General features: G+C 38.0%; 1 protein-coding gene across 2 annotated transcripts; it reads right to left on the bottom strand.

Moving 5' to 3' along the window:
* Positions 1-5,520: 5,520 nt before the first annotated feature.
* LOC149202485 (uncharacterized) lies at positions 5,521-116,697 on the bottom strand. Of its 2 annotated transcripts, XM_089399997.1 has the most exons (5): positions 116,525-116,697; positions 116,260-116,395; positions 116,063-116,172; positions 115,255-115,336; positions 5,521-5,819 (listed from the first exon to the last, which is right to left on the bottom strand). In XM_089399997.1, exons 3-5 carry the CDS (start codon positions 116,167-116,169, stop codon positions 5,628-5,630), a joined length of 381 nt encoding a protein of 126 aa, XP_089256123.1. In that variant the 5' UTR covers positions 116,170-116,172; positions 116,260-116,395; positions 116,525-116,697; the 3' UTR covers positions 5,521-5,627. The 2 variants fall into 2 exon arrangements, with proteins under 2 accessions (XP_089256123.1, XP_089256124.1); XM_089399998.1 differs by lacking the exon at positions 116,525-116,697 and having other exon boundaries at positions 116,260-116,467.
* Positions 116,698-144,179: the final 27,482 nt, after the last annotated feature.

The raw sequence follows: 144,179 nt of genomic DNA on the forward strand, positions 1-144,179 counted from the left end.
AGGAGGAACCGCCCAGCCCACAAGAACGGCCCTCGGGTAAGACGAGACTTGAACTTGTGACCTGCACAGCGGCACGGACGACTTAACAGATCGTCCGCTGGCCGTGAGACCAAACCTTTGCAGGCCCATGTGTCAGATTTTAATTTGACAGCATACGCTGGTTTTAATTCAAGGAATCAGATTGCATGTGTTAGATTTTAATTTGAGAGTATGCGCGGATTTTAATTTGAGAGAAGCAAACGAAAATAAGTTTAGACTCTGTGATTGTTGGGGTGAAAAGTGCCCACCCCAACTGTGCAAAGAAACGCCAATAGGCTTAAAAATAAAAACAACCCAAAATCGCCTATCAATTTAGAAATAAAAATAAATAAATAAATCAAACAACCCCGCAGAGAAATGCCAAATAAAAAAAAACATAACCTGCGGATCCGCGTATAACCCTCACACACATTAGTTTTGTGGATTTACTCCACGTAAAACATGAAGATGTTAAATGAACGACGGCCTAAGCATTCATCAACGACTCTTAAATTAAAATTTAAAAAGAAAAAGTGGTGAAAGTTCTTTCTCAATAATCAACTTCAAATGCTAGAAGTGCAAGTTTCTTACATTTTCTTGATAATCGACCTCAAATGGTAGGAGAATCGAGTTCTATAGACTTTTCCACCAGCCAGGAAACCAATACTGCACATCCGTGAAATAATTTCCTGCATCATTAGTGTGAGTATCACTAATTCAGCCTTAATCGGAATTAAATTGCCTCTGAAACAATTCACCATAATCGAATCAAATAGACATTTGCATAAGCCTCGCAGAAAAATAAAAACAAAATAGATGAAGTAGTTAACCCACCGAATTCTATCTCCAGAGACTCTACCAGTAACAAACACACATATATGCTTGGTAATGATGAAATGACAAATTTATCTGTGAATGGTTGTCTTGGCCACACTTTACATGTAAATTTGTATTGTTAATTAATTCTCGAAGTATATGCGTGTACCGTTTATTTATAGTTAATTCTTGGTCGCACTTTTTTTGTGAAATAACAAGCTTCTCTTTTTTTTTGTGAAATAACAAATTTCTCTCTCAGGAATAATTCTCTTGTACACGCATTACTTGTCAGGTTTTACTTTTTACCGAGAATCAATTAACAATACAAATTCACATGTAAAGCGTGACCAAGAGAACCATTCACAAATAAATTTGTCATTTCATCAATACCAAGCATTAATAATAAATACGACACAGACGGATATATGTGTGTTTGTTAGTGGCAGTCTCTGGAGATAGAATTCGGTGGGTTAACTACTTCATCTATTTCATTTTTATTTTTCTGTGAGGCTTATGCAAATGTCTATTTGATTCGATTATGGTGAATTGTTTCATAGGCAATTTAATTCCGATTAAGGTTGAATTGGTGATACTCACACTTCTGATGTAGGAAATTATTTCACGGATGTGCAATATTGGTTTCTCGGCTGGTGGAAAAGTCTATAGAACTCGATTCTCCTCCCATTTGAGGGCGATTATCAAGAAAATGTAAGAAAATTGCACTTCTAGCATTTGAAGTTGATTATTGAGAAAGAACTTTCACCACTTTTACTTTTTAAATTTTAATTTAAGAGTCGTTGATGAATGCTTAGGCCGTCGTTCATTTATCATTTTCATGTTTTACGTGGAGTAAATCCACAAAATTGATGTGTGTGAGGCTTATACGCAGATTCGCAGGTTATGTTTTTTTTATTCGGCATTTCTCTACGGGGTTGTTTGATTTATTTATTTATTTTTATTTCTAAACTGATAGACGATTTTGGGTTGTTTTTATTTTTAAGCCTATCGGCATTTCTTTGCACAGTTGGCGGGGGGGGGGCCACTTTTCACCCCAACAATCACAGAGTCTAACTTATTTTCATCTGCTTCTCTCGAATTAAAATCTGCTCATACTCTCAAATTAAAATCTAACACGTGCAATCTGATTCCTTGAATTAAAATCATCATATGCTCTCAAATTAAAATCTGACACATGGGCCTACAGAGGTTTGGTCCCGTGGCCAGCGAACGATCTCTTAAGTCGTTCATGCCACTGTGCAAGTCACGAGTTTGAGTCTCGTCTTACCCGAGGGTCATTCTTGCACGCTGGGCAGTTCCTCCTAGAGGTTATAGTGGCCGCTGGTGGGATTCGACCCCGTGTAATGCGAGTACGATACCACTGTCGTTGCCAATTCCGCTAGTCAACAAAAAAAATCTGACACATTGATCTTGATTGCTTGTTATTTCCACTAATATTTCGGTTTCTGGTTTTGGGGTTTCGATCTGTGGTTCTTTGAGGATTTCAGCGTCGTCGACTCTAACGTCACCACCCACCGATGAGGGAAATCTGGGCGAATGGTCCAATGGCAAGTGACAAGTCGGTCCATGCAAAGTAAGATCTCCCAAATGCCAGGCAAAAGGCAGCCGTAACTGAAGATTAAGATTCATGTTGCTATGCAAATTGCTGCGTGTTTTTTGTTGAACGAGTCTGGAGGATGCCTGCAACTGAAAATGGAGCTTGGTATGAGCTATTGAAATACCAAGTTGCCTTGGAGCCAGATCTCCATAACGAGCTTCACCCCCTCTGCCAAAATATGCAAAGCAAATATGTTGGAATCCATACTTCAGTTAATGAAGGCGTATGTCTATATACAAAATTACAAATAGATTATGTTGGATCCTTTACTATATCAATGGGGTGAAACTTCAAACGTTTCTTAGCAAACTTATTTCTTGTTCCTGTGGCTCGAATTCGTTCCCTGACAATTCTTCAAATAGTTGTCTGAATTCATTGATAGTTCCTTCAACGTTTGTTCTTTGATCACGTCTCTCTTGGGTGTTGGTGTCATCACCTACTCTGTTTCTCTTTAAGTAGTGTTCCTTTTGGCACACCAATCCGCTACCATCACACAGTAGCTGTGAAAAGAAAGAAAGTAGTGTTGTTCCTTTTGGCACGCCAATCAGCTACATCACACAATAGCTGCGAAAGAAAGTAGTGTTATTCAAAAGTCTAGAAATGAAATATTGATATCAGGGAGTGTCTTACAAGCTTTAGCAAATTTTAAAGAATTTTTTTAATATAATTATTTTTTTAATATTAGTATAATAAAAACTATAATAACTAAATTTAACAATATATCTATAATAATATCATATATTATTATAATGTTTTGGAATAATGTGATCTGAAAGAATAAAAAACATGGAAAGCTTATCATGAATTTGAAAATAGTGATAAATAGGCTTTCAATTTATAGCATATTCTTTTATATAATTTTATATGGTTTTAAATTTTCGGTTGCAATATTTTCAGAGAATTGTGAAGAAAGATGGAGCAAATTCTAAATTTTTTATAATTTTTAACCTCAGTTAAACTCAATATACTACATCCTATCATTTTCATATAAGAGTATTTTTTATTTTCCATTGATATCATGGTCGCGACTAGACACTTAATTTACAAGAAAAACATAAGCAATATGGAAGCCAGGCTACTTTCTAAGGTTGGTTCAAACCATAGTCAGAGCCACTTACAGCTTGTTGCTCGAGGGTAATCTATGTAAAACAACAGTGCCAGGGCACCTTATGGAGGGCAATGTCCTTGTTGTTTTAGGCCTCAAGCTACATTTTGAGCTACAGGGGTATCCGTCAAACTATTACGAAGGTAGCTATTTTAGAATTATCTCTAAATAGCTCTTTCAAACACCAGATGTAATGATTGAAAATATATGCTAGAGAAATGTTACGAACTAAAGCAAAGCATGCAGAAACAATAAACCAAGACCTATATAGAGGAAACCTTTTATCTCATATTGCAGATATATAAGTTTATAGGAAAGATTACGAGGATATAACGTAGGCACCAAGAAAGCCATGGGAATTCTTAGTTCTTGGTACTGACAAACAAGATATCAAACTTCTTGGTTCTTGGAAGTGACAAACAAGATATCAAAAATGACGAGTAAAAGCCTTCAAACTTTTAAGAAGAAAGAAAACACATGAAACCTCAATCAAAGTCAATAGCCTATGAGAAACTTATGGATATCTTTCGTATGAATTCTATAGTTCAACAAAAGGTACAAAGTCTAAATAATTATGAGTTTTTAGCGAAGCTCTCTTATCACTGTCAAGTAGTAAAAAATATTGTACTTGTTGCAAAGTTTTAATGAGAAAATGTACTTAGAATATTCAAATAATAATCAAGAAGACACTGAAATTTAATTTAAGGAATTTGAAATAAACATGTTTTTGATTAAATACTTAAAAGCAAAAGTAAAGAATAATGAGAACAAATCTAAACTGCAATTATTTATTTCACTGGAAGAGAACAACTATTAATTTACAAGAAAATAAGACATAAACTGAGAGAAAACAACAAAATTTGCAATGCCATTGGTGAATCCTCTAGCTAGGTCTTCAATCTGTCGCACAATGGCCCAAATAGGCCTCTCTTGGATGCTATCCTCTAGCTAGGTCTTCAATCTGTCGCACAATGGCCCAAATAGGCCTCTCTTGGATGCTATGCCTCCTTCTGTAGCAAATCTACCCCTTTCCATTTCTTTCAGTCTTCTATTTATTTTAATTGAGTAACAACTACCCAACTTTCTTTGCATAATCTTTATTTAAATATAGAATATAAAATTTATTAATTTATTGAAATTTTTAAAATTAATTTCATTCTCTGGTAATGCACCTTTGCATGCAATCGCACTCTTGCAGCTACCCATAATTTATGTAACCATTTTTGAACAAATTTCATAGAAATTTCTACTGTGTAGAATCTATGGATAAATTTTTCAATCATGGTTGCTTGTCATCATAAAAATAAAATTACATGTTCTTATAAAATTCAATAAAAAATTTGATTTCTCTGACATCACACACATCACACGAATCGGCACGACGAGGACTATCTAATGAAAGCAATCTTGAGGCCAAGAACCCTGATCTTCTTCGTCAATTTTTACTGTTGCTTGGGTCTACAACAATGACAACTTTAATTCAACACCAAACAAATAATTTGTAAAATATAAATATTCCTCCATTTAAAGAAAATAGGTTTTAAACTAAGTAAAAATGAAATGTAATAAGAGTTAAGTTCTTCAACAATAATAATATTGAAATGTAAATAAGTATAAAACGGAAAATGAAAATATGAGGGAAATGTAACCATGTAATAAAAGGTCTAAAGAAAAGGAAGTAATAGGTAAGTAATAAGAGTTAGGTTATTTATTTAAAATGTGATTGACATAGGTAGGAAGAGTTAGGTTATTTATTTAAAATGTGATTGACATAGGTAGGAAAAATAAAAGGTGGATGTGAATGCCAATGCGAAAGAATCCATTTAAATATTTAATAAAGGTTTGTATAAATATCATCAAATGGTTATGTTTATGTTCAAACATATTGATCCATTTAGTTCTACTCATCCTAATAGCGAACTCCATTTTTTTCAATATTTAATAAAGATCTGTTTAAATATATAACTGTGAAAACCTGACCAAACTCAGAACAAGAGTCGAAACGTATGCTACCAGGGTCTAGTCACAAAAGGGAAAACAATTTTAATCTGTTATCAATTCCATTATGAAATTTCAAAAAATCAGGAACGTATCATAGTATTTTACAGTCAAATTTTGAACACTCAGATGGAAAAATAGATAGAAAACAAAATACCTGGCTTCAAAGGTCGGAAACTGAACATCAGCCATACATTCTTTGGAAATTTCTACGCGTATTACCGACAGCTCCTGTGCCACAGTTTCAAACTTTCTCGACTGCATTACCTGCACGCGTGGAAGGTTTTTAGCAAAAGATTCCAGCAGCGCAGTAATCTATAAATAATTATAGGTAAAATGGAAAACTTTACCCACATAGAAGTTGTAATTAAGTTCACCATTTGAATTTGCATCAATTTAGCCCTGCAAATTCAATAAACTCACCTTCCGGAAGATAAACAATATATATCGGCTCCATCCAAACCCTAAAAGCCCTGGCACCTCACATCGGTCGACCTAGAATGGGCCACAAATATAGCAAACTCCAATTTATGGTATAAGAAAACCAGTGGAATAGATCCAATACAAATTTTGATAGACCCAATATAGATTTTGAACCCGAAAAAGCCATTAAAAAACCCACCGTGCAGTTACTCCAATTATGACCCCTACAAAAGTTTTAGTTCAATTCGACCAACAGATTGAATGAGAGGACTATCGCAGAAACTATAAAATTGAACCTTCAATGGTTTGTAACAACAAAAACCCAAAAATATCTGAACATCACATCAGGCAGAGTTCGAGTATCGATGTATTTTGTGACCCTTTTTTTCAAACACGCGAGACTTATGGCACCTTACTACATTTGATCTCGTTTCAGAAGCGTGTTGACTACAAATTAATTTTTAGGATTGATTTATCCTAAATACGGGAAAAATGCTTTATGATGCGCAAAGTGTTTGTCAAATTCTAACCCTGTCGTGGCGAGTTGGTGACACTGTAGCAGGCAAACGTGCTCAAGCTGCGATGTTCTTTAGGGGTTCGAGATGGGATATTAGTGACGTTTTACACTCTTCAACGCACATCATCACTAAAGATGGTCAAGCAAAATGTTTTCCTATGAAAGGCAAAATGTCCTATAATAGGCAAATATGTCCCTCAAATTCCAACACAGGTACCCACCACGATCACGCTGTGCATTATGTTTTTTCTTTTGAATTCAAAATGCCATGTGGTTTTGATGGCGACATTTATCAAAAAGCATATCTGGGGACTGGTTACAAATGAACAATATTCTTCAATAAAATTTGAAAAATTCAAAATGCTTACATTTACCAAAGGAGACAGTTTTGATAAATGATTGATTTGCAGATACTACCTGCTAGCTTCAGGGGAAAACCCAATGGTATAGTAAGTTATCAGCACCCAAACTCCAGCCTCCACCACTGACATTGGAATTCTGAGTAAACATGTAGGAATAGTGAAGGCCCATGCAAGATAGAACAGTGAATCCCGTTGCTTGAAGAACATGGGAAGCCTGACCATTGTCATGGCCAATTCTGCAAATCCATTGAACATGTTGGCAAGGAAGCTGAAAATAAGTGCTCCAAGGTATATATTTGCATCGTTTCAGGACTTATGATGCATTTCAGTCTTCAAGAATACAGTTGATGTAATAAAGGTTCCAACTATATTCTACAAAGTGAAATAATTCTAGAAAGCAATTTTGGTTGTCTACTCTTATTGTGTAATGGTTTATGTTGCCAAATTCAGTCTCCCTTCCCTACAGCAGTGGTATGAGAACTCAACTTTTCTCAATTATGGTGAAGTTTTACTGTGATAGCATCTAAGATTTGTTTTGAGGTTGGTTCTCTCTTTAACTGATTTTTTTATTTTGTGTGTTGTTGGCATTACAGATGTGCCTGATACTGCAATGATATTGAGAAAGCACACCCTTCCAACTAAGCTATTTTCTTGCTTGTTATTCAATGAATTAGAAATCTTCAATCCTCGGGATCAGTGGCCATTTGCATATGTAAGAGACATAATGACACCCAAGAGAGGATTGACATGTTCGAATCAGCGATTTTTAATACAACAACAAATGAATATCGACACTCTTACAAAGTCAATCGAAGCATTTTCAAAGAGCCTCCTTTGGATCTGCAAATTTCTTCGGGTTATGAATCTAGAGGACAAAATGTGAGCTGCATATTCTATTTGATTGTATCAATTCATTTCAAATTTCATTGGCTACTAAGATTACAGCTTGCAGAAGCTATCAATTTTTTAAACTATGAAGGGTCATGAAATAGCAGAATATGGGAGAATTCATACCTGCAACTTTAACCAATCCATGATGTTGATGGATGCCATGGGTATTAATTTTGTGCTAGATTGGATTAGATGAGTGATTTACTTCTCAATAATTGAAATCATTTTCACTGTCTTTACCAACATGTGTTAAATTATGGTATGTTTTATGCTTAGAGCAATTTAATTATTTTTCTTCTTATTATCCACAGATTAGCAATCACATATACATTAAGTAAAGTGCAGATAGAACATTAAATGACCAACAGAAAACAAGCCAAGACAAGAGACACAAGATGTGGTAGCTAGCCAGGGACAAACCCCAATGTGGGGAACCCTTTCAACAAATCTTCTTTTATCTTCAATAGTTCAGCAAAGAGAAATAGTACAAAATCTGAATTCTGTAATTTTATATCAGCAGCAACAAACCTTAGATCAACAAAGTCAAACTTGGTCAAACTAGTTGAAATTGACCTCTAAAATGCTTGGTCAATTTCCGGTCAACTTGCCCTCGAACAACATAAACTAGGGCAGTCAACACCGGTCAAACCAGAGGTCAGATCACCTCGGTTTTCGTTCCAAAAATTGCGCCCTGCCTAGGGAGGCAACCACACCCAATCTGGACTTCTTGATGGTCAACGCTTGGTCAATGCTGGTCAAAGAGATGACCTGCTGCCCTAGTGTCCTTTCTGCGTCTTCCTTGCCCTAGGACGTCTTCCTTTCAGCCACATGTGTGAGAGAGAGAGAGAGAGGCTCCTTTTATGCGTAGGGGAGAGAGAGAGAAGATGAGTGAATAAATTGTCCAAATGAGGAGGAGGCTCTTTGAATATATATGCAAACGTTGAGGGTGAATAGACGTGACTGTTGGACTTCTGACCCTAGATAAGTTTGTTGGCCAACCTTGACAATTTGTCCATAATCAAATAAATTCATATCTCCATAAATACATATCGGAATAGGATGATCTTTAGATCAATCCTATACCTCTCGATGAGAGGAATCTAGGAAAAATATCAGAAGCCATAAATAAGGTGATTCACATGGATTTTGGCCCTAGTTGCCAATTTTAACACTCCCTCTCAACTAGGGAGAACTTCATCTGCAATCCGTCGGACCGTCGTTGCTATCCATCCATCAAATGCACTGTCATGTACAGCTTGACCCCACTTTGCTATGCTCTGCTCGAACTAGGAAGAAGAAGAAATGATCGAGGATGTATCCTACCATCCTCCATTGACCCGAAGTCAATCTCAGAGTGTGAAACACTCTAAGTTGCACGAAACGGGGAAACGCGGAAACGAAACGAAACGGGGAAGCGAAACGAAACGCGACCTCCCCAAATTTTGGAAACGGGGAAACCCCAAATTTTGGAAACGGGAAACGCGAATATATATATATATATATATATATATATTAAAAACATTTAAAAATTATTAATATATATATGTGCAATCATAAAGCATTAATGATACATTTACTTGAACATTTTAACATTAAGATTAAATTTACATCACATTTACTCATGAGTCATCACATAATGAAAATAAAAATATAGGAACTGGAAAATCCAAAATCAGCCTTTATTTATATTAGTATATGAGGCTGCAAGTACAATAAAGACTATAAGGCTGCAAGAACTATAGAGACAAGTCACAAAAGACTAATCCTCATCATAACAATCCTCATCAAAAATAGAAGCAGCAGAATGGTCAACAGTGGATGGTGGTGCTGAAGAAGATGATGCACCAATTCCACTTCCAGAATCGTCCTCAATATTCAGGGCAGCAAGAGAGAGATCCAAATCAGGATTTTCTGCATCCACATCCCATTCTTTAGAAGGACCACTGTTTTATTCTGGACCCCTACGAGATGCAAGGCGAAGGTTGGAGTGCACATAAACAAGATCCTCTGCTTTCTGTGAGCCCAACCTATTGCGCTTCACAGAATGAATAAAACCATAAGTGCTCCAATTCCTTTCTGCTGATGAAGAGCTTGCCACTTGTGAAAGAATACGAATGGCAAGGCTTTGCAAATGTACACCATTTGCTCCATGACAAATCCACCACCTAACTGGATTCATGGTGCTTCTCTCCTCCAAAGCTGATATATCTGCATAATCATCTATTCCTGCAGCAAAACTGGCAAATTCCTCCTTTACCTCCCTATGTAGATGAGAAGGAAACATTCTCATTAGTGCTTTTTTCACCCCAGTAGCCACCTCTCTATCCTTATGGGGTGCCTTCCTCTTCCCATTGCTTTTAGCAATAAGCTCCTCATCATAAAATTTGGGGTTCAAAGCATGTGCTAAAGTGTGCAATGGTGTATTGAAATTGTTCCACCTGTCAACAATGATTTTCTTGATCAAACCAACAAAATGATCATCAACAAACAGAAGTTGTGGAGACTCCTGCGAAATGATTTCCATAGTTTTCTCAACCATGGAATCCATGCCATCATATACCTCTCCCAAGAAAGGTTGGTCAGTGTCAGCACTCCAGAGAAGCTAAAAATGCAGGGGTTGTGAATTTTAGCAAGAAATCTACCTTGCTCCACCAATCCTCATCAAGGCACAATCTACGCACCATAGATCCCCGCTCTGAATCTGCTTGTCTCCACTCAATCCAAAGTTGACTCACCACCATAGAAACTAATGCATGCTTAACCTCAACAAGGCGGCGCAACATCACGAAGTTTGAGGCATATGTTGTCTCAGCAACTTTTAACAACTCCAATTTGGAGTACTCTCGAAATATGGCCTGAGACTGGTGGTGGTTGGTGATGAATTTGATAATCTCCCTTGCTTCCCCTGTGACTTCCTTTATCCAGGAAACTTTGTTGTCGATCTCCTCTAAGATCAGATTCAGATTATGGACAATGCATGGTGTCCAAAAGATGTGGTCATACCTCCCCTCAATAATTAAACCTGCAGCTTTGCAAACTGGTGCATTATCCGTGATAACTTGCACCACCCTGTTAGCCCCTATTTGTTCAATAGCTTTTATAATAACATCAGCAATGAACTGTGCATCTTTCACCTCTCCTAAGCAGTCTTCTGCCTTGATAAAGATTGCTCCTTTGGGGGAAGTGGCAATGATATTTATCAATGGTCTGCGCCTCATATCTGTCCAACCATTTGAGACTATGGTAACCCCAGAGCTACTCCAGGAAGAACGAATTGGAGCTAAAACGTCCTCCACAAGTTCCTTCTCATTTTTGAGAAGCTGGGTTCTGACTTTCTCATAGTTGGGCCCCTTGTACCCTTGAGGAGCTTTGTTAACTGCCCTTATCATATCTTGCCAGTAAGGAGAGCGAACAACATTGAATGGGATACCACATGCATAAATGCACCTGGCCACTCTGGAATCAGCTTCTTCTCTTGCTTGCACATTCACCAATCTAGCAATTCTGCTATCCTGAACTGATTGGGATGCCCCTGAGCCTCTGGTATGTTTGGGTGCTGCTTGTTCATGTTCTTCAGTGTGACCAGCTCTCCTCTTTCTTGCTTCAACTACAATCCTTGGCTCAATGTTAGATGTAGCCTGAGTATGCTCATCATGCCTTCTCTTAGTACCATCCGCCTCATCTTGCTCTCTTTGATATGCCCTCCTTACCAACGGATCTGATGTTTTTGTGCAACCCAGAATCCCCTGTCCTCCTCCATGCAACAGATGCGCCTTCACTCTTGGGTAGGAGCCCTTGTACGTATTATTGCAAAGAGTGCATCGCCATTCCCATGAGCCACCACCTCCACATTTTTGAAGCTTCGTCACATGCCTCCAAAGAGGATAATATTCAGCCCTTGGGTTGGCCCTAGGGCTTGAAGTTGCAGCTGCACTTTGGCTGGAAGCCATTGCTGCAAAAATAAATTAAAAAAACAAATCTGTAAATAATAAAAACGTTTTTCATATTTTTAGCTGTATAAACCCTAGAAAAATTAAAGAAATAGTAAGAAAAAAACTAAGAAATGAATGTGGCTTACCCAAATTAATTTTCTGTGGCTGAATCTACCCTAAAATGCCAGAAAAGAGGAGAAATATGGCTGTAGCTGAGCCAAATCTGCTGCAAAAATAAATTTAAAAAACAAATCTATAAATAAAAAACGTTTTTCAGCAATTTAGCTGCATAAACCCTAAAAAAATTGAAGAAATAGTAAGAAAAAACTAACGAAATGAATGTGGCTTACCCAAATTAATTTTCTGTGGTTGAAACTACCCGGAAATGCTAGAAAATAGAAGAGAAATATGGCTGTAGCTGAGCCAAATCTGCTGCTACAGAAATCTCCTTCTCTTGCTGCTGAAATCTCTTTCTCCCGCTGCTGAAATCTACTTTGCTCACTGCTCAAAACACCAGCTACTGAAACAACTGCCAATCTCCAATACAAACTCCTTGCTGAATAGTGTGATGAGAGAATGAGAGGCACTGCTATTTTATAACTTTAGAAATGGTTTCTAGAACAGCTTAGAAACCCTAAAAAAAATTAAAAACTAATTAGAAAAAAAAAAAAAAAATTAAAAACAAGTCATTTTTTTGGGGAAACGGGGCCCGTACGGCCTGGAAATGCGTTTCCGGCCGTACGGGCACGTTTCCATTTCGGGAAACGTGCCCGTACGGCCGGAAACGCGTTTCCAGGCCGTACGGTACGCCGAAACGCGTTTCCATTTCGTTTCCGGCCGGAAACGAACCCCTAGGCAACGTTTCCTGCAACTTAGGAAACACTCTCACTGATCCCAGATCAATGGAGGTCATCCTAGCATAGGGAGTACGGTAAATACAACGATGTGTCCATCGATAGTACTACTATGGTCCCTATCCTCATTTCCCTGCTCATTGATCAGATGAGAGGTACTTCCCATGAGTCCCACACTGCATGGGTAGGATGCCTCGACAGGAGGACTAATCATCCTATCCACAGGAAAACGAATCATCATGTCCAGTGGATGCCATGAAGAACTAATCATCCTAACCCATAGGAGAACTAATCATCCTGGCCCACAGGAGAACTAATCATCCTACTCCATAAACGCCACGGAGAACGAATCATCTTGGCCCACAGGAGAACTAATCATCCTGCTCCACAAACGCCACGAAGAACGAATCATCCTGGCCCACAAGAGAACTAATCATCTTGTTCCACAGTCACCACGGATTGTCACAGGGGAAGGTTGAACCTTTACCCTGTACATACTGCACCACCAAGGGATGGTGAGTCGCCCTGTGGTCACATGTCGCTCCAAGAAGTACCCCACGCCCCCTGGAGTTCCCAAAGCTCAATACATCATACTCGACCCTCATAAGAGGGTCTCTGAAAGACACCAAGTCGTTCTCGGAAAGTAAGGAATTTGACCCTTCCTAGGGGCTTTGTCAAAATGTCGACAACCAGTTCATCTGTACCGATATGTTGGAGTCTTATTGCTCCTCGTTGCACCATATCTCGAATATAGTGGTATCTGATATCAATATGCTTGGAGCGTGTTAGAGTCGGTCTGGTCATCCCTCCGTCAGAGATCATTTCTCTTATTGCATTTCATTTTTAGGTGTCTCGCTCGATTCACTCAGTTGCATTCCGCTAGGAGCATGCCATAATCTGACAGAAGGGTCTTGTCATTCATTACCCCTCATGCCTTATCATTGTTGGCTCAGGTCTGTTCATCAAAATCAAAGTTTTAAAATCACTTACAGTCCTGTATTAGTCTATTGATCACCAAGAGTTATTTCAGTCATTAGGTCTAGGGTTAGTTAATTTTGTCTTCAAAGTGTCCAATAATGCCAGCATGACTCATGAGGGAGGTCCTTAATAAGTTTTCAGTTTCAATATTTTCATCATCATATGCTTGACTATTGACTTTTCTTCAAAACTCTGTTTTGAAGAAAATTCGTCATTTCGCTTTGTAATAAATTGTCATGTAATTTTAAAAGTTTTTCAGTTCCTGAATTCTCCAGGCACAGCCCTGGTCTTCCTTTGTCAAAACATGCCATTATCCCTGCAACAATCGCCAAAAGATTCATTATTCAAGTAAAAAATCAAAAGGGAAACAAAAAGACAGAGTTTTATTAATTGTGGAAAAAGTGCCAAGTCAAAACATTACAAAGTGGGTTTGTGAGAAACAAAAATCAAATCCATCACTATAAGATGTTCACATGGTTTCAAAACATTCATTTGCCTCCAAGAGATCAAAGAGGGTCGAAGTCTAGTGGTGAGAGGGCGAAATTGTCAAGTTTCAAGCCAAAGCTGTGTTCAAAACCGGGCGCGGCGCATAGAGCAGGTGGCGCGGCGCACTGGGGAGGCGCGACGCATTGGGCGCGATCATCCAGTGTAAATTAACACGGGCGCGGCGCACTGGGGAGGCACGGCGCGTTGGGCAAGCTGCGCGGCGCACTCAGCTGACTGGCCCGAAAAATTCCAGAACAGCCTCCAAACGCCAAAAACGTGCAAATTTCTCTTGATTTCAAGTAGGTTGGGCTCCTCCTTCGCTGTTCATCCATCCAAGTTTATGGTGTATATTATGTTTGATGTGGTGAATGCCAAAACAAAATCTCAAACCCTACCATGTCAAAATCTTCATATGAAAAGTGTTGTTTAGGGTTTCAAAAATTGTTTGCCACCAAGCTTACTCTTTTCCATCATTTTCTTTTCTCCTTGACTCCATTTTTTCCCCTGATTTCATTGTTCCCTATCCCCTAAAATTACTAAACCCCTATCCCAAATTCCCTTTCCCAAACTTTTAAATGTGAAACCCTAAACCCTATTCCCACACATAAATCCCAAACCCTCTCCCATATTTCCCTAACAAATCTATCCCAATAGTTCCTAATCCCTTACTATTATTTCCCCTTCCTAACAATCTTTGTTTCATTTGTTTTCCCCTTGGTGGCAGAATTTAGGCACATCACTAAAAGAGCAGTGCAACACAGTTCTCATACACCAGCATCTATTTCTCCAAGGCAGTTTGAATAACAGCAGTCGTGGCGTCTGAGCATTCATCTGATTATGAAATGGAAACCCAAAGTGACTCACCCATGGAGGAGCATGCACCCCGGAGGCCTCATAGAGGTGGTAGACATATCAGAGAAGAGCTGATCACCCTCACTGAATTACAGGCCTGCCCTCTTGCCATGTTTTGTTTCCAACATCAGTCATGTTATGAGTTTTGTCAGAAAGTTGCTAATGTTCAATTTCATCATGAGTTGGCTCGTCTATTTGTGCTGCATTTACATGGAGATCAGGCTACCTTCGCTGGTGTCACCTTCACACTTACACCAGAATCTGTCTCACTAGCAACCGGCATACCAAACATTGGAGAACCATGGACCAAGAGGAAGAAGATTTACTAGCAGCATTATGAGCCATACATTAAAACCAGTTTCTTGAGGCAACTCAAGAGAGTGTTTCCATTCCAATATCTTAAAGATGAATATGCTCCACTAATGAAATTGATCATGAAGTATTTCAGCTGTGAAGGACGGTTCTCACGTTTATATGCTTATCACATCAGGTTGCTCATGCATTTCACCAGGGTACGGATGATGAACATTCCGTATTTCATTTGCCGGAACATAGAGAGGATGACCACCCTTGTGCAGCACAAAACCCCTCAGCAGCAACTTAACAGTGTTTATCATTTTTCTCTCATCAAGATTTTGGTGGTTCATCAGCTTGGATTACAGGGCATCACTTGGGATGATTTCATCTCTCGTGACTTCTTCAGAGCTTCACAGGGATTATCAGAGGTTAAGCATGAGACAGGTGGACCTTCTCATCAGTATGAGCGCCATGAGACCGCTAGTGTGCCGGTATTCATCACATATCAGAGGGGCACTAGACATTTGTTTGCAGCAGCGAAGCGAGTGTTATCTCCACCCGGTGTGGAAGGGGCCTCGCTTCCGACATCAGCACCACAGGTATAGGACAAAGGCAAGAGGCCAATGCAGGATGAGGGGCCTTCAAGTGAACAAGAGACCGACTTCATTCTCATTCATGATGATGATACAGATACGGGCCCACAAAGTGCACATCTTAGAGAGATCATCCAGGAGCAGCAAACAGAGATCAAAGCTTTATCCCTTGACTTGGAGAGGGCTAAGCGGACTATAAAATACTTGGAGCAAAGGAACAAACAACTTGAAGATCAGCGAGCAATCATGGAGTTACAAAACATCCGCGAGAATCGCCAAGCTGCACAAAGGAGAAGGGTTGAGCTCACTTCATTGGAGCAAGAGATTAATGATGATCGAGAGTCTTGGCTCGAGAGAGTCAACATCCACTTGGAGGGACTGCTGGACAAGGCTGACAGAGACAAAGCATTGTTGAAACACATGGCTTTCCACTACATGGCGCGGAACAAGGTTTGCAAGGCACGAATAAGGAATCTAAAGGCAAAATTAAAGAAGACAATAAGGAAACAAAAGAAGAAAAGGGAGCTTGATCGTCTTCAGATATTGGCCGAAGCCTCTTTAGCCCAGCATGACACTTGATGGAGAAGCTCTAGCCCAAATTTCAAAAAATTTGGGGCATTTTTGGCATTTTGACAAATTTTGGCACAAAAAACAGGGTTTTTCTCCCTATGCGTCGCGCCACATGGCGCGCGCTTTTGCTAGGGAGCTCCAAATTGCAAAAAGTTTACATTTCCGGATTTTTCATGAAAAATCATGGATGCTGGTGCATAGCCAAGAAATTTGGGCAAGTTTTGAGTCCTCAGGAGGTCAAAAACACTCAAAAAATGACCTCACTGCCCCTATTTTGACACACAGGAAGCAGTCTTAGGAGATTGAAGTTTTGGAGGGGCAAATGACATCCAAATTCAGAAATTCCACTTGGGTTGGAAAGTAGACAGGCAGACCTTTCCAGCAAGCATACTTGGGCTCAATTTGGACTTCAGGAAGTGCCTCAAAATCAGCTCCAAAGTGGCGCGATGCATAGAGAATCAGGTGTGGCACATAGAGGATTTTTGCCCATTTTTCACTGTTTAGCTCAGAAATTCGCCCAGTTTTGACCAGTTTTGCTTTTTAAAGTTACTCTTGACCTTTCATGATGTAATTTAATAACCATGATGTAATATTGGCACATTTTTACTTGTTCTAGAAGATTCATTCACTAAAAGGTGAAAATTGAATGAATGAACCAGTGTCCTAGCATATAGGGGTAAGTTGTTTGACTACCTAGATTTCAGTTCCTTGTTTAGAATTAGTTCAAATAGCTCCTAGAATGACGAGCTCGACCCCTAGAGGCAAGGGAATAGGTTTGGCTTGTCTATATTATGTAATTTCTAAGTCATTTTCAGGGTTGGACACTTGGGATTGCTTAGCACTTCATTGTACATTTCATTTCTGCAATTTTGGCAAAGGAAAGACCAGAGTTGTGCAGCACTTGTTGGGATCCATGTGGCTCTATGTTTTGATGGTGTGTTTCTCTATGTATTTGTAAGTTCACTGATGTTTATGTATATCATTTTCCCTTCTCTTGCCTTCTGCAATTAAACAAATAAGTGATTAAGGTAGAATTCATTGGACTGTTATGCTCTGCCTGGATATTTTGTTTAATTCTTCATGTTTTCATATGTTTGAGGAGGACTCTTGAGACCCTCTTGCCCTCCTTAGCTTCTCACCGGTCTGATCCATCCGTTCATTCGATCCAAGGCATCAAAACGATTGCCTTCCTTGCCCCAATAATAACTCTGCAAAAACTAGGCCTCATCCCCGGATCCAAAATTTCCCTGTCCCTTTTTCCAACAAAACCCCCAAAAACTCAAATCAAAACTTTGCACTTTCATACCTAGCCTAAGATCAGTTGTTACATCAGTCATCTCAAGCCCCATCGATTATCTTTCGCTGAGATTGACCCGGAGAGAGCCCTCTCCTGTCCTCGTAGGGCTAGCTACGAGGTTGAGCGTGGTTTGATGTGGACCTAGAACCTTGTCTTTTGAGCCTGAGGCAAATCTAGGCTCTAACAGAGCGATCATGAAATACGGGATTCTCTGATAAACGGATCCCACTCTGGTTGTCACACAGGATCACGTGGTATCTAATGTAAATCCAAACAGCTCACTGAAGATTTTTCGCAACCAGACTGCCTCACAGGAGGCCATGCTAGCAGCAATGTACTCTGCCTCGGCGGTGCTCAAAGCCACCGACTTCTGCTTCCTGCTCATCTAGGGTATCGAGGTAGATCCCAAAGATAAACAACACATGGAAGTGCTCTTTCGGTCCACCACACTGCCTGCCCAACCAGCATCAGTATACCCAAGTAATCTCACATCTCTGGCAGTGTATCTCAACCCATGAGTGATTGTGCCATGAAAATATCTCAACAAATTCTTGGCACCAATCCAATGTGAGTGGTTAGGCTCAACCATATGTTGACTCAATGTGTTAACTGCAAAGCATATATCCAAACGGGAATTCACCAAGAAGATTAGTGCTCTGATGACTTGACGATACTCGATAGCATTTCGTAAAACAGGTCTGGCAGCACTACCGATTAACTTCTTGAAGTCAAGCTCCATTGAGGTAGTTACGGGCTTGCAGTCCACCATGCCAAATCTCTCCAATATCTTCACCACATATTTTCCTTGAGATAGGAAAATCTCCCCTTGTTTCTGCCAGACTTCCAGTCCTAGGAAATAGTGCATAAGTCCTAGGACTTTCATCTCGAACTCAGAAGCTAGCTCCCTCTTACATTCGTGAAAGAAAAGGTCTGCACTTGTTAGAAAGAGGTCGTCAACATATAGCACCAGTATGAGAGGCTTGTCATCTATAACCTTAAAGTAAAGGTTAGGGTCGGCTTCACTCCTAGTGAATCCCAGCTTCATCAAGTAGCTATCGATCCTCTCATACCATGCTCGGGGTGCTTGCTTTAGCCCATAGAGGGCCTTCTTCAACCTGCACACATGAGATTCTCGATCATAAATTTCAAATCCTTCGGGTTGCTCCACATAGACCTCCTCTTTGATCGAACCATGTAAGAACGCAGTCTTGACATCCATCTGATGTAGGTTCCATCCTTGCGAAGCAGCAAGGGCTATGATCGAGCGGATGGTTGTATATCGTCATAGTCTATACCTTCCTTCTGGGAGACGCCACGAGCGACAAAACCAGCCTTATACTTTTCCGCACTTCCATCAATTGCATGCTTTATCTTGTAAAACCATTTTGAAGTGACAACTGCTTTGTCTTGACGTCTGGGGACCACATCCCAAACATCGTTTTTCATAATGGACTCATATTCCTTAGTCATAGCATCCTTCCATACTTGATGCTTGACAGCATCTGTGAATGAAGAAGGCTCATTTTGGATGATCGTGCTCATGATGGACAGGTATCCCTGATACAGTGATACCTGTTTGGCTTCTTACTTTCACGGAAGGTTCCTCTTGGTGCAACGTGTCCTTCAGCATCATCAAGTGTCCCCCTAAGCCATCAAGGCCTCTTTCTAGAAGAGGAAAGCTCTTGCGGAGGAGGATCAATAGGATCCATAGGTTCTTCCACATCGGGCATTGTCTCATCTTCCTTTTCCTTTGGTTCCCCGGTGTCAGCTTCTTTAGATCCCCTTAAAGTAGGAAGATTGTCTACTTTGCTAAGAGCCATATCTTCGTCAAACATGACATCATGACTAAACTCGACTTCCCTTTGACCAACTACATAGATTCTATAGCCCTTAGTATTTTTGCTATAGCCCACGAAGATTCCTTTCTTTCCAAATGCACCCAATTTATTCCTTTTCTCTTTAGGCACACGAAAATATACAGGGCTTCCAAAAATTATAAAATGAGATACGTCAAGTTTCTTACCGGTGAACATTTCTTCGGGAGTCTTGGAACCCAATGCTTGATGAGGGCATCGGTTTTGTACATATACAATGGTATTTACAGCTTCCGCCCATAGAAACTTCGGAAGTCTTTGATCATGGAGCATAGCACGGTCAACTTCCACAGTTGTACGATTCTTCCTTTCCACCACACCATTCTGCTCAGAAGTATATGGTGTAGTAGTCTCCCTCTTAATGCCAGCCTCTTTGCAAAAGTCATGAAACTCATTGGATTCATATTCAGTCCCATTATCAGTCCTTAAAGTCTTGATCTTCTTTTTGGTTTGATTCTCGATCAAGGCTTTGAAGTGTCGAAACCAAGGGAACACTTCATCCTTCTTTTTCAAGAAGTATATCCAAGTCTTGAAAAAATAATCATCTGTAAAGTGAGGTAATATAAATATCCTCCCAAGGAGTTCACAAGCATCATACCAGATATGTCTGAGTGAACCAACTGTAATATATCAGAGGTCTTGCTTTGGCTTAAGGGGAATGGTCTCCTTTTGAGCTTTCCTTTGGCACATCCTGGACATACACCTTCTTGCTCTAATCTAAACTCGGTCATCCTGGTCACCATTTTCCTTACATCAGGTAGAGCTTTATAATGAACGTGAGCAAACCTCCAATGCCATAGTTCGGATTGAAGAAATGTGTCACAAGACCTGACACCCAGCGGACTTCCTCCAACCTGATATAATGAATCAACTTGAAACCCAAGAGTAAAACCATCTTTAAAGTTCTTTTTCCATACACGTACCTTGCCAACGCTGAAGGCCACCTTATAGCCTTTGTCTTCCAATGCCGAAATGGACACCAAGTTCTTTTTGAGATCAAATACATATAATACATCTTGTAAGTGGATGGTATTACCCTGGTTCAATTGAAGAGTGACATTTCCTATGCCTTTCACGAGATATTTTGAATTATCTCCAAGAACAATTTCCAAGTTGGTTTCTTTCTCTATCAAATTATAGAGAGCTACTTTGTAACCAGTGAAGTTCCTTGAGGCACCACTATCAATAAGCCAATTTCCCAGCGAATCCAGGGGAGCAGTAGTAGATAGAGTTGCTAATAGATAATATTCATCTTGCTTATTGTTAACAGTGTTAGATTCATACTTGGAATTTCTTGCCTTCTTGAATGGTTCTCCTCTTCCTTGATTTCCGACACTTCTTTTACCCCTGCGATTTGACCTGCCATTCCTTTGATTACCTTGAGAGGGATTTTGATCATCGTCCCGGTGTGAGTCCGTTTTATCAGGGCACTCCCTTGCATAGTGACCCATTTTATTGCAATTGTAACATCGTCCTTTTCTTCCACCCTTTGGTCCAACCTTTCCTTTGAATTTAGCTCCGAAATTGTTTCTTCTTTTAGTATAAGAGGAAAAGGCAGAGGGATGACCTTTAAGTATGGGCATTTCTTTCTCTTCCATCCTCGTTTTTTCTTGAATGCATCTGGCCATTAATTCCTCAAATCCAGGAATTACGTTATTGTTGAGAAGTAGTCTTGAATATATACCATTCAAATGGTAGTCCTCCAAGAGTTGTGAGTGTCATTTCCCTGACAAGAATTATTTCCCCAATAGATAGGAGATCGTTCTTGATCTCGGTGATCCTTAAAAAATATGCTTGCATACTCTCATCTTTTACCTTCTTAATTTCCTTCAGCTTATTTCTAAAAAACAAGATTTGATTTGCATCATTAACTTTAAATAAACTCACCAGTCTATCGTAGATTTCCTTGGAGGTGTTCAGTTCGGAAACATAGGCCACCAAGCGCTTGTCGATAGAGTCCCGAATGATCTTCCTTGCTTTGACTTCTCCCTTTGTCCATTTTTTCCTAGGAGCAGCGGATGCATTTGATGGAGGCTCAACAATTGGGCCTCTCACATGGTCCAACACTTCCTGTTCTTCCAATGTTAGATCGAGAGACATCTTCCATTCGTGATAGTCAGACTTGTCACGGAGTTTGTCTTCAACAGGAAAGTGTGTTGACGACCCCATGATTTCTTTCAGATAGCCTTGCCAACCTTCTCTTCGATGATTGCTCTTGCTCTTGCTCTTGCATGGGCTTTGTCTTCACCTCAGCAATGAAACCTTGTTAAATTATGGTATGTTCTATGCTTAGAGCAGTTTACTTATTTTTCTTATTATTATCCACAAATTAGCAATCACATATACATTAAGTAAAGTGCAGATAAAACATTAAATGATCAACTGAAAACAAGCCAAGACAAGAGACACGATGTGGTGGCAAGCCAAGAACAAACCCTAATGCGGGGAAACCCTTTGATCAAATCTTTTAATCTTCTTTTATCTTCAATAGTTCAGTAGAGAGAAATAGTACAAAATTTGAATTCTGTAATTTCATATCAATAGAAGCAAACCCTAGATCAACAAAGTCAAACTTGGTCAAACTAGTTGAAATTGACCTCTAAAATGCTTAGTCAATTTCCAATCAACTTGTCCTCGAACAGCCTCAAGAAATAGCCCTTGAATAGCCCCAAAAGTACAGTCAATTTGCAAATTTCTGAAGTCAATTTGCAGCACTAAACTAGGGCAGTCAACACCGGTCAAACCAGAGGTCAAATCACCTCAGTTTTTGCGCCAAAAATTACGACATGCCTAGGAGAGGCAACCACACCCAATCCGAACTTTTGGATGGTCAACGTTGGTCAAAGAGATGACCTGCTGCCCTAGCGTCCTCCTTTTTGCGTCTTCCTTGCCCTAGGACGTCTTCCTTTCAGCCACACGTGTGAGAGAGAGAGAGGCTCTTTTTATGTGTAGGAAAGAGAGAGAAGATGAGTGAATGAATTGTCCAAATGAGGTGGCTCTTTGAATATATATGCAAACGTTGAGGGTGAATAGACGTGACTGTTGGGCTTTTGAGCCTACAAAAGTTCGTTGGCCGACCTTGACAATTTGTCCATAATCAAAATAAATTCATATCTCCATAAATACACATAGGAATCGGATGATCTTTGGATCAATACTATACCTCTCGATGAGAGAAATATAGGAAAAATATCAAAAGCCATAAATAAGGTGATTCACATGGAGTTTGGCCCTAGTTGCCAATTTTAACAACATGAGATGATAGAGACTGTGCACCTATATCTAATATGTGTATTGCATTTAGTGGAGTTGATAGAGACTGAATTCCTTTCCCATGTGAATTCCTGTGGTGATTCTGGTTATACCGGAAATGAAGGAAAATAGAATGAAACATGCTCTTCTGGACAACTGGTATCCAAATTAGGCGTACGTCATGAAAACATTTTTAACTCAAATAGAAACAAAGAATTTTTTATGGTGGCCCTTAGTTGTCAACGCAATCCTAAACTGAAATTTGATACATGTTGTATAGGCTTGCATGTGCACCATCGATAGAGCTTTTATTAAAGGAGGTGCGACATGGGACAGATGTCCATTGTTACATTTCTCCATCTTATTTAGATTTACCTATTTCTATGTCACCATTGCTCCTCAATTTATGCCTTACGACGTTTCCTTTGCAACATTTGATGCAAATGCTAGTTATAATAAATTAAAATACGTAAATTTAATTACACAAAAAACTCAATACACTTGAAAAGTAGTCATTGTATGATTGAGGAAGTAACACAATGTTTAATTATAAAAACAAACTATACATGAAATCGATATACCCCAAAATAACATTGTGGCATGTTTGGGGGAATCACCCAATTTCTAGTTCTCTCTCATAACATAAATAAACCAATCACTACCCCAAATCCAATTTCTATTCCCATCCCCAAAGCTATCAATGACATTTTTTTATCACCACGATATAGCCATCCAACTTTTACATTACTACTCTTGATAACACCATCAACTTGTCTAGGTGATCTTTGATTTTTTATGCATGTATCTAAAGGACAACCCCATAAACATTTATTACTTTGAAATGAACATTCATTGAAAGTAGAAAATTGTGTTCCTATAGGTATTTTCCCATGGAGTTTGTTTGATGAAACATCGAATACGACCAACCAATGTAATTTAGAGATGTCTTCAGAAATTGATCCATTTAAATTATTTTTTGCCAAGTCCAACTACTCCAAAGTAGATATCTCACTAAAAAATGCAGGTATTTTCCCTTCCAATTGATTCCAAGATACATTCAACAACCGCAAGTGGCTCATACTTCCTATACTTGCAGGGATTTCTCCTATAATATTATTGCAAGACAACCAAAAATAGTGTTTGTACGATCCATATATTGAAGAGTATACTCCATTCCTTTGATATCAATGTCCATTTCCTGACTTAAAAAATCATCATTTGACACATCTGCAAATCCAGAGAGGCTCTCTAGATTAACTGGTATTGTTCCAGTGAATTTGTTGTTGGATAAGTCCAACAGATGCAACTTGGGAAGATTTGTGATGACTTGAGGAATACAGCCCTGCAAATTATTGTGGGCAAGGATTAAAACACCGAACTAATGAAAAAGAGTGGAGTATTGAGGAAGCTTTCCTGTGAATCCATTTTTGTTTAAATCCAACAATTGGAGCTGGGTACAATGGGCCAAAGTTGTGGGTAGTGTCCCAGAGAAATTATTTGAATAAGCTGAAAAAATTGCCATAGAAGTGCAATTACCAAAGACATTAAGAATCAATCCAGTGAATTTTTTTTTCAAATAAATCTAAAAAAACTATCAGGGATAGTTCCAAAAAAATTGTTATTATACAGACTCAGTTTTTCAATAAACTTTAATTCACCTATGATATATGGAAAGTGACCTGTTAATTTGTTTGAATCCAAAAATAACCGTGATAACGAATGAATCTTTCCTATGGTTTTTGGAATGGTACCTGTCAAATTATTATTTGAAAGTCCAGGGAATTTAAGTTTCTTTAAATTTCCTATTGCTCTTGGAATTGTACCAACTAAATAATTATTTGAAAGGTCAAGCCACTCAAGTTTCTTTAAATTGAAAAGAGTTACAAGAATGTAACTAATAAATTTATTACCTAAAAGATATAGACCAGCTAATTGACTCAAATGACCAAACGCTATAGGAATGCATCCAAATGCTCAAATGACCAGTTAATTTCCTATTGCTCTTGGAATTGTACCAACTAAATAATTATTTGAAAGGTCAAGCCACTCAAGTTTCTTTGAATTGAAAAGAGCTACAAGAATGTAACTAGTAAATTTTTTACCTAAAATATATAGACCAGTTAATTGACTCAAATGACCAAACACTATAGGAATGCATCCTGCTATCATACTATCACTAATTTCTAACAAACTCAATTAACGCAAATTCGGAACGACATTAACAACGCTTCGGGTGAGTCCATTATTTATTAGAATTAGGGTAGTCAACTTGGTTAAAGTGACAATGGCTTCACCCATCACTCCAATTCCCTCCAGGGATAGGTCATTCAACCTGGTCAAATTGGTAATGGCATTAGGTATCAATTTGACAATAGTTGTAAGTATGCTCAATTTGGGGTTAAGATTACTAAAAGACAGAGAGGTTATGGGAAGCCGAAATATAACAGAAGGAATAAGAGCCGAAATATTTGGGCCAAATATCGACAGGTATGTAAGTTGTGTGAGATTACCCAAATGACATGGCATATTCCCATTAAAAGCCTCAAGAACCAAATGAGAGAGGGTAAGCCCAGATATTAGAAAAGGAATACAACCAAAGATATTAGGAGGACAAGATAAGGATAGGTGCATAAGATATGTCAAATTACCCAACTGACGTGGTATACTACCTGACAATTGATTGAAGGATAGATCCAGGTGCTCCAGTTTCTGCAGCAGGCCCAATTCTACAGGAATAGAACCTGAGAAGCCATTTTTGCCAAGACCAAGTATTCACAACGCTTGAAGCTGGCCAAGCTGGAGTGGAATTCTTCCAGACAAGCTATTGAGAGAAAGAACCAAGATGTGCAGCTTCTGCAGCAGGCCCAATTCGACTGGAATAGAACTGTTGAGGTTATTCCAGCCGACGTCAAGTATTTGCAACGATTTAAGGTGGCCAAACTGGGGTGGAATTCTTCCCACTAAACCCTAACCAGAAGCATTGAAACTGCGCAATAAAGACATATTGCCGAGGGGCAGAGAAAGGGTACCTTTCAAGTTTCGGGTACATTTCCATGCAAACCCAGAAAGGTCAATGTCGACCACTCTTTTGGTGCCTTTTCTGCGGCTACCATGAGGAGCATATGTTCTTGAAATTCTCTGTCGTCCAGTTTGAGAGCAAGCCACATGGATCCGACGTGATTGACTTTTTGAACGACGAGAGAGCCTGGAGATCCCTTTCTTCATGGGTGTTGGGAATATGGGTTTGTTGAACCATGAGTTAAGAATGAGAATGAGAATGGTGTTGGGAGTATGGGTTCCAGAAAGACATTGGTGCAAGCAGAGAGAAGGGCATGCAGCACAGAAGCAAAAAATATCAGAAGAAGATGATCCATTTCTCCCTTCTCCTACTACACACAGTTTCAAATCCTCTGAAGTGTATGTTGTTGTATACTTACGCGTGCACACATATATAGATACAACGATGCCAATAAGCGAAATCCGCGATCCACGAAATCTCGTCATGATCACTATCTAACGCCGCCATCGACCCTCCTGTGTCCACTCAATTAAGCCATCTAATTTCCACGTTCTTGCCCGGCACTTTCTCAAAGAGGATTGTCATTTAATTAACCTTTATGTTCCTGTCAATGCAATCAATTCAACCCTTCGTTTTTCAGCAAATGCATTTTCTACGTTATTGCCTTAAAATTTCCAACTCACACGCAAATGACTTCATATGAGAGCTAAGGAATTTATCTATATATATATGAACACACAGCTAAGCTACTGAGAATATTATTTGATTTCGTGACTACACTGACGGCGTAGTAACTGGGTTCCTCATTTATACGATGGACTGAGATGCCAAGTTGCCAACAACGCCAACGGTAGATGCCAAGCTGCCAACAACGCCTAGAGGCTGGAATTTTATCTGGTAGGAAAAGTACTTGCAAAATAGAAATTAATAACGTTGTGGGAAAAATATTGACCGTCCATCCCTGCCCACCATCCAACGCCGCCACCGATCCTCCTGTGTCCACTCAATTAGGCGATTTAATTTCCACGTTCTTGCCCGACACCTTCTCAAAGAGGATTGTCATTTAATTAACCTTTATGTCCCTGTCAAATGCAATCAATTCAACCCTACATTTTTCAACAAATGCATTTTCTACGTTATTGCCTTACAATTTACAACTCACACGCAAATGACTTCATATTTTCATCTGCAGACGAGGGAATAGTGAGATTTTCTTGCTATTTTTCGGAAGAGGCAGACCAGGGATAATATTGAAATTTTCTTGCTATTTTCGGAGGAGGGTTGGAATTTCATATTAGTGCTACCACGATCTTGGATTTGTCGTTACAGTTTTAACACGTCTTTGATTTGACTATATGGAAGAGCCCATTTTTAAAGACTGACTATATGGAAGAGCCCATTAATCTGTGTTATCTCCTGGAAGTTTCAGACGAAAAGGTCCACATTCCACTCAGCCCTGTTTTGAATTGGAAGCACGAAATCTGTCAATCTCCCAAGGAAACATCTGAGGGTTTGTTGAAGAGCATAGATCGTAAATGCTTCAGTGAAAAATGGTATTTCGTGGACAATTTTGAAAACTATCCACAATTTGTAGTGTATGAAAATGTGTATTTGTAAACGTTAAATACAGTCAAAATGGTCTATGACGGGCAAAATGCCCGTCAAATTCCATCCCTGCCCACCATCCAACGCCGCCACCGACCCTCCTGTGTCCACTCAATTAGGCCATTTAATTTCCACGTTCTTGCCCGTCACTTTCTCAAAGAGAACTATCATTTAATTAACCTTTATGTCCCTGTTAATGCAGTCAATTCAACCCTTCGTTTTTCAACAAATGCATTTTCTACGTTATTGTCAACAAATCAACTAACGAAAGGTTGAATTGACTGCATTGATAGGGACATAAAGCTTAATTGAATGATAGAACTCTTTGAGAAAGTGTCGAGCAAGAACGTGGAAATTAAATGGCCTAATTGATTGGACATAGGAGGGTCGGTGGCAGCGTTGGATGGTGGGCAAGGATGGAATTTGACGAATATTTTGCCTGTCATAGACCATTTTGACCGTATTTAACATTTACAAATACACATTTTCATACACTACAAATTGTAGATAATTTTCAAAATTGTCCACGAAATACCATTTTTCACTGAAGCATTTAAGATCTAGGCTCTTCAACAAACCCTCGGATGTTTCTTTGGGAGATTGATAGATTTCGTTCTTCCAATTCAAAACAGGTCGGAGTGGAATGCAGACCTTTTCATCTGAAACTTCCAGGAGATAACACAAATCAATGGGCTCTTCCATATAGTCAAGTCTTTAAAAATTGGCTCTTCTATATAGTCAAATCAAAAACGTATTAAAACTGTAACGACAAATCAAAAACCGTGGTAGCTCTATTATGAAATTCCAACCCTCCTCCAAAAATAGCAAGAAAATCTCCATATCATCCCTAGTCCGCCTCCTCCGAAAATAGCGATAAAATCTCAATATTATCCCTGGTCCGCAGATGAAAATATGAAGTCATTTGCTTGTGAGTTGTAAATTGTAAGGCAATAATGTAGAAAATGCATTTGTTGAAAAATGAAGGGTTGAATTGACTGCATTTGACAGGGACATAAAGGTTAATTAAATGACAGTCTTCTTTGAGGAGGTGTCGGGCAAGAACGTGAAAATTAAACAGCCTAATGAGTGGACATAGGAGGGTCAGTGGTGGCGTTGCATGGTGGGCAGGGATGGATGGTTAATATTTTTCCCACAACGTTATTAATTTCTATTTTGCAAGTAATTTTCCCACCAGATAAAATTCCAGCCTCCAAGCGTTGTTGGCATCTTGGCATCTACCGTCGATGTTGTTGGCAACTTGGCATCTTAGTCCATCGTATAAATGAGGAACCCACTTACTACTCCATCAGCGTGGTCACGAAATCAAATATTCTTCTCAGTAGCTTAGCTGTGTGTTCATATATATATAGATAGATTCCTTAGCTCTCATATGAAGTCATTTGCGTGCGAGTTGGAAATTTTAAGGCAATAATGTAGAAAATGCATTTGTTGAAAAACGAAGGGTTGAATTGACTGCATTAACAGGGACATAAAGGTTAATTAAATGACGGTCCTTTTTGAGAAAGTGTCGGGCAAGGACATGGAAATTAAATGACCTAATTGAGTGGACACAGGAGAGTCGGTGGCGGCGTTGGATGGTGAGCATGACGAAATTTCGGGAAATCGCGGATTTCGCTTATTGGCACCACCATATCTATGTATGTGTGCGCGCGTAACTATACAACAACATACAATTCAGAGGCTTTGAAATTGTGTGTAGTGGGAGATGGGAGAAATGGATCATCTTCTTCTGATATTTTTGCTTATGTGCAGCATGCCCCTCTACCTGCACCAACGTCTTTCTAGAACCCATATTCCCAACACCATTCTCATTCTCATTCTCAACTCATGGTTCAACAAACCCATATTCCCAACACCCACGAAGAAAGGGATCTCCAGGCTCTCTCATCATTCAAAAAGTCCATCACGTCGGATCCATGTGGCTTGCTCTCCAACCGGACAACAGAGAATTCCGAGAACATATGCTCCTCATGGTATGGTGTTCTCTACAGAAAAGGCACCAAAAGAGTGGTCGACATTGACCTTCATGGGTTTGCATGGCAATGTACCCGAAGCTTCAAAGGTACCCTTTCTCCGTCCCTCGGCAATCTGTGTTTATTGTGCAGTCTCAATGCTTCTGGTCAAGGTTTAGTGGGAAGAATTCCACCCCAGTTTGGCCACATTAAATCATTGCAAATACTTGACCTCGGCTGGAATAACATTTCTATTCTAGTCGAATTGGAGCTACTGCAGAAGTTGCGCACCTTGGTTCTTTCTCTCAATAGCTTGTCTGAAAGAATTCCACTATAGCTTGGCCAGCTTAATGCGTTGCGAGTACTTGGCCTTGGCAAAAATGGCTTCTCGAGTTCTATTCCAGTAGAATTGGGCCTGCAGAAACTGGAGCACCTGGATCTATCCTTCCATCAGTTGTCAGGAAGTATACCACGTCACTTGGGTAATTTGACACATCTTACGCACCTATCCTTATCTTGTCCTCCTAATATCTTGGGTCGTATTCCTTTTCCAATATCTGGCCTTCCCCTCTCATCTGGTTCTTGAGGCTTTTAATGGGACTATACCATGTCATTTGGGTAATCTAACACAACTTACATACTTGTCAATATCTAGCCCTAATATTTCGGCTCCTATTCCTTCTGTTATATTTTGGCTTCCCCTCACCTCTCTGTCTCTTAGTAATCTTAACCCCAAATTGAGCATACCTACAACTATTATCGAACCGATACCTAATGACATTACCAATTTGACCAGGTTGACTGACCTATTCCTGGAGGGAATTGGAGTGACGTGTGAAGCCATTGTCACTTTAACCAAGTTGACTACCCTAATTCTAATAAATAATGGACTCACCCGAAGCATTGCTAATGTCCTTCCGAATTTGCGTAAATTGAATTTGTTAGAAATTAGTGATAGTATGATAGCAGGACGCATTCCTGTAGCCTTTGGTCATTTGAGTCAATTAACTGGTCTATATCTTTTAGGTAATAAATTTACTAGTTACATTCCTGTAACTCTTTTCAATTTAAAGAAACTTGAGTGGCTTGACCTTTCAAATAATTATTTAGTTGGTACAATTCCAAAAGCAATAAGAAATTTAAATTCCTTGGACTTTCAAATAATAATTTGACAGGTACCATTCCAAAAACCACAGGAAAACTTCATTCATTATCACGGTATTTTTGGATTCAAACAAATTAACTGGTCACTTTCCATATATCATAGGTGAATTAAATTTTCTTGAAAAACTAAGTGTATATAATAACAATTATTTTGGAACTATCCCCGATAGTTTTATTGATTTGCGTTCGCTTCAAATATTAAATTTATCATAAAATAATTTAACTTGATTGATTCTTAATGTCTTGGCAATTGCACTTCTATGGCAACTTTCTCAGCTTATTCCAATAACTTGTCTGAGACACTACCCACATCTTTGGCCCATTGTACCCAACTTCAATTGTTGGATTTAAGCAAAAATGGATTCACAGGAAAGTTTCCTCAATACTTCACTCTTTTTCAAGAGTTGGGTGCCTTAAGCCTTGCCCACAATAATTTGCAGGTTTGTATTCCTCAAGGCATCACAAATCTTCCCAAGTTTCATGTGTTGGACTTATCCAACAACAAATTCAGTGGAACAATACCAATTAATCTAGAGAGCCTCTCTTGATTTGCAGATGTGTCAAATGATGATTTTTTAAGTCAAGAAATGGGCATTGATATCAAAGGAATGGAGTATACTCTTCAATATATGGATCGTACAAGCACTATTTTTGATTTGTCTTGCAATAATCTTACACGAGAAATCCCTGCAAGCATAGGAAGTATGAGCCACTTGCGGTTTTTGAATTTGTCTTGGAATCAATTGGAAGGGAAAATACCTACATATCTTAGTGAGATATCTTACTTTGGAGCAGTTGGACTTGACAAAAAATAATTTAAATGGATCAATCCCTGATGACCTCTCTAAATTACATGGGTTGGTCGTATTCGATGTTTCATCAAACAAACTCTGTGGGAAAATCCCTATAGGAACACAATTTTCTACTTTCAATGAAAGTTCATTTCAAAGTAAAAAATGTTTATGGGGTTGTCCTTTAGATACATGCATAAAAAATGAAAAACCTCCTAGACAAGGTGATGGTGCTATCAAGAGTAGTAATGTAAAAGTGGGATGACTATATCATGGTGATAAAAAAAATGTCATTGATAGCATTGGGGATGAGAATAAAAATTGGATTTGGGGTAGTGATTGGTTTATTTATGTTATGGGAGAGAACTAGAAATTGGGTGATTCCCCCAAACATGCCACAACGTTATTTTGCGACATAAAGGGAAGGGCTCTTCCATAAAGTCAAGTCTTTAAAAATAGGCTCTTCCATATAGTCAAATCAAAGACGTGTTAAAACTGTAACGACAAATCAAACACTGTGTTAGTTCTATTATGAAATTCCAACCCTCCTCCGAAAATAGCAAGAAAATATCAATATTATCTCTGGTCCGCCTCCTCCGAAAATAGCAATAAAATCTCAATATTATCCCTGGTCCGCAGATGAAAATATGAAGTCATTAGCATGTGAGTTGTAAATTGTAACGCAATAACATAGAAAATGCATTTGTAGAAAAATGAAGGATTGAATTGACTGCATTTGACAGGGACATAAAGGTTAATTAAATGACAGTCCTCTTTGAAAAGGTGCCGGGATAGAACGTGGAAATTAAATGGCCTAATTGAGTGGACACAGGAGGGTCGATAGCGGTGTTGGATGGTGGGCAGGGACGGACGGTCAATATTTTTCCCACAACGCTATTAATTTCTTGTTGGCATCTTGGCATCTACCATCGGCGTTGTTGGCATCTTGGCATCTACCATCGGCGTTGTTGGCAACTTGGCATCTCAGTGTGTTAAGTTATGGTATGTTCTATGCTTATAACAGTTTACTTCTTTTTCTTATTGTATTCCACAGATTAGCAATCACGTGTACATAAAGTAAAGTGCAGATAAAACATTAAACGATCGACAGAAAACAAGCCAAGACAAGAGACACAAGATGTGGTGGCTAGCCGGGGACAAACCCCACAATGTGTGGGGAAACCTTTTGATCAAATATTCTTTTATCTTCAATAATTCAGCAGAGATAAATAGTACAATAAATCTGATTCATATCAGCAGTAGCACACCCTAGATCAGCAGCATCAACATTAGCGACTTCATTATAAAACTAGGGCAGATGATATCTCACAAACCGACCGTCGAATTGACTTCATTCCACCACCAAAAGTTGCGGCTTCCAGAGGAGGTTCAGATGAACCTATAGCACAGTTCAAATGAGGATATCTTCTAGGCCACGCAGGTCAATCTTTACTTCTGCAGTTGCAGCGTCTGTTTCAGCAGTTTCTGGCTTCAAACTAGGGCAGTCGATATCTTGCAAACCATTCGTTGGATTGACTTCATTCCACCACCAAAAGTTGCGGCTTTCAGAGGAGGTTCAGATGAACCTACAACGCAGTTCCAAAGAGGAGATCTTCTAGGCCACGCAAGTCAATCTTTACTTCTGCAGTTGCAGCTTCAGGTTCAACAGTTTCCGGCTTCAAACTGGGGCAGTCGATATCTTGCAAACCCTTCGTCGGATTGACTTAATTCCACCACCAAAAGTTGCGGCTTTCAGAGGAGGTTCATATGAACCTACAACGCAGTTCCAAAGAGGAGATCTTCTAGGCCACGCAAGTCAATATTTACTTCTGCAGTTGCAGCTTCAGGTTCAACAGCTTCCGGCTTCACATGTGTGAGAGAGAGACCCATTTCTGCGCAGTAGAGAAGAGACTCATTTCTGCGCAGTAGAGAGAGAGATGTGATGAGATGAGTGAGTGCAAATGAGGAAAAGTCCTCTTATATTTATACACAACGTTGGTGTTTGAATAGATGCGACTGTTGGGCTTCTGAGCCTACATGAGTTGTAGGTCGGCTTGATAATAATTCTATAATCAAAATAAATTCATATCTCCATGAATACTTATCGGAATCGAATGATCTTTATATCAATCCTACACCTCTCGACGAGAGGAATCTAATAAAAATATTATTAGCCATGAATAAGATGACCCACATGAAGTTTTGCCCTGGTTGCCAATTTTAACACAGTCCATCATATAAATGAGGAACCCAGTTACTATGCCGTCAGCGTGGTCACGAAATCAAATATTATTCTCAATAACTTAGTTGTGTGTTCATATATATATAGATAGATTCATCAGCTCTCATATGAAATCATTTGCATGCGAGTTGGAAATTTTAAGGCAATAACATAGAAAATGCATTTGTTGAAAAATGAAGGGTTGAATTGACTGCATTGACAGGGACATAAAGGTTAATTAAATGACAGACCTCTTTGAGAAAGTGTCGGGCAAAAAAATGGAAATTAAATGGCCTAATTGAGTGGACACAGGAGGGTCGGTCGCGGCGTTGGATGGTGATCATGACGAAATTTCGCGGATCGCAGATTTCGCTTATAGGCACCACCGTATCTATATATGTGTGCGAGCGTACGTATACAACAACATACATTTCAGAGACTTTGAAATTGTGTGTAGTGGGAGAAGGGAGAAATGGATCATCTTTTTCTGATATTTTTGCTTATGCGTTGCATGCCCCTCTCTGCCTGCACCAATGTCTTTCTGGAACCCATATTCCCAACACCATTATCGTTCTCATTCTCAACTCATGGTTCAACAAACCCATATTCCCAACACCCACGAATAAACGGATCTCCAGGCTCTCTTGTCGTTCAAAAATTCCATCACATCGAATCCATGTGGCTTGCTCTCCAACTGGACGGAAGAGAATTCCCAGAACATATGCTCCTCATGGAATGGTGTTCGCTGCAGAAAAGGCACCAAAAGAGTGGTCGGCATTGACCTTTCTGGGTTTTCATGGCAACTTTCCCGAAGCTTGAAAGGTACCCTTTCTCTGTCCCTCAGCGATCTGTGTTTATTGTGCAGTTTCAATGCTTCTGGTCAAGGTTTAGTTGAAAGAATTCCACACCAATTTGGCCACCTTAAATCGTTGCAAATACTTGACCTCGGCTGGAATAACCTCAAATATTCTATTCCAGTCGAATTGGGCCTGCTGCAGAAGCTGCGCACCTTGGTTCTTTCTCTCAATAGCTTGTTTGGAAGAATTCCACTCCAGCTTGGCCAGCTTAAAGCATTGCGAGTACTTGGCCTTGGCGAAAATGGCTTCTCGGGTTCTATTCCAGTAGAATTGGGCCTGCTGCAGAAACTGGAACACCTGGATCTATCCTTTAATCAGTTGTTAAGAAGTATATCACGTCAATTGGGTAATTTGATACATCTTACGCACCTATCCTTATCTTGTCCTCCTAATATCTTGGGTTGTATTCCTTTTCCAATATCCGGGCTTCCCCTCTCTCATCTGGTTCTTGAGACTTTTAATGGGAATATACCATGTCATTTGGGTAATCTGACACAACTTACATAACTAGCGATATCTGACCCTAATATTTCGAATCCTATTCCTTCTGTTATATTTCGGCTTCCCCTCACCTCTTTGTCTCTTAGTAATCTTAACCACAAACTGAGCATACCTACAACTATTGTCAAACCGATACCTAATGACATTACCAATTTGACCAGGTTGACTGACTTATTCTTGGAGGGAATTGGAGTGACGAGTGAAGCCATTGTCACTTTAACCAAGTTGACTACCCTAATTCTAATAAATAACGGACTCACCTGAAGCATTGTTAATGTCGTTCCGAATTTGCGTCAATTGAATTTGTTAAAAATTAGTGATAGTATGATAGCAGCACGCATTCCCGTAGCCTTTGGTCATTTGAGTCAATTAACTTGAGTGGCTTGACCTTTCAAATAATTATTTAGTTAGTACAATTCCAAGAGCAATAAGAAATTTAAAGAAACTTAAATTCCTTGGACTTTCAAATAAATATTTGACAGGTAACATTCCAAAAACCATAGGAAAGATTCATTCGTTATCACAATTATTTTTGGATTCAAACAAATTCACTGGTCACTTTCCATATATCATAGGTGAATTAAAGTTTCTTGAAAAACTAGGTCTATATAATAACAATTTTTTTGGAACTATCCCTTATAGTTTTATCGGTTTGGGTTCACTTCAAATATTAGATTTATCATAAAATAATTTAACTTGATTGATTCTTAATGTCTTTGGCAATTGCACTTCTATGGCAATTTTCTCAACTTATTCCAATAACTTCTCTAGGTCACTACCCACATCTTTGGCCCATCGTACCAGACTTCAATTGTTGGATTTAAGCAAAAATGTATTCACGGGAAAGCTTCCTCAATACTTCACTCTTTTTCATGAGTTGTGTGCCTTAAGCCTTGCCCACAATAATTTGCAAGGTTGTATTCCTAAAGGCATCACAAATCTTCCCAAGTTGCATGTGTTGGATTTATCCAACAACAAATTTAGTGGAACAATACCAGTTAATCTAGAGAGCCCCTCTGGATTTGCATGTGTCAAACAATGATTTTTTAAATCAGGAAATGGACATTGATATCAAAGGAATGGAGTATACTCTTCAATACATGGATCGTATACACACTATTTTTGTTGAATCTATCTTGGAATCAATTCAAAGGAAAAATACCTGCATCTCTTAGTGAGATATCTACTTTGGAGAAGTTGGACTTGACAAAAAAAAATTTAAATGGATCAATCCCTGAAGACATCTCTAAATTACATGGGTTGGCAGTGTTCGATGTTTCATCAAACAAACTCTGTGGGAAAATCCCTATAGGAACACAATCTTCTACTTTCAATGAAAGTTCATTTCAAAGTAATAAATGTTTATGGGGTTGTCCTTTAGATACATGCATAAGAAATGAAAGACCACCTAGACAAGGTGATGGTGCTATCAAGAGTAGTAATGTAAAAGTGAGATGGCTATATCGTGGTGATTAAAAAATGTCATTGATAGCATTGGGGATGGGAATAGAAATTGGATTTGGGGTAGTGATTGGTTTATTTATGTTATGGGAGAGAACTAGAAATTGGGTGATTCCCCCAAACAAGCCACAACATTATTTTGGGGTATATCGATTTCCTGTATAGAAATCAATACTGAACTTTTAAACAAACGTTATAAGTTATTTAAGCACATAAACCTTGGTTTACCTCATCAAAAGCTTCAAAGATGTCAATGCTAGGCTGATGAATGGTACACACAACAATCCTTCCAGTATCTACTGTATTACGCACAGTTCGCATCACAATTGCAGCTGCTCTAGCATCTAAACCAGAGGTGGGCTCATCCATGAAAATTATAGAAGGATTTGCAACAAGCTCCACAGCTATTGTTAACCTTTTCCTTTGTTCAGTTGACAATCCAGATATACCTGGCAAGCCTACCAGTGCATCCCTTAAATTGTCTAATTCCACAAGTTCGATGACCTCATCAACAAAGGCCTACAAATAGGAATTTATTGCAAATCAATAATATGACAATTTTGCATAATGTCAAAACAAAACACTATTAGACAAGAGAAAATCATAGTTGTAGACTTACAATTCTGGTTTCTTTGTCAACATCCTTTGGAAGATGGAGAAATGCTGAATATAACAAGGATTCTCTGAAAGTAATCTGTGGAGAATGTATATCATTCTGTTGACAATAACTAGAAATCCGAGCAAATGTTTCTTGATTTTTGGGAAATCCAGAGATTCAGATATCGCCCTCAATGTATCCTCCAGTCTTTCTTCCAGCTAAGACATCCATGACAGTTGTCTTCCCAACACCACTAACACCCATCAATGTTGTAAGAACACCAATTCTGAATGCCCCTGTAACATCCCAGAGCAATTGAAGCCTATCCTCAGTCACTCCTTGATCTTTCATTTCCTGCAGACAAAATCAGAATTTTTCAGCCAAACTTTTCAGGTAAGAGAAGCCACAAAAATTGGCAATAGATGAATCACATAATAGACCAGTCTCAGGGCTCAAATTCATACAGGGGGCATATCAACAAAGTAATTGACATCTTCAAAAGACATGGCTAGTGCTTTGAATGGAAGAATCATTCCTCGCTTCGGAAGAACTCCTGTTGCAGCCTCCAAACCCAACTGATCATTGCCTTCTAGATTAGTTGATTGGTTGCTCATTCCTCTTATCTGCATATCATCTGCATAACGAAGCAATGAAGACTTTGTTATATAACTCAAAATCATGGAGTTCATGCTCCATCTATTCCCCTTAATCTGTTCATGAAACTCTAAACCAGACTAGGTTAACAGTTGTCTTACAGGCATTATTGTCATCTGCAGAAGATCCTCTCCTTGATCTCAATGACTTTCTACTATGTCCTTGCTTGGTACCATTCTCTTGGGCTTGCATTTTTCCAAGTTCTTCTTCGAATATGACAACTTGAGGTTTCCAAAGAGCTCTGCACAAACAAATTCCACATTATTTCATATATGAAAGAATTTGGTTAAAAAGGGATGAACACAGAGAGAACAACATATATTGTTCTAGAGAAACAATTCATGTTTTACCAAATTAAATAGCACATTGAAAAGGACTGAAAATCCCAATAGAGCAACGACTCCTAGCCAATACCAATATGCTTGTGGAAAGATGTTAGACTCTACATGGCAGAAACACCCATATTTGTAGTATTCTCTGCACCCTGTGAGGCCAACACTGTTCCATGACACTAGTCACTTTCAGGAAAGGATTTGAAATACTCTTCATAGTTAAAAATCTTCTTCAAGGAAACTCAAGTTAGATTATTTCCATCTTTTCCACAATCTTTCATGGAATTCTTAAAGCATTAAAAGGTTAAAGCCTTACTATCATCCATCTAGGAGCAAGCATCTCATTCACTGAAATTGCATTTTCTGCATACATCAAAGGGGAACACCAGTAGCCCCATATCCACCATTTCGGGATGTTCTCTGGCACAGAAATCAATTGTCAATCTTATTGTAAACTTATACTTCACTGTTTAAAACTAGAAGCCTAGCATATGGTTATAGTGACAAGTAAAGCCTGTCTTGTTTAACAAGATTTTCTAGATTTCAGTCTTAAATATTTCTTGGAGAGATTAAATGCCTGTGAATTTGAAATAAATAAAAATGCTAACCTCTAGGGAGAATAAATCCTCCAAGCATGAATATAAGTAGAAGAGCTATAAAGCCTCTAGTATTAGCTAAGATCATTGTCCTGAAAATTCTTGCCATAAGACAGAACAGGGACGATGCCATCTAATGAAATATGAAGATAACAAGAAATTGTCGAAAAAACCTGCCAAGGTAGAAAGATGGATGTCTTTTAAAAGGAGCAAATGCAATGAAAATATTAAGCTTCCATAACTAAAGGAGACAGTTTTGATAAATGATTGATTTGGAGATACTACCTGCTAGCTTCATCGAAAAACCCAATGGTATCGTAAGTTATGAGCACCCAAACTCCAGCCTCCACCACTGACATTGGAATTCTGAGTAAAAATGTAGGAATAGTGAAGGCCCATGCAAGATAGAACAATAAATCCCGTTGCTTGAAGAACACGTGAAGCCTAACAATTGTCATTGCCAATTCTGCAAATCCATTGAACATGTTGGCAAGGAGGAAATCGATATATACCCCAAAATAACGTTGTGGCATGTTTGGGGGAATCACCCAATTTCTAGTTCTCTCCCATAACATAAATAAATCAACCACTACCCCAAATCCAATTTCTATTCCCATCCCCAATGTTATCAATGACATTTTTTTATCACCATGATATAGCCATCTCACTTTTACATTACTACTCTTGATAGCACCATCACCTTGTCTAGATGGTCTCTCATTTTTTATGCATGTATTTAAAAGACAACCCCATAAACATTTATTACTTTGAAATGAACTTCAATTGAAAGTAAAAAATTGTGTTCCTATAGGGATTTTCCCACAGAGTTTGTTTGATGTAACATCGAATACGGACAGCCCATGTAACTTAGAGAGGTCTTCAAGGATTGATCCATTTAAATTATTTTTTGCCAAGTCCAACTGCTCCAAAATAGATATCTCACTAAGAGATGCAAGTATTTTCCCTTCCAATTGATTCCAAGATAAATTCAACAATCACAAGTGGCTCATACTTCCTATGCTTGCAGGGATTTCTCCTGTAAGATTATTGCAAGACAAATCAAAAATAGCGTTTGTACGATCCATATATTGAAGAATATACTCCATTCCTTTGATATCAATGTCCATTTGCTGACTTAAAAAATCATCATTTGACACATCTGCAAATCCAGAGAGGCTCTCTAGATTAACTGGTATTGTTCCAGTGAATTTGTTGTTGGATAAGTCCAACACATGCAACTTGGGAAGATTTGTGATGCCTTGAGGAATACAGCCCTGCAAATTATTGTGGGCAAGGCTTAAAGCACCCAACTAATGAAAAATAGTGAAGTATTGAGGAAGCTTTCTTGTGAATCCATTTTTGCTTAAATCCAACAATTTAAGCTGGGTACAATGGGCCAAAGATATGGGTAGTGTCCCAGAAAAATTATTGCAATAAACTGAGAAAATTGCCATAAAAGTGCAATTGCCAAAAACATTAAGAATCAATCCAGTGAAATTATTTTCTGATAAATCTAATATTTCAAGCAAACCCAAACCAATAAAAATATCGGGGATAGTCTATAATAACTTAGTTTTTCAAGAAACTTTAATTCACCTATGATATATGGAAAGTGACCAGTTAATTTGTTTGCATCCAAAAATAACCGTGATAACGAATGAAGTTTTCCTATGGTTTTTGGAATGGTACCCGTCAAATTATTATTTGAAAGTCCAAGGAATTTAAGTTTCTTTAAATTTCTTATTGCTCTTGGAATTGTACCAACTAAATAATTATTTGAAAGGTCAAGCCACTCAAGTTTCTTTAAATTGAAAAGAGTTACAGGAATGTAACTAGTAAATTTATTACCTAAAAGATATAGACCAGTTAATTGACTCAAATGACCAAAGGCTACAGGAATGCATCCTACTATCATATTATCACTAATTTCTAACAAAGTCAATTGATGCAAATTCGAAACGACATTAACAATGCTTCAGGTGAGTCTGTTATTTATTAGAATTAGGGTAGTCAACTTGGTTAAAGTGACAATGGCTTTACCCGTCACTCCAATTCCCTCCAGGAATAGGTCAGTCAACCTGGTCAAATTGGTAATGTCATTAGGTATCTGTTCGACAATAGTTGTAGGTATGTTCAATTTGGAGTTAAGATTACTAAGAGACAGAGAGGTGAGGGGAATCCGAAATATAACAGAAGGAATAGGAGCCGAAATATTAGGGCCAGATATCAACAGGTATGTAAGTTGTGTCAAATTACCCAAATGACATGGTATATTCCCATTAAAAGCCTCAAGAACCAGATGAGAGAGGGGAAACCCGAATATTCGAAAAGGAATACAACCCAAGATATTCGAAAAGGAATACAACCCAACATATTTGGATGGTGGGTAGGGATGGAATTTGATGGGCTTTTTGCCCGTCATAGACCATTTTGAACATATTTAACGTTTACAAATACACATTTTCATACACTACAAATTGTTGAAAGTTTTCAGAATTGTCCACGAAATACTATTTTTCACTGAAGCATTTAAGATCCAAGCTCTTCAACAAACCCTCGGATGTTTCCTTGGGAGATTGACAGATTTCGTTCTTCCAATTCAAAACAGGGTTGGGTGAAATGCGGACCTTTTTGTCTGAAACTTCCAGGAGATAACACAAATCAATGGGCTCTTCCATATAGTCAAGTCTTTAAAAATGGGCTCTTCCATATAGTCAAGTCTTTAAAAATGGGCTCTTCCATATAGTCAAATCAAAGATGTGTTAAAACTGTAACGACAAATCAAAGACCGCGGTAATTCTATTAGGAAATTCCAACCCTCCTCCGAAAATAGCAAAAAAATCTCAATATTATCCCTGGTACGCCTCCTCCGAAAATAGCAATAAAATCTCAATATTATCCCTGGTCCTCAGATGAAAATATGAAGTCATTTGCGTGTGAGTTGTAAATTGTAAGGCAATAACGTAGAAAATGCATTTGTTGAAAAACGAAGGGTTGAATTGACTGCATTTGACAAGGACATAAAGGTTAATTAAATGACAGTCCTCTTTGAGAAGGTGTCGGGCAAGATTGTGGAAATTAAATGGCCTAATAAACTGGAGACAAGAGGGTCGGTGGCTGCGTTGGATGGTGGGCAGGGATGGACGGCCAATATTTTTGCCACAACGTTATTAATTTCTATTTTGCAAGTACTTTTCCTATCGGATAAAATTCCAGCCTCCAGGCGTTGTTAGCATCTTGGCATCTACCATCAGCGTTGTTGGCAACTTGGCATCTCAGTCCATCGTATAAATGAGGATCCCAGTTACTACGCTGTCAGCGTGGTCATGAAATCAAATATTATTCTCAGTATCTTAGCTGTATGTTCATATATAAGTATATAGATTCCTCAGCTCTCATATGAAGGCATTTGCATGAGTTTGAAATTTTAAAGCAATAACGTAGAAAATGCATTTGTTAAAAAAAGAAGGGTTGATTTCACTGCATTGACAAGGACATAAAGGTTAATTAAATGACAGACCTCTTTGAGAAAGTGTGGGGAAAGAACGTGGAAATTAAATGGCCTAATTGAGTGGACAAAAGAGAGTCGGTGGCGGCGTTGGATGGTGATCATGAAAAAATTTCGCGGATCACAGATTTCGCTTATTGGCACCGTCGTATCTATATATGTGTGCGTGCGTAGGTATACAACAACATACAATTCAGAGGCTTTGAAACTGTGTAGTGGGAGAAGAGAGAAATGGATCATCTTCTTCTGATATTTTTGCTTATGTGTTGCATGCCCCTCTCTTCAGAGGCCTTGAAACTGTGTAGTGGGAGAAGAGAGAAATGGATCATCTTCTTCTGATATTTTTGCTTATGTGTTGCATGCCCCTCTCTCTACCTGCACCAACGTCTTTCCGGAACCCATATTCCCAACAACATTCTTATTTTCATTCTCAACTCATGGTTCAACAAACCATATTCCCAACACCCACGAAGAAAGGGATCTCCAGGCTCTCTCGTCGTTCAAAAAGTCCATCTCATCGAATCCATGCGGCTTGTTCTCCAACTGTACGGCAAAGAATTCCGAGAACATATGCTCTTCATGGTATGGTGTTCATTGCATAAAATGCACCAAAGGAGTGGTCGGTATTGACCTTTCTGGGTTTGCATGGCAACGTACCCGAAGCTTGAAAGGTACCCGTTCTCTGTCCCTCGCTAATCTCTCTTTATTGCGCAGTTTCAATACTTCTGGTCAGGGTTTAGTGGGAAGAATTCCACCCCAATTTGGCCGCCTTAAATCGTTGCAAATACTTGACCTCGGCAGGAATAACCTCAACGGTTCTATTCCAGTCGAATTGGGCCTGCTGCAGAAGCTACGCACCTTGGTTCTTTCTCTCAATAGCTTGTCTGGAAGAATTCCACTTCGGCTTGGCCAACTTAAAGCGTTGCGAGAACTTGGCCTTGGCAAAAATGGCTTCTCGGGTTCTATTCCAGTAGAAGTGGGCCTGCTGCAGAAACTGGAGTACCTGGATCTATCCTTCAATGAGTTGTCAGGAAGTATACCACGTCAGTTGGGTAATTTGACACATCTTACACACCTATCCTTATCTTGTCCTCCTAATATCTTGAGTTGTATTCCTTTCCAATATCCGGGCTTCCCCTCTCTCATCTGTTTCTTGAGGCTTTTAATGGGAATATACCATGTCATTTGGGTAATCTGACACAACTTACATACCTGTCGATATCTGGCCCTAATATTTCGGCTCTTATTCCTTCTGTTATATTTCAGCTTCCCCTCACCTCTCTGTCTCTTAGAAATCTTAACCCCAAATTGAGCATACCTACAACTATTGTCGAACCAATACCTAATGACATTACCAATTTGACCAGGTTGACTGACCTATTCCTGGAGGGAATTGGAGTGACGGGTGAAGCCATTGTCACTTTAACCAAGTTGACTACCCTAATTCTAATAAATAACGGACTCACCTGAAGCATTGTTAATGTTGTTCCGAATTTGTGTCAATTGAATTTGTTAGAAATTAGTGATAGTATGATAGCAGGACGCATTCCTGTAGCCTTTGGTCATTTGAGTCAATTAATTGGTCTATATCTTTTAGATAATAAATTTACTAGTTACATTCCTGTAACTCTTTTCAATTTAAAGAAACTTGGGTGGCTTGACTTTTCAAATAATTATTTAGTTGGTACAATTCCAAGAGCAATAAGAAATTTAAAAAAACTTAAATTCCTTGGACTTTCGAATAATAATTTGACAGGTTTCATTCCAAAAACCATAGGAAAGCTTCATTCGTTATCACGGTTATTTTTGCATTCAAACAAATTAACTGGTCACTTTCCATATATCATAGGTGAATTAAAGTTTCTTGAAAAACTAAGTTTATATAATAACATTTTTTTTTAAACTATCCCCGATAGTTTTATTGGTTTGGGTTCACTTCAAATATTAGATTTATCATAAAATAATTTAACTGGATTGATTTTTAATGTCTTTGGCAATTGCACTTCTATGGCAATTTTCTCAGCTTATTCCAATAACTTCTCTAGGACACTACCCACATCTTTGGCCCATCCTACCCCGCTTCAATTGCTAGATTTAAGCAAAAATGGATTCACAGGAAAGCTTCTTCAATACTTCATTCTTTTTCATGAGTTGGGTGCTTTAAGCCCTGCCCACAATAATTTGCAGGGCTGTATTCCTCAAGGCATCACAAATCTTCCCAAGTTGCATGTGTTGGACTTATCCAACAACAAATTCACTGGAACAATACCAGTTAATCTAGAGAGTGTCTCTAGATTTTCAGATGTGTCAAATGATGATTTTTTAAGTCAAGAAATGGACATTGATATCAAAGAAATGGAGTATATTCTTCAATATATGGACCGTACAAACACTATTTTTGATTTGTCTTGCAGTAATCTTACTGGAGAAATCCCTGCAAGCATAGGAAGTATGAGCCACTTGCGGTTGTTGAATTTATCTTGGAATCAATTGGAAGGTAAAATACCTGCATGTCTTAGTGAGATATCTTACTTTGGAGCTGTTGGACTTGACAAAAAATAATTTAAATGGATCAATCCCTGAAGACCTCTCTAAATTACATGGGTTGGCCGTATTCGCTGTTTCATCAAACAAACTCTGTGGGAAAATCCCTATAGGAACACAATTTTCTACTTTCATTGAAAGTTCATTTCAAAGTAATAAATGTTTATGGGGTTGTCCTTTAGATACATGCATAAAAAATGAAAGACCACCTAGACAAGGTGATGGTACTATCAAGAGTAGTAATGTAAAAGTGGAATGGCTATATCATGGTGATAAAAAAAATGTCATTGATAGCACTGGGGATGGGAATAGAAATTGGATTTGGGGTAGTGATTTGTTTATTTATGTTATGGGAGAGAACTAGAAATTGGGTGATTCCCCCAAACATGCCACAACATTATTTTGGGGTATATCGATTTCCTGTATGGTTTATTTTAAAATTAAACATTGTGTTACTTCCTCAATCATACAATGACTCTATTTTTCAAGTGCATTGATTTTTTTTGTGTAATTAAATTTACTCAATCTAAGTATTTTAATTTATTATAACTAGCATTTGCATCAAATGTTGCAAAGGAAACAGCGCAAGGCATAAATTGAGGAGCAATGGCCACATAGAAATAGGAAAATCTAAATAAGATGGAGAAATGTAACAATGGACATTTGTCCCACGTCGCACCTCCTTTAATAAAAGCTCTGTCACGATGGTGCACATGCAAGCCTATACAACATGTACCAAATTTCAGTTTAGGATTGCGTTGACAACTAAGAGCCACTTGAAAAAATTCTTTGTTCTGTTTGAGTTAAAAAATGTTTTCATGGCGTACACCCAATTTGGATACCAGCTGTCCAGAAGAGCATGTTTCATTCTATTTTCCTTCATTTCCAGTATAACCAGAATCACCACTGGAATTCACATGGAAAAGGAATTCAGTCTCTATCAACTCCATTAAATGCAATACACATATTAGATATAGGTGCACAGTGTCTATCATCTCATGTTCGCAGAGGCAGTAAAAATGATTTCAATTATTTAGAAGTAAATCACTCATCTAATCCAATCTAGCACAAAATTAACAGCCATGGCATCCTTTAACATCATGGATTGCTTAAATTTGCAGGTATGGATCCTCTCATATTCTGCTATTTCATGAGCATTCACAGTTTAAAAAATTGATAGCTTTTGCAAGCTGTAATCTTAGCAGCCAATCAAATTTGAAATGAATTAATACAATCAGACAGAATATGTAGCTCTCATTTTGTCCTCTGGATTCACAACCCAAAGAAATTTGCAGGTCCAAAGGAGGCTCTTTGAAAATGCTTCGATTGACTTTGTAAGAGTGTTGATATTCATTTGTTATTGTATTAAAAATCGTTGATTCGAACATGTCAATCCTCACTTGGGTGTCATCATGCATCTTACATATGCAAATGGCAACTGATCCCGAGGATTGAAGATTTCTAATTCATTGAATAACAGGCAAGAAAATAGCTTCATTGGAAGGGTGTGCTTTCTCAATATCAGTGCAGTATCAGGCACATCTGTAATGCCAACAACAACACACAAAATAAAAGAAGTCAGTGAAAGAGAACCAACCTCAAAACAAATCTTAGATGCTATCACGCTAAAACTTCACCATAATTGAGAAAAGTTGAGTTTTCATTTCACTGATGTAGGGAAGGGAGATTGAAAATGGCAACATAAACCATTACACAATAAGAGTAGACAAGCAAAATTGTTGTCTAGAATTATTTCACTTTGCAGATTATAGTTGGAGCCTTTATTACATCAACTGTATTCTTGAAGACTGAAATGCATCATAAGTCCCGAAACGATGCAAATATATACCTTGGAGCACTTATTTTCAGCCTCCTTGCCAACATGTTCAATGGATTTGTAGAATTGGCCATGACAATTGTCAGGCTTCCCGTGTTCTTCAAGCAACGGGATTTACTGTTCTATCTTGCATGGGCTTTCACTATTCCTACATTTTTACTCAGAATTCCAATGTCAGTGGTGGAGGCTGGAGTTTGGGTGCTGATAACTTACTATACCATTGGGTTTTCCCCTGAAGCTAGTAGGTAGTATCTGCAAATCAATCATTTATCAAAATTGTCTCCTTTAGTTATGGAAGCTTAATATTTTCATTGCATTTGCTCCTTTTAAAAGACATCCATCTTTCTACCCTGGCAGGTTCTTTCGACAATTTCTTGTTATCTTCCTAGTTCATCAGATGGCATCGTCCCTGTTCCGTCTTATGGCAAGAATTTTCAGGACAATGATCTTAGCTAATACTGGAGGCTTTATAGCTCTTCTACTTATATTCATGCTTGGAGGATTTATTCTCCCTAGAGGTTAGCATTTTTATTTATTTCAAATTCACGAGCATTTAATCTCTCCAAGAAATATTTAAGACTGAAATCTAGAAAATCTTGTTAAACAAGACAGGCTTTACTTGTTACTACAACCATATGCTAAGCTTCTAGTTTTTAAACAGTAAAGTATAAGTTTATAGTAAGATTGACACTTGATTTATGTGCCAGAGAACATCCCGAAATGGTGGATATGGGGCTACTGGTGTTCCCCTTTGATGTATGCAGAAAATGCAATTTCAGTGAATGAGATGCTTGCTCCTACATGGATGATAGTAGGGCTTTAACCTTTTAATGCTTTAAGAATTCCATCAAAGACTGTGGAAAAGATGGAAATAATCTAACTTGAGTTTCCTTGAAGAAGATTTTTGTTGACACCTAATCCTCATGATTGGGTGAATATAATGTAAATAGATAAATAAGTAATATGAACAGTCATCGGGAGATGAAGTGAACAGTCTCTCCCTCATGTATATAATGAAGACCTACCTGAAGGAATAAACACGAATCAATTTTTGGTTGAGGAGTTACTGCCTGCTCTGACATGGTATCAGAGACAGCACCTTTTTTTAGTTTCCCTCTGCTTTGTAACTCCCTCCTGCATATTCTGCTTATATTCTGCCCATGTTCTGCAGGCTAACATCTCTGTCACATCCCTGCGAAATCTCATTCATTGTTTAATGTATTCGTTGAAGTGCGTTACCTCTTGAAGGAGTCGATTCGTTGCATTAGAGCTGGTTATTGCATCGAACGCACTGAAGCTGTAGGTGCTGCGGTGTATGGTACTGCTTCCTAGAGACAGCAGGCCGACGGACAGTTTAAGCCTAGAGGTGTTATTTCTTCCTGCGCGAATGGTATTGAGTTGCACATATATCTTGATTGTATTATGCAGTGGTATAAAACCCTTTTGCTGTGTGTTCCATTTTCTGTGAGTTCCATTCACTGTGAGTTATACACATGAGTTACCAGCGGCAACCACTTAGTTTGAGCCATGGAATCTTGGTGAATCAGTTATCACCCACTCCCTATCTGGCGCCAACCGCCATGCCCTAATGCTGAGCTGAGTTCTGAATTTTCTATTTAAAATAATGCTCTATATAGAAAAAGAAACGGTTAATTGCATTATGTTTGCCATGTCGTCGTGGTTGGATTCTTTATAAATCTGGCATGTGAATATGATTACTTATTGTTGGGAGGTGCGAGGTCTCTAAATTGGAGATCTCTGCTTGCCTTACCAAGGTGCCACACGATTAATAACAGAACCCTTCGTGTTCCATTTCTCGGACAGAGAAGTAGTTTATGCTGGCTAGATGATGCTAAAACAGCGTGTATTGACATATACGCGTGAAGAACTCGTGCGATCATTCAATTAATTTGTTCAGTGTGTTGTATAGGTTGTGTGCCTCCTAATTTGGAAATGTTGTCCTCGTATTTGTGACCAGCATGTGCGGTGCCTATACATGACCGTGGACGGTATTGCCTATCTTCGACCTCGGATGTATGCCAACACAATTTCTTTATTGACATATACAGCGTGGAGAACTCGTTCTAGCACTGATTTGGAAGAGAGTTTTTGTCAGTGCATCAATGATCTAAATGTTTCTTTGGGAAATGTTTTATAAATCAATTTTCATTTAAAGTGTTTTGAAGACTCCGCCATAGTAAAGTGATTTGAAAACTACAGTGCATTTTTTTCCCTTTTACACAGCAAGTGCAAATTGTTTTATCAGTAGAAGAACGATTTTTTTCCACTGTACACAGATTTTACAATGCATTCAATCATATCCATGGTGGGAATAGTTCTCACTGGCAAGGACAACTATCCTGAATGGTCCCGGATGATAAAACACACCCTCATTTTCAATGAGTTGTGGAAAGAATTGTGTGTCGGAGACGGAGACAATGAACTAGAACAACCTACCTCAGACAAAGAGCTCGTCATTTGGGAAAACAAGAACAGCAAAGCTTATGCATTAATCGCAGCATCTGTAAATGAAGAGGTGAGTCGCCATATTTCGTCATTTTCAACTGCCTTTGAAGCCTTACAAAAGCTGAAAGAACTCTATGACTCACATTCTGCACTTGAAGTTGTTCAACTCGTGATTAAACTCTTCACTCTTGAACTGCAAAATAATGATCCTCTTGCTCTTGCATCTGAAGTAAAGTCTATAATGCATGATATCAAATCCACTAAGGTTGAATTGGATATTCCACTTATCGCTTTTCTCAAGGCACTTTATCCCACTTACTCCAATTATCTTGAGTCACTGCAAGCAAATGGAAATCTCAAAGATATCACCTTTGACTCTCTTGCGAAAAAGTTTGCTGCAAGAGAGAAAGCTTTTGGAAAGAAGACAGCGCCTAAATCCTCTGAAGAGGTTGTGTGCCTTGCTCATAAAGAAAAACATCCTGCTCAAGATTCTTCAAGAGGAAGAGGTGGTCGAAGAGGAAGAGGAAGATATTTCAGAGGCAAGGGGGGCAGACATTCTCAAGGAGAAAAGGCATATTTGCACTGCATTCGCTGCAAAAGAAATGGATCACATGATGCCTCTACATGCAAGCTACCATGGGACAAAATTGAGCAGAAAAGAAACCAACAGAAAGGTAAAACAGGTGATACAGACAAAGGTAAAGCACCTGAATCCGCTCACTATGTTGTGGCACAATGTAATATTGGAGTAAATGAAGATTTATTTAATGATTCACTTGCTTCTTGGAAAAATGATTGGTTGCTTGATTCAGGAGCAACCTGCCACATGACTCATAGAAAAGATTTTTTTGAAGAATTCACTGACAATGATGATGGAGCAGTATACTTTGCAGACCAATCAAAAATCAAGCCATCAGGGCTTGACACAATCAGGCTTAAATTACCTGGTCTTTCAGACTTTCTTCTGCACCATGTTCTATATCTCCCACAGCTGAAGAGAAACTTGTTGTCCTTGGTTCACATCCGCCAGCAAGGTCACTCCATTCATATGTTTGATGGCAAGCTTGAGGTGAGAAAAGCATCTGACCACTCACTTGTCATGAGGGGAATAGAAGAAGAAAGGCTTCTCACGCTGCAAGGAACCTCTGCTCGTGCACAACATTTCTCATACAATTCTCATCATGAAGAAGGTACACTTCCATCAAGTTTATTATGGCATGCTAGATTTGGACATTTGAACTATCACAGCCTCCACTTGTTGAAGAAAAATGGTGTTGCTGGTTTGCCTACAATTCCTAGGAAATTTAAGCAATGTGATGCTTGTATTCTAGGAAATCATAGCAAACAGTCTTTTCATCATTCACATTCAAGAGCACATAGAAAACTTGAACTCATTCATTCAGATTTATGTGGTCCAATGCTTGTTCCTTTTGCAAATAGAAATAAATATATGATGACATTTATTGATGACTACACCAGAATGTGTTGGGCTTATTTATTGAAGAAAAAATTTGATGCTTTTCAAACATTCAAGAATTTTCATAAATGGATTGAAAATGATGCACAATCTCATATTGGGTCTATTCGCACTGATAATGGAAAAAAATACACATCAAATGAATTTGAAAACTATCTTCGCCAACATGGGATCAAACATTAAACAATTGTACCTTATAATCCCCAACAGAATGGTGTAGCTGAAAGAATGAATAGGACAATCTTAAATATGGTACGATCCATGCTCTTCTTCAAAAATGTAAAGATAATGTTTTGGGCTGATGCTGTTCTATGTGCTGCATATATAAAGAATAGATGTCCATCTAATGCTATTAGAAACAAGACTCCTTATGAAATGCGGTATGGACATGTTCCATCGATAAAGCATCTCAGGGTCTTTGGTTCCACCTGTTATGCCTTGATACCAAAGGTACATAGAAACAAACTTGGTGCTAGAAGTCGTAAGTGTATCTTCCTGGAGTATTCAAACACCTCCAAAGCATATTGTCTCTATGATGAAGTAAATAAAAAGTTTGTTGTATCTAGAGATGTATTTTTTCTTGAATCATCCAAAACTCACAATGTTGTTGAGCGGCAACTTGATCGCTTGGATAGATTCGCAAAAGCAAAATCATTTCAAGAATTTGATAATCAGATTCCACATCTTGAAGGGGGGATTCCTATACTAGATCAACATGTGGAATCTTCTTCTGAAGAACACTCTCCCCGCATGAAACTCCAACAACAGAGGATGCTTTAAGTGATGTGATTGATAGAATTGGAAGACTAAATCTTGATTCAGTCCCAACTCAATCAACAGAGCAGCCTGGACCATCTGAGAAAGGTCCCCCAAAGTGGCTGACAAGGACACTTGAAAGTGTTCATCCTGATGAGGTTGGAAAGACAGGAACTAGAAATTCAAACCGACAAAATGGAGGTGATGTGGATGACTCTAATTCACCTGTTGATATGGATGTTTCTTATGATTGTGAATTGAACTTGTCTACAGATTTTGAACCAACTTCCTTCAAAGAAGTTGCTTCTCATGATGAATGGAAAGAAGCGATGCAAAAGGAGTATGATGCCCTCATAAAGAACGGCACTTGGAAGCTGGTTGATCTTCCATTAGGAACCAAACCAATTGGCTGCAAGTGGGTCTACAAGAACAAGTATAAAGCTTATGGCTCACTTGACAAGCACAAAGCTAGGCTTGTGGCAAAAGGTTTTGCACAGAAGGAAGGGGTCGATTATGAGGAGACATTTTCCCCCACAGCAAAATGGGCTACCATCCGGACACTCTTTGCACTAGCCGCTTAGAACGGTTGGAAAGTCAATCAAATGGATGTAAAAATTGCCTTCTTAAATGGAGATCTAAAAGAGAATGTTTCTATGTCTCAGCCTGAAGGATTTGCTGTGAAAGGACATGAACATAAAGTATGCAAACTTGTGAAGTCCTTGTATGGCCTCAAACAAGCACCGCGAGCCTGGTATGAAAAACTAACTGAGCATCTTCTGAAACTCAATTTCAAACATTATGATCTTAATTTTGCTTGTCTACTCTTATTGTGTAATGGTTTATGTTGCCAAATTCAGTCTCCCTTCCCTACAGCAGTGGTATGAGAACTCAACTTTTCTCAATTATGGTGAAGTTTTACTGTGATAGCATCTAAGATTTGTTTTGAGGTTGGTTCTCCCTTTAACTGATTTTTTAATTTTGTGTGTTGTTGGCATTACAGATGTGCCTGATACTGCAATGATATTGAGAAAGCACACCCTTCCAACGAAGCTATTTTCTTGCTTGTTATTCAATGAATTAGAAATCTTCAATCCTCGGGATCAGTGGCCATTTGCATATGTAAGAGACATAATGACACCCAAGAGAGGATTGACATGTTCGAATCAGCGATTTTTAATACAACAACAAATGAATATCGACACTCTTACAAAGTCAATCGAAGCATTTTCAAAGAGCCTCCTTTGGATCTGCAAATTTCTTCGGGTTATGAATCTAGAGGACAAAATGTGAGCTGCATATTCTATTTGATTGTATCAATTCATTTCAAATTTCATTGGCTACTAAGATTACAGCTTGCAGAAGCTATCAATTTTTTAAACTATGAAGGGTCATGAAATAGCAGAATATGGGAGAATTCATACCTGCAACTTTAACCAATCCATGATGTTGATGGATGCCATGGGTGTTAATTTTGTGCTAGATTGGATTAGATGAGTGATTTACTTCTCAATAATTGAAATCATTTTCACTGTCTTTACCAACATGTGTTAAATTATGGTATGTTTTATGCTTAGAGCAATTTAATTATTTTTCTTCTTATTATCCACAGATTAGCAATCACATATACATTAAGTAAAGTGCAGATAGAACATTAAATGACCAACAGAAAACAAGCCAAGACAAGAGACACAAGATGTGGTAGCTAGCCAGGGACAAACCCCAATGTGGGGAACCCTTTCAACAAATCTTCTTTTATCTTCAATAGTTCAGCAAAGAGAAATAGTACAACATCTGAATTCTGTAATTTTATATCAGCAGCAACAAACCTTAGATCAACAAAGTCAAACTTGGTCAAACTAGTTGAAATTGACCTCTAAAATGCTTGGTCAATTTCCGGTCAACTTGCCCTCGAACAACATAAACTAGGGCAGTCAACACCGGTCAAACCAAAGGTCAAGATCACCACGGTTTTCATTTTAAAAATTGCGCCCTGCCTAGGGAGCCAACCACACCCAATCTGGACTTCTTGATGGTCAACGCTTGGTCAATGCTGGTCAAAGAGATGCCCTGCTGCCCTAGTGTCCTTTCTGCGTCTTCCTTGCCCTAGGACGTCTTCCTTTCAGCCACATGTGAGAGAGAGAGAGAGAGAGGCTCCTTTTATGCGTAGGAGAGAGAGAGAGAAGATGAGTGAATGAATTGACCAAATGAGGAGGAGGCTCTTTGAATATATATGCAAACGTTGAGGGTGAATAGACGTGACTGTTGGACTTCTGACCCTAGATAAGTTTGTTGGCCAACCTTGACAATTTGTCCATAATCAAATAAATTCATATCTCCATAAATACATATCGGAATAGGATGATCTTTACATCAATCCTATACCTCTCGATGAGAGGAATCTAGGAAAAATATCAGAAGCCATAAATAAGGTGATTCACATGGATTTTGGCCCTAGTTGCCAATTTTAACACTCCCTCTCAACTAGGGAGAACTTCATCTGCAATCCGTCGGACCGTCGTTGCTATCCATCCATCAAATGCACTGTCATGTACAGCTTGACCCCACTTTGCTCTGCTCTGCTCGAACTATGAAGAAGAAGAAATGATCGAGGATGTATCCTACCATCCTCCACTGACCCGAAGTCAATCTCAGAGTGTGAAACACTCTCACTGATCCCAGATCAATGGAGGTCATCCTAGCATAGGGAGTACGGTAAATACAACGATGTGTCCATCGATAGTACTACTATGGTCCCTATCCTCATTTCCCTGCTCATTAATCAGATGAGAGGTACTTCCCATGAGTCCCACACTGCATGGGTAGGATGCCTCGACAGGAGGACTAATCATCCTATCCACAGGAAAACGAATCATCATGTCCAGTGGATGCCATGAAGAACTAATCATCCTAGCCCATAGGAGAACTAATCATCCTGGCCCACAGGAGAACTAATCATCCTACTCCATAAACGCCACGGAGAACGAATCATCTTGGCCCACAGGAGAACTAATCATCCTGCTCCATAAACGCCACGAAGAACGAATCATCCTGGCCCACAAGAGAACTAATCATCTTGTTCCACAGTCACCACGGATTGTCACAGGGGAAGGTTGAACCTTTACCCTGTACATACTGCACCACCAAGGGATGGTGAGTCGCCCTGTGGTCACATGTTGCTCCAAGAAGTACCCCACGCCCCCTGGAGCTCCCAAAGCTCAATACATCATACTCGACCCTCATAAGAGGGTCTCTGAAAGACACCAAGTCGTTCTCGGAAAGTAAGGAATTTGACCCTTCCTAGGGGCTTTGTCAAAATGTCGACAACCAGTTCATCTGTACCGATATGTTGGAGTCTTATTGCTCCTCGCTGCACCATATCTCGAATATAGGGGTATCTGATATCAATATGCTTGGAGCGTGTTAGAGTCGGTCTGGTCATCCCTCCGTCAGAGATCATTTCTCTTATTGCATTTCATTTTTAGGTGTCTCGCTCGATTCACTCAGTTGCATTCCGCTAGGAGCATGCCATAATCTGACAGAAGGGTCTTGTCATTCATTACCCCTCATGCCTTATCATTGTTGGCTCAGGTCTGTTCATCAAAATCAAAGTTTTAAAATCACTTGTAGTCCTGTATTAGTTTATTGATCACCAAGAGTTATTTCAGTCATTAGGTCTAGGGTTAGTTAATTTTGTCTTCAAAGTGTCCAATAATGCCAGCATGACTCATGGGGGAGGTCCTTAATAAGTTTTCAGTTTCAATATTTTCATCATCATATGCTTGACTATTGACTTTTCTTCAAAACTTTGTTTTGAAGAAAATTCGTCATTTCGCTTTGTAATAAATTGTCATGTAATTTTAAAAGTTTTTCAGTTGCTGAATTCTCCAGGCACAGCCCTGGTCTTCCTTTGTCAAAACATGCCATTATCCCTGCAACAATCGCCAAAAGATTCATTATTCAAGTAAAAAATCAAAAGGGAAACAAAAAGACAGAGTTCTATTAATTGTGGAAAAAGTGCCAAGTCAAAACATTACAAAGTGGGTTTGTGAGAAACAAAAATCAAATCCATCACTATAAGATGTTCACATGGTTTCAAAACATTCATTTGCCTCCAAGAGATCAAAGACGGTCGAAGTCTAGTGGTGAGAGGGCGAAATTGTCAAGTTTCAAGCCAAAGTTGTGTTCAAAACCGGGCGCGACGCATAGAGCAGGTGGCGCGGCGCACTGGGGAGGCGCGACGCATTGGGCGCGATCATCCAGTGTAAATTAACACGGGCGCGGCGTACTAGGGAGGCACGGCGCGTTGGGCAAGCTGCGCGGCGCACTCAGCTGACTGGCCCGAAAAATTCCAGAACAACCTCCAAACGCCAAAAACGTGCAAATTTCTCTTGATTTCAAGTAGGTTGGGCTCCTCCTTCGCTGTTCATCCATCCAAGTTTATGGTGTATATTATGTTTGATGTGGTGAATGCCAAAACAAAATCTCAAACCCTACCATGTCAAAATCTTCATATGAAAAGTGTTGTTTAGGGTTTCAAAAATTGTTTGCCACCAAGCTTACTCTTTTCCATCATTTTCTTTTCTCCTTGACTCCATTTTTTCCCCTAATTTCATTGTTCCCTATCCCCTAAAATTACTAAACACCTATCCCAAATTCCCTTTCCCAAACTTTTAAATGTGAAACCCTAAACCCTATTCCCACACATAAATCCCAAACCCTCTCCCATATTTCCCTAACAAATCTATCCCAATAGTTCCTAATCCCTTACTATTATTTCCCCTTCCTAACAGCCTCTGTTTCATTTGTTTTCCCCTTGGTGGCAGAATTTAGGCACATCACTAAAAGAGCAGTGCAACACAGTTCTCATACACCAACATCTATTTCTCCAAGGCAGTTTGAATAACAGCAGTCATGGCATCTGAGCATTCATCTGATTATGAAATGGAAACCCAAAGTGACTCACCCATGGAGGAGCATGCACCCCGGAGGCCTCATAGAGGTGGTAGACATATCAGAGAAGAACCAATCACCCTCACTGAATTACAGGCCTGCCCTCTTGCCATGTTTTGTTTCCAGCATCAGTCATGTTATGAGTTTTGTCAGAAAGTTGCTAATGTTCAATTTCATCATGAGTTGGCTCGTCTATTTGTGCTGCATTTACATGGAGATCAGGCTACCTTAGCTGGTGTCACCTTCACACTTACACCAGAATCTGTCTCACTAGCAACCGGCATACCAAACATTGGGGAACCATGGACCAAGAGGAAGAAGATTGACCAGCAGCATTATGAGCCATACATTAAAACCAGTTTCTTGAGGCAGCTCAAGAGAGTGTTTCCATTCCGATATCTTAAAGATGAATATGCTCCACTAATGAAATTGATCATGAAGTATTTCAGCTGTGAAGGACGGTTCTCACGTTTATATGCTTATCACATCAGGTTGCTCATGCATTTCACTAGGGTACGGATGATGAACATTCCGTATTTCATTTGCCGGAACATAGAGAGGATGACCACCCTTGTGCAACACAAAACCCCTCAGCAGCAACTTAACAGTGTTTATCATTTTGCTCTCGTCAAAATTTTGGTGGTTCATCAGCTTGGATTACAGGGCATCACTTGGGATGATTTCATCTCTCGTGACTTCTTCAGAGCTTCACAGGGATTATCAGAGGTTAAGCATGAGACAGGTGGACCTTCTCATCAGTATGAGCGCCATGAGACCGCTAGTGTGCCGGTATTCATCACATATCAGAGGGGCACTAGACATTTGTTTGCAGCAGCGAAGCGATTGTTATCTCCACCCGGTGTGGAAGGGGCCTCGCTTCCGACATCAGCACCACAGGTATAGGACAAAGGCAAGAGGCCAATGCAGGATGAGGGGCCTTCAAGTGAACAAGAAACCGACTTCATTCTCATTCATGATGATGATACAGATACGGGCCCACAAAGTGCACATCTTAGAGAGATCATCCAGGAGCAGCAAACAGAGATCAAAGCTTTATCCCTTGACTTGGAGAGGGCTAAGTGGACTATGAAATACTTGGAGCAAAGGAACAAACAGCTTGAAGATCAGCAAGCAATCATGGAGTTACAAAACATCCGCGAGAATCGCCAAGCTGCACAAAGGAGAAGGGTTGAGCTCACTTCATTGGAGCAAGAGATTAATGATGATCGAGAGTCTTGGCTCGAGAGAGTCAACATCCACTTGGAGGGACTGCTGGACAAGGCTGACAGAGACAAAGCATTGCTGAGACACATGGCTTTCCACTACATGGCGCGGAACAAGGTTTGCAAGGCACGAATAAGGAATCTAAAGGCAAAATTAAAGAAGGCAATAAGGAAACAAAAGAAGAAAAGGGAGCTTGATCGTCTTCAGATATTGGCCGAAGCCTCCTTAGCCCAGCATGACACTTGATGGAGAAGCTCTAGCCCAAATTTCAAGAAATTTGGGGCATTTTTGGCATTTTGACAAATTTTGGCACAAAAAACAGGGTTTTTCTCCCTATGCGTCGCGCCACATGGCGCGCGCTTTTGCTAGGGAGCTCCAAATTGCAAAAAGTTTACATTTCTGGATTTTTCATGAAAAATCATGGTTGTTGGTGCATGGCCAAGAAATTTGGGCAAGTTTTGAGTCCTCAGGAGGTCAAAAACACTCAAAAAATGACCTCACTGCCCCTATTTTGACACACAGGAAGCAGTCTTAGGAGATTGACGTTTTGGAGGGGCAAATGACATCCAAATTCAGAAATTCCACTTGGGTTGGAAAGTAGACAGGCAAACATTTCCAGCAAGCACACTTGGGTTCAATTTGGACTTCAGGAAGTGCCTCAAAATCAGCTCCAAAGTGGCGCGATGCATAGAGAATCAGGTGTGGCACATAGAGGATTTTTGCCCATTTTTCACTGTTTAGCTTAGAAATTCGCCCAGTTTTGACCAGTTTTGCTTTTTAAAGTTACTCTTGACCTTTCATGATGTAATTTAATAACCATGATGTAATATTAGCACATTTTTACTTGTTCTAGAGGATTCATTCACTAAAAGGTGAAAATTGAATGAATGTACCAGTGTCCTAGCATATAGGGGTAAGTTGTTTGACTACCTAGATTTCAGTTCCTTGTTTAGAATTAGTTCAAATAGCTCCTAGAATGATGAGCTCGACCCCTAGAGGCAAGGGAATAGGTTTGGCTTGTCTATATTATGTAATTTCTAAGTCATTTTCAGTGTTGGACACTTGGGATTGCTTAGCACTTCATTGTACATTTCATTTCTGCAATTTTGGCAAAGGAAAGACCAGAGTTGTGTAGCACTTGTTGGGATCCATGTGGCTCTATGTTTTGATGGTGTGTTTCTCTATGTATTTGTAAGTTCACTGATGTTTATGTATATCATTTTCCCTTCTCTTGTCTTCTGCAATTAAACAAATAAGTGATTAAGGAAGAATTCATTGGACTGCTATGCTCTGCCTGGATATTTTGTTTAATTCTTCATGTTTTCATATGTTTGAGGAGGACTCTTGAGACCCTCTTGCCCTCCTTAGCTTCTCACCGGTCTGATCCATCCGTTCATTCGATCCAAGGCATCAAAACGATTGCCTTCCTTGCCCCAATAATAACTCTGCAAAAACTAGGCCTCATCCCCGGACCCAAAATTTCCCTGTCCCTTTTTCCAACAAAACCCCCAAAAACTCAAATCAAAACTTTGCACTTTCATACCTAGCCTAAGATCAGTTGTTACATCAGTCATCTCAAGCCCCATCGATTATCTTTCGCTGAGATTGACTCGGAGAGAGCCCTCTCCTGTCCTTGTAGGGCTAGCTACGAGGTTGAGCGTGGTTTGATGTGGACCTAGAACCTTGTCTTTTGAGCCTGAGGCAAATCTAGGCTCTAACAGAGCGATCATGAAATACGGGATTCTCTGATAAACGGATCCCACTCTGGTTGTCACACAGGATCACGTGGTATCTAATGTAAATCCAAACAGCTCACTGAAGATTTTTCGCAACCTGACTGCCTCACAGGAGGCCATGCTAGCAGCAATGTACTCCGCCTCGGCGGTGCTCAAAGCCACCGACTTCTGCTTCCTGCTCATCTAGGGTATCGAGGTAGATCCCAAAGAGAAACAACACATGGAAGTGCTCTTTCGGTCCACCACACTGCCTGCCCAACCAGCATCAGTATACCCAAGTAATCTCACATCTCTGGCAGTGTATCTCAACCCATGAGTGATTGTGCCATGAAGATATCTCAACAAATTCTTGGCACCAATCCAATGTGAGTGGTGAGGCTCAACCATATGTTGACTCAATGTGTTAACTGCAAAGCATATATCCAAACGGGAATTCACCAAGAACATTAGTGCTCTGATGACTTGACAATACTCGGTAGCATTTCGTAAAACAGGTCTGGGAGCACTACCGATTAACTTCTTGAAGTCAAGCTCCATTGAGGTAGTTACGGGCTTGCAGTCCACCATGCCAAATCTCTCCAATATCTTCACCACATATTTTCCTTTAGATAGGAAAATCTCCCCTTGTTTCTGCCAGACTTCCAGTCCTAGGAAATAGTGCATAAGTCCTAGGACTTTCATCTCGAACTCAGAAGCTAGCTCCCTCTTACATTCGTGAAAGAAAAGGTCTGCACTTGTTAGAAAGAGGTCGTCAACATATAGCACCAGTATGAGAGGCTTGTCATCTATAACCTTAAAGTAAAGTTTAGGGTCGGCTTCACTCTTAGTGAATCCCAGCTTCATCAAGTAGCTATCGATCCTCTCATACCATGCTCGGGGTGCTTGCTTTAGCCCATAGAGGGCCTTCTTCAACCTGCACACATGAGATTCTCGATCATAAATTTCAAATCCTTCGGGTTGCTCCACATAGACCTCCTCTTTGATCGAACCATTTAAGAACGCAGTCTTGACATCCATCTGATGTAGGTTCCATCCTTGCGAAGCAGCAAGGGCTATGATCGAGCGGATGGTTGTATATCGTCATAGTCTATACCTTCCTTCTGGGAGACGCCACGAGCGACAAAACCAGCCTTATACTTTTCCGCACTTCCATCAACTGCATGCTTTATCTTGTAAAACCATTTTGAAGTGACAACTGCTTTGTCTTGACGTCTGGGGACCACATCCCAAACATCGTTTTTCATAATGGACTCATATTCCTTAGTCATAGCATCCTTCCATACTTGATGCTTGACAGCATCTGTGAATGAAGAAGGCTCATTTTGGATGATCGTGCTCATGATGGACAGGTATCCCTGATACAGTGATACCTGTTTGGCTTCTTACTTTCACGGAAGGTTCCTCTTGGTGCAATGTGTCCTTCAGCATCATCAAGTGTCCCCCTAAGCCATCAAGGCCTCTTTCTAGAAGAGGAAAGCTCTTGCGGAGGAGGATCAATAGGATCCATAGGTTCTTCCACATCGGGCATTGTCTCATCTTCCTTTTCCTTTGGTTCCCCGGTGCCAGCTTCTTTAGATCCCCTTAAAGTAGGAAGATTGTCTACTTTGCTAAGAGCCATATCTTCGTCAAAGGTGACATCATGACTAATCTCGACTTCCCTTTGACCAACTACATAGATTCTATAGCCCTTAGTATTTTTGCTATAGCCCACGAAGATTCCTTTCTTTCCAAATGCACCCAATTTATTCCTTTTCTCTTTAGGCACATGAAAATATACAGGGCTTCCAAAAATTCTAAAATGAGATACGTCAGGTTTCTTACCGGTGAACATTTCTTCGGGAGTCTTGGAACCCAATGCTTGATGAGGGCATCGGTTTTGTACATATACAATGGTATTTACAGCTTCCGCCCATAGAAACTTCGGAAGTCTTTGATCATGGAGCATAGCACGGTCAACTTCCACAGTTGTACGATTCTTCCTTTCCACCACACCATTCTGCTCAGAAGTATATGGTGTAGTAGTCTCCCTCTTAATGCCAGCCTCTTTGCAAAAGTCATGAAACTCATTGGATTCATATTCAGTCCCATTATCAGTCCTTAAAGTCTTGATCTTCTTTTTGGTTTGATTCTCGATCAAGGCTTTGAAGTGTCGAAACCAAGGGAACACTTCATCCTTCTTTTTCAAGAAGTATATCCAAGTCTTGAAAAAATAATCATCTGTAAAGTGAGGTAATATAAATATCCTCCCAAGGAGTTCACAGGCATCATACCAGATATGTCTGAGTGAACCAACTTTAATATATCAGAGGTCTTGCTTTGGCTTAAGGGGAATGGTCTCCTTTTGAGCTTTCCTTTGGCACATCCTGGACATACACCTTCTTGCTCTAATCTAAACTCGGTCATCCTGGTCACCATTTTCCTTACATCAGGTAGAGCTTTATAATGAACGTGAGCAAACCTCCAATGCCATAGTTCGGACTGAAGAAATGTGTCACAAGACCTGACACCCAGCGGACTTCCTCCAACCTGATATAATGAATCAACTTGAAACCCAAGAGTAAAACCATCTTTAAAGTTCTTTTTCCATACACGTACCTTGCCAACGCTGAAGGCCACCTTATAGCCTTTGTCTTCCAATGCCGAAATGGACACCAAGTTCTTTTTGAGATCAAATACATATAATACATCTTGTAAGTGGATGGTATTACCCTGGTTCAATTGAAGAGTGACATTTCCTATGCCTTTCACGAGATATTTTGAATTATCTCCAAGAACAATTTCCAAGTTGGTTTCTTTCTCTATCAAATTATAGAGAGCTACTTTGTAACCAGTGAAGTTCCTTGAGGCACCACTATCAATAAGCCAATTTCCCAGCGAATCCAGGGGAGCAGTAGTAGATAGAGTTGCTAATAGATAATATTCATCTTGCTTATTGTTAACAGTGTTAGATTCATACTTGGAATTTCTTGCCTTCTTGAATGGTTCTCCTCTTCCTTGATTTCCGACACTTCTTTTACCCCTGCCATTTGACCTGCCATTCCTTTGATTGCCTTGAGAGGGATTTTGATCATCGTCCCGATGTGAGTCCGTTTTATCAGGGCACTCCCTTGCATAGTGACCCATTTTATTGCAATTGTAACATCGTCCTTTTCTTCCACCCTTTGGTCCAACCTTTCCTTTGAATTTAGCTCCGAAATTGTTTCTTCTTTTAGTATAAGAGGAAAAGGCAGAGGGATGACCTTTAAGTATGGGCATTTCTTTCTCTTCCATCCTCGTTTTTTCTTGAATGTATCTGGCCATTAATTCCTCAAATCCAGGAATTACGTTATTGTTGAGAAGTAGTCTTGAATATATACCATTCAAATGATAGTCCTCCAAGAGTTGTGAGTGTCATTTCCCTGACAAGAATTATTTCCCCAATAGATAGGAGATCGTTCTTGATCTCTGTGATCCTTAAAAAATATGCTTGCATACTCTCATCTTTTACCTTCTTAATTTCCTTCAGCTTATTTCTAAAAAACAAGATTTGATTTGCATCATTAACTTTAAATAAACTCACCAGTCTATCGTAGATTTCCTTGGAGGTGTTCAGTTCGGAAACATAGGCCACCAAGCGCTTGTCGATAGAGTCCCGAATGATCTTCCTTGCTTTGACTTCTCCCTTTGTCCATTTTTTCCTAGGAGCAGCGGATGCATTTGATGGAGGCTCAACAATTCCGCCTCTCACATGGTCCAACACTTCCTGTTCTTCCAATGTTAGATCGAGAGACATCTTCCATTCGTGATAGTCAGACTTGTCACGGAGTTTGTCTTCAACAAGAAAGTGTGTTGACGACCCCATGATTTCTTTCAGATAGCCTTGCCAACCTTCTCTTCGATGATTGCTCTTGCTCTTGCTCTTGCATGGGCTTTGTCTTCACCTCAGCAATGAAACCTTGTTAAATTATGGTATGTTTTGTGCTTAGAGCAGTTTACTTATTTTTCTTATTATTATCCACAAATTAGCAATCACATATACATTAAGTAAAGTGCAGATAAAACATTAAATGATCAACTGAAAACAAGCCAAGACAAGAGACACGATGTGGTGGCAAGCCAAGAACAAACCCTAATGCGGGGAAACCCTTTGATCAAATCTTTTAATCTTCTTTTATCTTCAATAGTTCAGTAGAGAGAAATAGTACAAAATTTGAATTCTGTAATTTCTATCAATAGAAGCAAACCCTAGATCAACAAAGTCAAACTTGGTCAAACTAGTTGAAATTGACCTCTAAAATGCTTAGTCAATTTCCAATCAACTTGTCCTCGAACAGCCTCAAGAAATAGCCCTTGAATAGCCCCAAAAGTACAGTCAATTTGCAAATTTCTGAAGTCAATTTGCAGCACTAAACTAGGGCAGTCAACACCGGTCAAACCAGAGGTCAAATCACCTCAGTTTTTGCGCCAAAAATTACGACATGCCTAGGAGAGGCAACCACACCGAATCCGAACTTTTGGATGGTCAACGTTGGTCAAAGAGATGACCTGCTGCCCTAGCGTCCTCCTTTTTGCGTCTTCCTTGCCCTAGGACGTCTTCCTTTCAGCCACACGTGTGTGAGAGAGAGAGAGGCTCTTTTTATGTGTAGGAAAGAGAGAGAAGATGAGTGAATGAATTGTCCAAATGAGGTGGCTCTTTGAATATATATGCAAACGTTGAGGGTGACTAGACGTGATTGTTGGGCTTTTGAGCCTACAAAAGTTCGTTGGCCGACCTGGACAATTTGTCCATAATCAAAATAAATTCATATCTCCATAAATACACATAGGAATCGGATGATCTTTGGATCAATACTATACCTCTCGATGAGAGAAATATAGGAAAAATATCAAAAGCCATAAATAAGGTGATTCACATGGAGTTTGGCCCTAGTTGCCAATTTTAACAACATGAGATGATAGAGACTGTGCACCTATATCTAATATGTGTATTGCATTTAGTGGAGTTGATAGAGACTGAATTCCTTTCCCATGTGAATTCCTGTGGTGATTCTGGTTATACCCGAAATGAAGGAAAATAGAATGAAACATGCTCTTCTTGACAACTGGTATCCAAATTAGGTGTACGTCATGAAAACATTTTTAACTCAAATAGAAACAAAGAATTTTTTATGGTGGCCCTTAGTTGTCAACGCAATCCTAAACTGAAATTTGATACATGTTGTATAGGCTTGCATGTGCACCATCGATAGAGCTTTTATTAAAGGAGGTGCGACGTGGGACAGATGTCCATTGTTACATTTCTCCATCTTATTTAGATTTACCTATTTCTATGTCACCATTGCTCCTCAATTTATGCCTTACGACGTTTCCTTTGCAACATTTGATGCAAATGCTAGTTATAATAAATTAAAATACGTAAATTTAATTACACAAAAAACTCAATACACTTGAAAAATAGTCATTGTATGATTGAGGAAGTAACACAATGTTTAATTATAAAAACAAACTATAAATGAAATCGATATACCCCAAAATAACATTGTGGCATGTTTGGGGGAATCACCCAATTTCTAGTTCTCTCCCATAACATAAATAAACCAATCACTACCCCAAATCCAATTTCTATTCCCATCCCCAAAGCTATCAATGACATTTTTTTATCACCACGATATAGCCATCCAACTTTTACATTACTACTCTTGATAACACCATCACCTTGTCTAGGTGATATTTGATTTTTTATGCATGTATCTAAAGGACAACCCCATAAACATTTATTACTTTGAAATGAACTTTCATTGAAAGTAGAAAATTGTGTTCCTATAGGTATTTTCCCATGGAGTTTGTTTGATGAAACATCGAATACGACCAACCAATGTAATTTAGAGATGTCTTCAGGAATTGATCCATTTAAATTATTTTTTGCCAAGTCCAACTACTCCAAAGTAGATATCTCACTAAAAAATGCAGGTATTTTCCCTTCCAATTGATTCCAAGATAAATTCAACAACCGCAAGTGGCTCATACTTCCTATGCTTGCAGGGATTTCTCCTATAATATTATTGCAAGACAATCAAAAATAGTGTTTGTACGATCCATATATTGAAGAGTATACTCCATTCCTTTGATATCAATGTCCATTTCCTGACTTAAAAAATCATCATTTGACACATCTGCAAAACCAGAGAGGCTCTCTAGATTAACTGGTATTGTTCCAGTGAATTTGTTGTTGGATAAGTCCAACAGATGCAACTTGGGAAGATTTGTGATGACTTGAGGAATACAGCCCTGCAAATTATTGTGGGCAAGGATTAAAACACCGAACTAATGAAAAAGAGTGGAGTATTGAGGAAGCTTTCCTGTGAATCCATTTTTGTTTAAATCCAACAATTGGAGCTGGGTACAATGGGCCAAAGTTGTGGGTAGTGTCCCAGAGAAATTATTTGAATAAGCTGAAAAAATTGCCATAGAAGTGCAATTGCCAGAGACATTAAGAATCAATCCAGTGAAATTTTTTTTCAAATAAATCTAATATTTGAAGCGAACCCAATAAAACTATCAGGGATAGTTCCAAAAAAATTGTTATTATACAGACTCAGTTTTTCAATAAACTTTAATTCACCTATGATATATGGAAAATGACCTGTTAATTTGTTTGAATCCAAAAATAACCGTGACAACGAATGAATCTTTCCTATGGTTTTTGGAATGGTACCTGTCAAATTATTATTTGAAAGTCCAGGGAATTTAAGTTTCTTTAAATTTCCTATTGCTCTTGGAATTGTACCAACTAAATAATTATTTGAAAGGTCAAGCCACTCAAGTTTCTTTGAATTGAAAAGAGCTACAAGAATGTAACTAGTAAATTTTTTACCTAAAATATATAGACCAGTTAATTGACTCAAATGACCAAACACTATAGGAATGCATCCTGCTATCATACTATCACTAATTTCTAACAAACTCAATTAACGCAAATTCGGAACGACATTAACAATGCTTCGGGTGAATCCGTTATTTATTAGAATTAGGGTAGTCAACTTGGTTAAAGTGGCAATGGCTTCACCCATCACTCCAATTCCCTCCAGGGATAGGTCATTCAACCTGGTCAAATTGGTAATGTCATTAGGTATCGATTTGACAATAGTTGTAGGTATGCTCAATTTGGGGTTAAGATTACTAAAAGACAGAGAGGTGATGGGAAGCCGAAATATAACAGAAGGAATAAAAGCCGAAATATTAGGGCCAGATATCGACAGGTATGTAAGTTGTGTGAGATTACCCAAATGACATGGCATATTCCCATTAAAAACCTCAAGAACCAAATGAGAGAGGGTAAGCCCAGATATTAGAAAAGGAATACAACCAAAGATATTAGGAGGACAAGATAAGGATAGGTGCATAAGATACGTCAAATTACCCAACTGACGTGGTATACTACCTGACAATTGATTGAATGATAGATCCAGGTGCTCCAGTTTCTGCAGCATGCCCAATTCTACAGGAATAGAACCTGAGAAGCCATTTTTGCCAAGGCCAAGTATTCACAACGCTTGAAGCTGGAGTGGAATTCTTCCAGACAAGCTATTGAGAGAAAGAACCAAGATGTGCAGCTTCTGCAGCAGGCCCAATTCGACTGGAATAGAACTGTTGAGGTTATTCCAGCGGACGTCAAATATTTGCAACGATTTAAGGTGGCCAAACTGGGGTGGAATTCTTCCCACTTAACCCTAACCAGAAGCATTGAAACTGCGCAATAAAGACATATTGCCGAGGGGCAGAGAAAGGGTACCTTTCAAGTTTCGGGTACGTTTCCATGCAAACCCAGAAAGGTCAATGTCGACCACTCTTTTGGTGCCTTTTCTGCGGCTACCATGAGGAGCATATGTTCTTGAAATTCTCTGTCGTCCAGTTTGAGAGCAAGCCACATGGATCCAACGTGATGGAATTTTTGAACGACGAGAGAGCCTGGAGATCCCTTTCTTCATGGGTGTTGGGAATATGGGTTTGTTGAACCATGAGTTAAGAATGAGAATGAGAATGGTGTTGGGAATATGGGTTCCAGAAAGACGTTGGTGCAACCAGAGAGAAGGGCATGCAGCACAGAAAAAAAAATATCAGAAGAAGATGATCCATTTCTCCCTTCTCCTACTACACACAGTTTCAAATCCTCTGAAGTGTATGTTGTTGTATACCTACGCGTGCACACATATATAGATATAACGATGCCAATAAGCGAAATCCGCGATCCACGAAATCTCGTCATGATCACTATCTAACGCCGCCATCGACCCTCCTGTGTCCACTCAATTAAGCCATCTAATTTCCACGTTCTTGCCCGGCACTTTCTCAAAGAGGATTGTCATTTAATTAACCTTTATGTTCCTGTCAATGCAATCAATTCAACCCTTCGTTTTTCAGCAAATGCATTTTCTACGTTATTGCCTTAAAGTTTCCAACTCACACGCAAATGACTTCATATGAGAGCTAAGGAATTTATCTATATATATATGAACACACAGCTAAGCTACTGAGAATATTATTTGATTTCGTGACTACACTGACGGCGTAGTAACTGGGTTCCTCATTTATACGATGGACTGAGATGCCAAGTTGCCAACAACGCCAACGGTAGATGCCAAGCTGCCAACAACGCCTAGAGGCTGGAATTTTATCTGGTAGGAAAAGTACTTGCAAAATAGAAATTAATAACGTTGTGGGAAAAATATTGACCATCCATCCCTGTCCACCATCCAACGCCGCCACCGACCCTCCTGTGTCCACTCAATTAGGCGATTTAATTTCCACGTTCTTGCCCGACACCTTCTCAAAGAGGATTGTCATTTAATTAACCTTTATGTCTCTGTCAAATTCAATCAATTCAACCCTTCATTTTTCAACAAATGCATTTTCTACGTTATTGCCTTACAATTTACAACTCACACACAAATGACTTCATATTTTCATCTGCAGACCAGGGAATAGTGAGATTTTCTTGCTATTTTTCAGAAGAGGCAGACCAGGGATAATATTGAAATTTTCTTGTTATTTTCGGAGGGGGGTTGGAATTTCATATTAGTGCTACCACGATCTTGGATTTGTCGTTACAGTTTTAACACGTCTTTGATTTGACTATATGGAAGAGCCCATTTTTAAAGACTGACTATATGGAAGAGCCCATTAATCTGTGTTATCTCCTGGAAGTTTCAGACGAAAAGGTCCACATTCCACTCAGCCCTGTTTTGAATTGGAAGAACAAAATCTGTCAATCTCCCAAGGAAACATCTGAGGGTTTGTTGAAGAGCATAGATCGTAAATGCTTCAATGAAAAATGGTATTTCGTGGACAATTTTAAAAACTATCCACAATTTGTAGTGTATGAAAATGTGTATTTGTAAACTTTAAATACAGTCAAAATGATCTATGACGGGCAAAATGCCCGTCAAATTCCATCCCTGCCCACCCTCCAACGCCGCCACCGACCCTCCTGTGTCCACTTAATTAGGCCATTTAATTTCCACGTTCTTGCCCGTCACTTTCTCAAAGATAACTATCATTTAATTAACCTTTATGTCCCTGTTAATGCAGTCAATTCAACCCTTCGTTTTTCAACAAATGCATTTTCTACGTTATTGTCAACAAATCAACTAACGAAAGGTTGAATTGACTGCATTGATAGGGACATAAAGCTTAATTGAATGATAGAACTCTTTGAGAAAGTGTCGGGCAAGAACGTGAAAATTAAATGGCCTAATTGATTGGACATAGGAGGGTCGGTGGCAGCGTTGGATGGTGGGCAAGGATAGAATTTGACGAATATTTTGCCTGTCATAGACCATTTTGACCGTATTTAACATTTACAAATACACATTTTCATACACTACAAATTGTAGATAATTTTCAAAATTGTCCACGAAATACCATTTTTCACTGAAGCATTTAAGATCTAGGCTCTTCAACAAACCCTCGGATGTTTCCTTGGGAGATTGATAGATTTCGTTCTTCCAATTCAAAACAGGTCGGAGTGGAATGCAGACCTTTTCATCTGAAACTTCCAGTAGATAACACAAATCAATGGGCTCTTCCATATAGTCAAGTCTTTAAAAATGGGCTCTTCTATATAGTCAAATCAAAGACGTATTAAAACTGTAACGACAAATCAAAAACCGTGGTAGCTCTATTATGAAATTCCAACCCTCCTCCAAAAGTAGCAAGAAAATCTCCATATTATCCCTAGTCCGCCTCCTCCGAAAATAGCGATAAAATCTCAATATTATCCCTGGTCCGCAGATGAAAATATGAAGTCGTTTGCTTGTGAGTTGTAAATTGTAAGGCAATAATGTAGAAAATGCATTTGTTGAAAAATGAAGGGTTGAATTGACTGCATTTGACAGGGACATAAAGGTTAATTAAATGACAGTCTTCTTTGAGGAGGTGTCGGGCAAGAACGTGAAAATTAAACAACCTAATGAGTGGACATAGGAGGGTCAGTGGTGGCGTTGCATGGTGGGCAGGGATGGATGGTTAATATTTTTCCCACAACGTTATTAATTTCTATTTTGCAAGTAATTTTCCCACCAGATAAAATTCCAGCCTCCAAGCGTTGTTGGCATCTTGGCATCTACCGTCGATGTTGTTGGCAACTTGGCATCTTAGTCCATCGTATAAATGAGGAACCCACTTACTACTCCATCAGCGTGGTCACGAAATCAAATATTCTTCTCAGTAGCTTAGCTGTGTATTCATATATATATAGATAGATTCCTTAGCTCTCATATGAAGTCATTTGCGTGCGAGTTGGAAATTTTAAGACAATAATGTAGAAAATGCATTTGTTGAAAAACGAAGGGTTGAATTGGCTGCATTAACAGGGACATAAAGGTTAATTAAATGACGGTCATTTTTGAGAAAGTGTCGGGCAAGGACATGGAAATTAAATGACCTAATTGAGTGGACACAGGAGAGTCGGTGGCGGCGTTGGATGGTGATCATGACGAAATTTCAGGAAATCGCGGATTTCGCTTATTGGCACCACCATATCTATGTATGTGTGCGCGCGTAGCTATACAACAACATACAATTCAGAGGCTTTGAAATTGTGTGTAGTGGGAGAAGGGAGAAATGGATCATCTTCTTCTGATATTTTTGCTTATGTGCAGCATGCCCCTCTACCTGCACCAACGTCTTTCTAGAACCCATATTCCCAACACCATTCTCATTCTCATTCTCAACTCATGGTTCAACAAACCCATATTCCCAACACCCACGAAGAAAGGGATCTCCAGGCTCTCTCATCATTCAAAAAGTCCATCACGTCGGATCCATGTGGCTTGCTCTCCAACCGGACAACAGAGAATTCCGAGAACATATGCTCCTCATGGTATGGTGTTCTCTACAGAAAAGGCACCAAAAGAGTGGTCGACATTGACCTTCATGGGTTTGCATGGCAATGTACCCGAAGCTTCAAAGGTACCCTTTCTCCGTCCCTCGGCAATCTGTGTTTATTGTGCAGTCTCAATGCTTCTGGTCAAGGTTTAGTGGGAAGAATTCCACCCCAGTTTGGCCACATTAAATCATTGCAAATACTTGACCTCGGCTGGAATAACATTTCTATTCTAGTCGAATTGGAGCTACTGCAGAAGTTGCGCACCTTGGTTCTTTCTCTCAATAGCTTGTCTGAAAGAATTCCACTATAGCTTGGCCAGCTTAATGCGTTGCGAGTACTTGGCCTTGGCAAAAATGGCTTCTCGAGTTCTATTCCAGTAGAATTGGGCCTGCAGAAACTGGAGCACCTGGATCTATCCTTCCATCAGTTGTCAGGAAGTATACCACGTCACTTGGGTAATTTGACACATCTTACGCACCTATCCTTATCTTGTCCTCCTAATATCTTGGGTCGTATTCCTTTTCCAATATCTGGCCTTCCCCTCTCATCTGGTTCTTGAGGCTTTTAATGGGACTATACCATGTCATTTGGGTAATCTAACACAACTTACATACTTGTCAATATCTAGCCCTAATATTTCGGCTCCTATTCCTTCTGTTATATTTTGGCTTCCCCTCACCTCTCTGTCTCTTAGTAATCTTAACCCCAAATTGAGCATACCTACAACTATTATCGAACCGATACCTAATGACATTACCAATTTGACCACGTTGACTGACCTATTCCTGGAGGGAATTGGAGTGACGTGTGAAGCCATTGTCACTTTAACCAAGTTGACTACCCTAATTCTAATAAATAATGGACTCACCCGAAGCATTGCTAATGTCCTTCCGAATTTGCGTAAATTGAATTTGTTAGAAATTAGTGATAGTATGATAGCAGGACGCATTCCTGTAGCCTTTGGTCATTTGAGTCAATTAACTGGTCTATATCTTTTAGGTAATAAATTTACTAATAAATTTACTAGTTACATTCCTGTAACTCTTTTCAATTTAAAGAAACTTGAGTGGCTTGACCTTTCAAATAATTATTTAGTTGGTACAATTCCAAAAGCAATAAGAAATTTAAATTCCTTGGACTTTCAAATAATAATTTGACAGGTACCATTCCAAAAACCACAGGAAAGCTTCATTCATTATCACGGTATTTTTGGATTCAAACAAATTAACTGGTCACTTTCCATATATCATAGGTGAATTAAATTTTCTTGAAAAACTAAGTGTATATAATAACAATTATTTTGGAACTATCCCCAATAGTTTTATTGATTTGGGTTCGCTTCAAATATTAAATTTATCATACAATAATTTAACTTGATTGATTCTTAATGTCTTGGCAATTGCACTTCTATGGCAATTTTCTCAGCTTATTCCAATAACTTGTCTGAGACACTACCCACATCTTTGGCCCATTGTACCCAACTTCAATTGTTGGATTTAAGCAAAAATGGATTCACAGGAAAGCTTCCTCAATACTTCACTCTTTTTCAAGAGTTGGGTGCCTTAAGCCTTGCCCACAATAATTTGCAGGGTTGTATTCCTCAAGGCATCACAAATCTTCCCAAGTTTCATGTGTTGGACTTATCCAACAACAAATTCAGTGGAACAATACCAATTAATCTAGAGAGCCTCTCTTGATTTGCAGATGTGTCAAATGATGATTTTTTAAGTCAAGAAATGGGCATTGATATCAAAGGAATGGAGTATGCTCTTCAATATATGGATCGTACAAGCACTATTTTTGATTTGTCTTGCAATAATCTTACACGAGAAATCCCTGCAAGCATAGGAAGTATGAGCCACTTGCGGTTTTTGAATTTGTCTTGGAATCAATTGGAAGGGAAAATACCTACGTATCTTAGTGAGATATCTTACTTTGGAGCAGTTGGACTTGACAAAAAATAATTTAAATGGATCAATCCCTGATGACCTCTCTAAATTACATGGGTTGGTCGTATTCGATGTTTCATCAAACAAACTCTGTGGGAAAATCCCTATAGGAACACAATTTTCTACTTTCAATGAAAGTTCATTTCAAAGTAAAAAATGTTTATGGGGTTGTCCTTTAGATACATGCATAAAAAATGAAAAACCTCCTAGACAAGGTGATGGTGCTATCAAGAGTAGTAATGTAAAAGTGGGATGACTATATCATGGTGATAAAAAATGTCATTGATAGCATTGGGGATGAGAATAAAAATTGGATTTGGGGTAGTGATTGGTTTATTTATGTTATGGGAGAGAACTAGAAATTGGGTGATTCCCCCAAACATGCCACAACGTTATTTTGCGACATAAAGGGAAGGGCTCTTCCATAAAGTAAAGTCCTTAAAAATAGGATCTTCCATATAGTCAAATCAAAGACGTGTTAAAACTGTAACGACAAATCAAACACTGTGTTAGTTCTATTATGAAATTCCAACCCTCCTCCGAAAATAGCAAGAAAATATCAATATTATCTCTGGTCCGCCTCCTCCGAAAATAGCAATAAAATCTCAATATTATCCCTGGACCACAGATGAAAATATGAAGTCATTAGCGTGTGAGTTGTAAATTGTAACGCAATAACATAGAAAATGCATTTGTAGAAAAATGAAGGATTGAATTGACTGCATTTGACAGGGACATAAAGGTTAATTAAATGACAGTCCTCTTTGAAAAGGTGCCGGGATAGAACGTGGAAATTAAATGGCCTAATTGAGTGGACACAGGAGGGTCGATAGCGGTGTTGGATGGTGGGCAGGGATGGACGGTCAATATTTTTCCCACAACGCTATTAATTTCTTGTTGGCATCTTGGCATCTACCATCGGCGTTGTTGGCATCTTGGCATCTACCATCGGCGTTGTTGGCAACTTGGCATCTCAGTGTGTTAAGTTATGGTATGTTCTATGCTTATAACAGTTTACTTCTTTTTCTTATTGTATTCCACAGATTAGCAATCACGTGTACATAAATTAAAGTGCAGATAAAACATTAAGCGATCGACAGAAAACAAGCCAAGACAAGAGACACAAGATGTGGTGGCTAGCCGGGGACAAACCCCACAATGTGTGAAGAAACCTTTTGATCAAATATTCTTTTATCTTCAATAATTCAGCAGAGATAAATAGTACAATAAATCTGATTCATATCAGCAGTAGCACACCCTAGATCAGCAGCATGAACATTAGCGACTTCATTATCAAACTAGGGCAGATGATATCTCACAAACCGACCGTCAGATTGACTTCATTCCACCACCAAAAGTTGCGGCTTCCAGAGGAGGTTCAGATGAACCTATAGCACAGTTCAGATGAGGAAATCTTCTAGGCCACGCAGGTCAATCTTTACTTCTGCAGTTGCAGCGTCTGTTTCAGCAGTTTCTGGCTTCAAACTAGGGCAGTCGATATCTTGCAAACCATTCGTCGGATTGACTTCATTCCACCACCAAAAGTTGTGGCTTTCAGAGGAGGTTCAGATGAACCTACAACGCAGTTCCAAAGAGGAGATCTTCTAGGCCACGCAAGTCAATCTTTACTTTTGCAGTTGCAGCTTCAGGTTCAACAGTTTCCGGCTTCAAACTGGGGCAGTCGATATCTTACAAACCCTTCGTCGGATTGACTTAATTCCACCACCAAAAGTTGCGGCTTTCAGAGGAGGTTCATATGAACCTACAACGCAGTTCCAAAGAGGAGATCTTCTAGGCCACGCAAGTCAATATTTACTTCTGCAGTTGCAGCTTCAGATTCAACAGCTTTCGGCTTCACATGTGCGAGAGAGAGACCCATTTCTGCGCAGTAGAGAAGAGACTCATTTCTGCGCAGTAGAGAGAGAGATGTGATGAGATGAGTGAGTGCAAATGAGGAAAAGTCCTCTTATATTTATACACAACGTTGATGTTTGAATAGATGCGACTGTCGGGCTTCTGAGCCTACATGAGTTGTAGGTCAGCTTGATAATAATTCTATAATCAAAATAAATTCATATCTCCATGAATACTTATCGGAATCGAATGATCTTTATATCAATCCTACACCTCTCGACGAGAGGAATCTAATAAAAATATTATTAGCCATGAATAAGATGACCCACATGAAGTTTTGCCCTGGTTGCCAATTTTAACACAGTCCATCATATAAATGAGGAACCCAGTTACTACGCCGTCAGCGTGGTCACGAAATCAAATATTATTCTCAATAACTTAGTTGTGTGTTCATATATATATAGATAGATTCATCAGCTCTCATATGAAATCATTTGCATGCGAGTTGGAAATTTTAAGGCAATAACGTAGAAAATGCATTTGTTGAAAAATGAAGGGTTGAATTGACTGCATTGACAGGGACATAAAGGTTAATTAAATGACAGACCTCTTTGAGAAAGTGTCGGGCAAAAAAATGGAAATTAAATGGCCTAATTGAGTGGACACAGGAGGGTCGGTCGCGGCGTTGGATGGTGATCATGACGAAATTTCGCGGATCGCAGATTTCGCTTATAGGCACCACCGTACCTATATATGTGTGCGAGCGTAGGTATACAACAACATACATTTCAGAGACTTTATAATTGTGTGTAGTGGGAGAAGGGAGAAATGGATCATCTTTTTCTGATATTTTTGCTTATGCGCTACATGCCCCTCTCTGCCTGCACCAACGTCTTTCTGGAACCCATATTCCCAACACCATTCTCATTCTCATTCTCAACTCATGGTTCAACAAACCCATATTCCCAACACCCACAAATAAACGGATCTCCAGGCTCTCTTGTCGTTCAAAAATTCCATCACATCGAATCCATGTGGCTTGCTCTCCAACTGGACGGAAGAGAATTCCCAGAACATATGCTCCTCATGGTATGGTGTTCGCTGCAGAAAAGGCACCAAAAGAGTGGTCGGCATTGACCTTTCTGGGTTTTCATGGCAACTTTCCCGAAGCTTGAAAGGTACCCTTTCTCCGTCCCTCAGCGATCTGTGTTTATTGTGCAGTTTCAATGCTTTTGGTCAAGGTTTAGTGGGAAGAATTCCACACCAATTTGGCCACCTTAAATCGTTGCAAATACTTGACCTCGGCTGGAATAACCTCAACGGTTCTATTCCAGTCGAATTGGGCCTGCTGCAGAAGCTTCGCACCTTGGTTCTTTCTCTCAATAGCGTGTTTGGAAGAATTCCACTCCAGCTTGGCCAGCTTAAAGCATTGCGAGTACTTGGCCTTGGCGAAAATGGCTTCTCGGGTTCTATTCCAGTAGAATTGGGCCTGCTGCAGAAACTGGAACACCTGGATCTATCCTTTAATCAGTTGTTAAGAAGTATATCACGTCAGTTGGGTAATTTGATACATCTTACGCACCTATCCTTATCTTGTCCTCCTAATATCTTGGGTCGTATTCATTTTCCAATATCCGGGCTTCCCCTCTCTCATCTGGTTCTTGAGACTTTTAATGGGAATATACCATGTCATTTGGGTAATCTGACACAACTTACATAACTAGCGATATCTGACCCTAATATTTCGAATCCTATTCCTTCTGTTATATTTCGGCTTCCCCTCACCTCTTTGTCTCTTAGTAATCTTAACCACAAACTGAGCATACCTACAACTATTCTCAAACCGATACCTAATGACATTACCAAGTTGACTACCCTAATTCTAATAAATAACGGACTCACCTGAAGCATTGTTAATGTCGTTCCGAATTTACGTCAATTGAATTTGTTAAAAATTAGTGATAGTATGATAGCAGGACGCATTCCCGTAGCCTTTGGTCATTTGAGTCAATTAACTTGAGTGGCTTGACCTTTCAAATAATTATTTAGTTAGTACAATTCCAAGAGCAATAAGAAATTTAAAGAAACTTAAATTCCTTGGACTTTCAAATAATAATTTGACAGGTAACATTCCAAAAACCATAGGAAAGATTCATTCGTTATCACAATTATTTTTGGATTCAAACAAATTCACTGGTCACTTTCCATATATCATAGGTGAATTAAAGTTTCTTGAAAAACTAGGTCTATATAATAACAATTTTTTTGGAACTATCCCTTATAGTTTTATCGGTTTGGGTTCACTTCAAATATTAGATTTATCATAAAATAATTTAACTTGATTGATTCTTAATGTCTTTGGCAATTGCACTTCTATGGCAATTTTCTCAGCGTATTCCAATAACTTCTCTAGGTCACTACCCACATCTTTGGCCCATCGTACCCAACTTCAATTGTTGGATTTAAGCAAAAATGTATTCATGGGAAAGCTTCCTCAATACTTCACTCTTTTTCATGAGTTGTGTGCCTTAAGCCTTGCCCACAATAATTTGCAAGGTTGTATTCCTAAAGGCATCACAAATCTTCCCAAGTTGCATGTGTTGGACTTATCCAACAACAAATTTAGTGGAACAATACCAGTTAATCTAGAGAGCCCCTCTGGATTTGCATGTGTCAAACGATGATTTTTTAAATCAGGAAATGGACATTGATATCAAAGGAATGGAGTATACTCTTCAATACATGGATCGTATACACACTATTTTTGTTGAATCTATCTTGGAATCAATTCAAAGGAAAAATACCTGCATCTCTTAGTGAGATATCTACTTTGGAGAAGTTGGACTTGACAAAAAAAAAATTAAATGGATCAATCCCTGAAGACATCTCTAAATTACATGGGTTGGCAGTGTTCGATGTTTCATCAAACAAACTCTGTGGGAAAATCCCTATAGGAACACAATTTTCTACTTTCAATGAAAATCCCTATAGGAACACAATTTTCTACTTTCAATGAAAGTTCATTTCAAAGTAATAAATGTTTATGGGGTTGTCCTTTAGATACATGCATAAAAAATGAAAGACCACCTAGACAAGGTGATGGTGCTATCAAGAGTAGTAATGTAAAAGTGAGATGGCTATATCATGGTGATTAAAAAATGTCATTGATAGCATTGGGGATGGGAATAGAAATTGGATTTGGGGTAGTGATTGGTTTATTTATGTTATGGGAGAGAACTAGAAATTGGGTGATTCCCCCAAACAAGCCACAACATTGTTTTGGGGTATATCGATTTCCTGTATAGAAATCAATACTGAACTTTTAAACAAACGTTATAAGTCATTTAAGCACATAAACCTTGGTTTACCTCGTCAAAAGCTTCAAAGATGTCAATGCTAGGCTGATGAATAGTACACACAACAATCCTTCCAGTATCTACTGTATTACGCACAGTTCACATCACAATTGCCACTGCTCTAGCATCTAAACCAGAGGTGGGCTCACCCATGAAAATTATAGAAGGATTTGCAACAAGCTCCACAGCTATTGTTAACCTTTTCCTTTGTTCAATTGACAACCAGATATACCTGGCAAGCCTACCAATGCATCCCTTAAATTGTCTAATTCCACAAGTTCGATGACCTCATCAACAAAGGCCTACAAATAGGAATTTATTGCAAATCAATAATATGACAATTTTGCATAATGTCAAAACAAAACACTATTAGACAAGAGAAAATCATAGTTGTAGACTTACAATTCTGGTTTCTTTGTCAACATCCTTTGGAAGATGGAGAAATGCTGAATATAACAAGGATTCTCTGACAGTAATCTGTGGAGAATGTATATCATTCTGTTGACAATAACTAGAAATCCGAGCAAATGTTTCTTGCTTTTTGGGAAATCCAGAGATTCGGATATCACCCTCAATGTATCCTCCAGTCTTTCTTCCAGCTAAGACATCCATGAGAGTTGTCTTCCCAGCACCACTAACACCCATCAATGTTGTAAGAACACCAAGTCTGAATGCCCCTGTAACATCCCAGAGCAATTGAAGCCTATCCTCAGTCACTCCTTGATCTTTCATTTCCTGCAGACAAAATCAGAATTTTTCAGCCAAACTTTTCAGGTAAGAGAAGCCACAAAAATTGGCAATAGATGAATCACATAATAGACCAGTCTCAGGGCTCAAATTCATACAGGGGGCATATCAACAAAGTAATTGACATCTTCAAAATACATGGCTAGTGCTTTGAATGGAAGAATCATTCCTTGCTTCGGAAGAACTCCTGTTGCAGCCTCCAAACCCAACTGATCATTGCCTTCTAGATTAGTTGATTGGTTGCTCATTCCTCTGATCTGCATATCATTTGCATAACGAAGCAATGAAGACTTTGTTATATAACTCAAAATCATGGAGTTCATGCTCCATCTATTCCCCTTAATCTGTTCATGAAACTCTAAACCAGACTAGGTTAATAGTTGTCTTACAGGCATTATTGTCATCTGCAGAAGATCCTCTCCTTGATCTCGATGACTTTCTATTATGTCCTTGCTTGGTACCATTCTCTTGGGCTTGCATTTTTCCAAGTTCTTCTTCGGATATGACAACTTGAGGTTTCCCAAGAGCTATGCACAAACAAATTCCACATTATTTCATATATGAAAGAATTTGGTTAAAAAAGGATGAACACAGAGAGAACAACATATATTGTTCTAGAGAAGCAACTCATGTTTTGCCAAATTAAAAAGCACATTGAAGAGGACTGAAAATCCCAATAGAGCAACAACTCCTAGCCAATACCAATATGCTTGTGGAAAGATGTTATGACTCTTCAGGGTAGAAACACCCAAATTTGTGGTATTCTCTGCACTCTGAGAGGCCAACACGGTTCCATGACACTAGTCACTTTCATGAAAGGATTTGAAATACTCTTCATAGTTAAAAATCTTCTTCAAGGAAACTCAAGTTAGATTATTTCCATCTTTTCCACAATCTTTCATGCAATTCTTAAAGCATTAAAAGGTTAAAGCCTTACTATCATCCACAAAGGAGCAAGCATCTCATTCACTGAAATTGCATTTTCTGCATACATCAAAGGGGAACACCAGTAGCCCCATATCCACCATTTCGGGATGTTCTCTGGCACAGAAATCAATTGTCAATCTTATTGTAAACTTATACTTCACTGTTTAAAAACTAAAAGCCCAGCATATGGTTATAGTGACAAGTAAAGCCTGTCTTGTTTAACAAGATTTTCTAGATTTCAGTCTTAAATATTTCTTGGAGAGATTAAATGCCAGTGAATTTGAAATAAATAAAAATGCTAACCTCTAGGGAGAATAAATCCTCCAAGCATGAATATAAGTAGAACAGCGATAAAGCCTCTAGTATTAGATAAGATCATTGCCCTGAAAATTCTTGCCATAAGACAGAACAGGGACGATGCCATCTGATGAACTATGAAGATAACAAGAAATTGTCGAAAAAACCTGCCAACGTAGAAAGATGGATGTCTTTTAAAAGGAGCAAATGCAATGAAAATATTAAGCTTCCATAACTAAAGGAGACAGTTTTGATAAATGATTGATTTGGAGATACTACCTGCTAGCTTCATCGAAAAACCCAATGGTATCGTAAGTTATGAGCACCCAAACTCCAGCCTCCACCACTGACATTGGAATTCTGAGTAAAAATGTAGGAATAGTGAAGGCCCATGCAAGATAGAACAATAAATCCCGTTGCTTGAAGAACACGTGAAGCCTAACAATTGTCATGGCCAATTCTGCAAATCCATTGAACATGTTGGCAAGGAGGAAATCGATATATACACCAAAATAACGTTGTGGCATGTTTGGGGGAATCACCCAATTTCTAGTTCTCTCCCATAACATAAATAAACCAACCACTACCCCAAATCCAATTTCTATTCCCATCCCCAATGTTATCAATGACATTTTTTTATCACCATGATATAGCCATCTCACTTTTACATTACTACTCTTGATAGCACCATCACCTTGTCTAGGTGGTCTCTCATTTTTTATGCATGTATTTAAAAGACAACCCCATAAACATTTATTACTTTGAAATGAACTTCAATTGAAAGTAAAAAATTGTGTTCCTAAAGGGATTTTCCCACAGAGTTTGTTTGATGTAACATCGAATACGGACAGCCCATGTAACTTAGAGAGGTCTTCAAGGATTGATCCATTTAAATTATTTTTTGCCAAGTCCAACTGCTCCAAAGTAGATATTTCACTAAGAGGTGCAGGTATTTTCCCTTCCAATTGATTCCAAGATAAATTCAACAATCACAAGTGGCTCATACTTCCTATGCTTGCGGGGATTTCTCCTGTAAGATTATTGCAAGACAAATCAAAAATAGCGTTTGTACGATCCATATATTGAAGAGTTTACTCCATTCCTTTGATATCAATGTCCATTTGCTGACTTAAAAAATCATCATTTGACACATCTGCAAATCCAGAGAGGCTCTCTAGATTAACTGGTATTGTTCCAGTGAATTTGTTGTTGGATAAGTCCAACACATGCAACTTGGGAAGATTTGTGATGCCTTGAGGAATACAGCCCTGCAAATTATTGTGGGCAAGGCTTAAAGCACCCAACTAATGAAAAATAGTGAAGTATTGAGGAAGCTTTCTTGTGAATCCATTTTTGCTTAAATCCAACAATTTAAGCTGGGTACAATGGGCCAAAGATATGGGTAGTGTCCCAGAAAAATTATTGCAATAAACTGAGAAAATTGCCATAAAAGTGCAATTGCCAAAAACATTAAGAATCAATCCAGTTAAATTATTTTCTGATAAATCTAATATTTCAAGCAAACCCAAACCAATAAAAATATCGGGGATAGTCTATATAACTTAGTTTTCAAGAAACTTTAATTCACCTATGATATATGGAAAGTGACCAGTTAATTTGTTTGCATCCAAAAATAACCGTGATAACGAATGAAGTTTTCCTATGGTTTCTGGAATGGTACCCGTCAAATTATTATTTGAAAGTCCAAGGAATTTAAGTTTCTTTAAATTTCTTATTGCTCTTGGAATTGTACCAACTAAATAATTATTTGAAAGGTCAAGCCACTCAAGTTTCTTTAAATTGAAAAGAGTTACAGGAATGTAACTAGTAAATTTATTACCTAAAAGATATAGACCAGTTAATTGACTCAAATGACCAAAGGCTACAGGAATGCGTCCTACTATCATATTATCACTAATTTCTAACAAAGTCAATTGATGCAAATTCGAAACGACATTAACAATGCTTCAGGTGAGTCTGTTATTTATTAGAATTAGGGTAGTCAACTTGGTTAAAGTGACAATGGCTTTACCCGTCACTCCAATTCCCTCCAGGAATAGGTCAGCCAACCTGGTCAAATTGGTAATGTCATTAGGTATCTGTTCGACAATAGTTGTAGGTATGTTCAATTTGGAGTTAAGATTACTAAGAGACAGATAGGTGAGGGGAATCCAAATATAACAGAAGGAATAGGAGCCGAAATATTAGGGCCAGATATCAACAGGTATGTAAGTTGTGTCAAATTACCCAAATGACATGGTATATTCCCATTAAAAGCCTCAAGAACCAGATGAGAGAGGGGAAACCCGAATATTCGAAAAGGAATACAACCCAAGATATTCGAAAAGGAATACAACCCAACATATTTAGATGGTGGGTAGGGATGGAATTTGATGGGCATTTTGCCCGTCATAGACCATTTTGAACATATTTAACGTTTACAAATACACATTTTCATACACTACAAATTGTTGAAAGTTTTCAAAATTGTCCACGAAATACCATTTTTCACTGAAGCATTTAAGATCCAAGCTCTTCAACAAACCCTCGGATGTTTCCTTGGGAGATTGACAGATTTCGTTCTTCCAATTCAAAACAGGGTTGGGTGAAATGCGGACCTTTTTGTCTGAAACTTCCAGGAGATAACACAAATCAATGGGCTCTTCCATATAGTCAAGTCTTTAAAAATGGGCTCTTCCATATAGTCAAATCAAAGATGTGTTAAAACTGTAACGACAAATCAAAGACCGCGGTAGTTCTATTAGGAAATTCCAACCCTCCTCCGAAAATAGCAAAAAAATCTCAATATTATCCCTGGTACGCCTCCTCCGAAAATAGCAATAAAATCTCAATATTATCCCTGGTCCTCAGATGAAAATATGAAGTCATTTGCGTGTGAGTTGTAAATTGTAAGGCAATAACGTAGAAAATGCATTTGTTGAAAAACGAAGGGTTGAATTGACTGCATTTGACAAGGACATAAAGGTTAATTAAATGACAGTCCTCTTTGAGAAGGTGTCGGGCAAGATTGTGGAAATTAAATGGCCTAATAAAGTGGAGACAAGAGGGTCGGTGGCTGCGTTGGATGGTGGGCAGGGATGGACGACCAATATTTTTGCCACAACGTTATTAATTTCTATTTTGCAAGTACTTTTCCTATCGGATAAAATTTCAGCCTCCAGACGTTGTTAGCATCTTGGCATCTACCATCAGCGTTGTTGGCAACTTGGCATCTCAGTCCATCGTATAAATGAGGATCCCAGTTACTACGCCGTCAGCGTGGTCATGAAATCAAATATTATTCTCAGTATCTTAGCTGTGTGTTCATATATATATATATATATATATATATAGATTCCTCAGCTCTCATATGAAGTCATTTGCATGAGTTTGAAATTTTAAAGCAATAACGTAGAAAATGCATTTGTTAAAAAAAGAAGGGTTGATTTGACTGCATTGACAGAAACATAAAAGTTAATTAAATGACAAACCTCTTTGAGAAAGTGTGGGGAAAGAACGTGGAAATTAAATGGCCTAATTGAGTGGACACAAGAGGTTCGGTGGCGGCGTTGGATGGTGATCATGACAAAATTTCGCGGATCACAGATTTCGCTTATTGGCACCGTCGTATCTATATATGTGTGCGCGCGTAGGTATACAACAACATACAATTCAGAGGCTTTGAAACTGTGTAGTGGGAGAAGAGAGAAATGGATCATCTTCTTCTGATATTTTTGCTTATGTGTTGCATGCCCCTCTCTTCAGAGGCCTTGAAACTGTGTAGTGGGAGAAGAAAGAAATGGATCATCTTCTTCTGATATTTTTGCTTATGTGTTGCATGCCCCTCTCTCTACCTGCACCAATGTCTTTCCGGAACCCATATTCCCAACAACATTCTTATTTTCATTCTCAACTCATGGTTCAACAAACCATATTCCCAACACCCACGACGAAAGGGATCTCCAGGCTCTCTCGTCGTTCAAAAAGTCCATCTCGTCGAATCCATGCGGCTTGTTCTCCAACTGTACAGCAAAGAATTCCGAGAACATATGCTCCTCATGGTATGGTGTTCATTGCATAAAATGCACCAAAGGAGTGGTCGGTATTGACATTTCTGGGTTTGCATGGCAACGTACCCGAAGCTTGAAAGGTACCCTTTCTCTGTCCCTCGCTAATCTGTCTTTATTGCGCAGTTTCAATACTTCTGGTCAGGGTTTAGTGGGAAGAATTCCACCCCAATTTGGCCGCCTTAAATCGTTGCAAATACTTGACCTCGGCAAGAATAACCTCAACGGTTCTATTCCAGTAGAATTGGGCCTGCTGCAGAAGCTACGCACCTTGGTTCTTTCTCTCAATAGCTTGTCTGGAAGAATTCCACTCCGGCTTGGCCAACTTAAAGCGTTGCGAGAACTTGGCCTTGGCAAAAATGGCTTCTCGGGTTCTATTCCAATAGAAGTGGGCCTGCTGCAGAAACTGGAGTACCTAGATCTATCCTTCAATGAGTTGTCAGGAAGTATACCACGTCAGTTGGGTAATTTGACACATCTTACACACCTATCCTTATCTTGTCCTCCTAATATCTTGAGTTGTATTCCTTTTCCAATATCCGGGCTTCCCCTCTCTCATCTGTTTCTTGAGGCTTTTAATGGGAATATACCATGTCATTTGGGTAATCTGACACAACTTACATACCTGTCGATATCTGGCCCTAATATTTCGGCTCCTATTCCTTCTGTTATATTTCAGCTTCCCCTCACCTCTTTGTCTCTTAGAAATCTTAACCCCAAATTGAGCATACCTACAACTATTGTCGAACCAATACCTAATGACATTACCAATTTGACCAGGTTGACTGACCTCTTCCTGGAGGGAATTGGAGTGACGGGTGAAGCCATTGTCACTTTAACCAAGTTGACTACCCTAATTCTAATAAATAACGGACTCACCTGAAGCATTGTTAATGTTGTTCCGAATTTGTGTCAATTGAATTTGTTAGAAATTAGTGATAGTATGATAGCAGGACGCATTCCTGTAGTCTTTGGTCATTTGAGTCAATTAATTGGTCTATATCTTTTAGATAATAAATTTACTAGTTACATTCCTGTAACTCTTTTCAATTTAAAAAAACTTGGGTGGCTTGACTTTTCAAATAATTATTTAGTTGGTACAATTCCAAGAGCAATAAGAAATTTAAAAAAACTTAAATTCCTTGAACTTTCGAATAATAATTTGACAGGTTTCATTCCAAAAACCATAGGAAAGCTTCATTCGTTATCACGGTTATTTTTGCATTCAAACAAATTAACTGGTCACTTTCCATATATCATAGGTGAATTAAAGTTTCTTGAAAAACTAAGTTTATATAATAACATTTTTTTTGAAACTATCCCCGATAGTTTTATTGGTTTGGGTTCACTTCAAATATTAGATTTATCATAAAATAATTTAACTAGATTGATTTTTAATGTCTTTGGCAATTGCACTTCTATGGCAATTTTCTCAGCTTATTCCAATAACTTCTCTAGGACACTACCGACATATTTGGCCCATCCTACCCCGCTTCAATTGCTAGATTTAAGCAAAAATGGATTCACAGGAAAGCTTCTTCAATACTTCATTCTTTTTCATGAGTTGGGTGCTTTAAGCCTTGCCCACAATAATTTGCAGGGCTGTATTCCTCAAGGCATCACAAATCTTCCCAAGTTGCATGTGTTGGACTTATCCAACAACAAATTCACTGGAACAATACCAGTTAATCTAGAGAGTGTCTCTAGATTTTCAGATGTGTCAAATGATGATTTTTTAAGTCAAGAAATGGACATTGATATCAAAGGAATGGAGTATATTCTTCAATATATGGACCGTACAAACATTATTTTTGATTTGTCTTGCAGTAATCTTACTGGAGAAATCCCTGCAAGCATAGGAAGTATGAGCCACTTGCGGTTGTTGAATTTATCTTGGAATCAATTGGAAGGTAAAATACCTGCATGTCTTAGTGAGATATCTTACTTTGGAGCTGTTGCACTTGACAAAAAATAATTTAAATGGATCAATCCCTGAAGACCTCTCTAAATTACATGGGTTAGCCGTATTCGTTGTTTCATCAAACAAACTCTGTGGGAAAATCCCTATAGGAACACAATTTTCTACTTTCATTGAAAGTTCATTTCAAAGTAATAAATGTTTATGGGGTTGTCCTTTAGATACATGCATAAAAAATGAAAGACCACCTAGACAAGGTGATGGTGCTATCAAGAGTAGTAATGTAAAAGTGGGATGGCTATATCATGGTGATAAAAAAAATGTCATTGATAGCACTGGGGATGGGAATAGAAATTGGATTTGGGGTAGTGATTTGTTTATTTATGTTATGGGAGAGAACTAGAAATTGGGTGATTCCCCCAAACATGCCACAACATTATTTTGGGGTATATCGATTTCCTGTATGGTTTATTTTATAATTAAACATTGTGTTACTTCCTCAATCATACAATGACTCTATTTTTCAAGTGCATTGATTTTTTTTGTGTAATTAAATTTACTCAATCTAAGTATTTTAATTTATTATAACTAGCATTTGCATCAAATGTTGCAAAAGAAACACCGTAAGGCATAAATTGAGGAGCAATGGCGACATAGAAATAGGAAAATCTAAATAAGATGGAGAAATGTAACAATCAACATCTGTCCCACGTCGCACCTCCTTTAATAAAAGCTCTGTCACGATGGTGCACATGCAAGCCTATACAACATGTACCAAATTTCAGTTCAGGATTGCGTTGACAACTAAGAGCCACTTGGAAAAATTCTTTGTTTCTGTTTGAGTTAAAAATGTTTTCATGGCGTACACCCAATTTGGATACCAGCTGTCCAGAAGAGCATGTTTCATTGTATTTTCCTTCATTTCCAGTATAACCAGAATCACCACTGGAATTCACATGGAAAAGGAATTCAGTCTCTATCAACTCCATTAAATGCAATACACATATTAGATATAGGTGCACAGTCTCTATCATCTCATGTTCGCAGAGGCAGTAAAAATGATTTCAATTATTGAGAAGTAAATCACTCATTTAATCCAATCTAGCACAAAATTAACAGCCATGGCATCCATTAACATAATGGATTGCTTAAATTTGCAGGTATGGATCCTCTCATATTCTGCTATTTCAGGAGCCTTCACAGTTTAAAAAATTGATAGCTTTTGCAAGCTGTAATCTTAGCAGCCAATCAAATTTGAAATGAATTAATACAATCAGACAAAATATGCAGCTCTCATTTTGTCCTCTGGATTCACAACCCAAAGAAATTTGCAGGTCCAAAGGAGGCTCTTTGAAAATGCTTCGATTGACTTTGTAAGAGTGTTGATATTCATTTGTTATTGTATTAAAAATCGTTGATTCGAACATGTCAATCCTCACTTGGGTGTCATCATGTATCTTACATATGCAAATGGCAACTGATCCCGAGGATTGAAGATTTCTAATTCATTGAATAACAGGCAAGAAAATAGCTTCGTTGGAAGGGTGTGCTTTCTCAATATCAGTGCAGTATCAGGCACATCTGTAATGCCAACAACAACACACAAAATAAAAGAAGTCAGTGAAAGAGAACCAACCTCAAAACAAATCTTAGATGCTATCACACTAAAACTTCACCATAATTGAGAAAAGTTGAGTTCTCATACCACTGTTGTAGGGAAGGGAGACTGAAATTGGCAACATAAACCATTACACAATAAGAGTAGACAAGCAAAATTGTTGTCTAGAATTATTTCACTTTGCAGATTATAGTTGGAGCCTTTATTACATCAACTGTATTCTTGAAGACTGAAATGCATCATAAGTCCCGAAACAATGCAAATATATACCTTGGAGCACTTATTTTCAGCCTCCTTGCCAACATGTTCAATGGATTTGTAGAATTGGCCATGACAATTGTCAGGCTTCCCGTGTTCTTCAAGCAACGGGATTTACTGTTCTATCTTGCATGGGCCTTCACTATTCCTACATTTTTACTCAGAATTCCAATGTCAGTGGTGGAGGCTGGAGTTTGGGTGCTGATAACTTACTATACCATTGGGTTTTCCCCTGAAGCTAGTAGGTAGTATCTGCAAATCAATCATTTATCAAAATTGTCTCCTTTAGTTATGGAAGCTTAATATTTTCATTGCATTTGCTCCTTTTAAAAGACATCCATCTTTCTACCCTGGCAGGTTCTTTCGACAATTTCTTGTTATCTTCCTAGTTCATCAGATGGCATCGTCCCTGTTTTGTCTTATGGCAAGAATTTTCAGGACAATGATCTTAGCTAATACTGGAGGCTTTATAGCTCTTCTACTATATTCATGCTTGGAGAATTTATTCTCCCTAGAGGTTAGCATTTTTATTTATTTCAAATTCACGGGCATTTAATCTCTCCAAGAAATATTCAAGACTGAAATCTAGAAAATCTTGTTAAACAAGACAGGCTTTACTTGTTACTACAACCATATGCTAAGCTTCTAGTTTTTAAACAGTAAAGTATAAGTTTATAGTAAGATTGACACTTGATTTATGTGCCAGAGAACATCCCGAAATGGTGGATATGGGGCTACTGGTGTTCCCCTTTGATGTATGCAGAAAATGCAATTTCAGTGAATGAGATGCTTGCTCCTACATGGATGATAGTAGGGCTTTAACCTTTTAATGCTTTAAGAATTCCATGAAAGACTGTGGAAAAGATGGAAATAATATAACTTGAGTTTCCTTGAAGAAGATTTTTGTTGACACCTAATCCTCATGATTGGGTGAATATAATGTAAATAGATAAATAAGTAATATGAACAGTCATCAGGAGATGAAGTGAACAGTCTCTCCCTCATGTATATAATGAAGACCTACCTGAAGGAATAAACACGAATCAATTTTTGGTTGAGGAGTTACTGCCTGCTCTGAGATGGTATCAGAGACAGCACCTTTTTTTAGTTTCCCTCTGCTTTGTAACTCCCTCCTGCATATTCTACTTATACTCTGCCCATGTTCTGCGGGCTAACATCTCTGTCACATCCCTGCGAAATCTCATTCATTGTTTAATGTATTCGTTGAAGTGCGTTACCTCTTGAAGGAGTCGATTCGTTGCATTAGAGCTGGTTATTGCATCGAACGCACTGAAGCCGTAGGTGCTGCGGTGTATGGTACTGCTTCCTAAAGACAGCAGGCCGACGGACAGTTTAAGCCTAGAGGTGTTATTTCTTCCTGCGCGAATGGTATTGAGTTGCACATATATCTTGATTGTATTATGCAGTGGTATAAAACCCTTTTGCTGTGTGTTCCATTTTCTGTGAGTTCCATTCACTGTGAGTTCCATTCACTGTGAGTTATACACATGAGTTACCAGCTGCAACCACTTAGTTTGAGCAATGGAATCTTGGTGAATCAGTTATCACCCACTCCCTATCTGGCGCCAACCGCCATGCCCTAATGCTGAGCTGAGTTCTGAATTTTCTATTTAAAATAATGCTCTATATAGAAAAAGAAACGGTTAATTGCATTATGTTTGCCATGTCGTCGTGGTTGGATTCTTTATAAATCTGGCATGTGAATATGATTACTTATTGTTGGGAGGTGCGAGGTCTCTAAATTGGAGATCTCTGCTTGCCTTACCAAGGTGCCACACGATTAATAACAGAACCCTTCGTGTTCCATTTCTCGGACAGAGAAGCAGTTTATGCTGGCTAGATGATGCTAAAACAGCATGTATTGACATATACGCGTGAAGAACTCGTGCGGTCATTCAATTAATTTGTTCAGTGTGTTGTATAGGTTGTGTGCCTCCTAATTTGGAAATGTTGTCCTGGTATTTGTGACCAGCATGTGCGGTGCCTATACATGACCGTGGACTATCTTCGACCTCGGATGTATGCCAACACGATTTCTTTATTGACATATACAGCGTGGAGAACTCGTTCTAGCGCTGATTTGGAAGAGAGTTTTTGTCAGTGCATCACTGATCTAAATGTTTCTTTGGGAAATGTTTTATAAATCAATTTTCATTTAAAGTGTTTTGAAGACTCCGCCATAGTAAAGTGTTTTGAAAACTACAGTGCATTTTTTTCCCTTTTACACAGCAAGTGCAAATTGTTTTATCACTAGAAGAGCGATTTTTTTCCACTGTACACAGATTTTACAATGCATTCAATCATATCCATGGTGGGAATAGTTCTCACTGGCAAGGAAAACTATCCTGAATGGTCCCGGATGATAAAACACACCCTCATTTTCAATGAGTTGTGGAAAGGAGTGTGTGTCGGAGACGGAGACAATGAACCAGAACAACCTACCTCAGACAAAGAGCTCGTCATTTGGGAAAACAAGAACAGCAAAGCTTATGCATTAATCGCAGCATCTGTAAATGAAGAGGTGAGTCGCCATATTTCGTCATTTTCAACTGCCTTTGAAGCCTTACAAAAGCTGAAAGAACTCTATGACTCACATTCTGCACTTGAAGTTGTTCAACTCATGATTAAACTCTTCACTCTTGAACTGCAAAATAATGATCCTCTTGCTCTTGCATCTGAAGTAAAGTCTATAATGCATGATATCAAATCCACTAAGGTTGAATTGGATATTCCTCTTATCGCTTTTCTCAAGGCACTTTATCCCACTTACTCCAATTATCTTGAGTCATTGCAAGCAAATGGAAATCTCAAAGATATCACCTTTGACTCCCTTGTGAAAAAGTTTGCTGCAAGAGAGAAAGCTTTTGGAAAAAAGACAACGCCTAAATCCTCTGAAGAGGCTGTGTGCCTTGCTCATAAAGAAAAGCATCCTGCTCAAGATTCTTCAAGAGGAAGAGGTGGTCGAAGAGGAAGAGGAAGATATTTCAGAGGCAAGGGGGGCAGACATTCTCAAGGAGAAAAGGCATATTTGCACTGCATTCGCTGCAAAAGAGATGGATCACATGATGCCTCTACATGCAAGCTACCATGGGACAAAATTGAGCAGAAAAGAAACCAACAGAAAGGTAAAATTGGTGATACAGACAAAGGTAAAGCACCTGAATCCGCTCACTATGTTGTGGCACAATGTAATATTGGAGTAAATGAAGATTTATTTAATGCTTCACTTGCTTCTTGGAAAAATGATTGGTTGCTTGATTCAGAAGCAACCTGCCACATGACTCATAGAAAAGATTTTTTTGAAGAATTTACTGACAATGATGATGGAGCAATATACTTTGCAGACCAATCAAAAATCAAGCCATCAGGGCTTGACACAATCAGGCTTAAATTACCTGGTCTTTCAGACTTTCTTCTGCACCATGTTCTATATCTCCCACAGCTGAAGAGAAACTTGCTGTCCTTGGTTCACATCCGCCAGCAAGGTCACTCCATTCATATGTTTGATGGCAAGCTTGAGGTGAGAAAAGCATCTGACCACTCACTTGTCATGAGGGGAATAGAAGAAGAAAGGCTTCTCACGTTGCAAGGAACCTCTGCTCGTGCACAACATTTCTCATACAATTCTCATCATGAAGAAGGTACACTTCCATCAAGTTTATTATGGCATGCTAGATTTGGACATTTGAACTATCACAGCCTCCACTTGTTGAAGAAAAATGGTGTTGCTGGTTTGCCTACAATTCCTAGGAAATTTAAGCAATGTGATGCTTGTATTCTCGGAAATCATAGCAAACAGTCTTTTCATCATTCACATTCAAGAGCACATAGAAAACTTGAACTCATTCATTCAGATTTATGTGGTCCAATTCCTGTTCCTTTTGCAAATAGAAATAAATATATGATGACATTTATTGATGACTACACCAGAATGTGTTGGGCTTATTTATTGAAGAAAAAATTTGATGCTTTTCAAACATTCAAGAATTTTCATAAATGGATTGAAAATGATGCACAATCTCATATTGGGTCTATTCGCACGGATAATGGAAAAAAATACACATCAAATGAATTTGAAAACTATCTTCGCCAACATGGGATCAAACATTAAACAATTGTACCTTATAATCCCCAACAGAATGGTGTAGCTGAAAGAATGAATAGGACAATCTTAAATATGGTACGATCCATGCTCTTCTTCAAAAATGTAAAGATAATGTTTTGGGCTGATGCTGTTCTATGTGCTGCATATATAAAGAATAGATGTCCATCTAATGCTATTAGAAACAAGACTCCTTATGAAATGCGGTATGGACATGTTCCATCGATAAAGCATCTCAGGGTCTTTGGTTCCACCTGTTATGCCTTGATACCAAAGGTACATAGAAACAAACTTGGTGCTAGAAGTCGTAAGTGTATCTTCCTGGAGTATTCAAACACCTCCAAAGCATATTGTCTCTATGATGAAGTAAATAAAAAGTTTGTTGTATCTAGAGATGTAATTTTTCTTGAATCATCCAAAACTGACAATGTTGTTGAGCGGCAACTTGATCGCTTGGATAGATTCGCAAAAGCAAAATCATTTCAAGAATTTGATAATCAGATTCCACATCTTGAAGGGGGGATTCCTATACTAGATCAACATGTGGAATCTTCTTCTGAAGAACACTCTCCCCGCATGAAAATCCAACAACAGAGGATGCTTTAAGTGATGTGATTGATAGAATTGGAAGACTAAATCTTGATTCAGTCCCAACTCAATCAACAGAGCAGCCTGGACCATCTGAGAAAGGTCCCCCAAAGTGGCTGACAAAGACACTTGAAAGTGTTCATCCTGATGAGGTTGGAAAGACAGGAACTAGAAATTCAAACCGGCAAAATGGAGGTGATGTGGATGACTCTAATTCACCTGTTGATATGGATGTTTCTTATGATTGTGAATTGAACTTGTCTACAGATTTTGAACCAACTTCCTTCAAAGAAGTTGCTTCTCATGATGAATGGAAAGAAGCGATGCAAAAGGAGTATGATGCCCTCATAAAGAACGGCACTTGGAAGCTGGTTGATCCTCCATTAGGAACCAAACCAATTGGCTGCAAGTGGGTCTACAAGAACAAGTATAAAGCTTATGGCTCACTTGACAAGCACAAAGCTAGGCTTGTGGCAAAAGGTTGTGCACAGAAGGAAGGGGTCGATTATGAGGAGACATTTTCCCCCACAGCAAAATGGGCTACCATCCGGACACTCTTTGCACTAGCAGCTTAGAACGGTTGGAAAGTCCATCAAATGGATGTAAAAATTGCCTTCTTAAATGGAGATCTAAAAGAGAATGTTTTTATGTCTCAGCCTGAAGGATTTGTTGTGAAAGGACATGAACATAAAGTATGCAAACTTGTGAAGTCCTTGTATGGCCTCAAACAAGCACCGCGAGCCTGGTATGAAAAACTAACTGAGCATCTTCTGAAATTCAATTTCAAACATTATGATCTTAATGATGCAACTTTATTTGTCAAGAAAGTTGGCTAAACAATTGTATATCTTGTGGTATATGTAGATGATCTTTTGATGACAGGGAACAACGAAAGCTACATTGCATCCATAAAGAAGGAAGTTGGAAAAAGTTTTGAAATGACTGATTTGGGCTATGTTCATTACTATCTTGGCATTGAAGTAACCCAACATCCGAAGTCCATATTTCTTTCTCAAAAGAAATACATTGGAGATCTGTTGAACAGGTTTGGCATGACATAATGCAATCCTCTTACTACTCCAATGGAACAAAACTTAAAGCTCACATCTATTGAAGGAAAAGAATTTGAGGATGCAACAAAGTATAGATAGATTGTAGGAAGTCTCAACTACCTAACTACTACCAGACCAGACATTTCGTTTGTTGTTGGAATCTTCTCCAGGTTTATGCAAAAGCCTTGTGAGGTACATTGGTCTGCTGCAAAAAGAGTTCTAAGGTACTTGAAGGGAACTCAAGACTTTGGAATCAAGTATACACAGGTGGACGACTTCAGCTTGATTGGATATTCTAATTCAGACTTCGATGGAGACAAAGAAACTGGGGTATCTACTTCAGGATATGCTATGAATCTTGGATCAGGAGCTGTCTCCTGGAGATCACGCAAACAATCAGTTCCAGCAGATTCCACAACAGAAGCAGAATACGTGGCAGCAGCTAAAGCAACAAAAGAAATTGCGTGGCTCAGGAAAATTCTTGAAGATTTGCAGGTAAAACAAGTCCAATCAACTCCACTCATGATTGACAATACCTCTGCAATAAAATTGGCCAAGAACCCAAAATTCCATGATCGAACAAAGCACATCAATAATAAATATCATCTGATTCGACATCATGTTGAGGCCAAAACAATCCATCTCCATCATTGTTCCACTAATGAGCAAAATGCATACATATTCACCAAAGCGCTTGGAAGAGAAAAGCTTGAACGACTCAGAATGATGCTTGGACTCACCAACATCCCTTCAGATTAAGGGGGAGAATGTTGACACCTAATCCTCATGATTGGGTGAATATAATGTAAATAGATAAATAAGTAATATGAACAGTCATCGGGAGATGAAGTGAACAGTCTCTCCCTCATGTATATAATGGAGACCTACCTGAAGAAATAAACACGAATCAATTTTTGGTTGAGTTACTGCCTGGTCTGGCAATTTTTAACTATGAAGAGTATTTCAAATCCTTTCATGAAAGTGACTAGTGTCATGGAACCGTGTTGGCCTCTCAAAGTGCAGAGAATACCACAAATTTGGGTGTTTCTGCCCTGAAGAGTCGTAACATCTTTCCACAAGCATATTGGTACTGGCTATGATCATTCAGACAGTCATCGAAGCATGGGTCCACACTCTGTCATCATTGGGCGAGACTTATTTGATCATTGTACATGTATATTGGCTTATATGATGAGTATGGGTATGGCTCCCTCGGCAATGATATCATAATGATAATATGTATTATAACAGATGATGATCTCAACCAATTTATTCTTGATTTGGACTTGTCACAAGGTAAATCACTTCAGTCCTCAACCAATGCTTCTAACTTTGGACATTAGGGGGAAATTTGTTACAGGTCATTATGTTGCATTCACTCAAAAGGCTTGAAAACCTTTATAAATAAATATCATTAATCCTTTGTCATTTTCCCTTTTGTGAAGCCCTAAGCATCACCTCTCTAATCAATTTGAGTTTCTGGGTCAATTATCTCAAAAACCATGATTTTAGCCTCGTCGCACCATGCACGTCAGTCCACCTACAATGGTTCTAACTTGCATAAATGAGAACTTGCATTGACCAACGCATGTTTCTCTTATTTGCAAGTGAGGTAGTTCTAGAATTATAGGAAAAATAAAAAATAATTATGAATATTCTTCTTCTAGAAGCTTCTAAGTTGGATTTAACCATTTACCATTGATAGAGATCTCAAATTCCCACTCTAGAGGTCTTATCTCTTATCCTTAGCGCTGATCCACCTTCATATGTGGAACTCAAGCCTAGATTGGTAAATTCTAAACTATCCTATTTACCCTATAAATTCACTGCATCCCATAGAGTTTGGGTCGGATTTTGGAGATTACTAGTACTCTCATGTTGCTACTTTGAGCTTAAGGAATCATCCTCCATTAATTCATTAGGTTTGATTTTGAAGGTTTTCTTTGTAGCATGGAAGGACAAGATAATTTGGGAGACTTCTACAAATTCAAGCATATATAAATGGTTGTATCTTTCTCCTCCATTTTAATACAAAAATCACTATGTTTTCCTATAATTGTGTCATGTTGATTCTTATGTATTTCAATTCCATTTGAATCATTGATTAGAGACATTAGTCTTTTCTATGTGGATATTGTAGCTCTCTTTCTTGTTTTAGTAAATTTTGTAGGTTCCATTTATAACGCTTGGAGCTAGAGTTGGAGCTTACAAGCAAGGAGAAGAGGGGGAATTACTACAGACTCCAAGCAAGTCTCTTTTCTCTATTCTAATCTCTCTAAGGAATACATAGATATTTTTTTCCCCTGTTGTTTCTTGATCAAGCTACTAGACCTAGGGGGTTAATTGTTTTCTCTAGAAGTGAATTTTCGACATAACAACAAGTTATTTAGAAGAATCTAAAGGTAGAATAGGCGAATCAGAAGATTTATGCAGATCAACACAGGGTATTTATGGATTTTTAGGTTGGTGAACATGTCTACTTCGGAATCAAGCCCAAGAAGAGCTCCTTGAGGATTAGATCATGTACCAAGTTAGCACCTCAGTATTGCATAACTTTCTAGATCCTTGAAAAGATTGGACCAATGGACCAATGGCCTAATGACTTGCACTAATTTCGACAATGAAAGTACATGATGTTTTCCTTGTGTCATTGCTTAAGAAGTATGTGAAATATGGTGATCATGAGACTAACTAGTATGTATTGCAAGTGGATCTAGAAGGACAATTCAAGTTAGAAACTTAGGGCACTTTGCAGCGAAAGATGTTCATACTCCAAAATTGAGCAATCAAGCACGTTAAAGTGCAATGGAACCACTTTGGGCCCATTTAAGCTACATGGGAGATGGTTGATCAAATGCGGGCTATATATCCTTCTCTAGTCACTATTTGAGAGAATATATTATGATATATGTTTTCGTGTTATGTTTTTCTTATGTCTATATATGCATATGTATGTAAATATCGCATCGAGCTTTGTTAGAGATCTCCAATAAGTGGTATGGTGTTCATGGTATGATATGATGTAAATGTTGCATCGATCTATGTTATAAAGCTCCATTGGAAACATGTGTTTTGTTGGTTTATAAGTGTCATTGAGCATTGAGGACAACGTTCCCCTAAGGGGGAGGGGGTTTGTAACAACCCCTGGTTGATTTCCTGTGTAAATAAAATAAGACCAAAGTCATGGGACATGTAATTCAAGTTGAATGTCAGGAAAAACGCAGTGACAAGGTATCACTCATGATTAATTAATGGTTATGGAAATTGAAAAAGAAATTGGAAAAGGCAAAGAGGAATTAATTAACATTGTATTTATGAAAATAAAGTAAAATAGGAGAAAGGGGAGATGAAGGCTCAAATATTTGCATGTGAGGAAAACTGAGGGAAAATGAAGAAAATAGAGGCCTTAATGATAAAAATGCTTTTGAGGATGAGTTCACAACATTTTTTCAATTTTAGCTTAGATCTCTCTTCTATTCTCTCACACTCTTCACACTTAAAGAAATATTAGGAGCATTTTTGGAGCACTTCGACATACTTGGATTGGAGAAAGAAGGCAAAGGAAACTGGGAAAGCACAAAGGAACATGTGATTGTACGATTATGCTTTTTCATTGGCATGGAGCATTTCTTGGATTGACAGTGGTTTTAGCCTTTCCTTGCCATTTCCTAGATAACTAGGGTGTTGTGGGTTTTTTCATTTGATTGTTTTCTGGTTGGTTCTCATAATTCCTTACAGTTGTGATTTGTAATAAACGCACTGGAAGCCCTGTAACAAGTTGGGTTGAGTTACTAGTATTGCAAACTAGGTTGGGACAAACACTCTAGAGCACTTAGTGGGTTCAGTTACTAGTCCGTAGAGCCGAGTTGAAAAATCTCTCTCAAGCCATGGAAGGCCATGGGTTGAGTTACTAGTTCTTAGAGCCCTGGCATCTTGGGTAGAGAACGATTTGGTTGGTGCTAGTGATGTATGACCGTGAGGTGGAGCCATTGGTTGAGGGTTGAGGTGGCATGGCCTCTAGAAGCCCTGGTTTGGTTTTGTTCGGTTTATTCCATGAGACCCCACATTCACGCTTGGAATATGGCACATGTCGGATTTGGTGAAAGAAAGATTTGGTTCAGCGCAATCTATGGTTGGATGGTATGTAGAAGTCCCTCACTTGGCTGGATTTTGCATATGTTAATAAGAGATATTTTCCTACTGTATTTTATGATTAGTACTTCTACTTGGTATTATGTGGCTTTGGCAGTTGTTCTATCATGATTATTATTTTTGTTATATGCTAGTTATAAGCATGGTTCCTTAATAAGTTCTAGATATGACTCTTCATATGGTTTGATTAGTTTATTAATGGTTAATGAAGGCACAAGCTAAAAAATCCTATTAGAGCTATTATGAGAGGGCATTAGATCTTGGTGATTCTCAGATAAGTTCCAGACCCCTATGTTCATATATGCATTCATGACTTGTAGATTACTTATTCACCATATGCTTGACAAAAATATTGTCATGGTTAGGCTGGGTTAGGTCACTTCCTGTGATCAAATTTTGTATGAATGGCTTTGTCGTGATGTTATTTATTATTCTAGAAATTATCACTATGTTTTGGGCAGTCATATGGAGGCTAGGCTGAAATGTTGGCTCAAAATCTGGGACTGCACCCTCCGAATTGGAAGTTTTGAGCCATAGCCTAAACCTTACAGAATTACACATGTTGTTGGAGGCTTATCACTGCATGGCCTTATCATGCATGCAGGTGTGGACCCATGTCACTAAAAAGGAAATATAGCTCAAGGTTTGATAACTTGGGAGTGATTGTTCTACCTCTTAGTTTCTATAAGCCCTGTAGGATGTTAGTTTTCATTTGGTAAGTTCCAATTGTCGTCCGCAATTCATAGATTGGATCTAGGAGGTATATTCATGGAATAGTAAGTCTCTGTCTCATGTTTACCATGACAGGGCAATGAAATTGGGTAAATGTGGGAGGGATGGCTATGAGAATGTGACAATGTGACGAAAAATAAATTTCATCGCAATGTGATGAAAAATAAATGTCATCGCAATGTGATGAAAAATAAATGTCATCGCAATGTGACGAAAAATAAACATTTTCCATGTAACTAACAACAAATGATCGGCAACAGCCCTTGTCCCCGAGCAGATAGAGTGTGGAGCCATGGCAAGAGAAGACCCCTCGTCCACTGAAATCTCGTTCACGTTTTGGCCCGAGCCAATCTCTTTCCAAGCCACAATCGAACCCTACATAGATGTCGAGCAAGGGTCATCCGAAAACATCCCCCTTTCTAAAACGGGGGCTAGAGACACACTGAAAACTAAACTATCCTTGGAACAATTGAGGATGATCCAGGTGGATGTTGGTGGCCACCCACCTATCCCATTTGGACCCCCACAACTGTCTCTTTCAGTTTTTCAGTTTCCTTAATTATAGCACAGTTTACTATTTTTAGCAGTTTTTCAGGTCCTAAACTTCCGGAGCCGTTTTGAGGCCCTAAACGACGTTTTTTGGGAAATCTTTCCAATGGGCTATCATGCGCGTCAAACAGAGATAATATGACCAATTCGCGACCCCAGGAAGTTGGCTGTCCAACTCACCCCAAAGCGGGGCCCACAATTTGGCATTTTATCTTCTGGGGTTAGGTTTTGGGATGTGAAGGGTTTTCCATTGTTTCTCAATAATAAATAGGCCTTCGAGCCTCATTGTAACACAGTTCAGAACAATTCAGAGGCATGTAGCCGCCACATCTCTTCTCAGAGATAAGCTACCATCGCCCTAGCTGGGTTATTTCCATTTCTATTTGTAAGCCTATTTCAGTATTTTACAGTAATAAAATGAAGTATTATTTCCGCTGCATATTTGTCTTTATGGTTATCTTTGTATTTTATTGTGTTCCTGTTTAAATCCGGATCAGTGGTATCAGAGCGGTCTGCTTTTTCTCTGTTTTTTTCTTTGCATGTCCCCAATGAGGTCGGGATATAAGGAGTTAGGGCTTGAACTGGTCGAACCTTTGCAAGACCAGCCTCGCAAATGTCGACAACCTCTCATGGCGGATGAGAAGAAACACGAGGGGGCAAGAGATCCTATCAAAATCTTGCTCGAAGAAGCGCTCGAGCGGCAACGGAACACGATGATGGATAGCTTTGCACAGATCCTTCAGCGGCTACCCAGAGGTGACGCATCGACTTCCAACAGCTACTCTGGAAACGCCACACCGTTTAAGGTACAAGTTAATTTTGAAATCCCCATCTTCGAGCGTCAAATAGACACAGATGCCGTAGATAAATAGTTAAATCTACTAGATGGGTATTTTTCTGTTCATGAATTTTCAAATCGGGAAACGATTGTTTTCGCTCTTCTCAAAGCAGCCCCCCACGTCAAGGACTGGTGGGAAACCTACTGCGAGCAAAAGGATGAAAGTACTGGCTCACTGTTTTCAGCCGCACCCACTTGGAATGACTTCCGGGATGCCATCAAGGAGCAGTACTACCCTGTCAAAAGCTATGAGGACAAATACATCAAATGGACCACACTACGACAAGGACGAGACCAAGATGTGTTGCAGTTCACAAACATTTTTCATACCCTTCGCACACAATTGGGTATCAAAGATTCTAAGCTGCATCTGGTACTCAAATACCGCGGCTGCCTACACAAATACATCCAAGAAGAGATGGAGTTCTTGAACATCTCCTCAGTCGGCACAGCATACCGATACGCTGTCAAAATCGAGCAAAAGTTCAAACAGAAGAAGCGAGACTTTGGATCTGCAAATCCGAAGCCCAAAGGACAAACCCAAGGCGGGGTGACCCAAGACAACCCTTCGAAGCCGCAAGAAAAGACAACACCACGAAGCCGAAGAAGGACACAGGAAAGTGTTGTGCATCTCCTCAGTCGGCACAGCATACCGATACGCTGTCAAAATCGAGCAAAAGTTCAAACAGAAGAAGCGAGACTTTGGATCTGCAAATCCGAAGCCCAAAGGACAAACCCAAGGCGGGGTGACCCAAGACAACCCTTCGAAGCCGCAAGAAAAGACAACACCACGAAGCCGAAGAAGGACACAGGAAAGTGTTGTGAGTTCCACAAGAGTCTCACTCATAACACAAGTGAGTGTCGGACCAAGCAGTCGCTGGTGGCCGAGTTGAAGGCTTCCGAATCAGATGCATGTTCTGACCTTGAGCCAGAACCTGACAAGGGGAATGGCAAAGGGAAGCAAATCATTGATGCGAAGCCCAGCGCCACTTTTGCCACCGCCAAGATCCAGAAAAATGAGCCCGAAGATCCAGAGGAGGGGGAACGTCTTTTCCACTCACAAATGTGGGTGAAGGGTTCGTCGCTGCAATTTCATTGTCGATAGTGGCAGTCAAAAGAACCTAATTTCAGCAAAGGTCGTGAAGCGGTTGGGCCTACCAACTACACCACACCCACAGCCGTACAGTATCAGGTGGCTTCACGAAGGACGAGATCTCAAAGTTCGCCAGCAGTGCCGCCTTCCCTACAGCATCAATCCCTTCACAAACGAGGTATTGTGTGATGTTACACCTTTGGATGTTTGTGACGTATTATTAGGCCAGCCATACTTGTAGAGGCGACATGCTGTGTATGAGTCAAGGCCTCGTGCTGTCATTATTTCTTTGAATAATTCATTATACAAGATACCAGAGGTAGCTCCACCTACCGCCACCTCTTTGATCACTGCTAAGAAAGGCAGCAAGCTCATCTCACAGACTAGGAAATTTATTTCCTGTCTGGTTCGCTCCCAAAGTAAGGGGAAGATCGTTGCTACATCCATGACCCCCGCGAAGGGTTCCTCCGCGCAGCAGCAGCAACAGAGGGATACAGTCATGACAGAACACAGAAACTTCTCCTTACCCAAAGGGGTACCACACAAGTTTCAGGTGGGCAACAAAGTTTGGTTACATCTGCAGAGAGAACACCTTACCAAAACCCATCAGAAACTTAGTCCACTTCGACATGGTCCTTACACCAATAACAAGGCTACGGGCAACAATGCTTTGAAGCACAACATTCCTCCATTCCTTCGCTTGCACCGAGTGTTCAATGTGGACCGTCGCCGACCATGCTTCCCACCATTTCTGGACACATCAGAGATTGCAGAACAGCTCACCAGAGACCCAGCTCAGCAGAAGCTTCCTCATCTCAGGGAGGAACTCAACGCAATGGGGACCATTGCTTCCTAAGGGGAGAGGAATGATCCAGGTGGATGTTGGTGGCCACCCACCTATCCCATTTGGACCCCCACAACTGTCTCTTTCAGTTTTTCAGTTTCCTTAATTATAGCACAGTTTACTATTTTTAGCAGTTTTTCGGGTCCTAAACTTCCGGAGCCGTTTTGAGGCCCTAAACGACGTTTTTGGGGAAATCTATCGCCAACGATTTTTCTATCAAAAAATCGTCTTTTCCGTCTTAGTCCTTGGAGAGATCTTTCCAATGGGCTATTATGCGCGTCAAACGGAGATAATATGACCAATTCGCGACCCCAAGAAGTTGGCTATCCAACTCACCCCAAAACGGGGCCCACAGTTTGGCATTTCATCTTCTAGGGTTAGGTTTTGGGATGTGAAGGGTTTTCCATTGTTTCTCAATAATAAATAGGCCTTCGAGCCTCATTGTAACACAGTTCAGAACAATTCAGAGGCATGTAGCCGCCACATCTCTTCTCAGAGATAAGCTACCAACGCCCTAGCCGGGTTATTTCCATTTCTATTTGTAAGCCTATTTCAGTATTTTACAGTAATGAAATGAAGTATTATTTCCGCTGCATATCTGTATTTATGGTTATCTCTGTATTTTATTGCGTTCCTGTTTAAATCCAGATCAGAGGATCATGAAACCCTGACCCCTAGATACCTTTTCAACCAAAGGGGAACTATGAGCACCTAGAGATAGCAGATCATTTGCCATCACTCTCGGTGGCGGGGAGATCGAGAAAGGGGTCTTCACATACTCCAAAGTGGACTATTTCGAAGGAGATAGAGTCTTCGAAATTGATTGGCATGTCCCTCCATCACATTCCGCTGCATATGAATTGATAACACTCGGGGCCTGCAAATCTGAATTCCATTATGACCCACCACAGATGGTTCCAAAAAAAAACCCTCTTTGCACCCTATGCATCTAAAGGGTGAACCCTAATAATCCAAGGATTGAGAGAACGAGAATGTTCCCCATTGGAGGCGAATCGTTGGAACCAAACCCTTGTTGATGTCAATTTCAGCTAGGAAACAAGCCATGTGTCTATCTATCAACAAAACATAGTTTTCTTCGAAGAAAAGAAACTTACCCACCAAATCCCCGATAATATTCAGGTCTCATCAGTTCCAAAACTATAACAATAAGCCTGGAAGCAACACCCAGACGTGCCTTACAAAGAAGGGCTCATGTCAAGTGTCGAACCCCGAGTGCCAACGCTTGAGGACAAGACTGGAGGAATTACACATTGACAGAGCCATTTTTGTGTCTCGACGATTTTAGAAGGATAAAAATCCACCCATTGACCAACATATGGAATAAGGGGGCATAACCCATATGAGGAGCCCATACATCCTCCATCCATTCGGCGATAAATTTCCATGAAGTGCCCTATTAGACCTAACTACGACTTCTCCATCACCTCGTCTAGATGTCGAAGCCCAAACCACAGTTGAACTTCTCTTCTCGTGGCTTCAGGAACTTCATTCTTCTACGTCGACTTCCCTGACTTTTCCTAACTCCCTTCTCTTCATGCAAGGCTTCCTTCCAAGTACCTTCACACCTTCCTCCAGAAACCTCGCTCGAAGGGGGCAAATGTTGTAGCTGGAAAACCTTGGAATAGGGTCCTTTCACTGACGAGGTATAGAGACCACCCTCAACCCTGTGTCAATCTCCTTCCCCAAAAATAAGGAATCCCCAGAGGCCTGCACCAAGCCTTAAGACCGATCAAGGAAAGTCTCCCTCTCTTTGAACAAAACCCTAAAAAACTTATACAAGCTTGAGGAGCCAAGGAGGGAACCAAAGCAATGTGCTAACCTGGATATTATTATTTATTATGAAGCCCTATCATACATAGATTGGTGAGATCTTTGAATTGACACAAAGAACTTGATATAAGCACTTGAAAAGGAAAAGCCGAAAATACCTATAAAAAGGTCGTGAAATAAGCATAAAAATCAATGCCTACAAGGGATCCAATTGTGCCTCCATGATAGAAAATAAATTGCATTAAAGCAGTAAGCTTTGTAGCTAACTCGATCTCTCTTCTCTTTCTCGTGATAGACGATTAAGTGCTAACAAACCAAAAACACATAAATACATACAATTATAGAAATGTCTGCATATATAGGCTAGCCATTCCACTCGAAATACAACAGAGAGGACAACAATTAAGCAAGCAATACAAACCTAAGAAGAGAATATAACTATCTCCAGACAAAGGAAAAAGCAGAGCAAGCAAACATATAAATAGATGTGCAAAATACTTTTCGTGAACGGCTAATTTGCTCTTTGCATAAAAATGGGTAAACTACTATTCTTGCTCCCTTCCACTTTGTTCTCATATGTAATGTTCAGTCCTTCTTTGTTGAAGAATCTAGGGCATGCATAGTTAAGATGATTCTTCGTTACATGATAACAATTTGTTAAGTGTTAATGCAATTTTATCTTAGCTTGACGTTTGCTTCATTATTAGCATGTGTAAGTTAACTTCATCAAACTACTACCAAAACAAGAGACAAGAACACAAATATTTGGCTTACTGCCAAGGCCAAAACCTCTCCCTCTTAGAGAGGAAAACCCACGCAAAAATTCTTCTTATAGAGATTCTGTTGACGAATACCAAGACCATGACCCTTGACACACTTTGCCACTCCAAGGCCAAGACATCAATCCTTCACTTCTCTTAACATCATCTTCACTACATCCCTGAAGCCAATACTGCTAGATCATTGAAATCCTCGATATTGCTTGATGAGATCTTTCATCCTAAAATCATCATGCAGTCACACAGCTACTGCATCTTCACTTGTTGTTACTGAATCCTTATTGATTTGCATCCTTGGAACAATGAGATCACTGAAATGATCTCATGTTCTGTCCATGCTCGAGGTAAGGTTCTAAATACATATATCACAGAGATCTGAGTTTTATTACTAGATACAATCTTGTCGAGATTGTCATACTGTGTCAATATACATATCTATTAGGACTATGACAATGTCTTACATCATCACCCTTATGTTGATGCCGAGACAACAATGAATATTATGATCAAGACTGCAACTTCGATTTCTAAAATTGTAACCAAGAACAGCGTCAATCACTGCGCATGGTAGACGAGTTAACAAGGGCACAGATCTATAAGCCAAGACTATTGTGCGAGATCCATCATCATTGTGCCTTCAAGATATTCATTATTGTGCCTTTGTCCAAGAGCTTCATCACTGTGCCTTCGTCCTAGATCTTCATTATTGTGCCTTCATGATCTTCATTATTGTGCCTTCATGATCTTCATTATTGTGCCTTCATTTTAGAGCAAGACTACAGAGAGAGTTCCACCATATCCTGCCTGCACTCATACGAGGTCTTCTACCTGCAACCCATCTGTAACCCAAGCCATGCCTTCCTGCACCCATCGACATTTCAAAAGATAATTCGAGTTCTTCCTTGTGCCATTTACGGATAACTTCATTAGGTATTTATAGTGGTTTGCATCATCTTATTTGAGCCAACGTGAGCCATGAACTATTGTGTCTCTTACCCAAGCCGACATGACTTATATTAATTTATTTAATTCATAATTGGAGCCGACGTGAAGGTGAATGGATGTGCCTATCCCTTGAGCCGACATGACTTATATTTATTCATTTTAAGTCATTTATTTGGAGTCGACCTGATCATTTCTTTATCGCTTTGCTTGCAGACTTCGGAAGGCTTGTTTTGAGGCATAGATCTTGGTCTTGGAGGGTTGTTACACTTGTTGAAGACTTGTATACATTTACACAAACTCATGAAGAGTTTCTATACACATGACATGACTCTTTGACATATAAAATAAATCCTAAAGACATCAAGAAGTCTTTCACCTAGTGACACTTCTTGCTCATGAAACCCATGTAGCAAGATTACAAAAATAATTTATTTCCTTTTATTACATCAAATACAAAGATCATGTCATTATGAAGACCGAACCTAGTTACACTTTCTTCAACACTCCCTCTTAACTAGGGAGGTATTCATAATGGTACTTGGTCATTCTCAATCTGAAGAATTTCTCATAAGAAGAATCGGATTTGCAATCCATCTGTTATAGCATCATTTCAACCAACATTGTTTCCATTTAGCAAGGCCTTGACTAATAGCTCTATCTCTCACTTAGATCAGAGCACACAATGTTGGCGAGACCAATGACTAATAAACACGCATCATCATTCTCTCTCTTAGGGTCATACCTACTCGGGTGTTCTCCGAGTATGCCCTACTAGGACTATTCTCATCTTGTGTTCCCATCCCTCAAGAACATTGGTTCTCTTGCCCACTCTTGTCTTGGATGCCCTACCACATCCTCAAAGAGTGTCAGATGATATGTTGCGGGGGAGCGCCCCCCCCCCCCCTCGAACCCGCTCCCGAACCGCGCTCCGGGCGAGAGCGGCTCGGGAGCGCGCTCCCGAAAATCGCTCCCGGGAGCGCCCCCCCCCCCTCGAACCCGCTCCCGAACCGCGCTCCGGGCGGGAGCGGCTCGGGAGCGCGCTCCCAAAATCGCTCCCGGACGGGAGCGATTTTCGGGAGCGCGCTCCCTTAAAAAAATTTGCGCTCCCTGGTCTGTTAGGGAGCGATCGCTCCCGAGCTCCCGGAGCGATTTTTAATGCCCAGGAGCGATCGGGGAGCGATCGCTCCCGAGCATTAAAAATCGCTCCGGGAGCGGGTCGACGGAAAAAAAATCCGCCGGACCCGAAATTTCAAAAAAATTTAGAATTTTTTTTTATTTTATAAGCCCAATGGGCCAAAAAAATTTCATTTCAACTTCATTGAGCAAGAGATTGAGAGCTGGAGCAAGAGCAAAGGAGCAAGAGCTGAGGAGCAAGGAGCCAGAGCTGAGGAGCGAGGAGCAAGTGCCAAGGAGCGAGGAGCAAGCCTGCAGAGGTAAGTAACTTAATCATTTAGTTAGTTTAGCTAGTTAGGTAGTTAATTTGGTTAGTTTAATTTAGCTGTTTGAGTTTAAATATCATGTATTTAAATTAAATTAATAAATTAAATGAATTAATCCCAATAAACTAAATTAATTTGCAGATTCAAGACTCAAACCCTACAAACAACACCATGGACCTGGGGATATTTATTGGCATTTTCCTCTTCCTGGTCCCTTTTATAGTTATTATGGTGGTGGAGAGTAGGAAACGGAGGGGGCCTGAAACTGAAGAGGTGGATGAAGAAGCCGGAGGAAGTCAAATGGGTGAAAACCCCATTGAGGAGGAGGTGGAGGGTGAACATGACCCTCAAAAAACTAAACAAGACCAAACTCCACTGTGGAAATATGTTCAAAGGGCTGAAACAGGGAGAGGGGGTGGAACCACTAAATTTCATTGCCCCCATTGCAACACTAATTACACAGGTTCATACACCCGTGCTAGAAGACACCTCTGCGGGAAAAGGCCATGGGATGGAGAGAAACAAATAGGAATCAAAACTTGTGCAGCGGTGTCAACAACAGATAGAGCCAAATACATAAAGGAAGAGGAGGAAGCCCAATACAGAACAAAAAGATCAAGGGGTTTCTTTGAACCAAGCTCACAAAGAACTCCTTCAGCATCCTCCCAAGGCAGTGGATATGGACATGGAGGCACAGGGTCATCATCTTTACACCGTAGAACCATATCAGATTTCCTTGATGAGGGGTGTAGGAATGATGTGGATTCAAAAGTTTACAGGTTTCTCTATGCATGTGGGATACCATTCAATGTTCTACGCTCACCTTATTGGCACAAAATGGTTTCTGCCATAAATGATGCCCCTAAAGGATACAAGAGCCCTGGGTATGACAAGGCAAGAACCGTTGGCCTTGATCATGAAAAAGCAAAAATATCACATTCTTTGAATAAAATGACAAGTTCTTGGACTGACTATGGGTTGTCCATTGTATCTGATGGATGGACAAATGTAAAAGGCAAGCCATTGATAAGTGTTCTTGCTGTGTCTGTTAGTGGTCCCATCTTTCTAGCTGCACATGATTACTCGGACAAGTTCAAGACCGCTATCAACATTGCAAAAGCATTACTTGAAACAATTGAGCGTATTGGCCCATACAATGTCATCCAAGTCATCACTGATAATGCTGCTAATTGTAAGGCAGCGGGAGCAATTATTGAGGATAAATACCCCAACATATTTTGGTCTGGATGTTTGGTTCACACATTGAACCTTTTGTTGCATGATATTGTCAAAAACAAAAATGCACAATACAAATGGATTGGTGATTTGTACAAGAAAGGCAAACAAATGATAAAATTTATTACAAATCATAGCAATACCCATGGCCTTTTCCGCAATCACTCGAGATTGGAGTTGCTGAAGATTGCGAAGACAAGATTTGGTAGCTATTACCTCACCTTCAGGCGCCTTTTGAAGGTAAGAGAGGCATTAGCTAGCATGGTATCAAGTCCACATTGGCAGGTATTAAAGGAAAGGGCTACAAATGCAGCTGACATGGGAGGTTTTGAAATGGTGGAGGAGGCCGCTCTTGATGGGCAGTTTTGGACAAGTGTGAAGCAGGTATTGGATTTCACCAAGCCAATTTATCACATGATTCGGTTTGCAGATACAGACAAACCAGTGATTGGCAAGGTGTATGAGCAAATGGATACCATGTTGGGGCAAATAAAAGATATTGTTCATAATAGAGATCCCAACTTGTACAAACTAATTCATGATTGTGTGTGTGAACGGTGGAATAAGCTTAATGTTCCACTACATTGCTTGGCGTATATCCTTACGCCAAAATACTACTCTTCATCTTGGTTGGGCAAACCTGCAGCAGGGGGTGGGGTTAGGACCAAACCCCACTTAGATCAAGAGGTAACTAGAGGATATTTGGAAGCATTAGAAAAATTGATACCTGACAGGGAGGAATGTGCAGCTGTGCGCCTTGAAATAGGCAAATACCTCAGTGGCAGTGGTTTGTATGGTAACTTCCATGCAATGGACGACAGAGATAAATTTGATACTCTCACATGGTGGGAAACATATGGCGGCCACGGACTTTTGCCAAAATTGGCAAAAAAAGTTCTTTCACAGGTTGTAAATTCTTCTTCTGCAGAGAGGTGTTGGAGCACCTACAGCTATATACATAATGTGAAAAGAAATAGACTCAATGAAAACCGAGCAGAAAGCTTGGTTTATGTGCACTACAACTTGAGGTTGTTGAGTCATTACTGTGATCGGGCTAATGAGGATCCCACATATAAAATTTGGGACAATCACCCAGAGGATGACAATTTGGAGGATGGCGTTGTACATATTGAAGAACTAGAAGATGAACTTGTAAGGGATGAAATTGAAGCAGATGCAGCAGCCATGCCACCTCCACCTCCACCTCCATCATCTACTGGTAGCAGTGCTCGAGGTCCGAGTCTTGTTCCTTTGCTGTCGCCACCTCCATCTACACCCTCGCGTGGAGGTTCTAGTTCTGGTCGTCGGTCTGTGCGGGAGACTCCTAGAAGACCACCACGACCTGCTTATACTCCTGGAGACTCTCATGGCAAGGGCCACATGTAGATTTACAGTTTACTTGTCTTTTTTAGTTTCTATTAGACTTTAGTTTTCATAACTGTTGAGTTTTGAGTCCTTGACTCTTGACTCTTGACTCTTTCATATCATAATGATATTTTTTGTAAACAATATATCACTGTGACAATGAAAATTTGAAGTTTGAAGTTGGGCCTTGGCAATTATAACTCATTGGTAATGATTGTGAATTATGAATATGATGCTTTGTGAAAGACTAAAGTTGTTTCATTTCATCTCATTATTCATGTTTCATTTTATAAATTTTTAACATTTCATATCATGTTAACAGTTAGAACTAGAAGTTAGGACTTAGAAATATCTTCGATATTACTTGAAGTTTGTAATGGTTAAACTTAGCTTACAAGTACAACTTTGGTGATCAATGATGATAAATGTTATTGAATTTTGAAATTTTCAATTCTGAAAGCTTGAAGTTGGAACTTTAAGATTGAATTTGATGAATCGTGATTTATAAGAGTCTAAGACTCAATATGTTGCAGTTGTAATATCTATTTTACTAACTTATGGACATGGTTGATGACAATTATAATTTCTAGATGATTGATGTGATATGGTTCAATGATCAATCTATGTTTTTTTATGTTTTTTATGTCTAATTCATCATTCTACATGTTTTTGTTGACATATATGTATCAAAAATTAAAAAAATAAAAAATATATATATATATATATATATATTTTTTAAAAATCGCTCCGGGATTCGCTCCCAAACCGGGAGCTTTGAAAATGGTCGCTCCCGCTCCCGCTTCCGCTTCCGCTCCCGCTCCCAAGTAACATAGGTCAGATGCCAGATGATTACACAATCCTCCATTCTTTCTTCCAAACTGAAGACAAGAATGTCGTGTCTGACTCTCCCTCTTAATCAGGGACAAGTTCCAAGTTTCTCTTTACTTAGAAACTTGCTCGAGTTCCTTTGTTCATAGGAACTCCCCAGAGCTCCCTCCTACCTAGGGACTCTATCATCAGTGCTTTATAGGGTATTCTAGTTGACTGATGATTCAAGACTTCGATGTCATCAATTCCTTCATATGTAGGGCTCAACCATCCATCACTTTCCTTCGTCATGTCATTCCTTCGTTCCTGGAAAGTATCCTCCATGGTTTTACATCTGGGGCTTCCTTCATAAGCTCATTTGTCTTCACTTTTCTTTAATAGTGATTGCTCTGGATCACAAGGTACATAGTTGCAACATCCTTCACAACTCTCCCTTCCTTGATCTTGCACAAGTACCTAGACTTTTCCAAGAGGTAAGACACTAAAAAAAGATCACATATTACCTTTTGGTGATGGCCTTCTTCCAATGACATCTTCTTGTAGGCATCAATCATCCTGCATTCATGTTGACACATCTCCCGATGATATCTGTTGTCAAGGGTCCTCATCTTTTCAGACTTCCATCAAAGTCTTCACATCATTCCGGGAGGTTTCTTGGTCAAGTCTTCCTGATCCTCTGGATGTTGACTACCTTCATCATGGTTGCATACTTCACGATCTCTTCCATCCTCATATCTTTCATTCCTAGGAGCTCTTAGATTTCTTCAATGGTCATCAACTACCTCATACTACATTATGAGGACATATTATGTTGATTTCATCTAGTTTGACTTATGTCTTTTTGCATCCTTTCAGAGGAGGAGATCTATTCCCTTTTGATCATGCTTGATCCATTTTATCTGCAACCACATATCATGACATTACAATATCAAATGCAAATACAAATACAATCATACATACCTCATTTTTCCTTCAGGTATTTTCCTGCAGCTTCCTTGATTGAAAAGATCTTCAATCCCTTGGTCTGCTTCATCCTTCAAGTCATTGAACCACCATCTCATGAGTTCCAAGAGTTGGAATGTCTAACGAAACATTTGTTGCCTTCCTGGACTAGGAGATCATTTGTTGAGATCTCTATCAAACATCCTTCAGGATCTAGTATATCCCCATCTGGCAAATGTTTCCGTTCTCCTGAATGACTTCTTCCTTTCCTTCAATGTACAACAAGATTCCCAAGAGCTATGTTCTTCATGATTCCATATGAGCTCTTGCTTCCATGATGCCGTGATGCATCTTCTTACTATGTTCATATCTGCAGGGATTTCTGATATGATCCTTTTGAGAGGGACACCATCTTATTATTACTCCCTCTTTCTTTGATCCTTTCTTCAGCTTCCTCCATCCTTCAGGTAATCTTTCCATAGTACTTATCTTGTCAACCTTTCCTTTGCACATATTGAGTCCTTTGTCTTTCTCTATTCAGCATAGAGACCACAAATTGTTGATCGAGGTAACCCTTTTTGTTCATGGACATTTGTTACCTTACTTATCAATATCATTATCAATGATGATTATTTTCTCATCATTTTTGTTAGATCTCGTAACTGAGATCTCATGAAGATATTTCTTCATTCTTCTTTTATTGCATTTCAGATAGTATATCTTTTAGCATTTCATGTATCCTTCTTATGTCTCCTTTCTTACTTCATAGGACTTTAACAGTTCTCATAAATTCAAAGGAGATCTTGATGTACTGACTTCTCTAAGGATTATGACAATCCTTCTCATTCCATGCAAGAACCTTTGACGACCCATACAGCATACAGATCTTCTTGCAATGAAGTCATTTCAAAAATAATTAGTGAAAAATACTTACTTGAGATGTGAAGATAAAATCTTCACCTTGAGCATGTTGGCAGTGAATGGAGTAGGTGTGTTGATGCTTCTTTCGGTTGAGAACTTTGATAGGCAGACTGCCTTCCTTCCCTTCGAGCCATCTTCATTGATATATCAACAGACTGCTGATATAATTAGGTAGAATATAGCATCGACTTGTGATTGCAAGTGTATTGCCATTGACATCCAAAAACTCTTGTTGTTGTAGATTGTAAACTGCTTCCTAGGGTTTCAAGATGATGTACGCTCCAATTTTAGATCCTCTGGGCTGCCTTGATCTTGTGGCATTTAGATGATGATTACTTGAGGCAAAGTTTCTTGTTGATATAGGTAGTAACCCTTGTTATAGGTTGATCCTTTGATCTAGGGTTTAGATCTTGATGTTCTTGCTTTGATGCTCTGCTTAAAACTTGATCCATGTATGTCTATTTTCTACCCTTCCTTGACTATTAAACCAATCCCTCTGATACCATGTTGAAGAATCTTGGGCATGCATAGTTAAGATGATTCTTGGTTACATGATAACAATTTGTGAAGAGTTAATGCAATTTTATCTTAGCTTGATGTTTGCTTCATTATTAGCATGTGTAAGTTAACTTCATCAAACTATTATCAAAACAAAAGATACAAGAACACAAATATTTGGCTTACTGCCAGGGCTAAAACCTCTCCCTCTTGGAGAGGAAAACCCACACAAAAATTCTTCTTATAGAGATTACATTGACAAATACCAAGACCCTAACCCTTGACACACTCTACCACTCCAAGACCAAGAGATCAATCCTTCACTTCTCTGAACATCATCTTCATTGCATCCCTGAAGCCAATACTGCTACATTGTTATCCTCAATATTGCTTGATGAGATCTTTCATCCTAAAATCATCATGCAGTCACACAGTTACTGCATCTTCACTTGTTGTTATCGGATCCTTATTGATTTGCATCCTTGGAACAATGAGATCACTAAAACGATCTCATGTTCTGTCCATGCTCGAGGTAAGGTTCTGAATACATATATCACAGAGATCTTTTGAAACCCTCATCATAGCTACTCATCGAAGTGCTAGATCTGAGTTTTATTACTAGATACAATCTTGTTGAGATTGTCATATTGTTTCACTATACATATCTATTAGGATTGTGACAGTGTCTTACATCATCACCCTTACGTTGATGCCGAGACAACAATGAATATTATGATCAAGACTGCAACTTCGATTTTTGAGATTGTAACCAAGAACAGCGTCAATCATTGTGGATGGTAGACGAGTTAACAAGGGCACAGATCTATAAGCCAAGACTACTGTGCGAGATCCATCACCACTATGCCTTCGAGATCTTCATTAATGTGCCTTTATCCGAGAGCTTCATCATTGTGCCTTCGAGATATTCATTATTGTGCCTTCGTCCGAGATCTTCATTATTGTGCCTTCGTGATCTTCATTACTGTGCCTTTGTTTTAGAGCGAGACTGCAGAGAGAGTTCCACCATATCCTGCATGCACTCATACGAGGTCTTCTCCCTGCAACCCATTCGTAACCCAAGCCATGCCTTCCTGCACCCATCGACATTTCAGAAGATAATGCGAGTTCTTCCTTGTGCCATTCGCAGATAACTTCATTGGGAATTTATAGTGGTTTGTGTCATATTATTGAGCCGACATGAGCCACGAACTGTCGTGTCTCTTACCCAAGCCAACATGACTTACATTAATTTATTTAATTCATAATTGGAGCCGACGTGAAGGTGAATGGATGTGGCTATCCCTTGGGCCGACATGACTTATATTTATTCATTTTAAGTCATTTATTTGGAGCTGACCTGATCTTTTCTTTATCGCTTTGCTTGCAGACTTCAGAAGGCTTGTTTTGAGGCATAGTTCTTGGTCTTGGAGGGTTGTTACACTTGTTGAAGACTTGTATACATTTACACAAAATCATGAAGAGTTTTTATACACATGACATGACTCTTTGACATATAAAATAAATCCTAAAGACATCAAGAAGAAGTATTTCACCTAGTGACACTCTTGCTCATGAAACCCATGTAGCAAGATTACAAAAATAATTTATTTCCTTTCATTACATCAAATACAAAGATCATGTCATTATGAAGAACGAACCTAGTTACACTTTCTTCAACATTCTTCTTCCTTTGCCTCCCAAATATTCCCCACCAAGGTTGGAATTTGGATTCCTCTTTACCCATTAGACATTTTTTTACGTTTTAGGTCTTTATGCTTCCCATCAAGGAATGTTATGTTTAAAATTTCGCCCTTCATAAGTGATGTTTTTAACAAATGAATCTTTTACCAATAAAGGCTTGATTAAAAATTACCCTTCAATAACACATAGAAAAGACACTTCCATTGTTTCACAGGTGACACTGTAATGTATTAATTCCCTAGATACAAACGATGAGAAAACTAACTTCCATGTTAATTGCAGCCAATGTTTCCCACTATTACAAATTTTTAAATATAGCATAAACATGATAATAAAATGAACCCTAAACTTGTACACCTGCCTATATTAGCTTTTTGCATGTTGTATAATCATGAAACAAGTGGGGCAGGATACAACTCACAACTATTAAAGGAAAAACAATCAACAAAGGCCATACACATGATTGACTTACTAGACATAAAACTTCATTAATCAATACTTTTTAGTAGTTTCCCTTTCAATTCCTGAAACAAATAGATATTTGATATTGCACTAGAAGATATTTTGCAACTTGGAAATACAATAGTCAGGCAACTTACTTCCCATTCCAATCCAAGTCACGCACAAACCTACAAATGTCCTAAACTTTCATCTTAAAATGCCTTCCATCTAATACAACTTGTAGGATATGGAATATTTATTTATCCCGTGGAAGCAGTACTCAAATACCTCAGTTCACAACATAAAAAGCTCAATGCACATCCTAAATTACTATGTCCACAAATCTGAAACCCCTAAAATTTCTAATCACTGAGACAATCCACAACTATGTTATAAAAATCTACCTGTAACATCACCAAACCTCATGTGGCACAGCTTTCAATCAACTCTTAGTTCAAACTTTAATATACATTACCAAAGCACATATCATAGTCAGTATTTTGCGCCAATTCCATTCATAACAGAGGGAAGAGGAATCTGAAGATAAATTAAGGTTTTGGATACAAGAAAAACGTCCATCATGTAATAGGTAAACGGAGAAAAATGGATGACAAGCTATTTGAGTCCATTTAGGAAAAGTGGATTCTAGATTATTTGCACCCATTTCAGAAAAATGGATGATGACCTACTTGAACCCATTGAAAAGAAGAAAACTGGAAATAAGCTATTTAAACCTGGCTAATGAATAAATCGATGATGGCCTCTTTGAGCTAATTTCATTTAGGTAATAATCCCTCACAGAGCTTGATGACTATTAACTAATACCATGAAATTTAAACCAAATAGCAATTACTAATTTTTTTCAAAGTAGAACCTATGACCTCTGCAGTGAACCTTTGAAATGGAGAAAACCCCTTTTTCTTCACCTTAAAACCCTTAAAAAGCAGAAACAATTTCCATGCTACAAAAACCCTTAAATTCACAAAACCGTTATCAATCCAAAAAATAATTAAAACGTCTACAAAAATTCAATAAATTCACCTTTGGCTCTGAACCGTTCCTGAGCAGTGGTGCCCCAAATCTGCGTTTTAATCTCCTTCTTGTCGATTTCCATGGTCTTTTCCTGAAATTCCACACGAATTGTTGCTTTTTAATTTTGAGAGAACTCACTTTTGGGGTATGGTGATAGAAAAATCGATTTTCCGACGGCAGTCACCTAACAATACAATTTTGAAAAAATGATCTTCATTTTGCTCATAGTCCGCATAGGCCATTTTGGCTTCAAATCAGGAAGAGATGGACAAGAATGCAGTTCTGTTCGATGGAATTACCATGAAAAACTTAAATTGCAGATTCATTTACAAGACATCAAATATATGAAACAAGACAGTCATGAATATTTTAGAATAGTGAAGAAAATACATATGTCCAGTCCAAAAGAAGAAATATGGAAGGAGCAAGCATACAAACAAAATATCCAAAATAAACCGGAATTAAATAATCTTTAATATTTCTTCAAGGGAATATGGGGTAGTTTGGGAAGAATTACATAAATAAAACTCGGGATAAGATAGCCAAGCCCTTAATTCGAAACGTTGGCTGGAGATTTGTTGAAAAATAAATAAAAATCGAAGATTCAACCAGAAACATTTTTTTCTGTTTAAATATATAACTGTGAAAAACTCACCAAACTCAGAACAAGAGTCGAAACGTATGCTACCAGGGTCTAGTCACAAAAGGGAAAACAATTTTAATCTGTTATCAATTCAATTATGAAATTTCAAAAATCAGGAATGTATAATGGTATTTTACAGTCAAATTTAGAACAGTCAGATAGAAAACAAAATACCTGGCTTCAAAGGTCGGAAACTGAACATCAGCCATACATTCTTTGGAAATTTCTACGCGTATTACCGACAGCTCCTGTGCCACCGTTTCAAACTTTCTCGACTGCATTACCTGCACGCGTGGAAGGTTTTTAGCAAAAGATTCCACCAGCGCAGTAATCTATAAATAATTATAGGTAAAATGGAAAACTTTACTCACATAGAAGTTGTAATTAAGTTCACCATTTGAATTTGCATCAATTTAGCCCTGCAAATAAACTCACTTTTGGGAAGATAAACAATATCTATCGGTTCCATCCAAACCCTAAAAGCCCTATCACCTCACATCGGTCGACCTAGAATGGGCCACAAATATAGCAAATTCCAATTTATGGTATAAGAAAACCAGTGGAATAGATCCAATACAAATTTTGATAGACCAAATATAGATTTTGAACCAGAAAACGCCATCATTAAAAACCCACATTGCAGTTACTCCAATGAACCTTCGATGGTTAGTAACAACAAAAACCCAAAAACATTTGAACATCACATCAGGCAGACTTCGAGTATAGCTGTATTTTGTGACCGTTTTTCTCAAACACGCGAGACTTACGGCACCTTACTACATTTGATCTCGTTTCAGAGGCGTGTTGACTACACATTAATTTTTAGAATTGAAAGAAAGAAATAAATTATTTTTAACATCCACGACGTTAAAGATCGCCTATGGCAAAGTGTTTGTCAAATTCTCTTTAGCATATGGCAAAGTGTTAGTCAAATTCTAACCCTGTGGTGACTTGGTGACACTGTAGCAGGCGAACGTGCTCAAGCTGCGATGTTCTTTAGGGGTTCGAGATGGGATATTAATGACGTTTTACATTCTTCAACGCACATCATCACTAAAGATGGTTATGCAAAATGTTTTCATATGAAAGGCAAAATGTGCTATAATAGGCAAATATGTCCCTCAAATTCCAACACTGGTACCCACCACGATCACGCTGTGCATTATGTTTTTTCTTTTGAATTCAAAATGCCATGTGGTTTTGATGGCGACATTTATCGAAAAGCATATCTGCGGACTGGTTACAATAGAACAATATTCTTCAATAAAATTTGAAAAATTTAAAATGCTTATATTCACTGAAAAACATAGCCATAGTTTAATTAGCCGAGGAATTGTCTGGAAAGTTATGGAAATTCCAGTTATATTTAGAGAAAATCTCGCAAGGCTTTTTGTAAATCCAAGTTATAGTTGTTAAACTTCAAAATTTTAGGTGTTCTAAACGTTTTTTATGGTGCTGAACTCATTTCCATTTAAACACTGTCTCTACAAGATTTTTTGAAATTTTTTTTTTTTTGCCCAGATTTCGACCACTTTTGACTGCCCAGATTTCGACCACTTTTGACTGCCGAACAATTCCTTCGCCTCTATAAACGACTCCAAAAACATATTGGAGACTAGTTACAATGGAAATGAAACAAGATGCCTGAATAAAATTTGTAAACCTTCCAACTGAACTAGAAAGGACATAAATCTTCAACTAAAAAGATGTTTAAGGTAATGATAGAAGCAAAAATCAAAGGTGAGGAACATTTTCTTTGACTTTAAAGGTTAAACCTACATTGGATAGAACTGTAAAATGCCCTTTATTACATATAAATCTAAGCAGGTAAAATGCATCAATTGAACCTTCTTTTTATTGATGTAAAAGCTTATGGAGCTACAAACGTTGTATCGCAATTTCAGCGACCAAGTGTATAAATTTTGTTTTTTTGTTTTAAAAAAATAAAAAATATTAAAAAAATTGTGAAAAGTAAATTTATTTTATTAAATTATTAATTTAAATTTAAATATTGAAAACATCATAATATGATATATTTTTACTACTTTGAGCTGAATCAATATTAGTTGTTTTCATCATCATATTAAAGTTAGATCCATTTTAATTTTGGATGTATCAAGAAGGATAAGAGATTTGATTTGATCTCTCTCGAAACTTGGTAGATCCAAAATTAAGATGGATCTAAGTTGGTAGAATACCATGGGTTTGACATCAAGGATGCAAACCTATGACCACAAACTTGAAAAGGTGAAGAAGTTCTGAATCAAGCCCGGTCGATCCAACAAGGTATAGATAATTGATTGGCTCGCTGATGTATTTGGTAAATACTCAACTAGACATTTGTTTTGCAGTGAATGTTATTAGTCAATGCCAGGTAGAGCCCAAGCACGATCATTGGATAGCATCCAAGCATATATTGAGATATTTGCAAGGAACAATCCACTACTTCCTGAAGTATGATAAGAGGGATGATGTCTAATTAATCGGATATACATATTCTCACTAGGGAGGTAGTGAGATGGATTGGAGAAGCATTGTTGGAGGATGTTTTAATTTGGGATCCTCCATGATATCGTGAATGAATAGAAGGCAAGAATCAGTTTCTTTGAGTAGTGTTGAGGTTGAATACATTGTAGCCTATGAAGTAAGCAGAGAAGTTGTCTGGTTGAGGAAGTTGTTGCCCGACTTGTGTGAAGGACCGATGGACCCTACGATGATACAATGTGACAAAAAAAACTATATAATGTTATCTGAAGGCCCAATGTTTCATGGAAAGACAAAGCACATAAATAAAAAGTATCACTACAGTTTAAAGATGGTGCAGGAGTGTTGCAGCTACGGTATATCTCCACTAATGAACATGTAGGTGACATCTTGACAAAATATCTTCCTAATAAGAGGCTTGTGTATTTGAGAGACAAGCTTGGTCTGGTTGATATATTCTCCCTAATTGAGAGAGATAGATAGACGCATCATTCTCGTCTTCATTATGTGAAGAAAGAATGGAGGATTGGTAAGCATCTAACATCCGATACTCTTTGAGAATGAGGTAGGGCATACAAGACAAGAGTAGTCATAGAGGACATTCCTTGAGGATGTGGTATTCCAATATATGAATTGTCCTAGAAGGGCATACCCTGTGAACTCCCATGTGGGGTATGTGCCTTGAGGGACAATGATGATGGTCTTTATCAATCATTGGTCTCCCCATCATTGTGCTTTTATTTTGTGGAGAGATAGATCTGTTAGTCAAGGCCTTGCTATGTGACAATGTTGGTTAACATGATGAAAAGAAATGGCTTACCAATTCGACTCTTCTTATGAGATATCTTCAGTTTGAGAATGTCCATGTACCATTTATGAATACCTCCCTAGGTAAGAGGGATTGTTGAAAAATGTGTAACTAGGTTCGGTCTTCATAAGTATGAAATGTACTTTTGAATCTTGTGTATTGTAAAAGAAATAAAATTGTTATATTATTGTTTTTGTATCATGGGTTTCATGCTCAAGGTCTTTTATTTTAGAGGTCAAGCACCCTTTGAGTGCTTCTAGGGTTTGTCCTAGGGTCAAGATGTCAAAAGAGTCATTGTCATATGAAGAAGACCTCAACAGGCACATTATAACTTGTAAAAATAATTAATTTTGTATTTAAAAGAATCAAAATACACTCCAAGACCAAGTTGGCCTGACGACTAAGAAGTTGGTCTCAATTATGGCATTTCGTCCACCTTGGAGGCCTATATATAGGAGGGAACTCGACCTCCTAGAGACATCATTCATCTTCTTATCATTTAAGCGAAGGAGAAGAAGAAGAAGGCCAATGTAGAAGAAAGAAGGACAAAGAGAAGTGTTTGGGTTATCTCTCCCTCTTTTCACATGTGTGTAAGAAAGGAGGCTAAGGTTTTGTTGTTGCAAGATCGAACTTGGAGAAAGTGAAGAAAGAAGGTCGAAGGAAGGCTCATTAGGTCATCCTCGAGCCTTAGAAGAAGGATAAACTCAAGAAAAGGTGAAGAGAAGCCTTGGAAGCCCTAAATTTTCTCACACATGTGGAGGCAACAGTTGCTGCAGGGGCCGAAAATTTCATACTTGCAATAGAGGTTAGAATTCTATAGTTGGGGGTCAAAGTTGTGCTACTAGAAGAGATTTGACTGGGTTTGACTTGGACAAAGGAAGCACATCATCAATAAGGTCGGACTTGGTCTTGGAAAGGTATTGGTCTTGGTCTAGAGGTCTTGGAATTCATCAATTGAAGAATCTATAAGAAAAGAGATTTGTGGGTTTTCCTCTCAAGTGGAGAGGTTTTGGCCCTGGCTTGCAACCTATATCTTATGTTCCTGTGTACTGTTGATCTTCTTGTTTTGGTAGTTGTTTGATGATAAGAATAACATAATAATAAAAGAAAAAACTAATAAGTAAGAAAAAGTAAAAAGACATCACAAGCAATTATAAAGTTTAAGAGAAATCATCCTGAGTATAGCCCTATAGATTTCTCAAAAAGGGATAGGTATAGAAAGAAAGAGAGATAAATGGGGGGGAGAGAGAGGTGGGGGAGAGAGGAAGGGGGAATACAATGTTATTCACTTAAATAAATGCGGTGATTTCAGTGTAGATGTTGATATCTAATCCTATTTGATTGATTGCATTGGAAGCCTTGATTTTAGTGTAGTTGTTGATTTCTAATCCTACTTGATTGCTTGCACTAGATGCATTGATTTCATTATAGATGTTGAGTTCTAATCCTATTTGATTACTTTCGTTAGATGCGTTGATTTCAATGTAGATTTTGATTTATAATCATGTTTGAATGCTTGCACTAGGTGCATTGATTTCAGTGTTCTAATTCTATTTGAATACTTGCACTAGATGCATTGATTTCATTGTAGATGTTGATTCCTAATTTGATGTGGGAGGAAGGTGGGAGATAAGGGGAGAGAGAGGAAGGAAGAGATAGAGGACTTGGGGGGGAGAGAGAGAGAGAGAGTATGTTTGGGGGTGAAATAAATACATAGGGATAGAGATATGGATGGAGGGGGGAGAGAAGGAAGAAGACAGAGACACAAAGAGGGAGTGAGGGAGAGATAAATAGATATGGAGGGAGAGAGTGTGTGTGTGATTGGCAAGGTGAGATAGAGAGACAAAGAATGAGAGATAGAGGGAGACATAGATATAGATGGTGGGTGGAGAGAGAGGGAATAAGAGATAGACAAAGAGATGCAGGGAGAAGTGGAGAGAGAGAGAGAGAGATGGGGGAGAGAGGGAGGGGGAAATACAATGTTTTTGACTAAAGTAGATGCATTATTTTTAGTGTAGATGTTGATTCCTAATCCTATTTGATTGATTGCATTGGATGCATTGATTTCAGTGTAGTTGATTTTTAATCTTATTTAATTGCTTGCAATAGATGCATTGATTTCACTGTAGATGTTGATTTCTAATCCTATTTGATTACTTGCTTTAAATGCATTGATTTCAATGTAGATGTTGATTTTTAATCCTATTTGATTTCTTGCACTAGATCAATTGATTTCAATGTAGATGTTGATTTCCAATTCTCTTTTATTGCTAGCACTAGATGCATTGATTTCGGTGTGGATGTTGAATTCTAATTTGATGTAACTAGATGTATTATGTACATTAATTTCAAAGTAATTATATTAATAGAGTGCATTGATTTCAGTGTAAGCATAAAAAATTAGTGTTATAGTAATTCAATTATAAATAAAATACTTGAATTTTCATCTTAAATAAAATGTTCACTTATCTAAAATGTTTGCTTCTTGAAATTGTAAACTATTTGTAATTGATTACATTCTTATTATTCCCATTTTCCATCATTCAACATTGTTAGTCACTTTGCATTCAAACAAGGTAATAGAAAACAACTACCATTGAACCTTACTTGGGGTTTAACACTCCATAAGTTACAATAATTGACTTTGGAGAAAGCTACTATTAATATTGGAGAGCAAGAGAGACAAGGTATGATGTTTACAACAATAGCTAAAGTTAAAGATTTGAATGGTCTATGATTTTAACTGGCCTTTTTCATATGAACAAGTGTGTGCAGGCATATAAGTTTGTATCTTGTTAGAATATCTATAAAAAAAATTGAAAATACTTGTAAAAAGGCCATGAAAAAAAACATAAAGCTTAATTCCTGCAAGAAATCTCAATTAAGCCTCCATGATAGAAAATAAGTTACATTAAAACAATAAGCTTTGTAACTAGACAACTCAATCTTTCTCTACTCTTTCTCGTGATAAATGATCAAGTACTAGACACACATATACAAATATCCATATATAGACCGGTCATTCTACTCATAGAGAAGACAACAATCAAACCAGCCACAAACCTAAAAAGAGATGAGAATTATCCTTGATCAATGGGAAAAAGCAAACAAACATTATACACATGAAAACGCAGAGCTAGCAAACATCATAAGTCTAGGTGCACGATTATTTTCGTGAACAACTAATTTCCTCTCTGCATAAAAATGGGTAAAATAGTATTCCCGCTGCCTTCCACTTTGCTCTAATATGTAATGCCACGTGTTTTTTATGGTGACATTTAATGAAAATCATCTCTAAGGTTTAGTTATAATGAAACAAGATTGGTGAATAGAAATTGAAAGCTTCCAACTAAACTGGAAATGACATAAATCTTTAACTAAAGGGATGTTTAAAGTAAAGATATATATACCTTAATAAAATACAAAAATAAAAGATAAAGAACAATTTCTTAGTGGTTAAATTTTAAATTTATATAATATAGAATTGTTAAATATTTTTTATTGTGTCAAAAGGAACTTTATAATTTACTATGGAAAAGTTGTAGTAGGCCTTTTACAATTTATTATGGAAGAGATGTTGGAATGTTTATAAAATAAAGTATTAAATAAAAAAAATATCAATAAAATAGAATGTGAATTTAATTAAAAATATAATAAAAAAAATAAAAATAAAAATAATAAATCTATTCAATTCAATTTACTCTATTCTAATTTCTCTTTTATTAATAAAATTAAACATTTTTATATTTCAAAAGAATCACAATACATATATCGCATTAAAATAAATTTAAATAATAATGAATTCATATTTCAAAACAAATTTTAAATAAACATGCATATATATATATAATATATATGTTTATTTAAATTTTGTTTTGAAATATATATATAAAATAAGTGTTACATAGTAGCTATTACCTAGCACTTAGTTTAAATATAGCTAAATTGAAGTAAAAAATAATGGTCTTGGCATAAGTGGCCATTAACTATTTAAAATTTAAAAAAATGGAACAAATTCTTGAGTGATGCAGGAGCATCTAGCTCACCATGACTGGGTGAAGTCTCAGCCAGGTCAAAGAACAGTGAATTTACTTTTATGAGTTTTTTTATGATGGTCAACAGGAAAATTAGGTAGGATTGTTACTTTTATTTACTTTCATTTAGTTAAAGACCGTTACATAGTTAGGATCTGGTGTTGTCTGTTGTTAGCAAATCAGGATTATCCTTTTTGTTTTAAAAGGAAAAGAAAAGACAAATGTACTGGGAGACAAAATCTTGTCGTAATATAGGACAACTGATTAATAACCAAATAACTGTAAAAACCCAACTGAAAGAACAATCATACAGTTTCATTAACTGGAACTGAGTAGCTATAAATGTAACAGAACAAGACTATAGAGGGGTTCAGTTGAAGACCACTCACACTCTAATAAAAATAATATCAACAGAGAAATCCAGACTGCTGTCCATCTGTATGTTTATTTCTATTTGTTAAAAATCTGACTGAGAATACTTTGAAAATGTATAGCTATAAGTTACAGGTTCCATAAAATAAACCTTTTCTGTTATGTTACCCGAGAGGGATAGTCAGTTCGTTAATTGTGCTAAGGAGCAGAACAACACAAAGAATTTGCAGACATCATAACAGTAAACGCAGACACAAACCAGAATTATTATTGGCCGAGAAAACAAGCCCGAGTGAAGATTTCATTATCAGCACGACTACAACGTTCAGTAAAGCATTCCAAACAGTTCAATTAATAAGTCGACGATATACAACAGTAGTTCTAGCGACGGGACAACGAATACAAGCCACGACAATTACAGGTAAATTTACATGTGCAACATTACATCTTTCAATATCGTTTTCATTTCCAGAGCCACAAAAAGAGTCACGGAAGAATAAAATACCGAGGGTTACATACATACAAGACCCTGAATTACAAACCCTGGAAGAGGGTTTCGATTTCGATAAACTAATACAACAGAGCAGGCACCGACCGAGAGTGGTGAAACCCTAGGTGAGGGTTTGAAGGCGTGACAGACATAAACTAAGGAACGAGAACCTGAGTTGACAGAGCCATACAAGGAACCAACAAAAATATCATAGAGTGGCAGAGCCTACTGGATAGGACCGAGAAGAGCCTTGGTTGAACCCTCCTACTGAAGCCCTCAATACCTGTAGAGCCAGCATTCGCCAGAGTCAGCCAAACATCAATTAAAAGGAAGGAAATTACAGAGCAAGAGCAAGGGACCGTGACCATACCTGAGAGCTCGCAGTAGCATCGTGGAGAAACATTCCCAGAACAACAACCATTGACTGTAGCGAACAAGGAACAAACCAGATTAATGACTGAGGAAGGAAGCGTTGATGATTGAAGCAGGGACAGGACATTTACCTGAAGATTGCGCAGAAGCCGAAGGAAACCATAACGATAACCTGAGAATAAGCCACCGTTGGATGAACCAGAACAAGCCACGGACCGGGGAACAAGCACCCGCATGTATGCAGAGACAGACAAGTAGAAACGCCCACAGTTTAACGCATAACCACAACATTCCGACTCACAGAGCTCAAACCGGGGGAAGAGTCTAGGCTCGAGCGGGAAACACACTTACCCAGGCAAGGATTGTTTTAATGAACTCATTAAATGTCATACCAACCGTAAGTTACATCCTGTGCATTTCATACATGTGTTCGTTCTATTGTTTGTTTTAATCAACCGCATAACTATTGCATAAATCATTCCACACACATTCGTTAAAAAACCAAATCATTTCATATATCATAGTGTTATAATGGTGTTTGGGCTGGGCACCATCATTGAGTATGTTCCAAGAATGCCTACATGTCCATGAACCTCAATTGACTACCCAACATGAATGTACAATTTGCTAAAATGTGCTTTGTTCTCTAAATTGTGGTATGATATATGATAAAGTGTAGATATAAGGTTTCAAACTGAGTACCAATCAAACTTAATTGCCAATTTCTTTAAACCAAAATTAAATAAAGACAAATACTTTTTTTAACCAAATATCAACTAAATTAATATGAAAAAAATAATATAATTTTAAAATCTTCTTAAATAAAATAGATATTGATTTGATTATTTCCTTAAAAAAAATTAATTGCTAGAAGAACTTTAAACTTTCAAAAAAGTGATGAACAATCTCAAATTGGTTAAATCTTAGTATTTCTCATTGGTGGACAATTTGTTAAAAACTTTAATGAATCTTTTAATAAAAGCTCACACTTTGAATGATAATATGAAAGATTAAAATCTTTGAAATCATTAGCACTTGATAGATTTTATTCTTTGTATATGGAAAAAGAAAATTGAAATATGAATTAAACAATCAAATTTGTATATTTAATGATATTTCCACATCCAATCTTTTCAAATAAAACATTTTCTCAAATTGCTTTCAAAAAATTGTTAAATGGACAAGTCTATAAAATTGAAAATCTAAAGATTGAAAAAATTGACATGATATATGAATTTTAAGAACCTAAATAATAGAAAAAAATTAACATAATATATGAACTTTGAGAACCTAAATAGTTGAAAAAATTGACATGATATATGAACTTTTAGAACCTAAATAATAGAAAAAAATGACATGATATATGAACTTTAAGAACCTAAATAATGGCTAGTGAAACAAAACACTAAATGCATAATACCATGTCCATGACATGTATAATAATATAACTAGAAAACAAGACCAACACAAAAAATTTAAACACCAACTTAGGAAAACTTCAGTTACAAAACACTAGCTTTTACTCTGAAATGAAGTTTCTTATTACAAGAACTCCTAATACACTGGTTTCTTAAATATTTAAAAATAAATTTATATTCTTAACAATTATGTCTCAGTGCACCTAATTATTTTCTAAACAAATTAAATTAAATTAAATTTTGCAAAACTACATTATTGATTACAACATGTAACTAGAAAATAGGATCAAGTTTAAACACCAACACATGAAAGCTTCAATTACAAAACACTTACTCTTAAATGAAGTTTCTTATTACAAGAACTCCTAATACACTTAATTTCTCTCTACACAAACAAAGACTAAATCATAAATTCTACATACTTTTAAAATGTCCCTGGTTTCTCTCAATACATATAATCCCAAAAAAAAATTAAATATGAAGTGTGAGTGAACCTAGCATAATCTATATGTGGATCAAAACAAAAATAGTGGAACTGGGAATGCCCACACATGGAGAATATCGAAGTTGTGGCTCCCTCGTGCACAATGTTGGAATAATCATATCAGCCAAGTAGTACTTACTAAAAAATCAAATCTCAAAAAATGGTTTCAAGCCTTCCGCCTTTCCAATTTACTGACAAGTTAAAAAAAATAAAAATAAAGAATCACTTACTTTATCTAAGTGGCATTGCTAAAATCTTAGGACATGCACTTTAAGAAACTCTCTCATAAACGCTGAAAAAAATGCTTGAAATGACATAACTAGTTCAATCTCGTTGACGTTGGAATTCATGGACCTCGCCCCCATATGACTTAAATCTCAAAGAAGGTGGGTGTGAAAAAAGTTTGCATGCAGAGCAAACTACACTGAAAGTGGTTAATGGATGGTGTGGCAAAATCACTTTTGTCTAAGATTTTGGCAAAACAAAATCAAGAAGAATAATTTTAGAGAATCTGAAGAGAAGGGAAACTTTCCCAAAAGTTGTAAATGAACAAAATCACTTTTGTCTCACCTTGGCTAAAGAAATTTAAGAATAATATCTTAACAAGATTTTGGCAAAAAATTCAAGAATAATAATTTTAGAGTAAAAATGAGAAGAGAAGGAAAACTTTCTCTTAGGTAGAGTATTAATAATAAAAAAATGGGAAAATAAAGAAAAATATAAATAAAAAGGAAATAAAACTAAAAACTAAAAATTAATAACTAATAGAAATTGAAATTAATAAACAATTACCTTACAAATAAAAGCTACATAGTAGCTAGTACATGTCTCAAAGCTTAAATAAAGCTTAATTAAATTAAAAAACAATAAACATACCAATAAAACAACTAATAAAATATTGTATTGTTAAATGTCATCACCAAAAATTAAGAAATATGATTGGCTAATATTGTTTATATTAACATGTATACACTTTAATATATATGTTTATTTTATGTGTGTGCTTTATATATATGTGTGTGTGTTTAATATAATAACAAGGCCGCATAGGTAGCGTTTCTTGCTGCTCAATTTAAATATAGCTAAATTATATATATATATATATATATATATATATATATATATGAGTTCAGCAACAATGAGGCTACATAACTGTCATGTCCAAGAATAACACCCAAATAGGGTGGGGAATTGAACTAGTGACTTAACATGTAGGAATGCCTTAACAAGGCACCCATTCCTCATCTATCCAAGACCCCGTGGACAATTAAAGTAGAATAATTAAAATATGGAATTGTTTTGCATTTTATTTATTTTAATTGGGATTGATTAATTTCACTTATATATTTATAAAATAAAAAATGGTCTATTATTTTACTTTATTTTAATATATTAATTGATTAAATGGTTTATTATTCGTTAATTGTGATTGTGATTTAATTATTTTTATTGATATGTAAAAGAACTAAACTTTTCATTAGAGTAAAATAAATTATTTTAAATAGCGGCATTTTTTATTTGAATGAGGAAGTATTTGGATAATATTGAGATATTTCAATTTCGAATTTTCTCTCAATTATAAGTTCCTCGTATATGTATAGTAAAGTGTTGTCCAAAACAAAAAGAGAATTGAAATAAGATACCATGTAATGCAATGTTGAGTTAGTGGGTTGTTTTGAGTGGGTTGCAAGCATTGATTCATTTGACTTAGGGAAGAATAGATGCCACATTCCCCCTCTAACAATGTGCTACTTGTTGTATATGTGTTGAAGAATCATGGTAGATGATATTTGTTAGTAAGTCATGTTTTACTTCACTACCTTTTGAACATGTCACAAGTGGAAAATGCATATATTTTGATCAATGAACGAAATTAAGAATAAGTGAGACCACATGGCCCCTTGTCACCCTCACTCTCCATGGTGTAATATATGCCATTATTGACTATAAAAATTCCTCTTCATCACTTATTTTCTAGGAGCAAAGGCAACAATATCTCAAGTGTCATGTTAATGTTTATTCAAGTAGATGTTGATAGCAAAGAAAAAGGATGCATTTTACTCTAGCAAATTCAAGTCCTAGCTCATTAAAGGCAACTAAGGATGAGATCTTCAATGGTAACTAGTCAATTGCTCCAATAACCACAAATGAATAATAATAACACAAAAAATATACACATCATCTCAATCTAAATTTATATGCATGGTAACATAAAGGCAACTAAGGATGAGATCTTCAATGGTAACTAGTCAATTGCTCCAATAACCACAAATGAATAATAATAACACAAAAAATATACACATCATCTCAATCTAAATTTATATGCATGGTAACAAAATTGTCTTAATAATATTTATCTATAAAAATTCATTGCAGAAGTTTTGAAAATCCATATTTATCCATATATTCACTCCATCACCCAACTCCTCATTTTATTTTGGAAGTCACTTTTCACCATTCACTTTGTTGCAAAATATTAGTTACTAATCAAGTACAAATTCATAACCTTTACATGCCTAGCAACAATGAGGCCTTCAATTTCAAAATTAATGGTTCTAGCAAATAATGAAATTGTTATTTGTTTTAAGTAATTTTCTTTATAATTGATGTCAAAGATTACCAATAATTGAAGGATTGATCAAGTTATTAGCACATCAACTTATTGGAATATCTCTCTTATAACCTTTAGATGTCAAGCAACAATGAGGCCTTCAATTTCAATTATTTAACTACATTTATACTAATTAATTTTATATTTCAAGCATATTTATATTATAAAATATTTCTTTTCCAAATTAAAATATAAAATTATTATAATTAATTTTATATTTCAACTACATTTATATTATATAATATTTATTTTCTAAATTAAAAAACTAAATTAAATTACAATATTTAAATAAATTTAAATAATCAAACTTTCTAAATTAAAATATAAACTTAATTACAATAGTTAAATAAATTTAAATATTCAAACTTAAATTATGATAAAATAAAATATAATAAAATCTAAATATGATAATTACATAATCTTAATCTTCATTTTCAGCCCATTTTTTTAAATAATTCTTTTAGTCATGTGGGTCATATGCCTATGCTCATGCCTATGTCTATTCAAAGCAATCTATGAGGCTTGACCTTTCCATCAATATTGATAGTACATGGCATTTCCATGGATCAAAACTTTGAAAGATCAAATAAATTATTTAGCTTTAAATACATTTTTTAAAAAATTTAAATAAATAATTTTTTTCCTTTTATTAAAATTAAAATTCTAACTTTTCTAATAAATGTGAATACAAATTTTTCTAAGGCAAGTGGAAAAGGAGATAAAACAAACTCCAAAAATACTATTGTCAAAGAAACCAATAAATCCTTAAATTCCATAGACCTTTATGACCTATTTACATATTTCAAAAATTGTAATTAAGGGAATAATTTTAGGCTCAATCCTTATCTTTTCTAGCTTATCATGATTATAAAAACATAACACATAATGATATTAAGTTTGTGGGATTACATTTGGAAGAAGTTGAAAATCAAGATAACGATTTTTGTTAGAAATATAGGCTTGTGCAAAGAACAAATTCAATTGGAGAGGTTACATGACAAGGATATATGAGATCTTATAAACACCAAATATCAACTAATTTGAAAAGGGAAAATGAAGTCATTACAATATGATTGAAAATTACTATAACAATATATTGTTGTCAAGAACACATGTTGGTGATGGAGAAACCCCCCTTTTTGAAGTAATGAAGTTTGAGATGTTCTAGTCATGCATATATCCTGAATTAAATAGAAGAACAATGAAAAGAATAAATTCTAACATATACACAATCTATGTTTTTGCAATCAAATTCAATAGACTCAATCATGTCTCCAATTGTTTACTATCCATAACTAAGATAAATGAAATATAATTTGTTATTCATACTATTTTTATAAAAATCCAAATTAAAATTAAATTTATTCCAATAATATTAAAATCTTCCTTTAATTATTACATTAAAAAGTTGTCCAATTAAAAAACAATAAAAAATCATAATAATTATAAAATAATAAAATCCTTATTATTGACAATTATAACAAAAAATAATTTATATTATCACATTATTAATTATATAAAAAAAAAAATCTTCCAATTATTAATTATAAAAAACCAATTTAAATTTAAATTTATGTTAATGATACTCATACAAACTTATAATTATTGTATTCAAAATATTCACACCTCTTTATTTGTTATAAAATAAATGTTATATATCCACAATTATCGCATTCTCTTTATTTATTATAAAATAAAAGGAGTTGTCTATAATGCGACTTTTTGAGATTCCGGTGACGGAATCCGGCGGAAGAAATTGAGATGAAATCATGATTTGTTGCAGTTAAAATGGTTTTTTAACTGCATATTCGGATTCAGCACCCTGAAAAACCCCTGGGACAGTTTCATTGTGCAGAAATTAGCTATCAAACTTGGATTCCGATAAATTACTGCCGGATTTTCACCGGAAAAAATCGCCGAAAAGGCTTTCAAAAAGTCGCGTTAAAGACTACTGCTAAAAGGAGTTGTCTATAATGCGACTTTTTGAGATTCCGGTGACGGAATCCGGCGGAAGAAATTGAGATGAAATCATGATTTGTTGCAGTTAAAATGGTTTTTTAACTGCATATTCGGATTCAGCACCCTGAAAAACCCCTGGGACAGTTTCATTACTGGATTCCGATAAATTACTGCCGGATTTTCACCGGAAAAAATCGCCGAAAAGGCTTTCAAAAAGTCGCGTTAAAGACTACTGCTAAAAGGAGTTGTCTATAATGCGACTTTTTGAGATTCCGGTGACGGAATCCGGCGGAAGAAATTGAGATGAAATCATGATTTGTTGCAGTTAAAATGGTTTTTTAACTGCATATTCGGATTCAGCACCCTGAAAAACCCCTGGGACAGTTTCATTGTGCAGAAATTAGCTATCAAACTTGGATTCCGATAAATTACTGCCGGATTTTCACCGGAAAAAATCGCCGAAAAGGCTTTCAAAAAGTCGCGTTAAAGACTACTGCTAAAATAAAGGTTATATATCAACAATTATCCTATTTAGCATGCATAGGCAACCTAACTCTAGCTAAAGGAACACTTACTTTTCATCTAATCGAAAAGGAGAAGGCCTTTCTCAGAGTTTGATGAAAGTAACTTAGGTGGCATGATTTCTGGATGAAAATAGCTTAAGTGGCATGATTTTCTTAATAGAATAATTTTACAAAATGGAAACAAATTGTATTGAAAAATTTCGTTGAAAAAGACAATTTTATCTATAAATTAGACTAAAAATATATCTATTAATAATTATTTTTTTGTTTTTATTTTAGAAAAAATTCAATTTTAATAATATTTTTTTTTTTTTTTTAAATAAAATCATAATTTTTTATTATTTAAATTACATTTTAAAATATAAACAATCTAACACCAATAAAAAAAAATAAAAATTAAATTATAACCCATATTTATAATTCTAATATATTTCTTTGAAATTTCAAAAATTAACCTTTTAAAAATAACTAAAATATAAATATTTTTAAAATAAAAACATACAATTATGTTTCAAGAAAACGGTATGGTAGGTACACACTTAACATGCCATGGATGCCAATATATGACTGGGGACGATGGGATCAAGTGGTCCATCTCTCACATTCTTGTGCATAAGGCGTCCCCAACAAATTTAAATGGAATTAAAGATTCAACATGATGGGAGTTGGTTGAAAATAAAGAGGAGTTACTCCAAAAAGCAAACAAAGATCGGAGTTGGTTGAAAATAAAGAAGAGTTACTCCAAAAAGCAGATAAAGAGTACTAGTACTAGTCATTTATCATGACATTGATATTCTCACACATGTCAAAAATACTCTCTCATGTAGGCAACACAAAGCTTTTTCTTCTAAACATTTAATTTCTTCTGCAAATTATTATTTTATGTTCAAATCTTGCCCTCTCTTGTTACGTGTCACGTCTAGTGAGCGAGCATGCGTTGTACACGTCGACATGCAATTATATTTTGTTGTCGTAGTCATTAATAATGTTCACCTGGCAATTATATCTTGTTTTCTGGTCATTAATAGTGTTCACCCTTTCGATATCTTGTTTTATGAATTCTCAAACGTAAACGCACGATGCTGTTGTACGATCCAAGTGAAAAACTCATCATTGCAGAATAAGAGGGAAGTCCTCTGCACCAATAGGAAAAAAAATCATTAATGTAAATTTTATATATTGAAAATTTATTTTTTAGTCAACTTAAATTGAGCAGATTGATGACCTTATTACTTGCAAGGGGTAAGAATAATAAAACATCTTAAATTGAAGATACGGAGAAAAATTATAAGTCATAAGAAATAAGAAAAAATAAATAAATAAACTAAAAAGGAAATAAAACAAAAAACAAAAAATAGAAATGGAAGTTACTAAACAACTCATAGTAAGAGTTCAACCAATCACCTTACAAACAAATAGATTTAAATACATGACTAGCAAAGAGAGGCGACATAATTTTTAAATTGAAAAAGTTGTACTTTGGTTTCCATAATAACACTCATATAATAAATTTAATTTTTTTTAGTGTATCTTTTAATGTTTTTAAAATTATACTTTTGAGATTTTTTGTTTTGGCATTTATATCTAAGGCCAAGGAGCTTGGAGTTAAATCCATTATATAGTAACTTACGTCTTGACTTGTTATTGCGAGTTTAAGTCAATCCAAATATAGTTGATAGATACTCAATCTTAAGAATGAGTCATTTTTTCAAAGAATGGATGAAACAAATTGATTGAAGAGTAAAATGACATATTATCCAGCAACTACTTATTCAATGCTAATGGTATCCATTCCAAAGTACAAGACACTTAAGAGTCAAGAATTATGCTCAATTCTCAATTGTTGCCAACTTCAAAATGTAAATTTCATTCTTGTCTTCAAGTAAATGTTAATCTTGTTTCCAACTTCAAATAAATGTTAATATTGTCTCTAACTTTAAATCCTAGGTTTTTAAATATTATTATTTATATTCCATTTCTAACCTATATGATTTTGTAATAAATTTCTAGCACAAATACATTGCTACTAAATAAATATATTACTTCGCAACCCATCCAAACCATATTACAAGTACGCGTTCAAAGGCACCTCTCATAGCAATTGCTAGTTATAATTTCAATTAATAACAATGCACTCATACAAACTAAGCTAAGACTTAATTAGTGCATCTTACAAAGGATGCTAATATTCCATTGGATGCATGACTAAATAAAGTGATCAAATAAAGTTTTATCATAGTAGGATAACTTTATGGTGGATTGGGGTTAAAACATTTCGTGGTTTCTTCTTGTTAGGTACGCTTTAAAACATCTTATGGTCAATGTGGGCTTCAGTAGTTGGCATAGAGTAAAACATCCGGATTGTAAGTGCAAAGTCTTTGGAGAAACAATTATAAAATTTTGTCTGGAATTTTGAAATGATATGTTCTAGTATAAAAGTCTACACATTCTAAAAGTTTTGGATGGTGTCCAAGCGTGATTAGAATATCTCTTTATCACCCTCCAATTCAAAGTGTGCGCCAATTCAATTTTAAAATTATTAATTCTATGTAAAAAAAAATCTTCAAAAGTAAAAAAAACATTAATTTATATATGAAAAATAGCCATCAATATATGTTTCATAATTTATTATCATATCCTCATTCAAAAGTTTCATAATTTATTATCATATCCTCATTCAAAAGTTGTAGAGTGTAAACCATGGACTCCATACAAGGAAAAAATAGACTATATCATCCCCTCAATACATATTATAATCAAACTAAACTATAAAAAATTAGGCAAGTGTCCACAAAAAACTGATCTCATAAAAAAAAGTGATAACTAATATTATTCATGTTGGGAATCACGATTGTTGTTAGACCAAAACCCATAGGTGTTAGTCAACAATCGCATCACAAGAGATAAGGATCCACGAGAGGTGGTTAGTCCATGTCGTAAAACACACGGGAGTGTTAGTTTATCCAATGGCCAACAATCTCCCCCCCCAACGCGAGCCGGGTGTGTATCGAACTCATGTCCTGCGCTCTAATACCACTTGTTGGGAATCACAATTGTTGTTAGACCAAAACCCGCAGGTGTTAGTCAACGATCGCATCGCCAAAGATAAGGATCCACAAGAGGCAATTAGTCCATGTCACAAACCACACGGAGAGCATTGGTTTATCCAATGTCCAACAACTCAATTAAGGAGCATTATGCCTTCCTCCCTCACCAAGCCATCCTCATAAAAGTTAAAATATATGAACTCGACAAAAGCGTGGAGACCATGTTTCGAAAGACCATCCGCCACCATGTTTTCCTCTCAGTGTATATGTTGAAAATTAATAGTCTAAAATTATTGTTTAAGAATCAAAATATGATCCAAATAGCATTTGAGGTAAGGTGGTGGAAAATTCGAAAGTCCCTGGATGCCATCAATGAGTGACTTTGAATCACCATATATATGAATGTGTTGAATTAGTTTTGTTCAGGAAAACGAAAAAAGCCCCTAGAGTGCCAGAATTTCACCTAAGGTATTGGTTCCATTGACAAGATACCATAAGAGTTTGTAATGGGAACAAAGAGAAATCCTGATCTAAGCTCCACAGCCACACCTGCCTGTGCAGCCCCATCAAACATACATGTTGGAAAAGAGTTTGAATATGAGGTTTCCACATCCTTATCCTTTGGTCCATTCGATCCTTACCCACCTGTGCATCAACCCAAGCTAGGATCTTGGAACATATGCGAGCAATATTGACAGAGGTACCATAGAAAATCCGATGATTCCTAGCACTCCATAGCTCCCATAAGATATAAAAAGGTATATTATTTCGTTGTCCCTATCCATAGATCCACCAACTGAGACAATGTTCCATTGTGTTGAAGCTTCTAAACAGGATGTTTAACATCCAAAGGACCTGACTCCAAACCTACAAAGACACCGAGCACTACAGAAATAGGTGAAGGACAAATTCCAAGGAATTAGTACATAGAGGACAACAACCCAGACCCTGGTGGCCTCTTTTGTTCAGATTATCCCAAGTCAGAATCTTGTTGTATCAGACCAACCATGTGAAGAGGATAATCTTTATAGGTACGAGCTCTTTCTAGGCAGTTATAAACTAGAAAATTTTGTCTTTGAGGTTTCTGCGAATCTCATGTTTATGTAGATTTTCTTTCGGATCCATAGTGTTCAATTTATTTTTGATCGACGTTTCGAACCAGCAACTGTTGCTAGTTAGAAACGTCGATAAAAAATAAATTGAATGCGATGGATCCAAAAGAAAAACTACATAAACTAGAAAATGTTTGACAATGAAAAATAAGAATAGATAATGTACCTATAGACCTTCACTACCACCGAGCCAAGTTGAATTTTACCAAACCATGTGAGAACATCACCCCTCTCATTCTTGTATAAACCTTCCTGCCGAAGACCCGTTATGTATTCTTGCCAAATCAACTATTATGGGCGGACCAAACCGATGTCCGCAACTTCCTTCTAGATTGGGTATAGATTGTTCCACCTTTTGATAATCTGATTTAAAAATATAAGTACCCTAGAGTGTGGTGCATTTATATAGTCATATGGGAGTTCAATTGATGGCATTACACCAACTATTTGGTCAATGCCAATCAGAATCTCAGTACCAGAACCAAAGGACCATCTGAGAAGTTGTAGGAACTGTCACACGGAATTTGTCAAGGGTGCGGACACGACTGACCTTCCTAGAAGTCTAAGACATTCTAATGACAAACAAGACAAAATGGAGTGATCTTTCTCTAAATACACCTTTTACAACATGAAAACTACAAGTGTTCAGGCTTACCTTATTCCAAAACGCTGTTGTTGAAGTCCGTTCTTGACGATCCAGATAAGCTCCTCTTTCAAGTCAATTCCTGCAACCACAAACAATCAAACAATTACCAAGCACTTGCATTTCATATAATAAAACATATATTCAACATGCAGACCAAGGAACACATGAAATAACTCATTAACACAAGCTATTGAGAAAAATAAACCAGTTTGTATTAATAACGAAACAAAGAAACTCTTACAACCTGGCCTTGGTGTTGTGCAAGTTCCTCCCAGGGTCCATCAAGTGTTTTCCCCTACTTTGACAAAGCTCACCCACTTCCAAGTAGAATCATGTAAAGACAATCTCTCCTCACAAAGGTTCTAATGGAAGACCTAAATCCTGCAGCATTTACCCAAAGAAAATGTATAGCTTTCAACCTCCTCTCCTTCTGGCTCAATGCCTTTATTTATAGTGCTGTAAAGAGGTTATTCAGGTCCACTATCAATGGGATCATCCCCCTCTATGGGTGGGATAGCTCCTTTATTGATGGGATAAGTCCCCTCTTAATAGAGATACATGAACCAACTGGAGGCGCATCCATTTCATCAAACCGACCTCTAGAATGTTCTAGAAGTAACCACAAGTAACTTTCTCAAGATAAAACTTGCGCATTTTGCCTTTTACAGGAGGACGCACCTGTCCTTTAACATACAGAGCGTCCCTGGACGCAGTTTTTGTGAACATGGCCTGCGTCCCCGCAGGTAAGGCTAGAGAGAACCTGCGACCCCAGAGATAAACAAAGTTTTTACAAGACTTTCTCTCTTCTTTGAGTTTGAGATGGATAACAGAGGCATAGACTTGCCTAAGAGGGTAGCATGACTGTTGATTTTGAGCCATACTAACTGTAAGTAGTCAAGGTGACATTTTTTAGTGTAACAGATTGCCCCCTAAAGTGCGAAGCCTGGAATAGATTGGTGTTTTATAATTCTAGGAAGGGTGAAGCGCTTTATCATTTCAAGGATTGACTTGTGGATGACCTGGTTAGAACCTGCAATTTTCAACACAAAATACATGTATAAGATTATATCATCACTGAGGTAGGCATTCCCATACTCAGATTCAAAACTTTAACTAATGGACTAACTATTCTGATACAGGAATGATCTTGTAGTACATCATTTTATAGACTTTTGTAGACACAGTATGGACGCAGCCATCTGTTTATGATTAGTCTACATAGATAATGAATACAAAACTCCTCGCAGCCTGGATGGTAGAAACTAGATCCAGGGTCTTCACTTCTACTTCCCGAATTGGTACGATTCTAAACATGTGATTAAATGATTTGATGTCGAACATGTTAGAAACCACTTGATTACCAGTCGATGATGTGAACTGTTAACAAGCATGAGAGAGACCACCAGTAATGTCAATGGTTCTCAAAGTACCAAGCACAACCCGTGAAATGTGAATAGATGTTCTGATGTCGAACACTCCACGGAATCCTTTGATCGAAAGTCAATGATGTAAACTGTCGTCAAAGGCGAGAAACCTGCCATTGATGCATGCAGACTTCAAGGTACTGTCGATTCCTAAGTCATCTTTCTAGATAATGTGTCGATGTCGATAGAAAGCGACTCGTTGCAGGCAAGCCCGCAACACGAAATCATTGTTCAAGTTGAAGAAGTGTTGCTGTAAGGACTGACTCAGGGATGGTCGAATGGATGATAAGTATTTTGCAGATGAAAGTTTTGCTTGCAGACCTCTTGAACACATAACGACACGACAAATGGTTTGGTGACGAATAACTCAAAGTTAACCCCTGAACCCGGTTAAAGATTTTCAAAGTGATTTGGTCAACTGTGAGGTAAAAGATTTCCCAACCCAGGTGAAATGCAAAAGTGTCGTGTCCAAGAGTGGTAATAAAGTTTCGTTTGAGACAAAAGGTGACAAATAGGTTCATTCTTCTCTCTTTTCCCCCACCATTTCTGGCAAGTACCTCTTTATTTTTAACAAGCTTGAGGAGGATAACATATGCTTGGTTATAAGCTCATCCTTCGGACGAGTCCAACCTAGTTTAAATTCGAACCCTAGGAAGGAGTGGTTCGTCCCTGTTTGTAATTGAACAGGTCCTTTACTGTAAAAGTTTAACGAGTCCAGTATAGGAGAAACTCGGCGTTTTTCAATTTTAGAGAGTCTGAAAAACTTAAGGAAACTCCACGTTGAACTTTTTCGTAAGTTTGTGTCCCTCAAGCCCGAAAAAGTATAAAATAATACCTGGGGGAACCGCTTGATCTTGCGACCAAGGAGTACTTTCATAATAGTGTCGTCGACCTGAAAAGTAAAAAGCGATCAAAGACACGTCGTTTTAGTTCCTTATCGAGTTTGAAACGACAAAAACCCGGCAATCTTTTCCTGATTTTACGGTCAGAAAAGAGCTAAAAGGGGACCGTCTTTTAATTCCGTTTTAACGAGTGTAAAAGAAACGCTCGGCGATCTTTTCATGTTTTAGGAGTCAGAAAAGGGCTTAAAAGATGACTCTGCGGTTTTACTTTTTCGTAAGTTTTAACGAGTTCGAAAAAATGATAAAAACGTACTCATGGTTTTCATTTTTTTTCGTAAGTTTTAATGAGTTCGAAAAAATGATAAAAATGTACTCATATGGCCGACTTTCAATTTAATTTACGAGCAAGAAAAGACGGAAAGAACTCGGCATTTTCATTTGTTTTACGAGAATGAAAGATAACAAAATAATCTCGAGATTTTCATGAGTTTAACGAGTCTTGAAAATAACTGAAATTGACTCAAGATAGGTTTCATTTTTACAAAAGCTTGAAATAGAGAAAAACTATGCTTCAGAGTAGTTTCATTTTTACACAAGCTTGAAACAGAGATAAAACTGTGCTTGATGCCCCCTAAGCATAACTGCTAGAGTGCATGCCCCCCCAGTTTCATTTCATTCAACCAGTTGGATGAAGTGAAGGCTGAGTTAAGAGATCATTGAAAGACTTGACCTAAAATTGTAAGAAAAACTAAAATAACTAACCTAAATATACAACTTAACATCTACGAGATCTAGTCAAACTCTTGACTCAATTAGAGGAGGATTTGTTTCATTTTTTAACGAGCTTGACACAGGAAAAGAACTATGCTCGGATTCGGTTTCATGTTTACGCAAGCTTGAAACGAAAAACTATGCTTGTTATAAGTTTACATGCCCCCAGCATAATGACGCAAATCAAGGTACATGCCCCCCAAGCTTCATTGGATGGAATGAAGCTTTACTTTCAAGATCATGGAAAGACTTGTGGGAGTTGTTTCATTTTTTAAACGAGCTTGACACAAGATAAGGAACTATGCTCAGAACTACTCTACAATCTTCCTAACAAAACTCTACTCTAAAAAACCTTGATTCATTTTTTAACGAGCTTGACACAAGATAAGGAACTGTGCTCTAAAATCCTTGATTCATTTTTTAATGAGCTTGACACAAGACAAGGAACTATGCTCATGACTAATCTCTACAATCTACCTACTTAACCTACCCTTGTTTCATTTTTTAACGAGCTTGACACAAGACAAGGAACTATGCTCAAAAAGTTCGCATGCCCCCAGTATAATGATGCAAAGTGAGGTACATGCCCCCCAGGCTTCATTGCATTCAACTAGCTGGATGAAATGAAGGTTTACTTTCAATATTTAACTTGAAAAGGGAGTTGTTTCATTTTTAAGGAGGTTGACACAAGAAAAGAACTATCCTCATACCTGATTCATTTTTTAACGAGGTTGACTCAGTAACAGGAACTGTCCTCAAAACCCTACTTTCTAAAATCTATCTACATAACCTAAAACCTACCTGATTCATTTTTTAATGAGGTTGACTCAGTAAAAGAACTATCCTCATGCACACTGTTTCGGTTTTTTAACGAGGTTGACATAGTAAAAGGAACTTTCCTCGTAACATCCAATTTCATTTTTTAACGAGGTTGATATAGGAAAAAACTCTCCTCGTTACTCCTTGTTTCATTTTTTAACGAGGTTGATACAAGAAAAAACTATCCTCGTACCTGATTCATTTTTTAAGGAGGTTGACTCAGTAACAGGAACTGTCCTCAAACCTGATTCATTTTTTAATGAGGTTGACTCAGTAACAGGAACTTTCCTCGTAACATCCAATTTCTACAATCTACCTACATATCCTAAAATCTAGCTGATTCATTTTTTAATGAGGTTGACTCAGTAAAAGAACTGTCCTCATGTTAGCCTATTTCATTTTTTAACGAGGTTGATACAGGAAAAAACTATCCTCGTACACACTGATTCATTTTTTAACGAGGTTGACACAGTAAAAGGAACTTTCCTCACACTCACTGATTCATTTTTTAACGAGGCTGACACAGTAAAAGGAACTTTCCTCACATCTGATTCATTTTTTAATGAGGTTGACTCAGTAACAGGAACTGTCCTCAAACCTGATTCATTTTTTAACGAGGTTGACTCAGTAACAGGAACTGTCCTCGAACACACTGATTCATTTTTTAATGAGGTTGACACAGTAAAAGGAACTTTCCTCACAATCCTACTTTCTAACTATCTATATGACCTAAAAACTAGCTGATTCATTTTTTAATGAGGTTGACTCAGTAAAAGAACTGTCCTCATAACATCCAATTTCATTTTTTAACGAGGTTGAGAGAGGAACAAACTATCCTCGTACCATCCAATTTCATTTTTTAACGAGGTTGAGAGAGGAACAAACTATCCTCGTACACACTGAGCATGGCTTCTAACTGGAAGAAAGACATGTCAATGGACACACCTTGATCATGGCTTCCAAGAGATCTTCATCAGAAGGAAGAACAGTTCTTTGGAAGGAACACATGTCAAGGGACTCAAAAGGGATAAGAACATCGTGTTCAAGTAATCCCATAGAGTTTTCCATGTCAATTACCGGATTTAAATCAACAGTGAGAGGCTCACTTACATCGGTAACTGAAAACATGGGACCAGTTGCCACATAATTAACCCGTGGCAGGGTAGATACCACTTTAGAATCAGGAACATTTAGGGGTGTCATATTATTGGTAGTTGAGACAAGACTAGGGAACGAAAGCTGGTCTACAGTCACAATACTGCCATTGTGAGGGAAAGACATCACGCGAAAGAGTGTCGATACGACAGCTTTCATTGCATAAACATAGTCTCGCCCAAGGAGTAAATTGAAATCCAAGGGACCTCGAACTACCATAAGATCAACACAAACAGTTTTACCTTCCAAGGTAATTGAAAACTTAGGAAGGATCCCTAAAGGTTCACTAATTGTTCTGTTAAAAGCTTTCAGATTCTGCGTAATAGGCGCAAGCTGAGGGGAACCCAAAGCTTTCCAAACAGTTGAGGATAAAATACTAACAGAAGCACCCTCATCTACCTGAGTACGATGTATATCCCTACCACCAGCCTTGACAATGATTTGGAAAGGGATGGAGGAAGGAAGACGAGGTTCTGTCAGTCTATTCCAATCAAAGGAAAAGACCTCAGGGCTTGGAGGGGGTTCTGTATGAACAGGTGAAATGCCCCCCGGCATAGAAGAATCTGATGTAACAAGAAGAACCTGAGCGATTTGAAATTCACTCTCTAAAGGGAAAGTGGGATCGACTCTATGTGAAATTGAATCGACCACTTGATCAACTAATGGATCATCAACCTGAGTGACATGAGTTTCACTCTCCAATGGAAGAGTGTGATCGACCACTCCGTCAATTGACGGTAGGTTGGGAGAAAGTTTACGGTAACCAGTTGGAAATTCTTGCTGTGGAACAGTAATTTTTTCAAACAATTTTGAGGCTTCATCCATGTGAGGGCAAATGTGAGTTTGATGACTCCCTTTGCATAACTTACAAGGAAACCTAACTTTACCCTTTTTCCCAGGAACCTGACTATCACTGGTTGATGGATCAACAAAAAGTTGATGAGATTTTTCTGACCATACTTCCAAGACCTTTGGAATTCCAGGACAATTGACAAGGAAGTGGTCACCCTTACAAAGCTTGCAAGGGTATTTGGGTTTACGATGCATGTTGGAATTTTCCTCAACACAACTAACACTTACAGCCACGGTTGGTTGGTTGACTTCTTTTTTATCTTGCTTCTTCTTCTTCTTCTTCTTCTTCCCTTTCTTCTTCTTCTTAGCCTCCTGGTTACTAGCATCAAGGCTTTTACCAGGCGAAGAGGAAGAAATGGAGGAAGAAAAATTAGGCGAAGAAGGTAAAGGGTCAACAGAAGGTTGGTGATGTTGAGATGGTGAACTCTGTGGAGGTGAAGCATCTGGTTGAGGTGGAACAATTGGAGTATTTTGGGCCAACGAAGTTGAAAATAACCATATCGGTAAACCTATTGTAAATCCAGGTAATGACAAAGTAGCCATATAAGGAGGACCAACATTCCCAAAGTAAGGAAAAGTACTAGGATTCTCATTAGGAGGGGTTCCTAGGTTGATAAATTCCGGAACATTTGCCATTATATTCAACTTCAGTGAATTTTATTAACAATTTTAAACTAAAATTAACAATTCACAATTTACACCTAACAATTAAAATTCACAATTCACACCTATGGTCTCCTAAAAGTAAAAACAAACAAATTAACATGCGCTATCAAATCTAGGAGTCAAACCACACACAAACAGTAGCCTTCCGGACCGAAAACACTAGTTGGTGATTAAGCCCAACCTCGCAGAATCCAGTACAGAAATAGTGGGTGGAACAGTTACGCCGACAACCTGCTTAATGAATAGACTGGACCAAGTTCCTCCACTTTAACCGTCTCGAGTGAAGTGAACCCCCCAGAAAATCCAAGTGAGTATAGCCGACGTCTGCTCCAGGTACAGTGGGACCTTCCCTCCACCGTCACCTTGGGTAGAATCCTAAAGATTATGGTCACTAAGGTTACCAACGGCCACAAGTACACCTGGGGGAACAGTCTAAACTCCGACAGCACGCAAGGGCAGAGTAATAAGCTCAATCCCCTTACCGGCTCCTTGACAGTAATCCAAGGTTTACCGATAAGTGACCCCTGGCTCCTCGACAATGGTTAATCCGAGGTTTACCGTTTGTAATACGTACTGTCTGGCGTCGTTCCCAACGAGGGAGGAATGATCCCCTCACTGGTTCGGACACGAGCTCGTGCTTCTCCTTTAAGAGGAGCTTTCCCAGAATGTAACTGAAACAGTTGGATTTGTTCTACTCAAGATAGACTATCTGTTTGGTTTTGTAGTCTTGGAGAGTTAAGTACTCACCTACTCCAAGACCCTAGCCTAAGCTATGTTGGTGCTTCAGAGCCCTAGAAATGTAAAAATTACTAGATGAATTTTAATTAAGTGCTGTGTTATTAAGGCTGTTATTACTCAAATGGGTAAATGGAGATGAAACCAATGGTGTTATGACCCGACTCAACTGAATGCAATCGAATATGATAATGTAATCGTTTCAATTCGATGAATCCTAACTAAAGTAAGGAGAGAGTTTCCATTCACTTCCAACAATGCAAAAAATTGATCACTAAGAGAAAATATAACAAATTCTCTAATGCACTAATTTCATAATGAAGAACTAATGCAAATCAATTCCAAACCATTTTTTTTATTTTATTTTTGTGTAAATTCAAATCAAAGAAAGCTGATCTAAATCTACAATTGATTTTTTTCAGAATGTAAACTATGCAATTGTAATCTATGCACAATTCACTTGAAAAGTATGCAAATGTAATCTATGCACATTTTTCAATAATATTCTGAAAATGAGAATTCTAATTATGCAAATATGATCTATGCAAGAGAATTCTCAAACACAAGACGATTCTAATGTAATCTAAGAACCAATCAAGTGCAAGTTGAGAAAATTGGGTGAGAGTTCCAAAGATCAAAACATAAAAACACTCAAAGGCGATTAAC

The sequence above is a fragment of the Pinus tabuliformis genome, chromosome 2_1 (genome assembly GCF_031772625.1).
Source record: "Pinus tabuliformis cultivar Carrire ecotype Pingquan chromosome 2_1, CPIR1, whole genome shotgun sequence".
NCBI lineage: Eukaryota > Viridiplantae > Streptophyta > Pinopsida > Pinales > Pinaceae > Pinus > Pinus tabuliformis.

Excerpts from the sequence above, each read along its gene's own strand:
- LOC149202485 (XM_089399997.1), bottom strand. The coding sequence starts at position 116,169 with ATGCAGTCGAGAAAGTTTGAAACGGTGGCACAGGAGCTGTCGGTAATA. Across the intron at positions 115,337-116,062 it reads TTTCCGACCTTTGAAGCCAG|GAAAAGACCATGGAAATCGA; the intron begins GTATTTTGTTTT and ends GTGGAATTTCAG. Across the intron at positions 5,820-115,254 it reads GGAACGGTTCAGAGCCAAAG|GTAATGCAGTCGAGAAAGTT; the intron begins GTGAATTTATTG and ends CCACGCGTGCAG.